Raw genomic sequence first — 120362 nt, 5'->3', positions numbered from 1 at the left:
AAAAATAAGCATTTTAAACTCAGGCAACTTTTTTCTGAAGCCTTTGTTAGAATACAATGGCTATTTATAAGAACAATGGAAAATTTCGGTTTTTGCTCACTTTGGGCATGATGAGTGACGTCATCAAAAAATTTTTTTGTCAAAAGTTACCTTACGTGACAAGGATCTTGTGTGCCAAATTTCATCCAAAAAGACCCACTAGATCAAAAGTTAAGGGGTGGTACAGGAAAAGCCCCCCCCCCCTAGTTCTGAACCGCCCCTAAAAGCCTAGGTTGAATAGGGTTAATGTATATAAAATGTATTATTCATTGCTTCCAATTATCTTTCTAAACCTATTTGCACCATTATGCCCGTGGTATTTCAATTCAATCACAATAGGTGAATTTTACAAATTTAATACTGATCTAGATATCACGGTAAGAGTACACGTTTTTTTTATAAGAACATACAAAACTTTTGAAGCCTTTGGATGCTCTTAACTCTTTGGATTTTAAGTAACCCTAAAAATGAATATTCTTATGAATCTTAGAATATTCTTATTTTCTGCATTTATTGACCATTTTTACCCATTTTCCTAAGAAATCGGGTGTTTTCGAGTCTGCAAAGCCTTTAATTGTTCTTAACTTGTTCTTAGTATTTGGGCCATTGAGGCCTTATGTTGTTACATAGTTTGTTCTTACAGAAAAACGTGTAGGCTTGTATGTTAAAAACTACCTCTTTGGGATCCCATTCCACCTTTCCCTATTCCTGCTTGTTTCATTTTGGAAATCTTTATTTTCAAGAAAAGTCAATGTATTGAGTTTTATTATGTTAAAGTTACAGAGGTTATCAAACATTTCATTTGTTGCAATTTAAAACCATCTTCTTTTGTTTTAAAGCTAAATAAATGAATAAAACAACAAACGCTGAATAGCTCGAAAGCCGCAGGGGACCTGGAGTATTGGAGATGATGGAGTATTGAATCTTGAATTGGGAGGATCAATTAGCAACAAACTTTAGCAAGGTACTTTTATATTTTTATTATCTATATATTAATACGCTAAAACGTGTGTGTTTACAACGTTCTATAAAAAGTTTTTGAAATTCTAACAAAGCCCTACAAAGCCTCCTCTTCATGGCGTTGAACTATTGTCTTTTTGCACCCCATGCAGTTTTCCTACCACTAGACTAACTTTGAGACGCCAATATCCTATTTTCTTTACATCATCAACATATTGGAGCTAAATGGGTTAAAATCAACCTTCTTCCCAAATATAATTTTTGTTTTTGAAGAATTCTTATTCTACGGAAGCTTGTTAGTGCCATCATATTATAAGCAGATAATAATCAAGTTATCTTTAGATAACTTAATATATCTCGAGATAAGTAATCTCAGGACACTTTATCTTATCTCGAGATAAATTTATCTTAGAGTTATCTTAGGATATTTATCTCCGGATAATTTATCTCGAGATAATTTATCTCCGGATAATTTATCTCCGGATAATTTATCTCAAGATAATTTATCTCGAGATATTTTTATCTCCGGATAATTTATCTCAAGATAATTTATCTCGAGATATTTTTATCTCCGGAAAATTTATCTCAAGATAATTTATCTCAGGATAATTTATCTCGAGATATTTTTATCTCCAGATAATTTATCTCAGGATAATTTATCTCGAGATATTTTTATCTTCGGATAATTTATCTCAGGATAATTTATCTCGAGATATTTTTATCTTCGGATAATAATCTCAAGATAAATTTCATGATTACGTGTCATGGAAAAATTTCCTGCTCTGCGAATGACCCTATTGGTCGAATCTGACGCAATCTTTTTACTGGGCATCAGATGTTGTACATGTTGTACACCGGGCATCAGATGTTGTAGAGCTGACACGTGAGGTAAATAAACATTTGCTGGAAAATCTATGCCCATTTTGATGCTGCACTACCCCCACTACAAAAATCTGACGTGTTATGTACGGCCATATTCATTTTTTTACGGCCCAGTTGCTTTCAAATTATGTAATTTTACACGTTCGAAAACCAGACAATGCCAGGGTATTAGTAAAACTATCGTACTGAAGTGAATCTAACAAAATTCATGCTTAAAACACACTAAATTAGAGGCTCTTTTTCTTGATAGAATAACTTCGTTTTAAATTTTTTCGGGGAAAAGTGACTACCTTATCGGCCCTTTTTACGCCGGCCCTTATTCCGCCACAAGTAAATTTTTGGGTTACGCCACTTACGGCTTCAAATTACGCCAAAACAGGCACATATAGCACACTCGGCTTGTAAATTAAACATTTTTAGCATGGCTAATATTTTCATAATATAATTAACGCCGCTCGAGGCTAAAAATTGCAATTCTCTGGACCTCTTTACAACGGCCCTAATGACGCCGGCACTTATTACGCCAAATGCTCAAAAATAACGACAAATAGGGCCGGCCTAAAAAGGGCCGATAGGTTCCAAGTTTTTCCCGAACTAATGTTTGACCCGACTATACGTGTTTGAAAATCAAATAATGCCACGGTATTATCAAGTGAACATCGAAAAGCTGATAATACGCCGGGGGGTACTAGGTTTGCGAGCTGACGGGGGGTGCCGCCCGACTTTCGAACTTTGGACCCTTACCGGGACTAAAAAAGAGAAAACTCAGGAAAATTTTGGGAATTTTACGACCCTTAGCGGGACAAATTTGACCAATTTTGACCAAATTTCGATCTTTCAGGGGGGTAAAAAGTTGAAATTTTCCTATTTTTCGACCCTTTGTGGGTCTGATTTTTCCGACTTTGGACTTTGGAAGTCCAAAAAAGGTACCCTCAAGGGTGGCCCACACCGTACCCTCCATTTGCCCCCCCCTCCAGGATAATACGCTGGAAATATGAGATTATGAGCCGTACATGTAACTACAAGCCTACTAGCCTTTCTCTAGATTATCTAACTGATATTTGGATATGGAGTATTTGTAGCCACTCACGCTAAAGCCCCATAGGAGAGGATAATGACATTAGTTCGCCGACAACGTAGGACCCAACTGGTTGCTTTGGAGCATCATTGTGGTCGAGCTTGGAAAGTTTTTTTGAAAAAAATAATAACTTGCCCTCCTACCCAATACAACTACTTTCTCATCAAGTTAGTTGTATCACGCTTTTTGTGTTTTTTTTTCTTTGCTCCTCATGCAAATAGGGATTAAGATTTTTTCCTGGGAAAGACAACAAATTCGATATCGTGTGAATATTCGTTTTTGTGAAAAAAATTAAGTATAATTAATATACACTTGATACCGCATCTTTGGTCAATATTTTGAATTATAGATTGGGTGAACTGTTTTTGAGAGATTTTGTTACCAATTTTTATGACGTCATAATTGACGACCGCGTTATTCCGCGCTTTTTACCCCAAAATTACGCATGTTGGTTGTCGAAATACGCATTATACTCTGGACTTCGATTTGTGATTTTTTTTTGGGTTCATGAATATTTCGAAATTTTAAGTCGGAACATTGATTCGGCTCAAAAAATGAAGGAATTCTTTGTAATTTGGCGCTGCAGGCGAAAATCTTTTTGTCTAAGAAAGCTCAAACAGCTTGGAGGTTGAAGAAAATTTAAAATTCAAATCGTTTGGTTCGGACCTTTATTTCATAAATGATTATTAAGAAACTTTTTTTTTCCTTGATGCATATAAGAAGCGTAAAAATCGACAAATAAACGAGCAAAAAAGGGCTATGAAAAATTTTCTCTGCGTACGTACATTTTCCTTTGACCCCTTCCCTGCCCCCGTACGCAAGCATACGCTTTTGAGAAGACTCCCCCGTACAATGTGGACGGCCCCCTTTAAAAGTAACCCTGAGAAGGTCAGCGTTTTATAAAAGTTGCACGAATTTTTTTGCATTTCAGCTGGAATTATGCTTAGCATTATGCTTTTTTTTAACCGAATTCGAGCCTAAGTATACTTATAAACGTTATGCTTATAGAAAAGAGTGTATTAGCACTTCTTAGCAGTAAGAATTTTAAAAGTAGATATTGTCATTTTTCGAGTTTCTGTCAAAATTATTTCGCGGATAAGACCTTTTCAAATATCCATTAAGAATTAATTTCGCGGATGACACCCAAATTCGCGAAATCTGCGAAATTAAGTCTCCCACAACCATCCAGAATAGTTCACTGTGTTATCCAATATGGATAAAAAGAATTTCGGAAACGCTTAGTTCAAATATTACGTGTATAAATAGGATTTCCTGTTCTTAGATTGCCACAAGTCTTGGTGGTAAGTAGTTACATAAATAAAGGGGGTTAAATTGTTTAAAATTTTGTAGAAGAAAATCATTCTTCTACTAAATCGACGACCAACAAGGTTCTCGAGACCAAGTTCAGAATAAAGTTTTTCTTGGAATGTTCCACGAAAGCAGCTTGTATAGCAAGGCAGACATTATATTGGATAGATTCAAGCTCTTACTCACAAAAGTCGAATTTTCAGGAGGATGGTCGTATATGATGTAGTCTAAATGCGGTCGAATGTAAGATTTATATAAAGTAAGCAGAGATTTTCTTGGTACAAATGATGACTGAATAAGAGTTTAGAATCCAAAGTAAGACCCAAATGTTTCTGACATTCACTAGTTCTTATGTATGTCAGTATTGAAAGATAAACAGCAGCATTTACTTTTGGAAAATTAAACTTCCACAGCTTGTTTAGTAGAATCAGGATTAAAATACATATCTTCCATTGACGAGCCCACTCACTTATTCTTGCAAGATCTCTGTTTAATTCGTCACTGCTCAATTTTGGTCAATCACTAATGAAAATAAAGATGTGTCATCAGCGAAGATCTTAGGCTTGGTCTCAAGATACTTTGGACAGGTCGTTGATGTAGATTAGAAAAACAGGGGACCAAGAATCGAACCTTGAGGAACTCCTGCCTTGATTTGTTTCCACTCGAAGGTCTTTCCATTTAAAACAACCCTCTGATACCTACCTGACAGAAATTCCTCAAAATGGAGAGTAAGGGACCAGATACCCCGTAGAATTTGAGTTTATAAATTAAATCCTTATGCTAGACTCGATCAACTGCCTTTGAAATATCAAGAAACACTCCCCTCGTGTTGGGGAGGGGGCAAAAGACAAAAAGCAAGGCACCTCTGATTACTAATTTTGTGTTCAGCAAAATCTTTACTAACTAAGACATTTCCTTTTAAAACAAGGCGCTAAAAATAAAATTTTATAAAATTGCCAGGTTTGGTCGACCCTTCACGCTACTACTTCGAGGATTTCGAAGATAATGGTGGAGAACGGTCAAGCCACAATGATTTAAGCTTGATGATTTAAAGCCATATTTTAAATACCCATTTCCCGAGATCTTTTTATACAAATTTTGCTACGCCGTCTAAATGAAAAGCAAAATTTCCATGAAAATTCCTTAAAAGTTAAATAGAGAGGTTAAGAATATTTCAACCTCTGAAGACCAATAATAGCAATTTTATTATAATTCGTTATTATCAATATAATCACTGTAGAAAAAATCAAAGATGAAGATCAAATATTACCATTTTAATGTCTAGCAGACTGTATAAGTATGCAGTTTACTATTAACGAATTCCACAAAACCTCCAAGTGTAATTGAAATAAGTTTCTTTCAAAAGAAATCTTCTACTTGATCCCCAAATAAATTACTAAACTTTTAGTTGTGGAAATGGTTCTAGGAATATTGCCCCCGAGAAAATTGCCCCCCGGAAAACTGCCCCCGGAAAATTGCCCCCCTAGGAAAATGAGGAAAATTGCCCCCTAGGAAAAAAATTGCCCCCCAGAAAATTGTCCCGGAAAACTGCCCCCTGCCCCCCGGAAAATTGCCCCCCCCCGCCATCCTTTTTTTCCACTTTTTTATAAAATCCAATGAAACTTCAATGGCCATTGTAGCTGTAAAAATTAAGTAGTTTGAATTACTCTTAGGGTACCTAGTAAACGGGGTCAGCAGGGGTGGATTGGAAAAAAGCTAAAACAGCATAATCCGTACAAAAAAGAAGTTTCAGATTTCCGAAAATTGATAAGCGGAGGAGGGGTTGGATCAACAATGTCCTGGGTAGAAAATTTTCGAAAAATAGATTATTTTGGTGGGAACTTTTTTGGGGGAATACTGTAATTAATTTTTTAACTGTGGTTGGAATTAATTTTAGCGAATGACGCAGCGCAAATCTGTTCTATTTCATCTTATTTTGAGCAACTTTGTTGAATTTCAGGGGTTATTTAGCCAAGAAAACTGAAATTTTAATTTTGGTGGGAACTTATTTTGGCGAGTTAGTAAAAATTAGTTCCCTTAGCTTAAGATAGCACGGATCGGGCGCTTAGGGTTAAGAAATGGGGAAAGATTTTTTGAAGTGATTTTATTACTCGACTATCTTTCTCCACTCATACAAAACTTGTAAAAGTCGTTTTTGAGGCGTCTTTTTTCTTTAAGAAAAAACTAAAAACTAAAAAATGCAAAGCAGATCAATGGTCAGCGTGAGGAATATAGTAAGAATGAAGTTATCCATTCCATATGACCAAGAATTTGTAAAACCATAAAGAAAATACTTGAATAGCGAAAGAAATACAGTATAAAAACACATTGAAAATTACTATCGCTAAACAGAGAAAACGCTTCTCTGTATTCCATGGTTAAACCACATTATTCCTTATAAAAGCGTTAACTTAATGAAAATTACGGCTGCAACCTGCAACCGTTGGAACAAATATAGCCCCAAATATTCTAGATCTCTTAATCCGTTAAGACGCGATCACGTAAAATGCGTGAATCCAAAATCTCCCGAATTTGAAAATTGAGTTAGATTTAGTTTCGAAAAATGGAAAAATAGGGGCATTTTCCGGGGGCAATTTTCCTGGGGGCAATTTTCTGGGGGGCAATTTTCTGGGGGGCAATTTCTGGGGGGCAATTTTCCTAGGGGGCAATTTCCGGGGGGCCGTTTTAGGGGGGCAATTTTCCGGGGGGCAGTTTTCCGGGGGGCAGTTTTCTCGGGGGCAATTTTCCTGACACCGTGGAAATGTCATATTAATTGATTCGAAATGATAGACCAGACTTTATGTTATGATTCTCTATCACTGACTTTTTTTAAAGCATTGATGATATTTTTGAGTTGTGTTTTAAACGACGGGAATAAAAATATCAACTTTGAACTTCATCCAAGATCTTGGATGGTCTTGGATGGTCGTCATGGTTACTTTTCTCTGCGTTGATTGCGCGCTGAATAGAAGCTGGATTGGACGGCACAGCGTCGATATATGATTTCGACCTGTGCTTTTCACGGTAGAAAATGTCATTTCTGTATTGATCATTTTTGGAATAGTCTTGTTCGAACCGTCTACGTTATTGTTATATATTTTTTACGGTCCGTCGGATATCATCTGAATGCGATGTTTTTTTGCAATGGGGAAAGAAATCCAATCGCGTTTTCTTTATCAGTCAGCATGAAATGCTCATGCATTATATAATATTATGTTGCCTATACATTTTGACATTGCAATGGCAAAACGCTCGTATATACCGTCAGTCACGACCAATACATCTTGTTTAACCAACTTCAAGAAATGCTTTGAAAAAGAATAGCTGAGTCGACAAAGAAAGTGTTATGAGAGAAAAAGGGTAAGACCATTGTTTTAGAAAAACTCTACACCACGATAGCATCGCCTATCGAACGTCTATCGTTGAGTCAAAAATTGACTCAGGCTTCTTGTCACCTAGACTAGTAAACTAGTCGTTGAAATCAGACCCATATACAAAAAATTCAAGTGGTGTTTGCTGATCGAGTTCCCCCTCTGAGAGGGGGAACTCTACGTAATGCTTTTCTCAGTGAAAATTTACCAGTTACAATGTGGGAGGCGCAGAAACATTTGAGCGCAGCAACAAAAACAAGACAAAGTGCCCTGAAGTGGCATAGCCTTTGAGGCGCTTTTAAGAAAAAGAGTTCGATCGATTCTTTAAACTGTTTTAATTGGTTAAAAAGTTTGAAATAATTTATTTTTCGCTAGGAACAGCACGGAGAATAAGAGCAGACTGTGGCACTGAAAACTCCAATGTTGCAGGCATTCAACGCCTCTTTCGCACACACCCCATTGACGAAAGTGACAATGCTTTTGGGTTACAAAGCTTTCTGTATGGGAAGTCAACGTCGAACCAGGTTTGCTATTGTGTAGACAGTTTTGGAAATTTTGCTTAAGGAAAATATTATATCATTTTAACATTTAGACTTATTAAATAAAAGTAAAATTCTATCATGTGCCTGGAAAATTCCCCCGATGAACCCCCTCCCTGTGTAAGCCGCCGGAAAATCCCCCCTTAGCATCCTATTTAGCATGAAAATCTCTGCTGCCTGAGAAACCTTACAGAAAAAAAGAAAAATGGTAACCCAAAGGTTCCAGATGTTAAAATTTTCCCGACCTTCAGAGCTTTAGCGTGTCGGAAGAAAATTTCTACATCGAGTACCAGATAAGCTATCGTCTGTTTAAAGGTCAGTAAACGCGGGAAAGTATGTATGCGCAGAATGTAACAAACAACAAAGCAACTGTGACGAACGCTTTAAACATAGTCTACCTCTTTTTGTCATTCGCCACGAACGCCTTTGAACCAAACCATTCGTCACGAACGGTTTGGATTTGACCCTATTTGAAAAGCGTTCGTGAAAAATGCACAAGCATTCGTCATGAACGCTTAGACATTCGTTTAAAAGCAAAGCGTTCGTCGTGAACGCTTAAACTTTCGTTTAAAAGCAAAGCGTTCGTCGTGAACGCTTAGGCATTCATCATAAATCATAAAGCATTCGTGACAAACGCCTCCCTATTAAAGCGTTCGTCACGAATGAGTCGAAATCTAGAAAGCGTTTGTGACGAACGCTTTAAAAGAAAGTCGATCGAAAAGCATTCGTGACGAACGGATAGACCGTTCGTGACGAATGACTGACCGTTCGTGTGTCCACGACGAATGCTTTTCGTTCTAATTTGAAATGAATTTTAAGCGTTTTCTGCAGAATGAAAACACTTTTGAAGCAGTCGGGTGGTTTTTAGAATCAATTTTAAGCTTGTTTTGCCGAATGAAAGCACTTTAGAAGACTTGGGATGACATTTTAAAGCTTTTTCTGCTGAATGAAGACAGTTTTCAATCCTTCAGATGGAATTTGGAATCGATTTGAAGCTTTTCCTGCTGAAGGAAAACACATGAAGCATTCAAGTGGTATTTAGAATCGATTTTAAGCGTTTTCAGCTTAACGAAAACACTTTTGAAGCATTGCTAATCTAAATGAAAGTAGCTTTAAAAGATTAAACACACATTTTTTGCAAAGTGAGGACCTCAGTTTTGATCGAAATTCAAATTGAAAATTTCCTTGATTTTGCATTGTAACTTTGACACACTGCAAAGTGAGGACCTGAAGTCATTTTGTATTTTTACCGACATCTTTCAAACAGGAATAAGTAATGATGATTAAATGTCAATAATTACATCCAGAATATATTTACGATTTTTAGAGCTTCTGTAATATTTGAAACACAAGAACTTTACCTAAATTTTAGTAAAATACCATGAATTTTAAATGATCAAGATGATTTATGGTTGGTTAAATTTGTAATTGTTTTTAAGTCAACGTGTAAGATGTTCCTAGCATGATAAAATTATCTTAGAAAAGACAATGGCAAAGCGAATCTAAATGAAAGTATCTATAAACGATTAAACACACATTTTTTGCAAAGTGGGGACCTCAGATTTGATCGAAATTCAGATTGAAAATATCCTTGATTTTGCATTGTAATTTTAACACACTACAAAGTGAGGACCTGAAGTCATTTTGTCTTTTTACCTACATCTTTCAAACAGGAATAATTAATAATGATTAAAATGTCAATACTTACATCCAGAATATATTTACGATTTTTAGAGCTTCTGTAATATTTGAAACACAAGAACTTTACCAAAATGTTAGTAAATTACCATGAATTTTGAATGATCAAGATGATTTATGGTTGGTTAAATTTGTAATTGTTTTTAAGTCAACATGTAAGATGTTCCTAGCATGATAAAATTATCTTAGAAAAGACAATGGGAACGCGAATCTAAATGAAAGTAGCCATAAAAGATTAAACACACATTTTTTGCAAAGTGAGGACCTTAGTTTTGATCGAAATTCAGATCGAAAATTTCATTGACTTTGCATTGTTTTTTTGACACACTACAAAGTGAGGACCTGAAATTATTTTGCATTTTTACTTAAGTTATACATGGTGAATAAATTTCTGACTTTCAGAGCTGCTGTAATGTTTGAAACGCAAGAATTCTATCTAAATTTTAGTGAAATACTATTAATCTTAAATTATCAAGATGGTTTGTGGTTGGTTAAAGTTGTAATTGTTTTTAAGTCAACATTTAAGATGTTCCTAGCGTGATAAAATTATATTAGAATGACAATGGCATTGCCAATCTAACTGAAAGTTATGCTTTAAAAGATTAAAACACACCTTTTTTGCAAAGTGAGGACCTCACTTTTGATCGAAATTCAAATTGAAAATTTCCTTGATTTTGCATTGTAACTTTGACACACTACAAAGTGAGGACCTGAAGTCATTTTGTATTTTTACCTACATCTTTCAAACAGGAATAAGTAATGATGATTAAAATGTCAATAATTACATCCAGAATATATTTACGATTTTTAGAGCTTCTGTAATATTTGAAACACAAGAACTTTACCAAAATTTTAGTAAAATACCATGAATTTTGAATGATCAAGATGATTTATGGTTGGTTAAAGTTGTAATTGTTTTTAAGTCAACATGTAAGATGTTCCTAGCATGATAAAATCATCTTAGAAAAGATGATGGCAACGCGAATCTAAATGAAAGTAGCCATAAAAGATTAAATACAGATCTTTTGCAAAGTGAGGACCTCAGTTTTGATCGAAATTCAGATTGAAAATTTCCTTGATTTTGCATTGTAACTTTGACACACTACAAATTGAGGAACTGAAAATATAGAATTTTCACCTGAGGTTCTGTAATGTTTGAAACCCAAGAATTTTATCTAAATTTTAGTAAAATACCATTAATTTTGAATGATCAAGAAAGCTTGTGGTTGGTTAAAGTTGTAATAGTTTTTAAGTCAACATTTTTTTTGACTTGTGTTATCTTTTGGTCTGATTACGTGCATTGACATACTCGGTTCTACATATTTCTTCTCTGTTCGTACCGTACCGTTGATCTCTGATAGCCTTTTGGACTTGCTGATTTATTGCAATTTTTCCTCTTTTTTTCCATAAAATGTTTTTCTGTTCAGACGAGGAGAAAATTACCCAGAAGCACCTGTAAGTCGTCAAACTGACTTTACCAGACCCCGGACTTTGGGCCCGCCCGAACGCTGCATCCACTCCACTGGGTTCTAAATTGTTCCTGGGCCTTCCCAAAGTGTGCCCTGACCCGTGGCAACCTTTCATTTCGTCTTAAAAGTCGGCCAAAAATACCCAAAAAGGTGATTTCGGGCTATCGGGTTCATCCCGAACGCGTGCCAATCGAGCTCAAATTTTGAGGGAGTCTTCAGGGTGACGAGGGAAAGTTCCCTGCCAAATTTGGAGTTTATACCATTTCTAGTTGGCTCAGAATTCACGCGTTCGGGGTGAACTCGATAGCCCGAAATCGCCTTTTTGGGTACTTTTGGCCGATTTTTGCCGACTTTAAAATCTGTAAAATCTGTAAAATCTGCTTTATTATAATTAAACCTCTCGGTTAAGACTTTCGGGTCAAAAAAGCATTCACATAAAAAAGAAAGCACACTGTGGTCACTCTTGTCTAGAGGAGCTAGGTATTGGATGTCATTGACTTGGTGTTCTTCATTTGTTAGTATCAGATCTATTAATGATGTTTTAATTCTATTCTATTCTAATTTTTAATTTCTATTAATGAAAGTTTTCCCGATAACTTGTTTTCCGAAAATAATCCGAAAAGGATTTAAACTTAGTAGTCTTAACGACGACGACCACCAGAGGGAAAAAAATCGCGGAAGGGATTTGAAGGGTCCCCTTGGCTGACCAATAAGTAAAGTTATTGAGACGAGAAAATTTAGCTCCTATGAGAGTTGTGAGGTGTGATTTACGAATTTTATAACAAAGTACGACAAATTCATTGACTCAATCAACTACAAATTGTTAAATGATTTAAAGCCTCAATCCGATAGCGCCTTAAGTCTGTATTTACACGTCCATTTTTTCCAGATCACTTACAGACGGCTCAAAAATAAAACGTAACAAAAAATGTCATTTTTGACGTCCAAAAATTTTTTTGTTTAAAAAACCTGAATTTGCTTTTTCTAGAAACGACCGTGCGCGGCCAAAATTAAGGTCTTTAAAAACCGACCCAGGAAAGAATTGTCTAAAAATCTATCATTATGGCTCGCCTGGTGTAATTTTTCGATAATATTTGCCTTGTTAAGGACAAACTTTTTGAAGTTTACCATAAATTTCGTATTTCCTTAAATTTTAGACCCTTGCAGAGCACCTCCTCTCTCATCGAGCCTTAGCGGTGCAATTTCAGATTAATGTCTGATTAATTCGCACAAAAGATTTTTTTTTAAGTTTATTGAAGCATAATGTCCCTGCCGTATTATGAAAGAGAAATCTCTAAAGATTGATGTTTATTCTTTACCAGACAGTGACTTATGCCCTGAGGATGAAAATGCTTCCTGACTAGTGGAAAAACCCCACAAATATCCTATAAGAAGTTTGATTTAAAATCTCTAAAAATTACTTCTGACTACATCGCAACAAACTCGTGCTCAACCCTCCATTATACACCAAATCAGACTATCACTAATAATTAACATTTACTCAAGTCCTCAGATTGCATGTTTCCCAGTGGGCACAAACGTCTTTTGGACGTCTAATGTACGTTTCTAGGACGTCCAAAGGTCTTAAAGGCGTCCATTGAATGTCCATAAGACGTTGCGTGCCCATAGGGTTGTACACACGAATTTTCTGAAATCCGGGAAGTCCTCACTTTAACGGGTACTTATAAACGAAAAAATAGACACAGGTCCTTGGTATAACGGATTTTTGAATTAAAAGATAGGGGTGTGTTATTAGGGCTGTTTTACGTATTAGTGTCTACTCTAACCCCACCTAAAATTTTATTACCGTGGGTTGCATTAATTTAAAGATATAGACTTTTTTGTGTAGGTCCTCACTTTAACGGGTTGCGAATGAGGTCCTCACTATGGACTTTTCGTGTGCTATGGTGTCTGTGTGTATGTCCCAAAACTTTGGGGCAGCCTGGAGACTTCAAAAATTGTTCGATTTGGCTGAAATTTGGCACACTTGTTCCTTGGGTGATTATCTGGGGGTGTTTTTTTCATTTTTTGAAAATTTAGATTTTTGGGGCCTGGGGACGGGTTTTTCGCCAAAACGAGGCTAAAACTTTGGGGCAGCCTGGAGACTTCAAAAATTATTCGATTTGGCTGAAATTTTGCACACTTGTTCCTTGGGTGAATATCTGGGGGTGTTTTTTTCATTTTTTGAAAATTTAGATTTTTGGGGCCTGGGCACGAGTTTTTCGCCAAAACGAGGCTAAAACTTTGGGGCAGCCTGGAGACTTCAAAAATTGTTCGATTTGGCTGAAATTTTGCACACTTGTTCCTTGGGTGAATATCTGGGGGTGTTTTTTTTTCATTTTTTGAAAATTTTGATTTTTTGGGCCTGGGCACGAGTTTTTCGCCAAAACGAGGTTAAAACTTTGGGGTAGCCTGGAGACTTCAATAATTCTTCGATTTGGCTGAAATTCTGCACACTTGTTCGTTGGGTGAATATCTGGGGTTGCTTTTTGCATTTTTCAAAAATTTTGATTTTTGGGGCCTGGGAACGAGTTTTTTGCCAAAACGAGGCTAAAGCTTTGGAGCAGTCTACAGGCCTCCAAAATGATCGGATTTGGTTGAAATTTGGCACACTTGTTCATTTTGGGTGAATATCTGGGGGTCTACATGAATGATTTGAAGCCACTAAAGTTGAGGCCCAGTGCGTTGCGCACGTTCGAATATTTCCATAATGCCTAAAAAAAGTAAGTATAATATAACTTAACATTTTGAGTTCCTCCTAAGCAAAGCAAAAGCATGCCTGGTTGTGATCCGGCTCACTTATTCACGCCCTCCGTTGTATGAAAAACCTTCTTAAATGGACCCAAGAGTAGAATTTTTCGCACCGCACTGGGGAGGGTACTCAAATTAAAAAACGACCGTATGTGCAGCCCAAAGTAAAAACAAGGACATATAACTATATTCTGTGAACTATTAATTTTTTTCTATTTTGGCGTACACGTTTTTTTTTATAAGAACAAACTATATAAGAACATAAGGCTTCGAGGCCCAAAAATTTAAGAACATTCTAAGAACATTCTAAGGCTTCGGAGACTTAAAAACATGCATTTTCTTAAGAAATTACATCAAAATGCTCAAAAAATGCTGAAAATAAGAACATTTTAAGAACATTTTTAGGCTTCAAATCCAAAAAACTAAGAACATCCGAAGGCTTCGAAAATTTTTGACGTTCTTATAAAAAATAAAACGTGTAACGGTTGAAAAAAGTTGAACTTCCTACAACTTTCTTTTGTTCGTGCGAAACTTTTTTATAACGTAATCTTTTCTGCAGGCAAAAAAGTTGAGAAAAAACTGTCTCCCATTTCGCGCGAAAGTGGAGACCGGCCTTTAAAGATCGTTTTATAGCAAAAGAAACCCACGTCATTTCTCTATGGAAATTATCTTGAGAAAACACGTATCAGAGGATTTAGCGAATTTAATACCGCTTTGTATATGTAATCACATGATAACGAGTGCAATTCGAATATAATTGCACGAGTGATTTTTTTGTTATTAATTTTCCGAGTCCGAAAGGACGAGGAAAATTCGAAACAAAAAAAATCACGAGTGCAATTTTCGAATTGTACGAGTTATTATGTGATTACAAGCTAATCGCACAATGGCTTTCACTACTTTTTCCCAGTTAGGAAAGTAAATTACAAAAATTACACTGAGAGTTTTATATTTTTCTCTTCTCTTTATGTCTTTCTTTTATTGTTGTTTATTGATTTTCTTTCTCACAAAATGAATTTCGAATGCAATTAAAACGTTCGATGCAAAAAAAATGTAAGAAAAAACATTAAAATCAATTTTGTAAACATTGGCGCGGCATTGGAGAGTGTGATTAACGATTAATTGCTCTCTACAGGATGCAATTAACGATTAATTGCTCTCTTTGAGGGCGTGCCAAATAAGAAAAAATAACCCATCGTGCGATTAGAGTTTTAATTAATCTTCTTCTTATCTTACTTAGCATTTCAGACTGACCTTCCAGCGCAGCTGGTTCTTTCTTTCTTAATTATACGGCTGATTACCTAGTACATTTAGCTTAGATTTGTAAAGGACGAGCGGGGCGATAAATCCGTAGTAGCCCCGCTTTTTTGTAATCGCCCTGATGTAAACAAAAATTTCTATTGGTTGAAAGAAAAGTATCGTACGATATTTTGATTGGTTAACAAAATATCGTACGAAATTTTTAAGCCAATCAGAATAAGAGTGTCAGTCGAATGTTTTTTTATAGTTTCGAATGTTTTTATAAGTTTCGAAAAGAATAGCGATTGAGTGTTCTTCAATTCTTTTTTTGACCATATAATTAACGCAGAATAACTTGTTATAGGGTCAAACTAAAAAAAAAATAGCAACAAGTTTTGTAAAAAAATTGTTCTGTGATTTGTTCACTCTGATTTTGTGTCTTTTTGTTGATTTTTTGGTCAATTAGGTTACCAAGGCAGTGCAATTAAAAAATAAGTCTCATTTTCTTTAGGAAAAGGGTTTTGTAATTACAATTCTGATTTATTGGAACAAATTTCTAAATCTTACAGAACGTTTTCATGAAAGAGAAAATAATTTGTGAGAAGAGCTTTTTGAATTTCCGAAACGAGATCGCTGTGATGTTTCGGCGTAAATATCGTAAATTTCGAAGCAGAATATCGAAAAAAATTGCCAAATTTGGGCGATGTGTTATATATTTTCAGCCCTATAAAAGCCTGGATAAACCTTGTAAATTTATTTTTTATTCCAGATTCATGAAGTACACTAAAAACTTTATCCAAATTGTTAAAAAAAAGCCTTGAGAATTTTATAATTGGTCAACATCTTGATTTTCGGTCATTTAAAAAGTTTCGGTCTATAGTCCTAAAGCCCGTGATATACTTGTCAATATTAAATCAATATTCAAAAACTTTAAAATGTTTTAAAACTAAAAAGTTTTTTATCTACACGTTTTTTTTTATTAGAACCCAGTTTATAAGAACATTCAGGCTGAAATTCGTTGAAAAATTAAGAACATCGCAAGAACATGCCCAGCCTCTGTTTGGAAAAAAATGACAAGAAACTACAATTTTTTCCTCTTTTCAAGCAGTTTTAACCTAACTTAACCGATTTTCGAGAGTGCTCTTTATATTACATGATATTGTCGATTTAGAGTAGTCCGAAAAATTAAGAACGCATTTAAGAACATTTTAGGCTGAAAATTGCTAAAAAAATAAGCCAAATTTTGGGTGTTCTGATAAAAAAGAACGTGTATGACACCAAATATGATGAAATCTTGTTCTGTAATTTTCTATTCATATTCCTCAAATTGTATGATTGAGTTCTTTTTATCACTTTTAGAAAAATAAATTTAATAAATAAAACTATGGACACAAATACCAGCTATTCATCAGGTTGTATGACTGTTGAAGAATTGGATCCAAGTATTTTGTTTTCTGCAACAAGAGAGAACAAAGGAAAATGGTGGAAAAAGAAATTCCTTGGAAATCTACAAAAATTGAAAATACAAAACGAGGCGAAAACAAAAGTTGTGATACTGTCTGGCACACACGGAAAAATAGAAGAAGGCAACAAGTTCAAAACTGCTTTAAATAATGTTGAGCTATATAAGGAACCTCAGTTCTATCACAATGACAAGCTTGATAAGGAGGAACTGGAAACAGATCCACGGACCAACAAAATGATTTTCGAAGTTATAGATTTGGCTGATCTGGGAGATTATGGTCAGAGAAATGAAAAATTGGCAGCCAAATTGAAAGCTTTTTCTCCAACAGTGGTTATACTTGCATACTGTCATTCAGTGGAAACAATACGGCGCACAGATGATCCTATTCACGAAGCTTTTATCGAAGCGGGATTACTGGAGGATACAACACCGCCAATCCAAATTGTTGTAGTTAATGGCGTAGATGATTTGGAAGAGGACCCACCATTTGGAAACATGAATCTTGGAGCCTTCTCAGAAAGGTCATCTGTATCCAACGAAGAGGGCGGTGCCGAAAAGAAGTGATTAAACATTTCATGAGAACAGTATTATAATTCAGCACATAATACCATAAATTTGTTCAGTTTTTTTCATTTTAAACTATATGGGTATTGTAAATTTTTATTTATTTTACACTAGCAGTGATAACGAACAACGATGCACTTTATACATTATAATAGGCTTTTGTAGGTATTTTAATCCACCTTATCCTTAGCGGGAAATCTTATTTGTTCGAAATACAGAGAGATTCGAATTAAAGAGAACAATTTACGATGATTTCCCCTTGATGGGAACTGAGAATGAATTCGAATTAGAAGGTTTCGGATAAAAGAAGTTCGAAGTAGCGAAATTCCAATATATTCTATACTTAATCAAACACACTTTTGGCAAAGTTAATGACTTTGTTGATATCTATAGCCACCTTATCGCTAGTTTGCCCTAAACGTGCCTTACAATGAGTTAGTGAAGTCATTTATCTTTGTCAGCACTCGCTTATAGTCTCGAACTAAATTAGCCTCAATGGTCTAGAAGTTGTTCCTTAAAGTCAATTTATATTTGTATGAAGCTGGCCGCTGATCTCTCAGAAGTAATGCAAATTATCTACTTGCTCTATTTAAAGTACGGACCATTCGTTTTATTTCTTTTCCAGCATTTTTAACGTCGAAGTGTTCGAAGTGTTCTACATTGATGGTCTATATAATGTAGTTTTAGAAAAAAGACATTTCGCTGTTAAATGAAAAAAAATCAACTAACGTAACGTGCGCTGTTTTGTTTTGATGACTCGTTTTAAAAACTGCAATCTTTTCGCAATCTCAGCATTTTTTCATAACGATTTAGACCTCACAGTCTGTTCATCTAAATACTCCTGCATTGTAACACGCATGCACAATTTGTCGTTCTTTAAAACCATATGTAGTTAATTCCCGTGAAATACAAAGAGGAATAGATTTGTATGGGTGTACACGGGTCGGGGTTGTGGACGGCAAAATTTGTCGTATTTTATGAAATTTATCGTTCTTTTTCTCTATTTCTAGTAAATGTAGGATTCTTTAGACAAACCCCTCTCAATATTTTACCTAGGTCTAAAGAGAACTTGAAATTATAAATAACGAGTTTGATTACTTCAAGTATTTTACATTTTTAAATGGTTTCAAAATTTTCCTAAATTTGTAAGGTTTTTGAGTATAGAAATTAAACAAAGTCTTCTCAATGGTAGACTGAAGTCGTTTATAATGCGTGTAATACAGTAGTATATGCGTTATATGATAATACGATTATTGTTATGGGGGTTTAGTTTGTATAAACTAAAATTTTGTTCCCTCCATTACTTTTTGCTTTGTCTGAGTTAGTCGCTTCCGCGATGGAGTATATAATTTCAACCACAGATAATCACTACACACTAGATTGTCTAACCGCCTACAGATTTACAGTAAAAGTTTGTACAGTTTTAAAAGTCGACCAGTCTTGTTGTTTTCTATTCACACTTACATTCACATTTTTCGAACATTTCAGTTTCAAAAAGTTCAAAGCATGCAAACTCCGTAGTTATGACAACCAGAAATGAAAACAACACGCTGGACTTGTCAACCACTGACCTTTTTATACCCTGGACCAAGTTTCTCAATCCCGACCAACCAAAATCTTTGACCGAAGTTTTTTGAAAAGTGGTACCCTAATGGTGGCACTACTCAATAGCTGTGTAAATGCATCGAGAGCGCTAGATCTACTTTTCCTCGAAAACTTTTGATGAAGTAGCGCCGTTAAACGTTAATTTTTAACACTGCACTGGCTTCTTTGCGGATACCAATTAAAAAAAAAACTTCGATCAAATATGGTGGATATAGCTTGGTCCAGGGATATATAAAGTTCAGTGTTGTCAGCTCAAAAGCCGGACACGCTTACATTATTATAGGAAGTGCGTTCCAGTCAACTAATTCAAGATCAGTGGTTACGACGCTATATAGTGCAAATGTCTGAGAAAGAGGCTGGTCTATAGAGATAGATGTATTTTTAACAATACGTAGCATTCTGATAGAGATTAGAAATTATAATATTGGATCATTACTTTTTATCTGATTTTTTGCATGTGAAAGTAGGTAAAAGATGGCTCTAGCAGATTTTCGCAAAAAAAATGCATCTTTATCTATAAGAATCATTATTAATAAGCAAACATCAATAGTCGCAGCCAAATTACTCAATTTTTTTATGAGATATATTTTTTTTTTGCTCACAAAGTCTTGAATATAAAAAATATTTGTGTTTGAGCATGAAATTTTGGTTTCTAAACGTGTTTTTTATAAGAAAAAAACAACGAATTTTATTAGATCGTCACTATTTGTGTTCTGAATGATTGTTTTAATGGTCACACTCACGTAGATATCAATTATATATGTGTTAAATGCATAACCAGGTAGGTCCATAAAAGTTTCGCTTTCGGACCCAGTGCAGAGAAAATCTGTCTAAATTCGAGTAGATTACAGTGCTTTTTGGGGAGGCTGAAAAAGCGTTCTTAAGAGGGATTTTTTTAAGATTATGTGAGCCAAAAGGAAGGTTTTATGTACTTTAAAAAAAAATTCAGGGAGTCTCTAAGCCAAATAGTGCCAGGTTGGTGTAAAATACCCCCAGGTAAAAATAGGATTCAGGGGTCGCACTTATGGTAGGTTGCTTACCTTGTGCCGCCCCAGGTATTGCACTCAATAGCAAACACCACTCCCTTTATTACAACCTATATATAATTCAGTTTCTGTCACTCTCTGACATCTCATATCCATGTCACGCCTTATTTCTTCTAAACATTGCATTCGATCATTATCCGCCGGGTTAACATCATTGTTTGTATTCAGAAAACTAAAAGGAATGACGTAATCTTCATTGTTCTTTCCTTGGCCAATAGCATACTGTTTATCAAACTCTCGAACACTCACATTTTGTTTATTCTGCTCTCGTCCAATCGGTGACAACCGTTCTATTGTCTTTTTCGAATCACGTGATTTCGTTGTTGATTTTTTATTCGAATGATGTCGTTGTTTTAGCATGTTTTTAATTTCGTGCATCCCTTTGACGTCGTTTTCTAATTCAGGTTTAGTTCCTACCTGACTGAGTTCCGTAAACACCGAAGCAAGTGCTCCAACGGCTAGGATGTAAAGAATAAACGTTGAGATGAAAACGTGAGGTTTTTCTATTGAGTGATGAAAAGAATATGAAAAGTCACCGAACCCGATCGTGGTCAGGGTCATGAAACTCATGTAAATGTAATCCAACAATGTCCCTTCAGCTGGACCCATCAACGGTATATTAGCAACTACAATCAGAGCCCAAAACATAATCGAAAGAATGACCAATAATGAGACGGTTTTGCCTCGCAAATACTGGATATAGGTACGTTTTAGACACTTCAGCTCAAACTTGATGATCAGTATGTTGGTAAGGGCGGCCAATATTTCGCCCGCGCATGCGTAGAATCGAATGGTGACAGCGATGGCTGGCAGGGTGTAAAATATTGTTGCTATTTTGCCGGTCGACGAATGACATACTACGTATCCGTAGCCTGCAATGAAAGAAGGAAATAAAATTTTGATTTTGTGGGGACTAAAAGAATTGTTCGAGGCAGATAATTATTTACAAAATAGTTTTACGGAATTTAATTCATTGTGACATAATTTTGAAAATTCGAGATAAAGAAGGGATTTCGGCTTGAAAACGCATTCCTATATGGATAAAATATTTGGTTTGAGATAGGGGGAATCCGAATTAGAGAGATATAAGATACAGAAAAGAACTTAGCTTAGAGAGATCACGATTCGAGAGATCACGATTCGAGGAATCAAAGAATTAGTACGAGATAGAGGGTAGTATACTTCTTTAGGCGCACAAACTTTGGCGAGCAGAATCTACAAAATTTAGTCCTTCTGGCGAAAGGAAATTCTTCAAAGGCTAATCGCGAAAGTTTATGATTGCGAAAAAGATGTTTTATTCAGATTCGTAAAAGTTTCTATTCGCGAATGTTTGTACGCGTAAAGTAGAGATTCTACTGTTTGACAAGTGTATTCAATAAGAGATCAAGAATTTCGTTTTGCTTTTGTTTACATTAATCGGTTACCGGACATTTAATCTCACATGTCTCGGTTCTAGTCTTTTTCACTCTATCCATAATGGGGCGCTAGTTATGAACTCTTAAAATTCAACATCAAACGTAGTTAGCTGAAAGAAGATTTATCAAAATATTGTACATTTACTGTATCCATATTTTTTATCCATCATGCTCTCCACTGCTATGTGCTCTAACAGATCAACAGAAGTCCCCCTACCTATTGTAAAAGCAACTGTGATGACATACTCCATCCATCTCATAAAATTATCGAAAGACAAATCACACCTATACTGCGGAACCTGTTTCAATACATCTTCACATATTGTTCGTATTTCTTGTTCAAATAATGAAGAAGAAGATGAAGAAGAAGTGGTGTTCATAAGTTGTTCTAGTGATATTCCAGATGATGAAATGTTCTCATTTTGTTCTGAATTCTGTGTTGTTCTTGAGGTGTTTACTTTGTTGCAGAGCTGATAGAATCCCTTTTCTAGAAGCCGGTGGGCTGGGGCCGGTACCACATGGTAACAGTGCTCGATGTAGAAGAATAATAAACTGCCAAGGACTAGATAAGTTACCAATACGATGAATCTAATACCAAGCTTCCTGAGGTTGGTCCAGATCTCACTCTTGAACTTTTGAATCTCTTTGTTGTAGTACGTACAGGCGTTAGTGTAAAATTCGTCAGAGTGAAATCGTGATTGGTGCTTCATTTTGTTTTTGTTTTTTTTAATTAACTTTGGAGCTCAGCCAGACATGTTGAAGATAGATCTTTATCTATACTAAAATAAAAAATGATACATGAAAGTCTCCATAACTCGAATCTCCATAACTCGTATGTCTCCTCGAAGGGGATCTATTAACCCTTCAGTTAAACTGAAAAGTCTCAATAAGTCGAATAGACAGGTTGCGACAAATCACGCTTTTACTCGAAATTTTTATGTGCTTGTTACATGACATTTATTTCTGATTGGTTCGAATTTATTGACACTAATAAAGTTAACATGGGAATAAAATCACTCGAACTCGATTACTCGAGTAATCACGTGTTTTGATAGTATTGATATAATTTTGCAACCCGTGTATTTTTCATGACTCGAACAAACTTTAGTTCCGTTTACTCCATCGAGATATACATTCAACTGAATGCCGCCTGACTATTGACTATCAAACCGAAGGCAGGAAGCGAATCTTCAACCTTCCACAAGCAAGACAAAAAAAGAGTTAATGTATTTGCGCTTTTGGAGGACGGTAAAGTGACTGAAACGATTTGAAAAAACCCGCAGTTCTGCCCCGCAAAATCGAGAACGGTAAAAGTGCTGATTTACCGTCGTCCTCAGTTTGTCAGGGTTTAGGAAAAATAGAACCTTACCGTCACCGTTGCAGAAAAACACACATACATAAACTCGGTAAAGAAAGACTCGGATGACGGATTTAATGTCGTACATTCTTTGTTTTCGCATTTTTATATTTTTTAAATTCTTGTCGTAAATGTTACTTTTCATGCAGCGTTTGTGTAAAAACCACGCGGTAAATAAGTGGCTTTTACAAATCTGACATAGGAGATTCGACTCCAGCTTTCCGTTTAATTTGCCGTGTCTGACGCTTGTTCGCAAAGTGCGATTTACCTCAAAGTTGCATTTTGTATGTTGCATTTTTTTACCAAAAACATTTTATTTTGCGTCTCAAGGTTATAACGAGAAAAAACTCTAATAGTTTCTGACCATAATAATTCACGCCTTAGAATATCGTATGTTGTCGCACTTTTTTAATTTATATGAAAGTTTATTTCCAAATTTGAAATCTCGTGTTTGTTTGTGATTATTCATTAAAATAATTAAAAAAGATTTGTTGTTATTTGTGTTGGTAATTGTAGTCACGACAAGTCTCAATCTACCTTCTGTACACGTTTTTTATAAGAACATCCAAATTTTTTGAAGCCTTCGAATGTTCTTAACTTTTTGATTTAAGCCTAAAAATGTTCTTAACATGTTCTTATTTTCAACATTTTGTGGGCATTTTTGTCCGTTTTCCTAAGAAATCGGGTGTTTTAGAGTCCCCAAAGCCTTGAAATGTTCTTAACTTGTTCTTAACATTTTGGCCATCGAAGCCTTTTGTTCTTATATAGCTTGTTCTTATAAAAAATAAACAGTGTATTCTATGTGTAGTTAAATTTATCTGCCAACGCTTAAAGCTCCAAAGAAAGCGAGCCAATTTCCCATCGGAGAGGAATGATAGTCTGCCTTTGATGTGCCGCATATCCAGTCGGACTCAACGACCCTTGTGTGTAAGCATGATAATCTTTTGGTTGGACCCCACAATCCCCTAATCCTTCCATAATTTTCCCGACTTTCAAAGCTTTAACGTGTTGGAAGAAAATTTCTACATTGAGTGTCAGATAATATACCTTATCGGCCCTTTTTGCACCGGTCCTTATTGGCGTTATTCTTGGGCTCGTGGCATAATAAGGGCCAACGTTAAATTAGGGCCGGCGTAAAAGAGGCCGATAAGGTAGTTGGATTTACTACGACAAACGCTCAAAGCCGTAAGTTCGAAATCTCAAAGTAATGGAGGTAAAAACTTACTGAAAGTAACTAAATTTAACGAAGCCTCTAGCTTCTGGCCGGGTAGCTCAGTCGGTAGAGCATTCGCCTTACAATCTAAGGGTTGTGGGTTCGATTCCCGGTCACCGCCAACTCAGCGGATGAGTAGCTTAGATTGGGTAATCTAATCCAGGTGGTAAGTTACTGGGAGCTGAGAGTAGGTGTGGCGCTCCACCTCAGCATTCGATCTCCCAGGTCTAGCGCAAATAGAAAAGGGGATAGACTCCCTCACTCCCGGCTCCTCCGACAGCCACCAGATGAATATACTTACTTACTTTAGCTTCTTTTCTCTACTTCCACTAGTCTTTCCACTGGCTTCATTGTGAAGATGAAGAAATGTTCTCAATAAATGATTATTCTAATGTTAGTCTTTAAATACACGTTCTTTTTTATAAGAACAAACTATATAAGAACATAAACGCTTCGTTTACGGACTCTAAAACACCCGATTTAAAAAAAAATGGACAAAAATACTCGAGAATGGGGAAAATAAGAACATTTTGAGAACATTTTTAGGTTTCAAACTCATAAAGTTGAGCGCATCCCGAGGCTTTGAAAATTTTGGATGTTCTTATAAAAAACGTGTAAAACTTGTATTCTTCACGACTATTTTAAAACAACATTTTTATCGTTAATAAGGTTTATATACTTATACCATGAGAGGAATTCTCCTACCATCTAGTAGTTGCTCTTTTAAGCTTTCGTACACATGAAAAGCTACGATTTAAGATGATATCATATTCACGTCCCATTTGAGACGAGTTTTCTCATTTAAGCTAAGTGTGATTAATTAAAATCTCAAACTCTCAAAGCTTCATTTCACACTTGGCTGTAAGAAAATACACGTTTTTTTATAAGAACAAACTATATAAGAATACAAAAGTTCGATGGCAAAAATGCCAAGAACAAGTTAAAAACATTTTAAGGCTTCACGAACTCTAAAACACCAGATTTATTAAGAAAATGGACAAAAAATACTCAAAAAAATTAAAACAAGAAAATGTTAAGAATTTTTTTAGGCTTAAAACTCAAAAAGTTAAGAATATCCGAAGGCTTCAAAAACTTTGGATGATCTTATGAAAAAAACGTGCATACGGTTTATCAACTGTAAAAGTTTCGTTCACTTTGGTCAAGTTGGATCTGGAGGTCGATCTCTCACACTGTTTGGATTTCTTATAGAGAAAACCTCTTTGGTGAAACAAATTGTATATTTGCCTCGAAAATTAGCAAACTCAAACAAGAACTAGATAATCTTGCCAAAAATAAACATTTTCTTTTTGGTTGATTTTCATTAAGATTTGCCCGATACACATTTTTCTTTATATAAGCAACACCAATTTTCGGCTCAGCTCTGGAGTTGCTAAGAATTTCCGGATTTCTTAGCTAAAAAGTTGCTTTTAGACTTTGAGCCAAAAAATGCTGGCTTTTTATCTCATCATTTTATCGACCAAAATACATTTTGATGCCAACATATGCCGAAAATGCTTCTTCTTTGGGTATTTTTGCTTGCTTTCCCGGTTCATGTTCAGTTTCAGTGCTAGGCTGTTTAGGCCCAGTTGCTTAGCTTTTTGCCCATTTTATTTTCACTGTTGTATGCTGTTGGTTCTCTTCATGGGATAGCTGACACCGTAACCTCTCCTCTCCCCTCCCAAAAGAGGTGTTTAAGGGAGTAGAGTTCCTGAATTTTTTGGCTGGTTTGGTGTACATATTTTGTAAGAACATGAGGCTTCGATGGCTGAAATATTAAGGCTTTGTTGACTCTAAAACACCCAATTTCTTAGGAAATTGGACGAAAATACTCACAAAAGTGGAAATATTTTAAGGCTTAAAAAGTTAAGAACATCCGAAGGTTTCAAAACTTTGATAGTTCTTATAAAAAAAACGTGTAGAGTATAAACATTTGAGCAAGTAAATAGGTCCCAAGGAAAGCAAGGAGAAAGCAAAAAAGAAAAATGCTGTGTTCATGTGCTAAGTTTACAATGTCCAGGGAGACTCTTTCACTCTTGCCCAGGGAGACTCTTTCACTCTTGTCCAGGGGGGGGGGTAAAACACAACATATACAGGCGGGGGGGTAAAAAATCGAAATATTGAGATGTAGATCACGGCAACTGAGAGAATGATTTTTACTGAAAAGGTGACCCTTACCGTCCGCACATACCCAGCACCCATTTTTGCCTAAGTACCCCCCCCCCCCGGGAGTATTCCCCGGGAATATCCTCCGACCGCAACATGCATTTGAACAATTTTCTTCCTGGTAATGACCATTTCAATTAAAATTTTAATCAAAAATGCGAGCCTGTAACTACTGTTCTCTCTTTAACCACAACAAACTTGAAATAATTTCCTTTCGTCTGTTTTCATCATTTCAAACTGTCATAAAAATGAATTCTATACACTTTACTTGCTTGCAGTTTTGAATATTTTCGATTTCAATCAAGTTGTGAATGGTGTAAATTATTAACGACTCTAAAAAAATTATCCCCAGTTTTTAATGTTTTTTATATCATAGAATTTTATCTAAATCCTATTTAAAATTTATCCATCAATCTTTTCGATTGAATCGATTGACAGTTCCATGGCTCATTTTTGTTCCAATGACTTTTTTTAAACATTCGATTCCTGATAATGGTGACCATGTACAGAAGCAGCCACCGACCTAAAATTTGCAAATATCGGTTCTGATTTGCCAGCTGGAAGGATTTCCCCAAAATTAAGAACAGTTCCTCGTTTTCCAGGGGAGAAATTTTCACTTCAGAACAGTTATATTTTTCCAGCTAGGAGGTAAAAAAACTTTCGGAACAGGTACGAAATTGCCAGGGATCGGTTTTATGCGAGTTAACTGTTCTTATCTACCAGAACTGACAAAATCTTATAAGAACAGATCTCTAAATTCCAGTTCGACATTGAAGGACTTTTAAGAACAGAAACTTAATTTCCAGCTAACAGTTTAAATATCTGTGCGAACAGATCGACAGTTTCCAGATGTTCTACACAGATGGAGAATTTTCAGCTGCCACTCCAGGCAACCGCACATTCAGAAGAAAAAGAACAGATCTCAAAGACTTTTTGACTTTTTTGAAATTCCCTCAGAACAGATAGGAAATTCTTAGACACCTTATTTTTTGAATATCAAACTATTTTTTTATAAGAACAGATCATATTTTTCCAGCTGGTCCCAATCTTCAGTGGAACAGATCATAATTTTCTAGCTGGTCCCAATCTTCAGTAAAACAGACCACTTATTTTCAGCTGCTCCCAATCTTCAGTAGAACAGACTTTTTTCTTTAGTTCGCTAAGAACAGACCGCCATATCCAGCTGGAACGTGCCTTCAGAACAGATATTTTGAAGTCCCTCTTCGGTGGATGCTTCGCATGTAGCCTAGTAGCTACCTAGTAGCTAAATGGTGAAGGCAAGGCTCTAGCAGTGTTTTTCTCAATGCATTGGAGGACATCACCCAGGGTGTGGTATTCTGAAATTTCATGAATATAAATACTATTAGTTACACGGTCTTCTCGAGGTAAGATACGGGATAAACAGGGCCAGTAAAAACCGTATTGGTGGCGAGGCTTGCCGAGTTTGTCTTGTCTTTTCTGTCTTTTCAAAACAAAACATTCGAATCTTGAACTAAACATTCGAAAGCGCATTCGTCAATATGCAATGTCTTCTTTTTTTCTCAATCGAACGCGAGGGAGACAGGATACGGTATATACTCCACCTCCGCGTGATGACTTTTGACCAATGAAATCGCTAGAATCTTACTGATGCGGGATAAAGTGTTTAACCTTCTCCCGTCTCAGACAGATTTCCGTGTAAATAAAGAGGTATATTCTGTCTCAAAATTTTGTATAATTCACCGAAATTTCAAGATTATGTACTAAATCGCTATTTAAAATCCATTTCCAGTCTCCGTCGAAAAAAACCTTGGTTTGACCACTGGAATAATACCCGGCATTTCGAACCCACGAAAGTGCCTTCTAAAAAGGCGATAATAGAATTGCCTCATCAGATTATCTTCTTTTTCGAATTTTGTGGAGGATTTGTGAATACAAGTTACTGATATAAGAAAATAAAACCAGGGGTCTTATCTAGACCCCCGAACGGCGAATTTCACCTGTCCAAGGCACGAGAAAAATTACACTTCGCCGGCCTGAAAAGTTCCGTTCGCTGCCTTAAGTACATATTTACGCTAATCAATACACTGTCCTTGCTAAGAATTCGCCGGGCTAGAATCTAGAGTTCGCCGGAGTTAATTTTTCACTCATTCATTCGTAAAACATAAAAAAAAAGCAATCGGTTAAAAAGCAGTTCTGACCATTTCTCATTCTATTGAATTTTTTTTTACTGATGCCGAGTCTACTTCTGACTAAATTTTACTTTTTGATGATTTTGATGACGCTGAGTCTGGTGAAGTATATAAAGGATTTTGCCGTCTTGAAATTTTTCACTTTAGTTTTCAAAAATTATATTAAAACAATGAAATATATTCAAAAACTTTGAAAATACCTCCAAAGTTTGAAAAAAATCTATTTCTTTGTCATGGTTTTCTGTTTGATTTTCGCTAAAAGGGACTGGAACTAGTTGTCTAGTTTTGCTACCACCTCAAGTAAATCCAAAAAGTCGAGTCGGCCAAATTACACTTATCATCCCAATCCAGTCTATCAAAAAGCTATAAGTAGCCACCGGGCTATGAATTTTGAAGTTCGATTTATTCGAAATAAAAAAACCTATGAAATAATCATTCGATTCAACTTTAGTACAAAAAAAATTTTTTTTTGTCAGCAAAAAAAAATTGTCAATTTTTCAAATAATTTACAAATTCTACAATAGAAAATCAATGTTCTAATATATAAAAGTTTTTAAATCAGAAAATCTTGTCTTAACCATTTTATCTGGTTAAACTGGTAATTAATTTACAAAGAAATGACGTCAAGATTCTTCGTCTTTGAGAATGTCAAGGCAACGACTTTAGTTGTTTGACGTCGCTCCTTCCTGGAAAATACACCTTTTCGACCGTAGTCGTGCGACCAGGCGCGTGCCACTTTTATCCCATTAAACTCTATCCAATTCTTTTTTGACATATTTTTCTATTGTCTATAGGTGCGAAAAAAGAACTGAGACGGTTTTAGTGGGATAAAGCGGACAAAAAAATGCCTGCGTGGCAATTGGCGGCTACGGTCGAAAAGGTGTATTACTGGGTTCTAATTCTCCACACGTTTCAAAGTCAAGTTGTCTATCTCCTAGAAGGGAGTTAATCTAAAGAATCCTGCATTTACTAAAAATAGACAAAAAGAACGACAAATTTCATAAAAAAAACAAGTGACTGTACCGCAGCTACGTATTCATTCCTCTTTGGTTATCACCGCATGGTTTCAGCCCACTTTTCAGGTGCCCCATTGAGCATGGGTGCCCCCAGTAATTTAGGTCCCCTTGAAAAATTGCTTTGAGTTAGGTACCCCTATTCAGCAGATAATTTCTTTGAATTGACACTTTTTGTTCTTTTGTCATTCCTAAAATCATGCTCACGCATGAACGCCTGCTAATAAGCTTTGTTGTTATGCTATAAAGATGGCGGCTGTAAATCAAAACAATCACATTAGAAAAATATAGCAAAAGATGGCGTGATGGGAAACGAAAGAAAAATTGGATGGGAAACTAGGTGCTGGGGTAAAAAAATTCAATAATTTGAAATATTTTGAAATATTAGATTTGGAAAATATAACCAGCCCCCAAAGCCTCCATCAAGACAGCTAGGTACCCTTAATGAATAGGTAACCCCAAAGAATTGTAAGGCATTAGCCCCCCTCTACTAACCTGGCCTAGGTGCCCTTCAGATTTCTGGGGGGGGGGGCTGATACCATTTCACGGGAATTAACTACGTATGGTTTAACATTTAAAAATTACGCATGCGTGTTACAATGCAGGATTCTTTAGAGGAACAGACTGTGGGTTCTTATCACATCCACCACCAGTATCTTATTATGCTGCTGATTCTTGTAATTGTTTCATTTTCTCGATTTGTTCAAGTTCTTTTTCCACCATTAAACATTTCGGACAGGTCACACTATACTTTTTGCGGGCATTATAAATCTTCGCAATACAGCAAAGACCACTCCGCTTACTAATCAATCTCACTGAAATCTCTTGTAGAAGTAAAAGTAACAATGACATTTCAACGTAATGTAACAATATGTAAATCCCATAAGCCACTGGTTTCTGGTTGACCATTTCCCAGGGTTCTTTGTGTCCGAAAATATCCAATTGGTGCCCGATGAGCATAATTTCGGACATTGTTTGAAAACAAGCTTCAGAAAATGATGATATATCGTCTATGAAAATAGTTTCGAAAAAAGCAGCTAGAATCAACCAGAAAATTATAAAGAGGACGAGAATAGAGAAACAGAATTTAGTCTGTTTGTTCAATACGGCGTTTCGTTTAAGTACGTGCGTTTCAAATGCGTAAATACAAATTTTGACTGCCGTTGACGTGAACATTGATCCTACGATATACGTGGTTACGTTTAACGTGATTGCAATGACGTTATAGAACATCACGAAAACTTTACCTTTCCCTGATAAAGTGATTTGCGGTGTTTGACCTAGAAATTGAAAAATAACGAAGTGTTGTATTATTATAGAAACCGTGACATTTTTTCGCGGGACGCAACCGCACATGGTTAGTAAGAAAATAGATAGAATTTTGAGACAGTTTTGAGAGTGGGTCCGCGAAGGTGGTGGTCAAAAGGTGGATGTTAAAGGGCGCCCGAAAGTGACATTATAATCTTTCACTTAAGTTACACAGGCCAACGGTTTAACGATACCTTAACTATGCTAGGATAAAATGATTGTTTAGCTATTGCCCACTGAAACTTCGATTTGTTTTTTTTGCACTTTTTTCCTTGACTCGATACACCCTATGAAGAGGTTTCAATTGACTCTTCGATGGATATTAGGAACAAACCCCTATGACCAGGGACAAAAAAACTCGCTAATTCAAACTCAAAATGTATCAAACTCAAACGGGAACTCAAAATACAGATGCTTCAGATTCGGATTATAGAGAGTATTTTAAGAGGGTTACCTATGGCGGGAACTGAGAATTAGTTGGAATTATAGAAAGATGTGAATAGTAGAAACTCGAATTTTTGAAAGTCCAATGGCAATCTGCAAGGAATCCAAGGCAACTTACCTAATGCCTTACTGATGCTGTTTGTGTAATAAAACCATTTAGTGAATTTGAGCCAAGATAATGAACATTGAATCCTATCAATGTCTATGTTGACAATCGGTGTCTTCTCCAAAAAGTTTTGGCAGATTTGATGCAGATCAGTCTTTAAGTGTGCGCTGTCTGTTGTGGCGTTAAGTCTGGCAAGTTTGTCACAAACCTGAAATATAAGTGTTTATGTAGATAATGTACACTGAGAATATCTTTATTTATAGTTTTAATCATTTTTATTCATTTTTTTCTCTAATAGTAAGTAAGTTTGCGACCGCAGTCGAGGGCGACTCGAAGGCTCCTCTTTCGATAGCTCTCTACCCGAAGGTAGGGGAGGGTGCCACTATTTCTCCCTGGATTGCTTCACTTACCCTTGATCCTTCTCTTAATTGCTGAGCATCAAGCAGAGAGGCATCAAGTACCATTTTGGGAATCTTTGGTATGACCCGGCTGGGAGTTGAACCAACAACCTTGCACACCGTAGCTGGATGCTCTACCAACTGCACTACGGTTTATTTAATACTTTCTGCAAAAATACCACTTTTTATTCCTCTACTTGACGCTCACCCATGTAGAAAACGATCAAAGATAAGAGGATCAACCTAGGAAGAAACGGTTACTCCCTCCCCTACCTTCCGGTAAATGGCTATCAAAAGAGAACCTTCGGGTCGTCTCCAATCGCGGTCGTAGACTTCTTCAATATCTGAAAAGTAGCTCTAGCTCGACGGACGTAAAGTACTATGATTTTTTTTCAATACCTTGAAAGTAGTGCTTTGCGAATCTCTGTATCGGTCAATTGGTTGAGGTATAGGATTCTCATTATCACCACATTCTTCGATCTCGAATAAGCATAATGCTGCAGTACAAAGCAATGTGAAATCCACCAACAAAATCAAAAGTAATGCTTTACTGTAATTCTTGATTTCTATTTTGAACACGTGGATATGTTCTCTTAACGTCGCCATAGATGTTGACGGTTGGTTTGTCTTGGGTTGATTTGTTTGCTGATTTTCTCTGTGAAAAAAAGAGGTTTTTCATTTATGGTTAAGTTACGTCATTGCCGCCATTATGGAAGCAAACACCTTTGGCTGGGACAAATGTTCCAAAAAACTTACTTCGAGGATTAGCCATAATTTCATGCCAAACTTATATCTATCGACTCACACTTACTTCTCAGCCGTCTAACTACTTAATTGGTTTCTACTTCTAATCTAGGTCATAGTTCAAATACCCGGGGAGGGGTACCAGGGTTGGCGAATGAGGGGTATGGTACGTACGGGACCTCCGAAAACCGACCCTTAGAGAGACTGATTTTTGCTGAAAATGTGACCCCTAGAGAGACTTTTTGATTTTTTTTTTTCGATTTTTGAAAAAAGTAATACCCTTAGACAGACTTTATTACAATTTTTTCTCTGGAAATCAAAAAATTTCCTAAAAATCCTGAACTTTCCGACCCTTAGAGAGACTAATTTAAAACTTTCTGATTTTTCCGACCCTTAGAGAGACTTTGAAAGGTGAAAAAACCGACCCTTACCGTCCGCACATACCCATCATCCATTTTTGCCTAAGTACCCCCCCCCCCCCGGGGTCAAATAGAAAGTTAAATAATTGGTTTATTCCTCATTTCGAAGCCTATCTCGCCCTTGATTTTATTTTTTCTGTTTTCCCGATTTTTTCGTTAGTCAACAAAAATGTTTACTACCTTTTTGGAAATCACGACGTAACACGACATTTGAATTAGCGAGGTTCAAATATTATAAAAAAAGTATTATTTCTCGATTCGTAAACAAACAGAAAAATCATTTCTTATTTCTTCATTTCTCAATCTTTCAAATTCAAAATTTCAAACTCAAAAGTACCTTCCCAATGGTAATAGTTAATACACGTTTAATGTCACGTTTTTTTATATAGAAGAAGAAGTTTTTTATACAAGAACAAAAGGCTTTGATTGCCAAAATGTTAAGAACAAGTTAAGAACATTTTAAGGCTTTGCGGTCTCAAAAACATCCGATTTTTTAGGAAAATGGACAAAAAATACTAACAAAATGGTGAAAATAAGAACATGTTAAGAACATTTTTAGGCTTAAAACTCAAAAAGCTAAGAACATCCAAAGCCTTCTAAGAATTTCGATGTTTTTATAAAATTAATTATTTTGCCTAATTATTATCCAAACTCGATATATTTAAGTTACAAGTTTTTGGCTTTTAGGATGAAAACAATAGAATTTCAACGTAAGAACCGTGTAAGAACACATTTTCCAAAAATCTCAAATTTTGATATCTCGATTTTGGAAAATTGTTGCACAAAAATACTTTGAGGTTTTACTAAGGACCACAGAAGGTTTCTGTAATCTAAATATCTCAAACCATCTGATTTTTTCTTTAATTACTCGTTCAGCATTTAAATTGGATATAATAACCAACCATTTATAGCTGGCACCACTTGAAAATAAACTGGTTTTTTGTTTCTGATGTTCAATTTCAAATCCCTTCTTAGTCAATGATCAGTAAACTCTAGTTTTTTCGAGCGTCCATTATTCGAATCTTTCTATAATTCGAATCTTTCTATAATTCGAATTTGTTTCCAGTCCCCATCAAAGAAAAACCCTATTAAAATACTTTCTATTTAATATTCAAATCTCTGTGGGAAAAGTTGTTTATAATTGACTAAACCATCTCAAATAATTATGGTCTAATTAGATGTCTTCTCGAAAAAGTTGAAGAGCGAAACTCATTGAACCTTCAATCTTTAATCTCAGACAACAAAAAATGCCTGAAGACTTTTCAAAAATTCATTTCCTTCAATGTCGAGTGGATTTGGCTTCTGCAGACTCTCCAAATTCAATAAAAACAACATTGGCTCTGGTAAAAATGAGTTATATATAAAATGAGCTTATTTTGAAAATTTTCATGCATTGTTGGAAAGTCTACAAACTTTTGTCCGTGATTATATGATTCGAGCAATTAAGATCCCCATTCCCAGCTGGCACACAACGTTGTTTTAACGTTTATTTAACGTTCACAACGTCCATATAACGTTAGATAAACGTTGAAACAACGTTGTGTGCCAGCTGGGTTTCAAGTTCGAATAAGCGAGAGTCAACTGTGTAGATATCATATTTGCCAGGACCAACAGACAACAGATTGAAAATGAAAATGTCACTGGATGTCATCATCTAATTTATTTTCTGTCTTTTTTTTCTCAGACTTTTTTTTTTGTACTCCTCTTCGCTTTTTCATTTTTCTTCGCTTTATATCTTCATTTTCATCTTTTTGTCTTTTTACATTCTCGCTAACGTATTATAACAAACTTTATCTTTTTTTAGTCTTTTTCAGTCGTCTCTCTATATTTTATCCCTTTCCAATCTTTTACCAAATCTCCTCTAAAGATCAAAACTTCGCCTTGAAATCTTTTTTTCTTTAAGAAAATCAATTATAAGAATCACACAGGTGAAGCGATATACCTTGCAAAATTTATGAGGGAGTGCAGACGTTTATGACATATTCATTATCTTTTGATAAAACAAAGACAATAATTACAGTGTCGCAAAAACCGCTCTCATCCATAAACTTTGCAGGGTATCTCGCTACGCCTATGCTGATCAAATCATGAAAACTAATAAAGATTTTAAAATGAAGATTTAGGTTCGATATAGTTTTTGAGTAGATAGCCTCCCTCCCGGAATTTCAGAATCTTTGATATAAAAGGCTTTGTATTTTTTAAATTTTGATGATATGATTTTACTATAAAGAACATTTGAGTCGTTCATTCTTACAAAAGAAAACTTGTCTCTTAATAATTTCTTTTTTTTCCAATTTGTTTGAATTGTCAATATAAACTTATGATGTCTGTTCGCTTTTCGTAATACTGTACTCCCTACTTTGTCACCATAATACACCCTTCAGTTATCTTTCACTGTGAAAAGGTCGAAACCCGGGGGGGGGGCAGCTGGGCAAAAGGACCGACGGGTATGTGCGGGTACTAAGGGTACCTTTTCCAATATGTTTAAAATGCACTGTAAGGGTCGGAAAAACTAGAGATGCACTGTAAGGGTAGAAATTTTAGAAAATTCTTGAAAAATCTAGATATTTTGACCAAAAATGCTAGAATTTTGACCAATTTTTGCACGAAAGGGATCGAAAATTTGGGGGGAAATGCACTCTAAGGGTATGATTTTCACTGATTTTTGCTGCACTGTAAGGGTGCAATTTTAAAAGCCAATTTTTGGCCCGCACATACCGTCAGTCCGCAAACCCAGTGCCCCCCCCCGGGGGTCGAAATAAACTCGGGAAAAGGTGTATAAGACTAAAAGTCTAGATTTGATCTCTTTGTCTTTCACTACACGCTCTAAAACATCCATTGGAAGCCTTCAGATGTTCTTAACACTTTTGGACTTTTAATCCTTAAAAAATTGGTGTTTGGAGTCTGCAAAACCCTTAAAATGTTCATAAATTGTTTCTTAATATTTTGGCCATCGAACCTTCTCTTCTTATATAGTTTGTTCTTATGATAAAATTATGTGTATGCTTTGCAAAGAAGTGTCTATTAGATGAAAACAAATCAAAACATCTTTAAATGGCTTTGTTATTTTTTTGAATATGATTGAAACTTACGTATGTTTTCAGCTCTATTTTACTATTCTTGGTAAAGCGGCTTAAAAATTTTGAAGGCGTTTTCTAAAGAGAGTAGAATTTGCAATAGATATACTTTTTTTATAAGAACAAAATTTTCGAAGGACCCACACCTTCAATTGGAAAGTGGGGGCCAATGAATATAGAGTCTAAAGAGGCGCAACCAAATATTTCTACTTTGCAAAAAAGTGGGTGGGGGAGAGGTAAAATATAAATAAACTCTTATTTTTTTAGAAGATTTTGAGCCTTATTGTTCTTATAAAAATGAAAGAGTGTATACAAATATCCACAATAAAGCTTTAATGAAATTTTCAAAAATAATCTTAAAGTCATAATACTCTCTTTCACTGAAGTACAACAATTTTAATTCTTATCTTTTCAAATTTAAGCAATTTTAATTCTTATCTGTCATGTTATGACTAGGATATTATTTCGTAGGCGAGACAGTTCTGATTAACCAGCTTTTTTGGAGGAGTGGAAATAATGCGAACTAACATTATAATAACATAAAGATTGACCAAAATACTATAAGAACACGCTTTTTTTATAAGTATACACTTTATAAGAATGTCCATGATGAAAATAGCCAAAAAATTAAGAATAATGCTAAGAATATCACCATCATGGAAATTACCCCCCAGTAAGGCTCGATCCTTTCACAAAAATGCCATTTTTATGCTTGAGACGTATGTACTGAATGTTAAATCTAGTCTGAATAAGGATCCTAACCTAAGAATGTTGAAAGAATGTTTTAGGATGATTTTCTCAAAAAGGTTAAGAATATCCATGATGAAATGGATTTACACCATTCTTAACCATTGATCCACCATTATTAAAAAATTAAGATTTGTTGTGTAAAATTCATTTTTCCTTGTCAAACGAAAAACCTTGCTTCGGTCACTGCTCTGTTTTTTTCCCTGCATTTTGCCTCCTCGGCTCAGGGCCGGCGAAACTGGGGGGGGGCCTTTTTTGCTAAGAAAGGCCCGTCGGCGCCAACCATAGTGGCGCCTCCTTAGACACTTACTATTTGGCCCCTCCACTTTCAAAATTGATTCGCCGGCCCTGCAGCTACGCTTAAGTGTAACTAACATCAGAGGTTCCACAGATCGTTTGGAGTTGCGTATTGTTTATTGGAAATTTTTAATTGTTTTCTTAGGTTTCATACTCAGGATGAGAATGATGCATTCAACTGTTATACATTTTCATTGCCATTCTTATACGATTTGAAATAAACATTATTTCGACAGTATTATCATTTTCATTCTCATCCATCAGAAAGCGTCAAATGTAAAAAGTCTTCTACAATTTTCAGCGGATACCTTTTTAAGGCTATAAGTATTAAATAAAGTTACCAAGTGTCCCGCATGATTTCAAAAAATGAAGTCCTCAAAAAAAACAAAGGAACCTCTAGATACAATCCGTCGTCATGATTGCGGCGCGTTCTAGACGCGTTCTGGATTTGAAAAAAAAGTGGATTCACTTTTTCTTGCCTGGGAAAGATTAGAGATTCTACTCTAGCCCTTGTGGGGCTTTGAAATTATTGGTTCAAGTACCCGCTTCACAGGGAAATGGAATTCTTGTTGTACTACCCTTACACACTTTTAAGAAACATGAGGCTCAGAATGCCTAAAAACTAAGAAACATCTAAGATACATGCTGAGGCTTAGCCTCGAAATCCAAGCGTTTAACTTTATTCACAGTCTAGTTTATGATTTTTTTTGCTGCTTGTTTAACACTTGGCGCAGGTAACTCGTCTGCAGAGAGATTTTTCCATACAATGCATGTTCGGCCTGATTGGCCAGCTTTCGGCGTATTACTTAGCAGTACTTTCGTGCGCGTTTTGATGATTTCGATGCGCGCGTATAATTTATAGAAAAAGCTGACTCTGCAGAAAAAAGGAAAACAAATAAAAATGAAAACATAGATTCATTTTAAAACAAAATGGCTGTTGGCTGATGTTTTGATGTGGTTCTTAATAGTCTTTAGAGCTTGCCTGGGTTTCCAAAGTTCAGGAAGTCTGTTAACAAGGGTCCACACACAGACTGTTTGTAACATTCTGTGTCAGACTAATCTACCTGCACCAAGCTCTATAATCTTAGAACTTTGTGAGGTGAGGTATTTTTTGTTTTTTCTAAGATTATGAGCTTGGATTCCCAGGCTAGCAGAGGCTGAGAATGAGAAAATAATATTTTTTATTTCGGTTTTTTTAAGAACCTTCCAATCAAAACGAATGTTTTTTTTCCTTTACATGAAAAATAGGCTGATTATGTCAAAAAGTTTGGAAACATGTAAGAAACATTTAAGGCTCAAAAGGCCGATTTCTTAAGAAACATTGAAAGTGCTTGGTAAAACAAGTTTCTTTAAAAAAGGAAAACGTGTATTGTAATAATTTATAAACAATAAAATGACATTATTGGCGTCTCATTATCGTTTTGGTAATGAGTAAGTAATTAGTCCATTATTTCTTTCAAAACACTTTCTGAAGGGACTTTCCTAAATAATGGTATAAATCTTGCAAGAAAAGCATTTAATACATTTACTCACTCTTTTCACAACAACAGAAATTCTTCTCGAGTATTTACAAAATGGTCCGTATCTCCTTTTTGGTGACTTGTTTTCTCTTCATATTGATATCCCATTGCAAAGCTGATGGGTTCCAGTTTGAAGAATTTGGAATGTTAGCTTGCACACAAAGAAATAATATAACCATTATTGCTGATGGTATTGGGTTGGATTTTCTGGATGACCTCTTGCAACGCCTGGAACCTTTGACACGGAACGAAGATTGCTTCACCATCAATGTATACCTTCCTAAGGATGGTTTTGTTGTTCAATGGCGACCGAACTTCAATGTCAATCATTTTGAAAGGAATCTTTTTCGCAGCAGATACTTCTCGAATGTAATTCGTGAAAGCGATATTGAAAGTTTCTTGAAGCGTCTTTATAACGAAGAAGTGAGGGGAGGCGACACAGTCAAACAGACATTGGTTTATTTATTTGTAGGTTTGAGTATGGGAGAAAAAATATTGCAAAGGCTTCAAGATGATCGACTATGGAATATCATTCTACACTGTCAAACTCTTTGTCCACTTCCAAATTGGCTGCCAATCTATCGCGGTTTCTTTTTATATCTATATGAATCTTTACCTGCAGAGATGATGAATGTTATCCTCAAAGATCTACTTGATGTGATAAAAGAGCCAGACTTCAACCGATATGAGTACATGTACCAATACCTTCTCTCTAGAGATGACCTGTTTAATGAAACTTGCATGACTGGAATTACTATGATCAATATCTACACATTGATCTTCCCTAATGATGTTTATATTCCGTATTTCGTTGCCTTATTGAAAAAAGTCAACGCTTTGCGTGAAATAAAAAAGACACAAACGCTGAGGATAAAGATATACCCAAGCTTTTTATACCTCTTTACTAATACTTCTTTACTATTTAGGAATTATATAAATGGTAAAAAAATGTTTGAAAGGTTTGGGCCTGATTTGATAATCACTGACTCGGAACCGAAAGAACGTGATGTCATTACTTTCTATATCCAAGATCAGAACTTTAAACTACCAGATAAAGTATGTAAAGCTCTTTCGCAACCAAACACCAACGGTTACCGATGGGCATCTTTGGATTCCTCAGATTGTCGCAATGCTGTGAAAATGAAAACATTTGAATCAATAGATGATCTTATAACCATGATGAACGAAGATTTTTGTAGAAGACAAAAATTAAATTAAAATATTCCAGGAATGTTGTATCAATGTTGTGAAAATAAAAACGTTCGAATTGTTTTATGATCTTATAGCCATAATGAACGAAGATTTTTGTGAAAGGTGAAAATGGCATTAAAACATCTTTATTTCACCTCCCCCGATTTGTTAATTATGTTGTAGAACTCATTAACTTTTTTGTTTTGTAAAAATTATTTTTAAATCTACCTCTGTGGTCCTCTGAATTAACCAGCCTTGGAATTGGCTCATTATTTTTTTCTGAATTTTTTACACAATAGACCTTTTCATAAATTACGTCACGGACATCACTTGCCTCGTATTCAAACAATTACCATGGTGATATGTTCCTTGAGACATTTATGAATAAAAAGTAGTTTTGATAAAATCCACTGGGACTTAATCATCATGATGGCAATAATTTCAAAACGAGACAAGTGATGTTCGTAACGTATTTATGAAAAGGTCTATACGAAATGGCAGTACCCAAACCAATAAAGTTTCTTAAACTCAAAAATACGAAAACATTAATGAACATTTAATTGGCCGTGATGATGTTTATGTTTTTGTTAGTATTCACTGTAGAGTTTTTTCAGTTTTCATGTGTCCTCTCGAGTCCTCTTTTGTTTAGTGTCCCTTTTGTTTTGAGTGTCTTTTGTATTCCCGAATTGCGTTTTATATGTCATTTGTAATTCCTCTAGGAAAATTAGGATATGTTTATTAACTCTAATTTTGTACATAGAAATCAGTTCAACACTGAGAGTGAGTGTCTTGTGTGTGAGAGGTGCGTTTTACTAAAGTTTAATTTACTGTGCGTTGTCGTCTTTTTTTTGTCTTATTTTAGTTCTTAATGGTTTTGAAGCATTTTAGGTTTGTTTCAGTTCAAAAATTGGTGTTTGTCTTTTACATTTTCTGTTGTCTGTTTTCTGTTTGGTTTCCTTAAAGGCTTATTGGGGACACGAGAAGTATTTTTCGCGTTGGTGCTATGCAACATGCTCCATCCCACCAACCTGACACGCTTTCTCGTGTCTCCACCCCATTTTTCTTTTAATACATTCGTGCTTCTCTCACTTTTGTCCCTGGAACAATGGAGAAAAATTCACTCGAATCAATTTTGCTCCTGTCCCAGGGACAAAATCAGCGTGTCTTTTGGGTATCCAGCTCACTTTTTGTCCCATGAAACAAAAAAAGAAACCATGAGACACGCACTTTTTTTCTTGTGTTGGTGAGATGGAGCATGTTGCACTGCACCTACACGAAAAAAACTTCTCGTGTCCCCAAGCCTCAAGTTAGGTTCCTTTTTAAAGCTGAGATATTTCGACTTTATCCATTAAGGCTGAGGTATTTCGACTAATCAAATTATTCAAAACATCTCCGTCCTCCACTCACAAAGACGGGGGTAACTCACGGACAATGAGCATCTAACTCTCTCTAATTCTAACTCGAAAGGGGAATCGAATTATAGAAAGTATTTGGATCAAATTGGATCTAAACTTTTAGATTTAGGATCTTTTAGGATCCTAAACCTTACGTCATTATATATATACCATATTTAAGTTTTTGAAATATTTTCTCAAGATGGCATCAGATGAAACCTAACAGTGAGATATTCCTCTATAAAAAGACATCTTCCAAAAAGTTTTGAACAGACCGGACAAATACTTCTCATTCTGTTAGATAAATTTTCAGAGAGTATCTTCTTAATCAAGTGGTTGAAAACTTTTAGGATACTACCCTACATCATTACAAATCCCAAATCTAAGTTCTTTAAAATATTTTCTTAAGACATAAACTATGGCATCAGATGAAACCTAACAGTGAGATATTCCTCTATAAAAATACATCTTCCAAAAAGTTTTGAACAGACCAAACAAATACTTCTCATTCTGCTTGATAGATTTCCAGAGAATATCTTCTTAATCAAGTGGTTGAAAACATTTAGGATACTTCCCTACATTATTACAAATCCCAAATCTAAGTTCTTTAAAATATTTTCTTAAGACATAAACTATGGCATCAGATGAAACCTAATAGTGAGATATTCCTCTATAAAAATACATCTTCCAAAAGGTTTTGAACAGACCGAACAAATACACGCCTTTTTATAAGAATGGTGTAAATCCATTTCATCATGAATATTCTTAACTTTTTTGGGAAAATCATCCTAAAATATTCTTACAGCATTCTTAGGTTAGGATCCTAATTCAGACTACATTCAACATTTAGTACATACGTTTCAAGTATAAAATGGTATTTTTGTGAAAGGAGTGAGCCTTACTTGGGGGTAATTGACAATTTATAATTGAAAATGCTCTAAAAATGGTATTCTTAGCTTGAGTAGCAAAATTCCATGATGGTGATTTTCTTAGCATTATTCTTAATATTTTGGCCATTTTCATCATGAACATTCTTATAATATGTATTCTTATAAAAAAAAGCGTGTACTTTCTGCTGGATAAATTTCCAGAGAATAACTTGTTAATCAAGTGTTGAAAACTTTTAGGATACTACCCTACATCATTACAAATCCCAAATCTTAAGTTTTTTTATCATTTTCTTAAAATATAAACCATGGCATCAGATGAAACCTAACAGTGAGAGATCCTTGTATGAAAATACATCCTCCAAAAAGTTTTGAACAGACCAAACAAATACTTCTCATTCTGCTTGATAGATTTCCAGAGAATATCTTCTTAATCAAGTGGTTGAAAACATTTAGGATACTTCCCTACATTATTACAAATCCCAAATCTTAAGTTTTTGAAATTTTTTCTTAAGATATAAACTATGCCATCAGATGAAACCTAACAGTGAGATATTCCTCTATAAAAATACATCTTCCAAAAAGTTTTGAACAGACCAAACAAATACTTCTCATTCTGCACATTCTGTTAGATAAATTTTTAGAGGTTATCTTCTTAATCAAGTGGTTGAAAACTTTTAGGGTACTACCCTACACCATTACAAATCCCAAATCTTAAGTTTTTAAAATATAATTATTTTCTCGTTTTTCTTTCCCTTCTTCAAAAGACAACACACTCATTATTATAACGCTTAACAACAAGTGAAAATACTTTTCACGAGGGGTTTTTATCATTTCCTTTACTGTGTTAATCGGAAAAGCCGACTTCTCTAATTAAAGGATAGAGATGTTTCTTCTACTTTCTATGTTGCTTTTTTATAAGAACGAGTAAATTTGAATTTAAAGCTTTTTCCCCCTTTTTATGAAATTTCTGACTTCAATGTTCTCAAAATGTTCTTAATATGTTTCGTTTCTTTATTTATTCTAAGGACTTTTTTCATAGTGAAATTTTAAAATCTAAAGTTCTCTGAGATTAAACGCCCCCCCCCCCCGCTTGTTAATTTTTCGAAAATTTTCCAACCTCCTAGACATTATTAGGACCCCCCGGCTATTAATTTTTAACTTTAAGAATATTTTCAGTTGGCAAAAAGAAGTTCCCTTATTTTGCTCCTAAAAGCCTGATTTTAGCTTATATTTACCTTATTTTTGGGTTTTCAGAAGTACAAATTTCAACCCCTCGGCAATTAGGCCCCCCCGTTTATTTGGCACCTACGAGTAGTTTATTTTGGAAAATATTTCAGCCAATACTTCTTATAAAAAATGTTCTTTATAAAAACTGTGTGTTGTGTTCTTGTTCTTGTTTGGTAGCTTTTGAAGTTCTAACAATTTAAAAGATTTTATTTTTACTGCAATTTAAATTTAAAATATTATTTAAGCATTATTTTTTACAAAAGGTTATGTTGCTCAGCTGGCACACAACGTTTTTTCAACGTTCATACAACGTTCATAACGTCCATATAACGTTAGAAGAACGTTAAAATAACGTTCTGTGCCAGCTGGGTGTCCCCATTCCCCAACTGAAAAAGACAGCGTTTTGTGAATTTCATTAGATGTTTAGCTATGACTTTAAATTTGCTGAAGACTAGATAAACAAAGTATTTTTCTTTTGATCGATGACACCAAAGGCCCAGATTGTGCTTAATTTATTCTAAGGTTTTTCCAAATCCATCATCGTGTTCCATGGCTCGCACCCCCCCCCAACCCCGCCTGAGTGGGGGGAGCTACGCCTAAAATTTTCCATATAAGAGGTGGGAGCTGCTTGTTTTTCCGGACAGGTGGGGAGAGCCTCTATCTTGGGGGGGGGGCTGTGTTAGTTTATGTAACTCTGGGGGCTAAATAACACTTCCTAAATATTTTTCTTTACTGTTTGTTTTTAATTTCTCTAAACCTTTATGTTTTAATGCAAAGTGTGATCTGATCCTTAAAATGCAAAAATGAAGACATTATATTGCATTCTCTAAAAGTGCACACACATGTAAATAGAGCTTTGTGAATGCCATAAAATTTTTCCCCTAAACTGGGACCTAAAATTTTATCAGGCTGGGGGGACCTTGTTCTCAGGAGGGACCTAAATTTGGCGGAGCCATGTGTTCTTATAAAATTGTTCTTATTCTTACAAGAAAACTTGTATAAGAACTTGTATTACGGTGAAGAAATGTTTTAAAGCTCTGCGGTTCTTCATTATCAATAACTAGTTAAAGGTTTAGAACAATTCTAAATTTAAAGTGAAGTTTATAAACATAACAGTTTATCAGATCGCTAGATCATTGAAAATTATTTTCAATGATAAATTCGTTTTATTTGGTAATCTCCGAGCAGATTCTGATTACTCCGCGCATGACACGTACACGTTTTTTTTTATAAGAACATCCAAAATTTTTGAAGCTTGCGGATATTCTTAACTTTTTTGGTTTTAAACTTAAAATGTTGTTATTTTCACCATTATCTAAGTATTTTTTGCTGATTTTCAAAGAAATGTGTTTAGAGTCCGTAAAGCCTTAACCCTTTCAGAGCGGATCCCTCCGGAACCTAACTTCACCGGGCTATATCCCGCGAACTAAAGGATTTCCAGAACTGTCGTAGCTACCATCGGAAAGAGCGTGAAATTTTGAAGAAAACAGGTTGGTTTCTTAACCGATGTCTGACGCAAGACGTCGGTGCGAAATTTCTCAATTTTTTTATAAAGTGCAAAGCTCTTGATGATCTGTTATGAGATTAATTATTTGAAGGTTTCTATCTAGTCCACATCCCAAATAATCTACAAGAGGAATGTGTTCGAATATACTAGAATCGAACGCCGTCAAAAGTAAAGAGCACTTCGATGACGTCTAGATTGGTCTGGTAGAAATTCAGGGGGGGTCTGGTTTTTCGAGTGCAAAAATCAAGGATGGTCAGTAAAACGAGCTGAGAGATCCAGAGTGGTCTGTAAAACGAGGTCAAAAATCCAGGGTGGTCTAAAGAATGAGAAAGAAAATCCAAGGGGGTCCTTAAAAATTGAAAATAAAAATCCAGGAGGGTCACCTTTTCCAAAAAAACCGCCTTAATTTTCAATTCGTAACATTATCAACAATCACATGTATAATATTATTTCTAATCTCAACCTCTGCCATGATATTACTAATTCAGTAAATTGATGATAGGCCGAAAATAAAGAAATGTAGTGTTTCCGGAATGCGGGTGAAGAAAAAAAGCTCTCATCCGGCCGGCCGGGAAAATTTTTTTTTGCTATTTTTCATAACTTAAGATCATTGAAATAGAACTTGAAAGATAACTTTTATTTACGAACAATATGAAGTAAGCCCTGAATACTAATGCATCAACTACTAACGAGCAAAACTTGATTTACAAATCTAACCAAACGACGTTTGATAGCTTTAACGGTCAATTTGATTTTCTTTATGATGAACCATATAAATGAACCCAGGTCAATCTCGTACTTATTTCTACCATTTGTGTAGATATGTAAACATCCGTAAATCTACCATATGTGTAGATATTAGAATCCGTAAATCTACTATATGTGTAGATATTGTAAATCTACCATATGTGTAGATATGTAAACATCCGTAAATCTACCATATGTGTAGATATTAGAATCCGTAAATCTACTATATGTGTAGATATTGTAAATCTACCATATGTGTAGATATGTAAAAATCCATAAATCTACCATATTAGTTGTTACGGTATAAATACTATCCAGACAATCTAAAAAGAATGACAAATAACTATTAAAAGGCGACAAAAAGAACGACAAACCTTAACTCTAACTATTAAAGAACGACATATTTCAAACCCTAACCCTGACTATCAAATAACGAAACGACATATTTTGCCGTCCACAACCCCGACCGTATGTTACTGTACCACCCCTACCTTGCTTGGAAGGGCTTAAAGCACGCCCTCTGCCTATGAATCTATGCCCTATACGGCAATGAATTTTATAATTAGCCGTAGATACTGGATCTGTGTACAGACAATGGTTTGAAGTGCAAACGTCTGGACTATCCTGCAATTGCTCCATTGGTAATATAAACAAACCTAAGAACTGGAGTGAGACGCGCTTAGATTGTAATAATTCGACGGTTAACGTTTTTGGGAAGATTCACATTCACGCAAAACCTTGTTATTTTTCTTCCACGCATTCACGTTATAGAAAAAAAGCCAATTCACGAATTCACTCAAACCGGTCAGGGACGAGACCCGAAACTTCCGAGTTAAGAAATAAAAACAACTCTGAAAACAAAAAAAGCTAAAATTTCCGAGTTTAAAAAACACAAAATAACTCGAAAAACTAAAGGGAGCTAAAATTTCCGAGTTAAAAAAGCACAAAATAACTCGGAAAGCAAAAGGGAGTATAATAAACTAAGTTATGAAATGTAAAAAATGACGTAATAATTTGGGTAACTCGGTTTTTAACTCTGGAATTTCGGGTCTCCTCAGGGACAGAATATGAGGCAAACGATCTTTATGTTAATAAAAGTTCTTTCTTTTTTTATCATTTTCAGGTAAGCAACGAAGCCTATGTATGTAAGTTTTTTTGAAATAATTCAGTCGACTTTTTCTAATACGAAACTCTATTATTTGAATCTTTCTGTAATTTGAACTTAAATATTGGTCCCTCAAGTGGAAAGTGGTTCAAATTACTCTCTTTAAAACCCCTCTCTAATTCGAGAAAAAAATGTTTGGTCCCTTGAAGATCGAATTAGAAAGAGTCAACGGTAAATGAGATTTCTATGGCTGATTGTTTTCAATTCTTTAAGAAGTAGAATCTTCGTTATCGGGGAAAGAAATATTGGAGGGAGTGACGAATATGTGAAGGATTTTTACCGAACTACTCATAACCACTGGCCTTCATATATACACCTTTTCGACCGTAGCCGCCAATTGCCGTGCGGGCATTTTTTTGTCTGCTTTATCCCACGAAAACCACCCCAGTCCTTTTTTCGCACCTATAGACAAAAGAAAAATGTGTCAAAAAAGGACTGGATCGAGTTTAGGGGGATAGTTAAATAATTAAGTGGCACGAGCCTGACCACGCGGCTACGGTTGTAAAGGCCTATTTTCTGGACATAGGATTCCGACCAAACTAAATTTTTAATCGTGCTTACATTTATTGAATGTCGGCGAGAACATCTTTAAACGGAAAATGATTAACATTAACATTGACCCACATCGAATAGTACTACCTCTAGGGTACCACTCTTGTAAAAACTCCGAGATAAAAAATGTCGTATAGCTTCAGGTTGGTTCAGGTTTTATAAAGGTCAGTTCTTAGCACTCCTGGGAGGGTACTACCCTTGTCGACCGACGGGGGTGCTCCGCTGAGGTTCGAAAAATGGACCCTACGTGGGACTGGAAATTTGCGAAAAAATTGACCCTGAATGGGACTAAAATTTCAAAATGTTCTCAAATTTTCTACTTTTTCCTCAAATTTTCCAAAAATAGGCACTCTACGAGGGACTGATTTTTCTATTTTGGTGATTTTGCGACCCTACCTGGGGCTCGTGGAGGTTAAAAAAGGTACCCTGACCAGCGGAGCATCCCCGTAACCCATCTTGCCCTAGTACCCCCCCCCCGGGTTAGCACTCTAACAAAAGATACAATTGTTGTGATATATAAATTGTCCAGAAAGAGTTTCCATTCACATTTTTTAGCTTATTTTGTGTTAAAACTTGTTCCTTGGCTATCTATCTCTTCTGTTATCCTGAATCTCTCTCTATATAACATTTCTGTAAGACCATGTTTTGTCACTGTCTTTCATGCTTTCTTACGAGTTGAAATCTTTTGATGCGTAAAATTTTGAAAGTTTTCCATGGTTTATCAGTAATTCGTCATATTCTTGACTTAGTGTATCATACGGTAACACCCAGAATAGCCTGAGCGTTTTATTGCATAGATTCAAGATTAGTGGCAAACATCCGGTCTTTCTTTGGTGCTTCCGTTTAAAACATTACGTCATGAATATCACGAAAATGGTTATGTTGTCCAATGGTCGAACTTAACTTACTTAGTACTGAGCCTCAACTCGACAGATTTGATGAGACAGAGTCGATATTTTACGTGGATAGCTAAATAATCTAGGACTTGTGACATTGTTTCGATTATTCCTACGAGATCCACGGCGATTCATATTATATTTATATTATAGTGTTTCGATTGTTCCTTCAAGGTCCACGGTCAGCCGTCTCGGCTATCTTTGAACTGAACGGAAACATTGGAAGGAGCGGGGGCTCGAACCGCGAACCCCTGGTTTTCAACGCTGACGCCTTTGACCACTTGGCCATCATCGGTCTAGAACTCTTCAAGCAGTTGTATATCCGTCACTATGTCTTTTTGTGGACTTCTTATCGTTGATTTTGCTTTTATTGACATGTCTTTTCTTTGAAAACCATTTTCCAAGCTTATTTTTCTTCAATAACTCGCTGACAGCACTCAACGTGCTTGCTACAGTTGCCATGGTGAACAGAAACACTATCAATTGGGGAACGTAAATCCATGGGTTTTTCAAACTGTCTTTTGAACTGTATATGATATCGCCGAACCCGATCGTTGTCAGGGAGATAAAACATAAGTAAAAATTGTCCAGAGTCTTTCGTTCGCCCTCCAGCATCAAAATGATGGACATGCCAAAAAATCCAAAAAGTGATAAAAAGACTTGAACCATTGTTGTTTTATATTTACAAATACGTATTTTGTTTAAGAACCGTTTCTCTATTTTGGCAGTTACCAGATAAGTGACCATGATAAGTATGTCCGCCGCGTACGAGTAGAGAACAAGAGTAAGCCCGACGGCAGGTAACGCGTACAACATGGTGACAATTTTACCGAGATCCGAATAGGGTACCACGTGTCCAAATCCTATTAAAATAAAAAAGCGGAACTATTAAAAAAAACATGAGCTTTTTTAGTTTCAATCCTATCTAAAAATTTGTAGATTTTATTTTCCCGGGCGTTTTAAAGTTCATAAAGCTTGAAATGTTCTTAATTTGTTCTTAATATTGTGACCATCGAAACCTAATATTCCTATATTGTTTGTTATCTTATAAAAAAAGAAGTCAAAACATGAGCTTAAAACAATAATATCACTACTGCAGACACAGCTAGAATATGGGAAACCAGCAAAAATCAGTAGCTTGTACTGTATATCCAGTGTATATAATAATTCCTTGCGCTCTCTCTCTTCCTTTAACCAAAAGTCGAACCTTATTTTCTCGTAACGGTTTTTCTTGTACGTAAAACATGTTAACAAAGAACATGTTAAGAGCATTTTTAGGTTTAAACTCGAAAAGTTAAGAACAACCAAAGGCTTCCAAAAGTTTGGATGTTCTTATAAAAAAATGTGTACTAGTCGAAAACATGAGCTTACCAATGGTAAAAGCAATAGAGTATGTGTAATCCAGATAATACGCAAAATTATCGGCATCGTAAGCGCATCGCCGATCATCCGTGATAACGACAACTTCTTCACACATCTTCGTCAATTCGAAAATGTTGGAATCATTCCATTGTTCTGTTAAATATATTAACTATTATTGAATTGTTAAAGAACAGTTAGTTAAATGTTTTGTTAACTCTTTAAGTGCCAATGTCGTATATATCAGACAAGGGCTATGTAGGAGGGCGAATCCCTCCTGTAATGCCCAGTTTGAGTTAGAAATCGTCATTTTTGGTCTAACTCGTAGGAATTGACCCCCCCCCCTCAGGTTGCTACGGCACTGGAATAGACATTTAACTTTCTTGCACCGTGTGCAAAAGAATTTCAACAAAAGAGAAAAGAAAAAAAATGTGCAACACATCTCCCCTTTATTTTGGGTCAGTGGAATGAGAAAAGCGTTCAACGACCAAAGCGCCGAACATAAAATGCTGAGTAGGTAGCGGCCTTTTCGAGCTGAGCGTTGTATGTGCAGAATGGATGATCTGTTGTGAGATTACCACATGGAAGATTTCTCAACAAAAAGAGCATAAGTTACCTTTCAGAACGAGGCTGTCGTTTCCCTTAGCAACCATATCACAGGTTCTCTTCCAGGCTGTTTCTACGTCACTGAGCGGTCGTGGTTGTTCCCTCACACATTGTTCAATATAGATAAAAAGTAAAGAGCCAAGAATGAGATTAAGTAACCAAGCTATGAAGATCTTCAAGAAAGTGATCGATGTCTTTTTTAATTTCTTCTTCATCTTCTTTAAAGATTCTTTGATGATTAATTGATCGTTGACTGTGTCAGAATCTCCCATATTTGGCTCGACAATGATGTGTATGGATCTATTTGGTAAATGAAAACTGAAAGAAAAATATAATTTGTGTAGTTTGATGTTTATCTTGATCAGCGAAGAATCTCTTCCAGACGCTTGGCCCCCTACTAAGTCCGTGGTTCAATGTTACGACTTATTTGATCCCGGGGGGGGGGGCAGCTGTGCAAAAGGACCGACGGGTATGTGCGGGTCCTAAGGGTACCTTTTCCAATATGTTTAAAATGCACTGTAAGGGTGGGAAAAACTAGACATGCACTGTAAGGGTAGAAATTTCAGAAAATTCTTGAAAAATCTAGATATTTTGACCAAAAATGCTAGAGTTTTGACCAATTTTTGCACGAAAGGGATAAAAAATTTGGGGGAAAATGCACTCTAAGGGTATGATTTTCACTGATTTTTGCTGCACTGCAAGGGTGCAATTTTAAAAGCCAGTATTTTGCCCCCACATACCGTCAGTCCGCAAACCCAGTGCCCCCCCCGGGTATTTGATTCGAAAACGGTCTCTTTTTGGTGAATGTTGGATGTTGAATCTTTCTAAATTATCCTTTTGATGAAAATTGTCCTGATGAAAAGATGGTTCGTGTAAATTGTGATTAATGCCCAGAAGGGAGGGATGGGAAATGAAGTCCCATCCCATCTAAAACACGTGACCAGCGTGGTTTTCACACAAGCACTGGATTGAAAGTAAAATAAAGTAAAATGATTTCGAAAATTTTTTGAGACGATGACGCCTTTGACAACCTGGCCATCGCTTCATCTGAAAACCGCGGTTGCCGAAACTCTTTTGGAAATAGAAAACTTCAAGACACGTAGAAGTTGAAATGGATGAATTTAAAATTAAAATGGGAAAATTATCATAATTTCTTTAAAAAAAAATATTTTATTAGGTTTATTATCATTATCGGGGAAAAAAATGTTGGGGAAAGTGACAAAAATTTTGAGGGGGTGACGAAATCTTTCCCCGACGAAATATTTCCCCGACGAAATATTTCCCTGACCCGACCAAAACTTGTACCCGATTTTTTTATTCCTGACCAAAACATTTCCCCGAAATTTTACACCGCAACCAAAATTCAAATCTAATTTATTTTACACCTTTATTTACCGAAATTAGTGCTTTAAACGTCGAATTACAAGAATCATTTTCGAGCTAGTGAAGGAAACCATCTCTTTTGGACAGTTTAGTCGGGGGAAAGTGACGAATTTGAAATTTTTGTCGGGGAAAAGTGACGAATTTGAAATTTTGGTCTGGGGAAAGTGACGAAAATGCCTCTAGGTGACGAAATTTTTCCCCGACGAAAAAAAAAACCGACTAAATAAAACTCCGACATTTTTTTCCCCGATAAGGTATTCTCTCCACCTGACCATAAAAACGTCAGTGGCTTACTGGACTAAACAAACTCGAACCAGGTCCCCTATGCTCACTTTTCTACAATTCGGTTAACATGCATAAATGAATCACATCCATCAATAACATCAAAAAGTGGATTGAAGAGATTGCAGATATATTTCTTCTCAATCTTGCAAGAAAGTTAGAGCCGTATTTTTTTGATTTTATGGCCCTGAAAACATATTTATCAAAATAAACCATAGAAGATTCAAACATTTTGTAGCCGTATTCACAACGCTTCATTTTATGATTTTATGCATAATCTAAATTTTTGATTCGAGCTTTTCATTAAAAATCGCGGACGGAATATATAGATTTTTTGTGTTGTTTTTGTAAACGATTAAAGCTTATCTAATAAACATCAAAAAGTTCAATAATTTTGGTTGCTTTATTTTGAATCAAAATTTACCTCCGATGGGTTTTTCAAAAAAAAAAATTATGGAGCCTAGGAATCTTTTAAAAGGAATTACGTGAAATCTTTGTACGTGAAACTTTTACATTTTTTTATAAGAACAAACTTTGTGAGAACTTTGATGGCCACCATATTAAGAAGAAGTTAACAACAGACTCTGAAATACCACAATCTTTTAGCAAAATGAATTAACATACTCACATTCACATCTCTCTATAAAACTCGATACTCACTCGTTTCATAATCTCAGAAATAACTCGCAACTCGGATTGACTCGATATATCATTAAACCTTGAAATTGTTCATGCTGTAGCATAGCGCTTTCCACCTGTGAGATCAAACTGTTATTATTAAAAAGCAATCTCTCTCAACTGATCTGAACTGAACTTATTTTAAAATCTCTAATCCCCTCCTACATGTTCTTTTATAAGCATATACAAAAATCCAAAAGCTGGCTCGGAAATGCTTAGATCGAGAGATTTACAAAGCTGAAAAATGCTTATAGCTTATATCCTAAGAAAACTTTTAGAAAAATTTCAAAAATCCAGCCAAAACAAACAAATTCTGAAAATGAAAGCTCAAAGTAGTGTTTAGCATATGCTTAAATTTTTGCCATATATGAGCCTAGGTATGCTTATATAAAAAAACATGTAATTAGAGGGAATTAATTCGAATAATAAACTTTAGCTCTTTGAAGACAACAAATAACCTCAAAAACTATATTATATTCTTCCCTTACAGCTTTGACTGTTTTAAAAAAGACGTTTTTTTTATAAAAATGGTGTTTTTTCATTTTGTCATGGATATTCTTAACTTTTTGGGGAAAATCATCCTAAAGTATTCTTATAGTATTCTTAGATTAGGATGCAAACCCAGCCTTAATCGGGGGGGGGGCGTACAGGTTTTGCGATTTCCGAAATACCGAATAATTTTGCCAAAATTTCCGAAATTCCGTAAAAAAAATACTTGCAATTCTTTCCGATACCGAAACAATTTCAGAATTCCGAAATATCGAAGGAATTTTGCTCGATTTCCGAAATTCCGAAGAAAGGAGGGTCTATTTAGCTGCAAATCCAAAATACCCACTTAATCTAGCATGCAATATATACCTCAAACAAGAATTTACAGGTAAAAGGCTCAACAAATGACATTCTTAGCTTCAGTTACCAAATTCCATGATGGTGGTATTCTTAGCGTATTCTTATTTTTTTGGCCAGTTTCATCATGAATATTCTTTTAAAAGAAAAAGCGTGTATTGCGATCATCAAACGAAACAATTTATATTTTTGTGAATTGTATGATTATATTGAAATTGTTGGAACCAATTTAAATTAATACATCCCTCATATTGATATTAATAACTTGTCTTTGTGAATTTTAATGTAGATAAATTGCCTCGGATATCCCTTATTCAACTTTTATGCGATTGAAATCGAAATATACTAGTGAACTAAAATCAACGAAGATTCTATCTTGGATCTTATGGACAAAGAACAACAAGGCTCAAAAATCCCAAAAAAATAAGAATAATTTAAGAACAATGCTCTGGACTGGTTGAACCTTCAGCAAATTGAAGGTAAAATTTGCAACACTAAACCTAAAAAAAATACCTCAGTTTTGTTTTACCTAGAAATAAGAACAGGATAAGAACAATTTGAGGTTCAAAGTGCCAAAAAACTAAGAACAGTTCATCCATACTTAACTGGGTTCATTATAAAAAAAAGTGAAACCAAATCGGTCCACAGCAAAACCTTGAACAATGTTAGCTTGATGCTTCTCGGTCTAATGTTCAGCAGTTAATGCGAAAGACCAAGAGTGAGCGGTACTACAGAGGAACTCTCTCGAGAGAGCAAACCAAACTTCATTTTCATCTTATCTTTCTTTCTTGAATATCGCAAATTATTTCAAAATTGCAAGAACCAGGTTTTATGTAACTCACAAGTTTTTTGTTTGCTTTTTGTTTTTCGGAACGAATATGATATTTTAGTTGATTTATGTTTAGTTCACACTTTTCTTAGCGACTCTTCGTGAACACGAAAATTTAATTTATCATGCTCTTTGTTCCTTAATTTTCATGTTCTTTATTTTAAATTTTTTCTCACCCATTTTTAATATCATCCATTGATGAATAAACTTTTTGATTCGTATGACGAAATAAGTACCTCACAACTAAATCACACCCTATCCATTTGGCTTTTCCAGAAAAAAACCGTATACCCCATGTTGAGGAGGTCCATCATTTTGTGGCTGGAAATGCTGTAACCCCTGGAGTACCAGGCAATTTCAGATTTAAACCCCTCTGGAATTTTGAATTTTAGTAGGATTTAAAAAGCTACCCCCATGGAATTCCAGTTATTTTTGACTTATTCTTTCTGGAAAAGCCCATTTACAGTTTCGTCAAATTGTTAGAAAACTATGTATGTACCCAAACTATGTACCCAAAATATTTAGGACAGTAAAAGTACTGGTTTATCATCGTCCTCAGCCAATCAAGAACTAGACAAATCGAAATCTAACCGTCTGTCTCTGTTGCAGAATTACAACTACATTCACGAAACCGGCGCATTTATCTCGTTTAAACTGTTAGGCTTCTACGTAGATGTTATGAAAATTTCGACTCTGTAAGAACCTATTTAAAGTCTATTCACGATAAGTGTGCACTCTTTTTTCTTTTACCTATAACTTTTGAAGGAATTCTTTAAGGAAGGAATTGATAAATTTGGTATCGTTGGAGAGATATTTGTGAGTGGAACAATTTGAAATAAAAAAATCTTCAAAAAAATTCTAAAAATGAAGATGAAAATGAAGAAGAAAAAAATGAAGATCTTGTAGAAAAGTGCTATAACTTTTATTTTCACTGGAGATGTTCTTTGATCTTTGGAGGTAATCACTGTGAAGAAATTTCACAAAAATATTTATTCAATACAAAGTTATGATACAAAGTTAATAAGTGAATGACCCCAAAAACAGCAGAAAACAGCGTTTTTAGACGTCAATTAGCTTATAACTTTGTTTGATATCTTTTGACTGAATGATTATTTTTGAGAAATTTTTTCACAGTGATGACGTTCTATGATCAAGGTTTCACTTCAGTGAAAATGATAGTTATAGCACTTTTCTACAAGATATTCATTTTTTTCTTCTTCATTTTCATCTTCATTTTCAGAATTATTTTGAAGATTTTTTTATTTCAAATTGTTCCACTCACTAATACCTTTCCAATGACACCAAATTTATAAAGATTGAAGAATTCCTTCAAAAGTTATGGGTAAAAGAAAAAAGAGTGCACACTTATCGTGAATAGACTTTAGTGTCTTTATAAAGAGACACAAAATGAACACTTTAAGTACCAATGACGAGTATATTGGTCGTGAGCTATGTAGGAGGGCGAAGCCCTCCTTGCCCTCCTGTAATGCCCAGTTTAGTTAGAAATCGTCACTTTTGGTCTAACTCGTAGGAATTGGATTGGGCTTCATGACCAAGCAAAAAAAGAATCAAAAGTGAGTCTTTTCAGCGAGATTTTAAGCTAAAAAGTCAAAAAATACCCTGTTTTAATTTCCCTTACCTACCCCCCTCCCCTTAGCCGAAGCCCACCCCGCCCTTCCTAAATCGGGTGGCACCGAAGGCGCCTAAAAGAAAGAGGAGACTCTATGTTATTCAACGAGCTATGAACAAGCTCCTTCTAGATCCGGAGATATAAGCCTTTAAAGTTTGAACTAACGATTTTCTTTAAAAAATGACCGTGGTACTTAAAGGGTTAACTTACGATCGGTGCTACATACATACCCTCCAACAAATTAGACTGTGAATTTCATCATTCTTGAAGATCAATCATCCTTGTAATAAATCTTGAACTTGATTAGAAAAGTATAATTAAAACTATTTGTCAGAATAAAGTTTAACTACAGAGATCAAAGGGGCCGAATTTCTCAAAACAACTCTAAACTAAAAAGACTTTCTAGCCTATCACCACTGAAGAGAAATTATTCAGCTAAGAATAAATAGCTAAAGAAGAAAATGATTTAAACAATTTAAGAAAATGTTCTCGATATTTCCAAACCCTTTCCAAGGTCAAATGATATCAGAACTTCCATGTATTCAATTCATAAAATAATTTATTCATGACAGTAGAGGGTCCTTTTCAACAGCTGACTGATTCAAATATTTGAATCCATCCCGATATTCGGATATGCTTTTTAGGGAACTTTTACAATAAACTTTCCTATAAAATATTTATGAAGAAAAGTAACCTTAGCGCAACAGCGGACACTAAGGCTTAGCTGGCACGTAGTGTTATAGTGGTCATTGACTTTGGTTGTTGCACAGGCGACTGAGGTTCGCACTGGTTCACCTTGCAAGTGAATGAACCCTCATCCGTGTCAACCTATGTCATGTGAGAGGAATTGTGTAGTCAGTCCAAGGCTCTGACGGGGCGCTCATTGAAAGCATCTATAGTTCTGAAAATGGATTTCAAAGACATCTGCAACTCAACCAGATAGAAATAGAAAAAATAAGTTTCGGCTTTGTTTCAAAAGATGCTGTTATCATGCCTTAAAGGCTTTACTTTTACATGAGTGTTCCCGTTTCATATCAAGCACATATTTAATATCAGGACAGTCAGGCACGACGCAACGGGTACGGCAGGTACGGCGGCCGCCGTACCAGATTTTCACAAAAATACCCGAAGTTTTCCTCTTCGTCGGTCAAATCGCTATAAAATCGCTTAAATTTCCTCATTCGCCGTACCAGATATAAAAAGCTTCCGTCGTGCCTGACAGTGTCTCTCTATTGTTCTATTATACTGATATAAGCAAAAAAAATGTTTTTCTTTTCCCTTTTCTGGCCGATTTTGCTCCACATCCGTGTCAATTCAATGTGAAAAAGCTTGTAAAATAAAATTTAATGAGTAAGCAAACGATATCACTCTTATTCAAAAACAAAACCTTTAAAAAGGGATAACAAACGCGGGGAAAAGTTAGCGCATAGATTGAAATAATAGTAAAAATCAGCAAAATAGGTGCCTTGCTAAAAAAAAGGACTTCAATATACATTATTTATATTGACATAACGTTAAATTTAATGATATATCGGCTGTTTGAGAAATGTTAAATAATAATGCTCTCTATTCCAAAGCAGTCTACCTTCATTTTGCTATTAGCATCTCCAAAATTTTAATTAAGTTCGCATAGTGTTTTGTTGAAAAGCTAATTTCAATTTGATCATTTTCCACTTCCATTTTATGGTCAGAATCTTCATTTTGTTAAAAATCCATAGGCTCGTACAAATACAACCAACAGCTTAAAATAGAATGACTGATCTCAAAATAATGTCCGTTTTTTATCGGTTGACGGTATAACTCTATTCAGGTTGATTCATTGAAAAAGTCTCTCCAGCCACTTTACGCCCAGACTTAATACTCCGTCTTAGACTAGCTCTCAACTCTTCTCCGATCTTCATGCTCCTAACAATCTCGGCGATACTCGTGATAACTGACGCCAAAGTTGCCATAGCAACCATCAACAAAAGGGTGACGGTGATTGACAGCGCAACATGTTTAACGCGCATGTCAACTGGGAAGTAATAATCTCCGTATCCAATAGTCGTCAAGGTAACGTAAACAAAATAAATGGCGTCTATGGGCGCCAATCGGGGGCGTTGAACGTAATAAGCGCACCACGCGAACAAGATCCAAACCAACAGAAGCAGCATGAATTGAACAACGCACACTTTCTTTGCGCATATTTTGACGGATTTTCGGTGATAAAAACTGCGTTCGAATTTGACCATCAAAACCTAAACAAAAAAGTATTTGATAATATCTGATAGTATTTGATTAGTTGAATTGAAAAAGAAAATATACCCAGCTGGCACACAACATTGTTTCAACGTTCATTTAACGTTATATGGACGTTGTGAACGTTAGATAAACGTTGAAACAACGTTGTGTATCAACTGGGTAAGTAGTAGCGTTTAGAATTCGGATTTTTCTTTGAACCAGCTTGAGAAGTTTGGAAAATACTTTCCAAAACCGAAATCCTTCTCAAGAAAGGATTTTAATCTACCATCAGCCAAAATTAGTTTTTGTCAAAAATTAGAAAATTACTTTTAAAGTTACTGTATTTTGCTTACACGTTTTTTAGTGCAAACGTTTTTTGGCCAAAAGTTTTAGGAAATCGCACAAAAAATACTCACAAAATGGCGAAAATAAGAACATGTTAAGAACATTTTTAGGCTTAAAACTCAAAAAGTTAAAAACATTCGAAGGCTTCCAAAATTTCGATGCTCTTATAAAAAACATTCAACATTTGTTCAAGTCACAAAGGAACCAGCATACAAATTCAAAAGTAAAAAGAAATCACTGATGAATTTCTGAAAGGTTTCTGCCGAAAACACTTACTTTGGTCAATGTAACGATGAGGTCACCGGCATACGTCAGATTGATACCGGTCATACCGATTAACGGGATGGATAAAACGATAGTCAATATTTTGCCGACAGCCGAATACGGCACCGTATTGCCGTATCCTGAAATATTATCAAAAAAAATGTTGTTATTTATTTGTTATCTGTAGCTTCGTCAAATTTATTTACCCGTCACATTCTAGTCTGCATGCTAGACAATTATATATACCCATATATTACCAGTCAAGAATAGAGACAAATTTATATAACTTTTTAAAATCTGACTGAAGACTGCCTGAAACGGCACGAAACTCTGAGTATCGGAAAATAAATTTGTCTCTATTCTTGGCTGATATACCGCTCTGGTATAGAACACTTTCTTGAATCGCAAGTCAGATTTGCAAATACATCCATATTACTGTATGACTGACTTTAGATTCAAAAGAGTGCTTTATACCCTGGTAGAGCGTTATCATTGTTCAGAAATGAACGGAGAATTTGTTTTTCCTAATACTTAAAGTATATCCATATTACTGTATCACATGGATTATAAAAGGCTTTATTGATATTCTCGTGCAGTCTCCTCCTGTCAAATATGAGATACTCGATCAAAATTTTCACCCGCGCTTTTGAATTGTGCATGAGTTACAATCAGTGCCATAACATATTGGCAATTTTGGCTATTTTACCATTTTTCGAAAATTGAAGTTCAAGCGAGAATGTCAATTTCGGGCCTTCGACTTGATTTCTTCGAATATTTCAATCTGGGAGGGATTTATTGGTTTCTAGGCTATATTTCAAGCCCTACCGGACCATTTTTGAACTTTTGGATCCTCAGATCCTAAGGTCCTAAGTATTAAGATCTAACCCTTCCAACCTAATTTAGAGCGCTTCCAAGTTGTTTGTGGTTATAAAATTTCGTGAGGGGTTTCCCTTTTGTGCCAAGTATTTTCTCACTGATTTTAGTTATCATAGACCATTTCGCGTTTGGAAGGGTAATAAGACCACTGCGCTCTGATAACAATGTTTTGTTTGTCTAAAGCTTCAATTGTTTTTTGCGTTCGACCAATGAGAAGTCGTTATTGGAGCGCAACCAGTTCTGGTTACCCATGATTCATTTCGACCATGATATGGTCTATTTCAAATGAGAGCTTTTAGAGTATAAAATGTTTGAATAGACCTTTTCATAAATTATGTCACGAACATCACTTGCCTCGTATTCAAATAATTTCCATGGTGATCCAACCCCTTGAGACATTAAATGATTTTTTTATGAATAGTAGTTGCAATAAAATCCGCTGGGAGTTAATCACCATGGCAATTTCAAAACGAGGCAAATGATGTTCGTGACGTAATTTATGAAAAGGTCTATAACATTTTATATCAAAATTGACGAGTAAGAAAACGATACCACTTTTATTTAAAAACAAAACTTTAAAGGTATTCAACAGTATTTCTCATATATTTAAATCGTTCACATGAATGAATTATCATAGAGTATTCTGGGAAATTTTGGGATTATTAGAACTTTTAATAACAACATACCGATGGTCAAGGCTGTGATGTAAACAAAGTCAAACCATTCGGAAAATGCACTTGCTGTTAGGTTGCATTTTCTTGTTCGCTTTGCTTCGATCTTCCCTAACTCCTGTATTGGTGTGAGAATAAAGTGGTCACGTGGTATGTCAAAAGCTTGGGGATACTAAAGGGATACTATATTTAGAACTTTTGGTGAAGAGATTTTATGTAAGGTTTTGTTTAAGGTTTTGTATAGCATTTTAACGATTCTTTTTCGCACCAGAACAATTTTTAAGCCTAAGAATGTTCTTGAAATGCTCTTATTGTCACCAAATCTCTTTTGTGTCCATTTTACCGAGAAATTTGCAAAAGACTCTTAACTTGGGCTCTTCCAGTACATTTCTGTCCGTACATGTGGGGCGGAGGATATAGTGTCCGTGGGGGGGGGGGTAGTGGAAAACTACAAAGTTTGCCCTGTCTGGGGGGTAACCTTGCTCGGTTTGAGAGTTATTTTGTATTTCCAACTGATGCCTCTCCGGGGGGGGGTTAAAATTCACAATGTCTGGGGAGGGCGAATTTCGAAAAAATGTTAAATCCTCCATCCTCCCCCCATTCAATTTTTTTTTCTGGAAAAGCCCCTTGTTCTTAACATGTTGACCATCGAAGCCTTGTTCTAATATAGTTTGTTCTTATGAGAAAGATGTAGAAGCGCGAATACCTCTTCACAGAAAGCCATCAAATCATTTCTCAGCATATTGGATTCTGTTCGATTGTATTTCGGATGGTTTGTCATCGCGCATGCTCTCAACACTACACCTTCACTGCCCGTGTAACCTTTTCAAAGAAAATAGATCAAGTGTATTATACAGTGTGTACCAAAAAAAAGCAGATACATATTTGTATAATATTTTTCACTTCAGATAGACCTTTTCATAAATTACGAACATCACTTGACTCGTTTTAAAATTAATGCCATGGTGATTAACTACCTGCGGATTTTATTTAAACTACTTCCTATTCATGAAAAAATCAATTCATGTCTCAAGAGACATAATCACCATGGTAATTGTTTGAATACGAGGCAAGTGATGTTCGTGACGTAATTTATGAAAAGGCCTATTGGTACCAGAGTGCAATGAAACTCTGAGTTTGAAAACATAAATATTGAGTCAAATCTTTATAGTGAGCGCTCTTTCAACTTATATAATATCGAACACTCTATGAAGAGAAGATAAAAACACTCTACGAGAACTTTTTATATAAAGTAAAATCCTCAAAACTCATCATCTAAACTTGGTTCAGAATAATCGAAATAAGATTACAATTCTCTTTTCAATCAATAGATATTCAATTCCCAAGACGATGAAATAAGTGTTTTTTGGCATAAATTATGATGATTTTACTTTATTTAAAAATTTGTCCGCTTTTTTCGGGACACACTGTATTTAGTGTTCCCGTTTCATATCAGACACATGTTTCATATCAGGACAATGTCTGCCTATTGCTATATTATGATGATATAAGCAAAAAAATGTTTTTCTTTTCCTCTTTCTGACCAATCTTGCTCCACATCTGTGTCAATTCAATGTGAAAAAGCTTGTGAATTAAAATTGATGAGTAAGCAAACGTTATCAGTCTTATTTAAAAACAAAACCTTTGACGTTTTGTTCGTTCCAGTTTCAATTTTAGAGCTCGGTGAATTTACAACTTTTCGACCGTAGTCGCGCGGTCGAAGGCGCGTGCCACTTTATTATTTATTTTAACACCCTAAACTCGATCCAATCCTTTTTTACACCCTTTTCTATTGTTTATGGGTGCGAAAAAAGACTGGAACGGTTTTAGGGTGGAAAAACGGACAAAAAAATGCCCGCATACCTCTCGGAGTCACGTGACTACAATGCTCCACGTAGTAGAACAAGTAGGCGATTGCGCATTCGAATATGGTCAACCCTAACAGACATTTCATATAATTGAACAATAATTTCTTCAGATTCTTTTTGAGTTCTTTGAATTCTTTTTGATTGATTGTTATCTTCTTCATTTCGATCTTCCTCCGGACGTCCTGTTTTTACTGTTTTTTACTAAAATAACAAGTGGCTAGATGCACAGTTAGCCTAGGTCTGTTCACCCGTATAAACAGTATAGTGTCTTTTATAAATATTTTCAAATTTCGGCTTTGCAGCGGCTGGTGGTTCGAGCCGGGGTCAAGTCTACAGTTTTGAAAAAAAATATAAGTCGCGGGGCGTTCTTATCATTTAGCTACACGTCTAAAATATACTTTAAACCCAAAAACTCGCACGATTTTTGGCCACCTGTTGACAACGTATATTTTACAGACGGTTCTAAAATTGCCCTTTTTGCCTACAATCTGTTTCAAAAAAGCAATCCTCCCTCCTCCAAAACAATGTTGTTTATGGAATCAAGCTGTTACTGCACTCAACATTGTTTTTGGGGACGGGGAATCTTAAATTTGCAAGGTGTCTCAAGATTGTAAATCAGATTTAGGTTACTGTATCTAAGGGTTTGAAAATGTTATTGACTTAAAGGTATTTATGATCCAGTCAAAATTTCCGTAAAAATGGGACGAACGGCTGCGCAGAAAGTGTCCATTTCGGGTAAAATGCAGACTGTTCTGTAAAATACGAACTGCTCTGTAAAATATCAACTAGGTATGTGACCAACCTGAAAGTTTGCACATTGTTCTAGATGTTTTCAACATCTATCACTGGTGAAAATTTCAAGTCAAAAGCTCCTTTAGCGTTCCGACAGGGGGTTGTTAATGCTCATGGAACCAAATTTTGCCGGTACAAGTTACAAGGTGGTAGCCCTGGTAGTTTGAGATTTTAAGCGCACCCCTTCTCCCCACTAAGATGCTTAATGGAAGGAAGATGCTCAAATGTGGTCAAAGGTGGAAACCCAAGGAGGAGATTAATTATAATTGTCCTCTCCCCTACTCTCGCTTTAAAATACGGTGTAATAAATACACGAGTTGCAAAAGTATATCAATGCAGTCAAAACATGTGATTACTTGAAAAAGTTCACGTGATTTTATTCTCATGTTACTTGCTTTACAATTTACAGCTGATAACTTTATTATTGTCAATAAATTCGAACCAATCAGAAATAAATCACGTAAAAATTTCGAGTAAAAGCGTGATTTGTCTTCAGACTTTAATTTTGCAACCTGTGTATTAACCCTTGGTGCTATCCAAAATTCCACTTATTCAATGGTGGGAACATATAGCACCTCTACAAGAAATTGATTTTCTTCTTCTTCTTTTCCAGACTTTTTTTTTGATAATATTCCACTCCAAAATATCTTTTTAACGAGCACAAAACCGCTATCTAATTCAAATTCTGTCAGACGCTGCATATTTTATTGAGATAGATTTTACTTTGACATTTCACGATTCAACTTGATGTTTTCGTATAAGAGAAAATTATCTTTATATTTTGTGAAAGTGAGGCTGGACTTTCTCCCTTTGAGAACATACGGTTAAAGATAGTAAATAATCAATGACTACACGTTTATTTTTATAAGAGCAAACTACATATAAACATAAAGCTTCGATGGCCAAAATGTTAAGAACATGTTAAGAACATTTTAAGACTTTGCGGACCTTAAAACGCCCAATTTCTTATGAAAACGGACAAAAATACTCCAAAAATGGCGAAATTAAGAACATGTTCGTAGAGGTCGATAGACCTGTGAAATATAATTCTATGAATGTTAAGAAACATATTTGGCTTAAAACTAAAAACTTCAAGAAGGCTTCAAAATTTTTGGATCTTCTTATAAAAAAAATGTGTATTCTGTTAAATATCAATCGAAATGGAATTTTTCATACTTTTCTTCTCTACATCTTCTTTATCGACAAATAGTTCCAGATTTTCCCGAGATTTTCACAAGTTTTTCCTGGTGACTTTACAGAAGTATTAATTAAAATTTTTAAAGGGATTATCAAATGATTTTTTATATTTGTTTAGAGATTTTATGGTCCAGAGAGACACCTCTAAATCTTTTTACCCAATTTTTTTCCAAAGATGAGATATTTGACTTTGAAATACAAAATCTTTACACAGTCTTTATGTTGAATTTCTATTGTTTTCAAGTAAAAATTTGAAAATTCAAAGTCGAATATCTCAAGCTTTCGAAAATAATTGGGTCAAAAACTTTGAAGGTGTTTTTTAGGACCATAAAAGGTATCAAATATCAAAAAATCATCTGATAATCCCTTTAACGAATTCGAAAAATGTTCCCAAAGATATTATTTGCTAACTCACTACTAAAAATTGTGTCCCCTTTTAAAGAATTGATAATCAGACAGTCTAAGAAAAACAGTTAAACTTGCACCCCTAATTACTTTCAAACTTTATTTTCAAGGGTTCCCTACTCGTTTGTTTTGTCAAATAAACATTTTTTTTCGTTCCAATTTATTTCTCTCTATTTCTTTCTAATGAAGATCTCTTAGATTTTCAAAAATATCCTATTCGAATTTTAAACAGGGGAAGATATTTAGTCTATCCATTAACATGTGAATCTTTTTCACTGATTTTTTTCAAGAAAATAGATAGTAGGTATAATAGTTGTTTTCATGTCTTTCCCATCAATTAATTAGTTTGACGCTTGAGATATCAAAATTCACTTGTGCTATGTTTTATTTCTTCTTAACAATTACGACATCCGCCTCTCAAACCCTATCAGAACTCAACAAAATACCAATGTTTAACTATGGTGAGACCCCTGATTAGTGTGAAAATTAACCTTGAAAAACTGATGTTTTCTTTTCTCACTGGGGCAAAATAAACAAAATTTTGAGAATCACCAACTACCCATTGACATTTTCAAGACAGAGGTTTGTGTAGCAAAACTCAAAAAATCTCGGCAAATTTGTCATTTTCAGGATTACTGACAGCTTGATCTTTCCTACAATCACGGTTGAAATATATTGAGAATTTCGGTTATTTTAACGTTTTTCAAGATTTGAAGTTCCGGCGAGAAAGTCGATTTTGGCCTATCTCTTTCATTTAGTCGAATATTTTAATTCGGAAGGGATTGGCAGACTTACAGACTATATTCTGAACCTTATTGGACTATTTTTGAACTTTTGGATCCTCACATCCCAAGCTCCTAAACCTTAAGTCTAGCGTTAAAACTCAGAGTTAAAACTCTACCCTTCGAACCTAATTTAGAGCACTTACAAATCGATTGTAGTTTCAAAACTTCCTGGTGAATTTCCCTTTTTTCTCAAATATTATGACCTTGACTGTACCTTAAGCAGCCTCCCGTATTTTACGATAGGGAATTGGAATTTCAGTTATTATATCAATTTTCTCTTTCAATAAACTTGGAAAAATAATTTACATTTTATGTACATTTTAAAATAAAACAGCCTCGAACGTTATACCGTAAGTTTCTCTAATGTCGACATCTCATTCGTTTAAGAAGAGTGTCGGAATTAGATGAGAGATGTCGATATTAGAACAACTTACTGTATCTTCAGTTAAACTTCCATCCTTCGTTTCTACTGGCTAATCACGTGTCGCCAATCCTTTAATCTCATTGGCCATTACTAAACCACGTGACATTCATTCAGCAAATTGATTGGTCAATGTCGTTTTTCGATAACGTTCTTCAAGAGTATCTTCATCATTTTGACGACATTCGTCGCATCCTTCCTGCTCCTCTAAATCTCTTTCTGGATCCCTCTCCACTTTAAACTCACAGCAACATTTCAATTTAATAATTTTAGCCAAGCTACCGAATTTGTATTTCGAGACGAGTTCACTTAAGCCAGCGATCAGCGACGCAACCATGCCCATACCGAAAAACCATAGAAAACATAATACAATAAACAAATGAACTTGGTCTAAATATTTCGTGAAATCTAACGTGAAATCACCAAACCCTATAGTCGTTAATGACGTAATGGTAAAATATAACGCGTCAATGAAGGTCATCTCCCGTATGTTATTATACGTATAAAACAATGCAGAACCGATGACGAGTAAAGTCGTCACCGTCAACTGTAACCCAAACACTTTAGCAGTCGCGTAATGTACTTTGGAGTGTTTCAACCATCGGGTTTCAATGTCTAGGATAGCGATTTTAGCGATAGTGATGATGACATTAGCGGCATGTATGTACATGACCATCGTACATGCTATGGTGGGGATGATGTAGAACATGGTCACAATACGGCCCGTTGTTGACCGCGTCACCACGTGTCCGTATCCTGAAAAAATGAACACAGAAAAATTAAAAGAATACTGTTAACAGATATTGGGCTTTTCCGTTAAAAACCATACAGGGGGGGGGACAAGCTGGAGTTTTTACAAGCTCTTATTTGATTTGGTTGGTCGCTAACCAGTAATAGAACAATTTTGTTACTTTTTCTAAAGAACGCGTCATCTCTATCACTTCAAATGACCAATTAGTGAAGTATCTTGTAAAAACAGGGGGTGGACGAACCATTTCAAGTCAGAAAAAATTATTGTAAATGTGTGTATACCCACTGGAAAATTTGCAAAAATACCCTTGGAAAAATTCTTTTCGTACCACCTTAAAATGAGGGTGGACGAACTAAAATCATTTTTCATCCCCTGGAAATTTTCGAATAACTTTTTACCCCCTTGGAAAAATAAAAAAAGACCCCTTGGAAATTTTTCTCAGATTACCCTCTGGAAAAGTTCATCCACCTGTACGGATATAAAATGGCACATTGAAGAACGGTTCAACTTTCATTTTTTCGGACCTTACGGCTTATACAACAGACTCTCTTTAACTCGAACTTCTATAACTGAAATGTCTCCTTAACTCGAGCAAGTTTTCTCGTCCTTTCGGTTAACAATACGACCAAACGGTTTTAAATTTAATTTTTGTTTTGACCGATGGCTCTTTTATTTTTTTGCGCATAACGTTTCCATAATTCTATTTTTTATCATTCATAAGGTGTTTTCGTTTTTTTACATCGGGAAAACAACTTTTACCCAAAGAATTATCACTTTTTATAATGATAATTTCATTTTCAAGTCGCCAAGGAAAGTCTTTTTCAATTACACGTTTTTTATGAGAACATCTTCGATTGCCAAAATGTTAAGAACAAAGTTAAGAACATTTTAAGGCCTTGCGGACTCTAAAACACCCGATTTCTTAGAAAAATGGACAAAAATGGTGACAAAATGGTGAAAATAAGAACATGTTTAGAGCAATTTTAGGCTTAAAACACAAAAAACGTCCGAAGGCTTCAAAAATTGTCGATGTTCTTTAAAAAAAAAAGGTGTAAATAATTTCTCATTAAACTCACCAACTGTAAACCCAATGGAGGCTGTATATTCGAACCATTTCGAGAATGTTTCTTTGTTCAACGAACACTCTACATGCTGCTTGAAACTCTCCATTTCATCACAAATCGCTTTTATATCCTTAATCTCTGCACTCTGATTGCTCACCAAGGAACCATTCTGCATCTCTAGTAGTTTACTTTTCTCCAACAAACTACATATTTTGATATAATTTGCTTCCATCGGTAAATACTTTGGAGGAACGATCTCATAACAATGTTCTATGTATAAAAACAACAAACTTCCCAAAACCATATCGCAAACGGTCAAAATCATGTATATGAGAAATGAACGAGTAAATTTCCGTAATTCTTTTTTAAGCGTATCGCGATCTAAGGCCATGTCGGCGAATTCGTTGCTTGGTTCTGATGAGATGACTTCTATGCTTGCTATACTCTTACGTTTCGCCGTCGTCCCGTTGACGTGACCGTTTGCCTCTTCTTCGCGTTCTGTAAGAAAAAAAAAATGGATAGAAAAAATTGAGAAAAATAAATTACCATCGCCGACAAAAACTTGGATAGAGTAGCTCGACTAATTAGCGGACATTAGTGATTTTTGGTTCAGACACAAAATGTGAAAACATTAGCATCGCCTGCATAATCACAGTGTGTTCCAAAAAAACCGGGAAAATTTTTATATTAATTAAGATCCTCAAAATCATTATCTAAACCTCGCTTAGAATAATTGATAAAAAGATTAAAATTCTCTGTTCAATCAATAATAGATATTCAATTTCCCAAGATGATCGAATAGGTTTTGGAGATTGAAATGTTAAAAGTATACAAGTCATAAAATTCTGCATAAATCATAGGGATTTTACTTTATGTAAAAAATATGGCAGCTTTTTTTTGAGACACACTGTAGTACTGATCTGGTTTCCACAAAACAAGAGTTCGATGGTCGAGAGAGTTTCGTCTTAGCATTATATCGAATTTCTCTTAGAATCTCGAACCCTTTTATACAAAAAGGAAGGAATCCTTCTCTAAAACAATCTCGCTAAAAATGAAAAAAAAAAAATCAGTCCAAACTTTTGTGATACAGTATTCAAAAATCCAAAGAAATAATTCATCATATTTCGTGTTGGTTAAATAGCTGTCCTATTGAAAGCCTTATGGTGCAAGTTTTCAAAGCCTTATGGTGTAAGTTTTCTTTCCAAGTTTTTCATGAAGTGTTTTTCTTACGTAAAAATCCTACGTAAAGGAAGGTCCTTTTCTCAACAAATTGAACTTGACGAAAACAGGATGTGATAGGATAAATTATTCAAAAATATTAGAGCCTTAGACACTCCAATAAGAATAAATTACGGAAAATATTTTGATTGAAAGTGTAACATTTGTAGCCTACTCTTTTCACACCCTTTTTCCTCAATAAACTCGAAAATAGGACTGTTTTCTAGAAAATTAGACCCCTTTTTCGGCTTGGAAAAAGAATTTTGGTTAATTTGTTAAGAATTATGAAACTTTTTGATAAGGAGATACAATAAATGTTCCATAGCCCCATGTGAATTTCTCATCGCACAATTAGAAGCAATTTATAACCAGAATAAAAATTGTCAAAAACATTTCATTTTGAGGGATACATATCATGTTTTCGAGCTAATTTCAACCAGTCTTTCATTTCTCGAGCTCAGAGATTTTCTAGGACCCTACCACACCGTTGATCTCTAACTACTTGACTGGATCAGACTTTCTGAACTCAAAAACACCCTATTTCTTAGGAAAATGGCAAAAAATATTCACAAAATGGTGAAAATAAGAACATGTTAAGAACATTTTTAGGCTTAAAACTTAAAAAGTTAAGAACATCCGAAGGCTTCAAAAATTTTGGATGTTCTTATAAAAAAACGTGTAATCGGATGTCATATAATGTATCTAGTAATAAAGTACGTCACAAACCAATGCTATAAAGTACAAACGATTTGCCAGCTTTATACCTGCCTAACCGCAACTCGACGTTAGATGAGCAATGAAAAAAGACGTCACGTCGTGTTTCTGTTGAGAAGTTTATAAACGTGCTTGATTGAGGATTTAAAAAAGAAAAGTTTCTGGAAATTTCAAAAATTTTACGAAAAAAAAGTTTCAAAATAATTTTTGAGAAAAAATAACAAATTTTCACTTTTTAGTTGTTTTTCACTCACCTTTCTTCTTCTTTCGCCCAATCGTGATTTTAATCATCTTGTCTTCGTGTTGCTGTTCTATAATACTTTTTCGTGCTCGATATTGGTGTTGCTATGGTGACAAAAACAAAAGAATTCGTTAACATTCTTTTGTTTGAGAGCTCATTAAGACCAGGTTGAGACTTCACTAAAAAAATCTATTTCTAAGTTACTTGTTTGGCTTGCTAATGTTAATTCCTCTTCATGAAAAATACACTCTTTTTTTTATATAAGAACAATGTTATCGTAAGAACGGTACGGCTCAAAAATTGCCAGAAATAAGAAGAATTTGAGAACAACTGAATTTTAAACAAAATTATTCGTTAATCGACCCAGCTGACACACAACGTCATTTCAACGTTTTTTCTAATATTCACAACGTCCATACAACGTTAGATGAACGTTGCGTGTCGTCAGCTATGGGGAGTAAAAATAAGGTATTAGACCTATAAACATCAGTTTTCAGAAAATAAGAACGTGATAAGAACACTTTATGACTCGAAGTGTGAAAATAATGAGAACAGCCGTATCTCATCAAAAGTTAGCTGGCTCTAATAAAACAAGATTGTAGCTCTTTATGATAACTCTTTCGAGTTGACTCTATCCTCTCTGTCTTGAGATATTTTCTCGTTAACACTTTTTGAAACTGTATCAAACTCCATTCGGCTAAGATAACACACAACCCAAAGTCCCTCCAAGGGTTATAAACTCGATTGCTCTAAAAGGATAACGTCAAGTGATTTAGACGTTAATTATTAAAGTAAGCGTCCTGTTCAATTATCTGGCACCCGATGGTGAAAGTTTCATCCGACACGCTAAAGCTCTGAAGGTCGGGAAAATTTTCAACATCTGGAAGGTTTACATTACGGAATTTTGCGAGACCGCGTCCAGAATTTTGCAGCTGGTAACTGGTAACCCAGCCCTCGTTTTCAAGGATTGGCGGGTCCAACCGAAATATTTTTAGGTTTACGGGTAAGGGCTGTTGAGCCCGACTTAGGATGCGGCACATCAAAGGCCGACTATCATTCCTCTCCGATGGGAAATTGGCCCGCTTCCTTTAGAGCTTTAGCGTGGGCGGCCGCCAATCCGCCATCGGATTATCAGATAACCTGTTCAAGAGCGTCTCATTAAATTTGACGAAGCCTCGGACACTTCATTTTTTTAAATTATTATTTCACATAGATTTTCAGGACATGATAGCTTCAACTCTTAATCTGACCCTTTCAAACAACTGTTCCATATTTGTATGAATGTTCAAAACTTTCCCGATCTGGGAGAGATGTAAATGGCGTGTCCAAAGATAATTTGCACCAGATAAACCTCTACGGGTTGTTTGAAGATTAACCGTCCCACTTTATAAGTTTACCACTCGAAAATGTCTTCACCACTTTAGCAATAATTAATTGCATCGTTGTAAAGATAACTTTGAGTGGAATACTCACCATTCCAATCATATTGTCTTCCTTCTTTGAAAACTACTCAAACAAAAAATTGAAAAACTTAGAAGCTACTCTTAAAAATTCTTTGAGTTTGAATATCTTTGACGCTACAAAATCCTAACAGTTTTTTAAAACTGGACATCTCAAGGTTTTACATTTTTTTTCGAAAATCTTTTTTCCTATCATGCTTCCAAATTCATGATCAGAAAAATATTTTCTAGATTGGTGTTGATAATTTCTTAATTATTAATCTGACGTAATGTTTGTCAAATGCATAATTGACGTCAATGTTTACTTTCAAGCCTGAGAAAGACAATTAACGCTTTAAATTTTAAAGTGGCTTGATTTCTTTTTTGTTGAGTAAAAATTTTGAATTTCTTTCAAATCAGTTGAAACTGCTCAAAATGACTAAATACAGTATGATACTTGACGGTTATTTAAAAATTTATTTAAAGTAAATATTACAAATATTTTCAAGAGTTTATTTAACCCTTCAAACCCAAGTGGCGTGTGTATTCTTTTCAAAACGGAGTTTCTAAACATCGACCAGAAATGGCGACCACGACCAGCGACCACGACCGGCGACCAGATAAATTTGGATTTGTAGTTTATCTGCTCTCTCCACCGTACAGAATGTTTAAATCAAGTCCTCAGAATACTAAAAAGTGACCTTTGAAGTAACCAGTCATTTTCTTGACAAAGTGACACTATTTGGGAAAAATATTGACAGGGTCATTAAGTATGATGTTTGTAAGCTTTGTTTGTAAGCACCAAATATTTTAATTATGCTAAATGATCTCATTTAGTATGAATAGATAGAACTTGTCAGTGGGAAAGAATTGGGAAGGCCAGTTTTAGAGATATGAATCCAATCAATTATTCTATTGTCTTTATGCTGACAAAATGACTAATTTCAACAGAAATAATAATCTGATGATGAAATACAAAGCTTCTCAAACCATTTTCAAAAGATTTTGTACCACTAATTATTTTGATGCTGATAATACAAAAGGATAAAAATTGACACCATAATCAAACTCCAAGAGCGTCGAAATGGTTGTTTTACTTATTTGGCACGTGGCTTTAATAGATGAGACAGGGGTGAGCTTACTCTTCTATATGATATATATTCAAATGATTAGGAGAGACAATCTACGTTTGAGAAAGGGAAAAAACTCGATAACCCAAATTTATCTGGTCGCTGATCGTGGTCGCCGGTCGTGGTCGTCATTTCTGGTCGACGTTTAGAAATTCCCTTTTCAAAATTATGTATAAGAATTGCGAAGCGAAAGAACAATAGATCTTCACGTTCGCTATATCCCTTTAGAGCAGAGTGTGGTATGCGCTGATCAAATCACGCCATCACTGCAAATTTTGTTATTGCAAAAGAAAAATTCCATCATTCAAAAATAGCCAAAATAACGCAATCACGCCCTAGAATATTAGGGATCACACCATCACGCAACCCCTTTAAAACACTCCCCTATAAACAAATTTTATGCATAATGGAAGATATTCTGCCTTTACCGAACTTCATCAGTTTCTTACTCCTTAAACCCTTAAAGTGCCAATGTCGGGAATATTGGATATGGACAATATAGGAGTAATGCCCAGTTCGAGTTAGAAATCGTCAATTTTGGAAATTTGATTGGTCAAGCAAAGTCTTTCCAGTGAGATTTTAAGCTAAAAAGTCAAAAAATGCAAAAATTTGACAAAAATCTACTTTTTTGAGATTTTGACCGTTTTTGACCATATTTGATTGATTGATTTGAAGTTTTACCACTGGGTACTTTTCAGTCGTTCAGTCAGGTCGGCGCAACGGACATGTAACTCCTTCTAGATCCGGAGATAAAGCCTTTAAAGTTTGAACTAGCGATTTTCTTAAAAAAACTTGGAAAAAAGGACCGTGGCACTTATAGGGTTAAAGTTTTCTGTAAACATCGGTAAGCTATTTCGCAAAGAGTGAGAGTGAAATATAAGTAGATGTGACCGCGAAAAATGGAATATTTAATCAATTTTAGCGCTAAAAGTTGATTTTCAAGTTTTATTTGAAATCAGTGTGAAAAATAATTTTTTGAATTTTCGACTTTAAGATATAATTCGCATTCGATCAACAGAGGAAATACGAGCAGTCCATAAGGTTTTGAAAAAGACCAATTTTCAATTCTTATTTTGTTATGTTAACCATGAAACTACAGTTGATTCTCGCTAATTCGAACTCGAACGAGGAATCTTATTTGTTCGAATTACAGAGAGATTCGAATTACAGAAAGTTTATTAAGTGGGTTTCTCCTTTATTGGGACTGGAAACAAGTTTGACTTATAGAAAAATTCGAATAATAGAAGTTCGAATTAGCGAGATTTTACTGTATACATTTACACAAAAAATGCAATTTTAGAATTATATATGAAGGTTACAGGAGGAGTTTGCCATTTGCGAGTTCAGTTAAACCTCTAATTAATGGACACTGTGGAAACCTCTAATTTGTGGACAATTCTATTTTCTCCGGCAATTTCCTAGTCAAATCCTCATAAGAAAGTTTCCAAAAGGCGGTCAAACTGGTCATAGACTGAAAACTAAATTATTGCTTTTGAATAATCATTCTCTTGTTATTCAATGTCCTAGTGTAGCACTTCGGATCAAAATTTTACATACTTAACCCCTTTTAATCTTATACCAAAATTAGAGCACATATTTGAAAAGTTTCTAAAAGGCGGAGACTTCTAATTACCTTATTGGCCCTATTTACGCCGCCCCTAATTCAACGCCGGCAGGCAGGTAGCAGACACTAACCCTATTCCCCGATGGTGTCCGCTATTACAGGTTCCACTGTAATCTTTAATTTGTGTCTTTTCATTTCATCATGAACTTATCCTAAAATATTCTTACGGTATTCTTAAGTTAGCATTCAAATTCAACTTATTAAAAAATACATGATTTCGTCTTCAGGCTTCTGTTTCCAAAACGTAATAAGTTGTAACGTTAATGTGCTACAGTCTCTTTCATTCAAAGACCTTTAATTAGCGTTACAATTATAATTGACGAGACTATTTTGTATATTCTATCTTCAATAAATCGAAACATGACATATGGATCGATCACGATCGATGAAATATTTGGGCCAATGTTTTAGACCGTTGGAAAAATACTTCAGAGTAGTTGTGATGATGAAAAAGCCTCTCTTCCAAGAAGATTGATAAATGTTCAAAACGTGGTCGTAACACAAACACATTGTTGAAATAAGTTCTAAAAAACTTTGGTCATAAAAATAAAAATTTTTGTTAACCAAGCTAACAAACGTGACACTTTTTCGACCGTAGTTGCGCGTGTCAGGCGCGTGCCACTTTATCATTTAATTTACCACCCTAAAATCGATCCAATCCTTTTTTTACACTTTTTTCTATTGTCTTTAGGCACGGTTTTAGGGTGGTAAAATGGACAAAAAATTCCCGAGCGGCAATTGGCAGCTACGGTCGAAAAGGTGTATTTATTTTAGTGTCATCTAGAAGACTTCCTCTGAGTCGATGGCCAAATTATTTTGAACAAGCTAAGCATTTTAAGTGGTTCGCAGACTCTAAAACATCCGATGTTTCTTAGGAAAATGGACAAAATTACTTACAAAATGGTGAAAGAAAGAACATTTTCAGGCTTATGACACACAAAGGTTGAAAACATCCTAAGGCTTTGAAAGTTTTGGACGTTAGAATATGACGAATTCGTTTTTAAAGGGATTGGCCAGATAAAAAGTAAACTTAGCTCAAAGATTCGTTCCATGTTCCTTAGTAAGACGTCACCAAATATTTTTAAGAAATAGCATATTCTAAAGAAAATATGCCAATTTCAAATCCAAGATTTTGACCAAGAAAAACAGTAGCCAGTAAAATAAGGAGGTTCCGCTAAGGACTATGGAATCAACTTTTGGTTGAATTTCATTTTTTATCTTGCAATCCCTTTCAGCGCTTCCTTGGTAATTTTGGACGAATCACATGACTTTTCTTTAAATAAATTCAAGCAGCTACTTAGCATTGAAAGTTTCTTATGACTTTTTTTCTACGCCAATCAAATAATTGTCCAAGGAGCAAATCACTCGAATAAATCTTGTACACTTTTCCAAAACATTCAATAAACATCTCAAAAATCCCTCAAAAACCCGTAAATCCCAAACAACCCCAGAATCTCCAAAATCCAAGAAAAACTATCAAAAAATGTCCAAAAAAATAATAAAAATTCGAAAACACTCTTAAAACTCAAAGAATCCCAAAAATATCAATAAAAATCATTTCAGAAAATCTTAAGATATATTTTAGGAAAATTAGTACATATTGTAGTTAAAAAGTAGGAAAAATAAAAGCTTGGCCTAAAACACGACCTGAATAAGAAAAACAAAGTTGTGCAGAAAAATTTCGAATAACTCGGACGTCAAACTAAACAAATATAATAGACTCTTGCTTCTTCAAACTTCTTCAATTTAAACTGATTCCTAGTCAAGGAGAAACCTTGTTAAAAAACTTTCTATGATTCGAATCTCTCTTCCCAGGCTAGTCTCTGGCGTGAAACTGTCTGTAATGTTTCAATTTTTTAAAGAAAAATAAATTTTGATTTGAACTTTCTCTGTAATTCGAACAAAGAGATTCCCTGTTCAAGTTCGAATTACAGAGAATCAAATGTATACTGATGGTTCTCATATGGCAAGTGAAAAACTAAAGATTTCCCTCTCATAACTAGAAATAAGTGATTGGAAAGACATAGATGTAAGTAAGTAATACAATTACTAATCGTAACAAAAATAAGTGATTGAAAAGACATAGATTTAAGTAAGTAATACGATTACTTAAATCGTAACAGAAAAGAAGTAACAATTTTCAAATCCCTTAATCACGAAAAAAAGAGGAAATATAATTACTTCAAGTTCAGGTTTCATATAATTTACTTGCCAGAAACATTTCAATTTCATTTCCACTTATTCCAATAATTTTCATCATTTTTCAAGATGATAGTTTCGTCTTTGCTTCAATTTTCCTTTTTCTTTGTGTAATAAACAAAGATTTAATAAATGTTGATTTCATGTTAAAAAAATATTTCCCTTTTTTGAATAAGAATAACTTCTTTTTTTTGTCTTAATATCCAGTTTTGTTTTATTAGGTGATATAATTTTCCCTATTCTGCTACATTTTGTCCTATAAGAAACTGTCACACTTTCCAAAAAACTTGCAATCAAATTCCCACCAAATCTTACAACCACAAACGATTTGGAAGTGCACTAAATTAGGTTGGAAGTCTGAGTTTTAACGCTAGACTTAAGACCTTAGGATCTGAGGATCCAAAAGTCCAAGAATGGTCCAATAGGGCTCAGAATATAGCCTGGAAGTCTATAAACCCCCCCCCCCCCGAATTGAAAATTCAAATAAATTTATCAATTAGCCCAAAAGCGACTTTTTCGCCCAAACTTTAAATTGCTAAAAACGAGGAAAAATTCTCAATATATTTTGACCGTGTAGGGCTACCATTAAATACCATTTTGTCCGATTCAGGCACTTTGTCCGAACTAGCGTTCCTTTTGTAACGTCCTAAAGGCTTGAATCCCACAACGGATTACGTGCTATGCGCGGAGAAATCAGAATCTGGTCGGAAATTACGCTTCCTGAAGAATTTCTCTGTCTTAAAAGTGAAAAATAAATATTGAATATTGGTGCTTCTCTATTTTTTCGAAGTAAAAGTCAAAGCTTTATAGTAGGTAATATTCTTTGACATTATTGCAGTGTTTGACGTCTGTAAATCGATACTCAGTGCCAGTGAAAAAAGGATACGTATCTCCTATCATTTGTTTTCACAACATTTTTTAAAACAAAAGGAAGATCAACTCCCCCCCCCCTTAACATGCCCCGCGAGCACAAATTTTGAGAAATTCTTTTGTCAATTCGATGTGCCAGCAAAAGAGCATTATGGATGCGTTAATACGTCATACTACTCTTCTTCTCGTTTATTATACAAATTGCAAAAGCTCAGGCATAATAGTCCCTCATTTTGCTATTATATTCAGTTTTCAGAAAGCTCTTAAATAGCCTTGATTTCAAACATCCCTGAAATTAATAGGTGCCACCAACGTTTAGTAAAGCTTTAAATTTATTTCTCAAGCACCCTCCACCGTTTATTAGGCACTTAGAGTAGACCTATTTAGACTAGAACAGTGCTTCCTTTTCTTATAAAGTGTAGACCCAACGTTCAGGTGTAAGCATAGAAATTCAAAGAATTTATTTTTAACATGTACTCGATGTTAACTTCGTTTTGCAATACTACGCGAAATATATTGAAGTGGAAATGACGTCATTCGTTAGCCTAGCTACCAACTTAATTAAATTCCATTCAACTAACCAAGCTTTGCTCAGATGGGAGAAGCCCAACCTCTAGCAATTTTCGAGAGAGAAATGGTACTAGGGTTTGAGGGTGTCGGATATGTTCGGACAGGATCTTCATAAAACCGACCCTCAGACAACGCACAGACATTGCCGCTTAAAACGAAACGGTTTCGAAACACTGAGTGGGCACCGAACGTTTTGGAAGAAGAAAACGTCCGTTCGTTACCAACTTTTCTCAGGATTGAATCAGAAACGTTTCGGAAGAAGAAAACGGAGCAGTTCCGTCCGAGGCTCGGAAAACACGAGTTAAAAAACACGAGTTAAAAAACACGAGTTACAAAAAACACGAGTTACGTTAAATGTGACGTCATCAATGGGAAATTATGACGTCAAAAGTAGATAATTTAACTCGTCAATTTATGGTGCACCTTAATCTTACGAGTTAATTAACTCGTCAATTTATGGTGCACCATAATCTTACGAGTTAATTAACTCGTCAATTTATGGTGCACCTTAAACTGACGAGTTAATTAACTCGTCAATTTATGGTGCACCTTAAATTGACGAGTTAAATTTTCATGAAACCAAGTTGGTCAAAAATTCTAAAATTCAGATTAAAATAGGCATATATTCAATATATTATTGAATTGAAAATTTCTCTTGACGAGTTAAATTATCTACTTGTGACGTCATAATTTCCCATTGATGACGTCACATTTAACGTAACTCGTGTTTTTTGTAACTCGTGTTTTTTAACTCGTGTTTTCCGAGCCTCGTTCCGTCCCGATGAAAAAATGTTTCGATGTTTCGATCCGATTTGGCTTTGTATTTTCTTCTTTTTTGACGTTTCAAAAAATAAAAAAATAAAAACTTTTGTGTCCACACGGTGACAGTGTTTCGGAACCGTTTCGTTTTGCACCTTAATGTCTGAACATAGGCTTTGGAGAGACATTTGACAAATTTTCTCTTGTTAAATATTTCCTTCCCTTAGAGGGACCTTTTTACTATTTTATCTCGAAACTAACAATTTCTTTCCTAAAAATCGTGAGATTTCCGACCTTTACAGAACCTTTAAACTTCACGTCTTCACTAGCCTATACTAGACGTCAACCGTGTTTTTTTCTACGCATCTAACGTCTATTCCACTTTGCGACTTTTTCGAATGTTTTGAGCCCAGGTTTTCGGGCTCCAAATATTCGATTTTTTTACGTCACTTTTAACTTTTTGAAGCTCTTGCAGTAGGTAAAAATCGAATTAGCGTCAAAACACTTGAAAGGCTTCTATTTTTCAAAAATCGTCAAAGTAGAACTCACTAAGAAACGAGATGAAAAATACTGGTTTTTAGCGAGGTGCTCGCTCCGTCTGCACAAACAAAGCACCTTTTTGTTTTTCTTTTCAATGTGTAGGTCGATCAGATGATCCAAGCTGGTGTTGATTTGCTTGGTCCTTACCAATGGGGAAGATACGATATCCTCGTTTTACCACCCTCCTTTCCTTATGGGGGAATGGAAAACCCTTGCTTGACATTTGCAACACCCACCATTGTTGTAAGTTGATTTTGTCCCATGTCAAAATTTCCCACTGGTGTGTAGCATTTATGTTATTCGGGGTTCACTATACCCTTAGGCCGTTTTAATCAACGAATCATTTTCCCCTCTTCATTTCCCAATGGGAATAAAAATCCTTGTTACAACAACAACCTTACTAAGTTTTTGAGGAAATATTACAATACAGTTGAGTCTCCATAAGTTGAACCAAAGTCTTGAACACGCACGGGAACACAAGTTTATCTGAGTTAAGGAAATTCCTTGGCCTATAAAGCATTGTTGACTGAAGGGATAAGTCAAAATTGTTCAAGTTAAGGGGATATTCGAATAAAGGTTCGAGGAACTCTACTGTTTATCCCTCCTTCCTTCATCTACGTTTACCTCCTTGAAGAGCTCTGTTTAAATCCCTTTCTCATCATCTTCCATACATATTTTTGTTTCTGTTTCAGGCGCGAGACAAGTCATTGGTATCTGTAAGTTTTTAAAATTTATTATTCCAAGGTGTCAATTTAACCGAGGGGTAAACCATCCTTGTAATCTTCAATAAACTCCCCTAGGAAATCCCTATAAAGCCACATAATGGCTACATTATATATTTCATTGTATCAGATACAGTTGCGACTCTCTAATTCGATTTTGAAGGGGATTTAGATTTTTATCGAATAAGGGAGCTATCGGATAGTAGAATTTTGAATTTGAGAGTGTCGATTGTACAGGGTGTCTTGAAAAAAAGTATCGAGTTCGAACATGATTCTTAGTAGAAGGTTACTGCGTGTGTTTAACAAAATGAAACAAAATATACACTAACACAATAATTGTTTCTACAACAGTCAACAGAGAAACTTTGTAAATTTAGAGAAACACACGCAAGAACTTTCTTTCTATAAAAGTGGTACGACTCGATACTTTTTTTCGGGACACCCTGTATGTGCATTACCTTTACATCAAGTTTTCTATAGAAACTATTCAAATTTTGGGACAAGATGGAGCTTTTTCAAGTTCTTATTTGATTTGGTTGGTCGTTAACCAGTAAAACAGTTTTGTTACTTTTTCCAAAGAGCGCGTCATTTTTATTACTTCAAATGACCAATTATTAAAGTATCTTATAAAAATCCCATCTCATCTGAATCGTTCGTTTAGGTTGTCGCTCACGAAATCACTCACAGTTGGACCGGCAACCTTGTCACCAACATCAATTGGGAACATTTCTGGTAAGATCTTCTGAACTGACGTCGATACAATCAATGCCATTGACTTCCAAGCCCTAAGGGACTTAAGACTCCTATGGATGAGAAATGAAGCAACTTATTTCCCATCCAGAACGCCTGCGCGTGGTTTTTAAGCAAACACCGGATTGAAATTAAAATCTATCGCTAGATTTCAAAAAATTCTGTCCTCAAAAACAAAGGAACCGCTACATACAATCCGTTGTCATGATTGCGGCGCGTTCTAGGCGCGTTCTGGATGGGAAATAAGTGGCTTCAATTTTTCTTGCCTGGGAATAGTTAGAGATTCTACTCTAGCCCTTCGGGCTTTAAACTCCATGGTCAATGCAGCGTTACTAGCCTGTTAGAATTTGTTAGGGAAAAGTGCTTTATGACGTGATAATCGAGGGGACCAATGTTTTACGAACAATACCGAGCCTTTGCCAATAGATTTATTGCAGCAAACCGTGGTGCAGTGCTAGAGCATCCGGCTACAGTTCCCAAGGTTGTGGGTTTAACCCCCAGCCGAGTCATACCAAAGTTTCTCAAAATGGTACTTGATGTCTCTCTGCTTGATGCTCAACAATTAAGGGAAAAAAGTGGCGCCCTCCCCTACTTTCGGGTAGATAGCTATCGAAAGAGGAGCCTTCGGGTTACCTCCGATTGCGGTCGCAACAAACTTATTTACTATTTCATAAACTTTTCTCTTACAGGTTGAACGAAGGCTTCACACGTTTCGTGGAAGGAAAGATTATGCAAGAGATCGAGAAGGACAGCCATGGAGGAGATTTACAAAAAGGAATCGAATACAAAGAGTTCATGGCTATTAGTGAGCACCTTTTTTTTTTAATTGAGTTTTGGCATTGCCAAAAAGTATTTACAGTTGACGCTCTCTAATTCGATTTTCAATGGGACTGGATTTTCATCGAATAAGAGAGCGTATCGATTAGTAGAGCGTTGTTTACGAGAGTTTATTGTGAAAGATGGCTTTCAATGTTGTCGAATAATAGAGAGTATGGAATAGTAGAAGGAGTACGTCGAATTTGGGAACGTCAACTGTATTTTCCTTTCTATGAAGAATGACCGAAGAATTTTAGTGCTCTAGCTACTGACCTTTATATATCCCTCGACCAAGCTGTATCCGCCATCTTTGATCGAAGTTTTTTTTTTGAATTAGTATCCGTAAAGAAGCCATTGCGGTGTTAAAAGTTAACGTCTAACAGCGCTACATCATCAAAAGTTTTCGAGGGAAAGTAGATCTAGCGCTCTCGGTGCATTTACACCGCTTTTGAGTAGTGCTGCCATTAGGGTACCACTTTTCAAAAAACTCTGATCAAAGATTTTGCTTGGCCGGAATTGAGAAACTTGGTCTAGGATATATAAAGGTGTCGCTGTATACATCAATCCTTTACAGTGCGGTCGGCTTCTGAGGGTAACGAACTTATAAGACAATGACATCAAAATTATTTGTCAATTAGAATGTCAACGCAACGAATTCAGTCATTTTGACGTCATTTTTTCCTGGTAAACTCGAAACCAGTCTCCCTAATTATGCCAATCTGGTCGACTTGTAATTATGAGATGGTCGTCAAATACTTGCTGTTTGTAGGAAAATAATTATAAAGGTTAAATTCTTTCCAGACCTTTTCCCATGATGCTAATACCTCCCGGAAAAAATCCCCTAAAATGTCACTTGTGAAACTTGATAACTTCTCTTTTTCCAAAGTAATAACTCCAGACTATGAACAGATTTTGCAGGTTCAACTTTGACTAGACCATTTTCATACGCTACGGTTTTGTATCGCTCCGAAACGAAACGTTCTCAAATACTGTGTGAACGTTAAAATTTGAAACGTCGAAAAAGAAGACGTTACAAAGCAAAACAGATCGAAACGCATTAGTTGCACTTACTTTACTGAGGCTGTGCTCGCACGTGGCTCCAAAAAGGAAATGAAACCATTCTATTGGTTAGAATTGACGTAAAACTTGAATGTAACCAATAGAATGGCTTCATTTCGTTTCCGAGTGAAACAGAACCGTCACGTGTGAACATGTTCTTGGTTTACTGTGTATAGGAACGGAACTGCTCGATTTCGTTGCTCCGAAAAATTCCGAAATTAATATGAACACTTCCTATCCGTAACAAATACCATAGTATGAAAGTTAAAATTTGACACGTTGAACGTAATACCATACAACAAATACAATAGCGGGGCGATAGAAAACCGTAACGTCTGAATATGGTCTAAACCTCTATTCCTTTCCACCGCTAACCATCTCCGTTTTCTTCTATTTCAGTCGGCTTGGATGACTTGAGAAATGCGGTAAGAAAACAGTCCATAGTTTTATACATCCTTTATTTCTCTCCAATTTTCTCATTATAGGCGGTATTCAAAGACTGACGGACTCAGTAAGATTGCATTCATTAACTCCTACTAATTTTTATAACCTCTACTTTGATTCCACACTTGTAACACGAATAACCTTTTTTTCTTTAACATTGTTAAGGCCGTTCTCCATTTTCGCGCGACACGAGCGAAAACTTTTTGATGTTCTTGTAAGGTCATTGGTTGGTTGAAAAATGAAGCTAATCCATTGGTCAAAATTGACGTAACGGATGAAAAAAAGTAGAACTTACATCAACTTTCTTTTGTTCGCGCGAAACTTTTTTATGACGTAATTTTTTCTTCAGCCAAAAAAGGTAAAGAAAAAAACTGTCACCCATTTCGCGCGAAAGTGGAGACCGGCCTTTAAGTCAACTCTCTCTAATTTGAACCTCTATTCATGATATACACCACTGCAATGTCTTCTGACATTACATCACGGACCCAGTAGCTGATTGGTTGTAAGTGACAAAAAATCAGTCAATACATCACTTTCAACCAATCAGCTGTTGGGTCCAAAGAAGACATTGCAATCGTTAATTATTGGAAACTATTTGTAATTCAAACTAAAATGTTGGTCCCCCAATTGGAAAATTTTTTCTTTAAACCGAATCATTCTGTAATTCGAAGAAAAATATCGGTACCTTGAATATCGAATAAGAGAGAGAGAGTCAACTGTGATTTCGAACTAACGTTAATCTAGCTTTGAGCTACTAAATTACATGTATTGTATGCTCTGTCATCAGCTGTGATACTTTTTTTTTTTCAAAGTAGGCTTAGTATTTTTGTTTGTCAATTTGTTCATTTGCATTCATATGTTTTCCTGTTCATTCGTTCGCTCGTTCGTTCGTTCGTTCGTTCGTTCGTTCTTTCGTTCGTTCGTTCGTTCGTTCGTTCGTTCGTTCGTTCGTTCGTTCGTTCGTTCGTTCGTTCGTTCGTTCGTTCGTTCGTTCGTTCGTTCGTTCGTTCGTTCGTTCGTTCGTTCGTTCGTTCATGCGGTAGTATTTTTTGTTCTTCGTTCGTTCTTTATCATGTTGTTCTCTTTTTCTATTATATTGCCAGCTATAGGGGTAATCAGAGATGGTTTGAGATATTTTGCTAGTAGATGACTTTAAATAGTAGAACCTCTTTATGTCTAGCTCTTTCTCAAAAGACGACTCTCTCGAAAAGAGTGAGACAAAATAATTGGGAGGGTTCGATCAGGACTGGAACGAATGTACGGGTGAAAGATCTCAAATAATCTGATTTGATTATTCCTGTATGTGGAAGGAGCCCATCTACATTCCCCTATATAATCGATTTTGTAACAAAATACCAACAACCTACTTTCAGGTCAAAACTTATGAGGCTGACGGAAAACTGCGATTCACCAAATTGGTTCCATCTTTGAAGGGAGAAAGTCCGGACGATGCATTTTCAACGGTTCCTTACGAAAAAGGATACACGTTTCTTTATTACATCGAAAACCTGATTGAAGGCGGAGGTGAGTCGTTCTGCGTGCTTCACATATAAATAAAACTACAAGCAAAGTCATCATATTTGAGAAAAAAGGGAAATTCCCACGAAATCTTACAACCACAAACGATTTGGAAGCACTCTAAATTAGGCTGGACGGGTAGAGTTTTAACTCTGAGTTAGGATCTGAGGAACTAAAAGTTTAAGAATATAGCCTGGAACTCTATAAACCCCTCCCGAATTGAAATATTCGAATAAATTTATCAACTTATCGCCCGAACTTTAAATTGTTGAAAACGAGGAATTAACCAAAATTCCCAATACATTTTGACCGAGATTGTAGATTTACATTTGAAACTTTTTTGCCAGCAAAAATTTTAGTTAGCATATACTGAATTTACTAATGATTGACAACACACGTGCAAAGTTTAGTTGACTGCTCAAACTTTTGAACATTTAAAACAAGCTCAAGTTGGCAAAATGCACTCAAAATGAAATCTATTTGGAGGAATAGAATGAAAAATCTAAGAAGCCTATCAGAAAATTTGTGGAGAAACCATTTTTCTCGAAAAATATGCTAGGACACTGCCTTCAATTCTACTTACTGAATGCGATTATTGTTTACCATTATTTCCCCTTGCAGAGAAAGTGTTCAATGGTTTTTTGAGACATTACATCGATACTTTCCAACGACGTGTTGTCACTACTGCTGATTTCAAAAACGAACTGGAAAAATATTTCGCTGATAAGGTTTGTCATTTTTATCATGTAAATGACTCCAGTCTTCTTTAATGGGATAAACTTTCGCGGGGATCAAATTTCGTGGTTGAGCCTATCCGCGAAATTCAAAAATTAGTTTATCCGCGAAATCCGTGAAATTTAATCCCCGCGAAAGCTTATCCCTTTAAAGTATTAGTTCTCTTATACTTACATTTCAGCCAAAAGATTTGGAAGCCATCAAGAACATTGCATGGGACCGATGGCTTTATAAAGAAGGGATGCCAATTGTGGACAACAAGTATGAAATACAATTTTCAATGTATTTCTATCAATAAGAACTGACAATTTCTTTCCAATTTTTTTTCAATCCCTACCAGGCGATGTCCCTACATCAAAAATAGAACCGACCGAATTTTCGTATTTATTCCCTTAACTAAAGAAAATTCTTGATATCTTGAAGATCGAACTATAACTAGTTAATTGTACCAAGGAAGGTCGAAACTTTATTAAATTATATTTTATCTTTTTAGTTATGACGATACTTATGCAAAGGAAACCAAAAGTTTAGCTCAGAGATGGCTTGAGGTATGTTCGATTAACATCCATGATATAGATTTTCATAATTGTTAGTCCTGGTCCTAGAGGGGGACGCTTATAAGGTACCCGAGAGTATAATACTTAACTTTGATTTTGAAAAAGGTATCTAGAAATACACACCTTTCCTTTTCATAACATAGGCTGACTTATCAACAGAATTCGACCCGGCTGAATACAACGCCTTCATCACACTCCAGAAAATTGATTTCCTGACTAAATTGTTTCTTCTACCTGGAGAGGTAAGTGCCATTCAGTGTGAGGCTTCAGTGAATGATTCTAGCGGAATCTTCTGACATTACAACACAGACCCAACAGCTGATTGGTTGTAAGTGACGTAAAATTAGTCAATACGTCACTTTGAACCAATCAGCTGTTGGGTCCATGGAAGACATTGCAATGGTGCATATCATTTCAAGGAGTGTTTCGTTCAATGCTCCTAATAAGGAAATGAAGATGCTTCGTCATAAATTGTAACCCCCTCCTCCCCTCTGATCCTCCAATACCCTTACTTACCGGCATGTGAATGGAATAAATCAAATTCCGAACCCATTATTTACAGCAAATTTTTATTCATAATATAACAATAGCGTTCAGTTTGAGGTCGTTGCTTTTATTTTCTGCCCGCGCAGCTTGATTATAATCAATTTGCAAGGCAGAATTAATGACAACAACGAACGAAAGCTTAACGCTGTTACTATTATTATCTATATCGGACATTATACAACGTTTTTTTCTAGCGTCAAACAAGTCTTTTCGCTTCACAATGCAATGTCTTCAACAAGTTTTTAACACCTTATGAGCGGGCCACCAATGACCAAAAAGTGTTTTTTTTGACGTCGATTTAGTCTCACCGCTTCAATGCAACGACTTCAATAAAGTCCCGAGCGGGCCGCAAATGACGTTATCGCCCTTTAACCAGGGCGGTTAATGATATATCAGCCCTCTGAAGCGCGAGGCCTTAGTTTTCTCAACGCGCGTATGACTATTTGAGTCATAGAACCTTTCAATACCGCCCGCCGTTTGAATCTTTAATGGCTTATTTCATGACCGCTATATGGATAATAATATTCTAGTGCCATTTTTGATGAAGACATACAAGAACTAGTTTCCCATTAGACCAATTTTCATGGTATTTTCCACATGGAGGCCAGTTATTGACCGGTTCTTCCAGTTGTTAGATGGTCGATGGTCTCTCAGCGTGCCTGTGTGACACGGACGGTGAAAAAACTTCATACTGAATTTCCATACAATTTTGTTATTGTATAACTTTCTTTCTTTCGTAGGATCCATCTCAATATTTAGCGTTGGAAATGACGAAAAAGTTGGCGAATACTTACGACCTTCTCACTGAGACAAATGCTGAAATCGTTTTCCAGTTAGACAAAAATTTTCTTCGAAAAAGATAATTTTTCAATTTTTCAATTTTGCAGTTAATTTTTCTTGAGTATCTTCTTCTTCTTCCTTTCTGTTTTGCCTTTTTTGCCAATTTGATTCGTTCTTTTAAGTCGTTTTGTTGTCATGTCATACAAGGTGGAATGCACCCCCCCCCCCTGAGCTTAGGGGGGGGAGCTAAACCATTTTTGCTTGATTGGGGGCTGTATTTTCAAGAAATACTGGGGGCTAGCTTGCTAGGGGGGCTGAGTGTTGTGCCTCAAGGGGTGTAAAAATCGCCATTGTAATTGTTTCAAAACGAGGCAGTCGTTACACTCAAAATAATTTATGAAAAGACCTATCCTTTCATCGTTTCAGATTCCAACGTTTAGCGATCCGCTCCAAATGGGATGACATTGTTTTCAACGACGTCAAAAATTTCATGACCAGTGTTGGAAGAATGAAATTCTGCAGACCACTATATGTGTAAGTGTTATTTACTAGGTTTAAGAGGTGACGGGTATGTCCGAGCCAAAAAATCGAAAATCGACCCTTAGAGAGAGGTAAAATTTACGTTTTTGGGACCCTTTGAGAGACTTTTCCCCAAAATTTTTGAACATTTTCACTCGATTTTTGAAAATCACGCCCCTTTGAGAGGGGGGATTTCGATTTTTGTGAATTTTGGACCTTTTCAGAGAATGAATTGGTTTTTGTAACCCTTAGAGAGACTTTTGAAGGTGTAAAAATGGGGACCATATGGATCGCACATACCCCCCTCCCCCCCGGGTTATTTATAAAGTATACAGTAGTGGGTTAGTTTTTTTACCATAACGTGCATCCTCATAACGTCGTTCACATGACTAAAGGTTAAATCTCAAAATTAGTACCTTACAAAAAGTTTTACTGTGGTGGTCATCTTTGAGATTGAGATTGACCTTTTTCCATTTAGAAGAATAGTCAATGTTTTCATATGACAAAAAGACCAATCTCAAAGGTAGAACAGAATTGCAAGATTTCCAATTTTCCAGACACTTATATTGAGATTTAACCTTTAGTCATGTGGACGACGTTATGAGGATGCACGTTGGTCAAAAAACTAACCCACTACTGCTGTTTCCTCTCTGGTCGTAGACCATGTTCCCGTCTCCAAATTCAACAAAATTTGAAAAATTTATAAAGATCTTGCCTAATTTGTTGTTTTAATTCCATTTTGGTCTGAGATGAAAAACCGAAAAGTTTCACCACCAATGTCCTATACTTTTTTATAGCCTGTTGAATAAGAACCAAGAAAGTGGGTACCGTCAATTTGCAATCGATACTTTCTTGGCAAACGAAAGTTTTTACCACCCCATCGCTGCACAGATGATTCGCCAAGACCTTGGTTTACCACCTGCCAAATAAATTCATCCATAATGCATCAGCCAGCTTATGATCCATATAAACGAAGAATCATACGATTTCAAGCACGCTGTCAGTCGATTTTGCGTGCGATTATTAGAAATGTCAATCGAAATGGCTTAACTTAAGTCTGACATTACATCAAAATGTCTTATTTCAAAATCCGTTCGCTTTAAGTGTGCACCATGTTCTGGCTATCCATAGATTTATAAAGCTCGAAGGGCTAGATGTCGTGCTTTTGCTGAAAAGTGTGCCGTGGTTAGGTTGGAAATCCGTCCTAGGTCACGTGACATTACAATAGAATTTCACCGCTTAACCAATCAGAAGCTTCGAGGATTTTCGGAAACAATAGAAACTATATTTCTTGTGATATTCACTTTTCTTTGTCTGTGATGGCTTAAAGCACGACATCTAGCCCTTCGGGCTTATAAATCTGTGTGGCTACAATGTAGAAACCACTCTTAATGGAATTAGTCTTATTTTGCTGACATGGTTTCCATATGGTAGCAAACAAAGAGTGCATACTGCGAATGTATTTTGATTGATTGTGGGATTGATTTGGTATTTGATTTGTATTTTGGGGGATATTGACTTTAAAATAATCAAGAATAATAGACCTTTTCATAAATTACGTTACGAACATCACTTGCCTCGTTTTGAAATTATTGCGGTGACCGCTGGGAGGGATTTCATTAAAACTACTTTCTATTTATAAAAAAATCAATTAATGTCTCAAGAGACGTAATCACCATGGTAATTGTTTGAATACTAGGCAGAGTGATGTTCGTGACGTAATTTATGAAAAAGTCTATCAGTAATGCGAATTTTGCTGGGTACAGAAAATCTTTTACCCCCGTCATGTTCATTTATTATCTCAACTTTGTATCTTAACGTACCTGCGTGGTTTTGAAATTTTGATTGATTTTAGCTTTTATCGACTTTTTCTTGATTACTTTTTTTGACCTTGATAGTTGCTAAAGTGGTATCCTGACTTTTGATCGTGCTAGCATTATACACAAATTTTTAGATTGAGTTTCTTTGGTTTCTTGACTACCTATGTTTGACACTTTTTATTTATACTTTCATCTACTAGTATTTACAACTATTTTATCCCATATATTTCTTTAAAAATAGTAAAAAAATTTATCAGAAAAGTCCAAATATTGGAAAATTGAAAAAATTTATAATCCGAATTGGAAATCATTTATCAACCCGCTATTTTTTCTTTATTTAAAAATTTCAAAAATGCTACGAGTTCAGTCAAATGCAACTTATTTACAAGGTCCCCAACGGAGTCCCTGACCACGTCATCACGTCAAAAAAGGCCCAATCACGCAAACCGATGGGATGGCTCACTTAAGACTTGGGAACATGAGAAGTTTTTTTCACGTTGGTGCAATGTAACATGCTCCATCCCACCAACACAAGAAAAAAAGTGTGTGTCCTATGGTTTCTTTTTTTGTTTCATGGGACAAAAAGTGAGGGGAATACCCAAAAGACACGCTGATTTTGTCCCCGGGACATATTGGAGCAAAATTGATTCGAATCCATTTTGCTCCATCTTCTCAGGGACAAAAATCAGATTTCACTTTTATTTTTAGAAAGAAAAATGGGGTGGAGACACGAGAAAGCGTTTCAGGTTGGTGGAATGGAGCATGTTGCATTGCACCAATTCTCGAGTAGCCAAGCCTTTACGGTATCTTACGATATTATGGTCTCTTTCCCTTGGCTTCACTGTTATTTTTATACGTCATAAACAGAAAATGAAAAAAAGTGTATTGTCAGCATTTTTCGAGCAAGTGATATGATATATTGCTGCTATTATTGCATAAGACTCCATCGTCTCGTGTTGCCAGTGTTATCAAGGTTTATAAGGACAAGCACAAATTGTTTCGGTGTAATGAGCTTTATAAGCTCTGGTGTTTTTCGATCATAAGATTCGACTGCTTTTCCAAGTTCCTGGGCCCACAAGTCATTTGTTTTGGCCTTTGGGGAAATTTTTATTTTTATTCGACGGATATTTCGGGGTCTTTAATGGTTAGATATTATCTTTTTTTCTTATAGATGAAAATTGGATCTGATAAATTGCAATAACTGTTTGTGTGTTTAGTACAAACAAACATTCCATATGTAGGTTTTTTGTCATCTTTAGTTTTCTCAATTCCATTTTTTTTGTAAGAAAGGCATTTAGCCTGCACATAAACAAAAGGTACTTCAAGAATTGACTTCAGATTCATTTAACAATGGGATTCTCCAGGTAATCGTCAGCCGTGCAAAATTACTCGAATCTGATTGGTTTAGAGGAGTGCGATTAATCGTTAATTGCACTATTACCACTTTTTGCACTCTTCGGCGGGGGGACACTTTTGTCCCCTTATTCTTTTCTCTCCAGAGACTTTTTTTTACTATATAATAAAAAAACAAAAACTTTTTTTTCTTCAATATAAAAAAGAACAAAGAAAAATTAAACTGCAATGTTTTCTTTTTAAACAAAAGAAAAAAAGGAGGTTTTCGAATGTTTACAAAAATATAAAAGTTAGAAAAAGATTCTTTTTCAAACCTATGATTTACTAATGATTATTTACTGACGATTACCTCGGAATCGTATGTTTTGTCGTGCAATTAACGATTAATCACTCGTAACAAAGGAGAAAATACCGTAATTTGCACTCGTCCTTCGGACTCGTGCAAATTACTATTTTCTCCTTTGTTACTCGTGATTAATCGTTAATTGCACTCCAAACCATACGATTACTAGTACAAGTAAATATTCAATTAGTCATTTTCATAATTTGAGAAGGTCGAATTCGGCACCCTCCCTTGGATTTTGGCTATTCTTAAGGTACACCTTGGATTTTTTGAAAGATTTCCAGGGTTTATGCGTGTAAAGTTACACTAAAAATCACAGGGTAAAGTATTGATACTTTGATAAGAATTTTTAGTTCACAGTATTAAGTTTTCTTATAATAAATGATGCCTTGAACAAATTTCTCAAGGCATACATGACATAAAATCATGTTATTTCGTATATTTTGATGATTGACTTTCATATACCATATACAGTCATTGATATAAAAACATCTTGTTCATAATGTGACTGTCACAATTTTATTTTGCTCCATAGATATTCTAGTTTTCGAATTGATATTTTGAAAAATTTTGTCAACTTTGATTTATTTACGTGGTGTTATTTTCAATGCAAAGAATTTTCTTGTCAACTCTTTGGTTTGTGGGTAACAATTTTCAAATAGTTGTGACCTTTTGGAAGCGTGCGTTAGAGTTTATTATTACCGAACGAACACTTTTACTAAGTTCCTTTTGATACAGGGGTGTTCCTTTTAAAAATGTTTAGATCCACTGGTAGCAATAATTGTAGTTGAATTGTTGTACATTAAAGACACGAATTTACGAGCCTCGAAGCTAAGATACAAGTACTGCCTCGCGGGGGGACGTGCCGCTGGTCAGGGTCCCTTTTTTAGGCTCTGAAGATATCTGACAGGGTGTTAAATTTACTAATTTTCAAAATGTTTACCTAACAGGGTCGACTTTCGGTAATTTTTTTCAGGGTGGAAATTTTTAGAAAATTTTTCAATTTGTTGTCTGCTTTTAGTCATTTTGGCAACTTTTCAGGGTGAAAATGGGAAAAAAATGTCGAGCTATGGAGAACATTTGACCGTGAATGTACTTGCAGTTGACGCTCTCTGATTCGATATTTTTCTAATTGATACATTCCATTATTCAATAATAATGAAAGCCACCATCAACAAGAAACACTCATAAACGACACGCTCTACCACTCGATGCGCTCCCTTATTACACCCCCTTCTCACAGACCCACTGGGAAAATTGGCCAAAATATCGTCCCCGGTGGAAAATTATTCTCACATTTTCATCCCCACTGAAAATAATCAAATAAACGCATCCTCGCTTCAAAATATTCACTATTTTTCCCATCAAAAGAATTGAAATCCCCAGCCATAAATAAATATGGGAATATCAATCTCCATCGAGTTTCAGTCCATTATTTTTATCCCCACTGGCTGAAAAAAATCCTACCGGGTTTGTGAGAAGGGGGTATCTTATTCGATGAAAATTCAATTCCTCTTGAAAAACTGTTAGTTTTCAAATCGAGCCTGTAATAGTTATATTCTATATTTCCTTGTTCTTCTTTTAGCTCAGAATCATAAACAAATGATCAAAATGAAACTCTTCACGATTATGCCTTTGGTACTAAACATTGGTAAGTATAAGATCGTCCAACATTTTTTGAAACCTTTAAAAATGTTCTGAAATTGTTCTGTTTATCTCACCATTTTGTGAGTATTTTTTGTGCAATTCCTAAACAATTGGGTGTTCTATATTTCTTATGATTTAGCCCATCGAAGCTTTGCATCGCGCAGAATGGGGTTTCCTAATTTTGACGTTCGAATATCTGACGTAGAAAAAGACGGGGGTAAACGTTCGAAAATCTGTCAATAAAGCCGCGGGGAATGTTTTTCGTGTTTTTCTAGTGTATTATCATGGTAATATATTGATATTCTAATCTTTTTTTATTGGAAATATGAATTAAAAAGGAAAATACAATGTGTCCTCTTTCATTTCTCTTTTTTTCTACGCCCAATGCCAAAGTTTTGTCAACTTTCTAGCTAAAATAAGACAAAGCCCTTTTTGAAAAGAAATTATGACCAAACTCAAGTTCAAGTCTTTGTAGTAAATCGTAGAATTTTTTTTCTTCACAAACGACAACCTTTTCAGAAAGTTTAGACCTTTTCCTTTCCAAAAATGTATAATAACAGTATACTTCCAGGTTTACAACTTGGTGATTTTTTACTTTGAAGGACATAAACGCTAGCTCAGAAGAGGACTCGAGGTTTGTTTATATCAGGGGAAATCCCGTTCTATTCGATTGTTAAAAAAATTCCATGACACAACATTCGAAAAGTAGAATAATTGGGCTTTCCAAATATATATAACACTTGGGGTATTTCCCTTAAACAAAGTGGTGATTTTTGAGCAAGCAAAGAACGCATAATTTATATGCTACGTCAGTTTCCTGGGAAATAAGATAAACAAATAGATTCGAACGTCAAAAAGTTTTCGTGAAAAAGTTTTTTTCAAAAGTGCAAGGAAAACACTCGAGCAATATTCGCTGTTTAGAAACTCTTTTGTAATGTCTTTTGACAATTCTCTCAAATACATACCGTCTTCCAACAAAAATGACTCAAAAGATATGCTGGAAATGACGGGGGAGTTGGTCGTTTATGTGGGCAAAATGGGGTACGCTGAGGCTAAAACTTATGTAGAGGCGCTACTAAAGAAGAAAGGTTGGGTAGGAGTGTACCTCGAGAGTACACATAGATCAATAAACAAGACCGGGGCACGAATACAAAAGAAATTAAAGAACAACAACTCAAAGAATCGGTATGCAATAAAAGGGGCGTGGCATTGCTTTGCAACTGCAGAGGCAACAGTTGCAACACTACAGGTATGTTTCAGAAATCACGTGTTTCGTACCCACTTTTTTATAAGAACAGTAGACCTTAGACTTTTTCTTATGTTCTACTATTTCAAACAACAGGCTTATTGTTAAAAACCCACAAGCTCTCCCTAATATTCTTCTCATACAGGTTATCTTACAGAAAACAAAGTTAGACAATTCCACTGATAAGAAAAAAATCATTTAACTCCTGTGAGTCTCGTAGACTAAATGAATGCAGGAGAAAGTGTAAAAAGTCTACATGATTTTTTAGAATCCAATACCAGCTGTTCGACCAACAAAAGATTTTGAAGAATTGGGTCAGCGACAAAAATACCGGCGTCTGACACAAGTTCGGTAATTGATATATAATTATATACTGTAGTGTTTTACAAATTTTCTGCCCTGCAAAAAAAGCACTTTCTCCATTCCATTACCATAATCAACACCCTTTCCGTTTTCATGTTTGTACTAAATTTCGACGTCAAGACCTTCGCGGTGAAAATAAGTAAAAATAAATATTAGCAATTTTGATTTAGGGAAAGCGTGACAAGAACGGTGGAGAAGTTTGGCTTTACATCCGCTCAGATCAAATTGAAGACGCCATCCGCAACCAAAATAACAGTTTCTTGCGAGAAAGGTAAAGCATAAACTAGACACTAGCACTTCATTCCAAAATAGAAGTTCGGTACGGAAAAAATTGAGAAATTGCAGTTTTGTCGTAAATAAAAAATACATTTAGTTTGAAATAAATACAATTTATATTAAGGATCGTCACTATGGTCGGAATCGTCCTCACAACAATCGACAAGCCAGTCACAATCTTCGAGCCAATCATCGATCGAATCTGATGAACCATCTTTCAAATGGAAGACAGGTAAAGCCGTAAAATTCCACATCACCGAGTTAGTGCTCATTCGTCAGCTTTTGGTAGGTACGGTAAATCGCAAAGTATCTTTTGTTTCTTCAGGTGATGATCTCTCTGAAATTGAAAGGACCAAAGCGGTTATTTATGTATTGGATCGGTATACAGTGTCCACAAAAGCCTATCACGAGCTCTCTCAAATCGCGTTTGGACTTCCGCGCACTCATGCTGTGGAAAAGACCCAGAAACAGATTGCAAGAAGTTTTGATATCGAACCAACTCCTGGAAAGACAGTAGGCGCTCAGATGAGACTAATGGGTCAGCTGGAAACTGACGAGAGAGTGAAGTCGGCAGAGAAAAGCATAATGGTTAGTCTAAAGATCCCCCTTTCCTCTAGAAAATATCGCCATTTTATGAGGAAAGAGCCTTATTATTTTTTCTAACAAAGACTCTTTATTTTTCCTGAGAAAAGGGCCCCTTTTTTGAGCAACTTCGTTTGTTCTGATAAAGACATTTAATTTTTTCTTAGAAACAGAGCTCCCTATTTTTTTAGAAGAGCCTAAACAATTAATCTATATTTCTTTTGTTATAATAGCTCAAAATCAGTGGTGATGGAACTAGACTAACTCGAAAATCAAATCTTGTGGTCATGTCATACACAATTATAGAAGAATCTGGTTCGTTTTACAAAAGTTCTGGTGAGCATGATTCTGTTCTGTTTTCTGGGTGGGGGCGTGGCAGGCTAAGGGGTCCCTAACTTCCTTAAAAGGAGAGCCATATTTTCTAGCCCCTGAGAACGACAGAATGCATTTAATTTACGTGTGGATTCTCAAGTTGTTTGACAAAATAACATGTGAATTAAATTATTTCTATGTAGGGAACAACGCGGTTGGAGTTGGGATGGCCAGTGAGTCGTACGAGTGTGTGAAAGAATGTTTCCAAGATTTGATCACTGAAGTCAACGAAATTGCAAAAAACCCCGCAATTGTGGTTGGTGGAAAAGAATTGGATGTTGAATTGTTTATTGGTGGAGATTACAAAGTAAGTACAGAGGTCTGGTCTGGTCAAAAAATCGCGTACTCTTTTCCAGGTAGGCAACACTTAAAAATCTTATTATTTGTGCTTAATTGTAACAGGTCACTTTGCAGTTTTTTGAAGAAAGAAAATCGCCTCGGTGTCATTCTATTTACCTTTTTATCCACAGTTTCTTCTCATGATACTCGGCATGAAATCAGCTACTTCGGACAACTCGTGTATTTATTGTGACATCACAAGGGAACAGAGGTGAGAACAACCTAAAGATTAATGCAATTAATGATTTTTATAAAGTTCTCTAACGTAGAAAGCTACGATACATAATAAATAAAAGCATGTTCAGAGTTTTCTAGCTTCTACACCATCTACACACACGAAAAATGCTCAATATTTTCAATACAATAATGGTATTTGCTTTAATTAAAAAAATCATGTACCTCTCTATTTCAGACAAGATCCAACATTTACAGGGAAGAAGAGAAAGATAGATGCTAAATGGTCAAAACAGCGCGGATGCAAAGACGACCCTATCCTGGAAAACGTTCCAATCGAGCATTATTGTGTGGATGAACTCCATCTTCTACTGCGCGTCACTGATCGGTTGGAAGATGGGTTGTTTCATTCAATCCTTGATATGGATGAGGTAAACCAAAGTCTGTATAATAAAAACAATCTAATTAGTCCCTCACATGATTCGGTGTGTAAAGCAAAAAGAGTAACATCAAAGAGTTTGATCTGAGATGTCATTGTGCTTCCGTAGTGTGAGAACATATTAGATAGAATAATTGTTTTTTTAGAAAAATGGAAACACAGAAATTCAGTCAAAGCTAGTTTCCGCGATGAAAGGAATTGGTATCACCCTCAAATTCTGGATGAACAAAAAGAACAAGGTGGAATGGACCTCTTTAATGGGAAATGATAAGAAAAGAATGCTAGCCAAGTTACCAGATCACTTTGACGAGTTCCTGCCCAAAAACCAAGTGGCTCCGACAAGACAGTTATGGAAGGTAACTTTGGAGCTAACCAAACCATTAATTGAGCTATTTCTTGTCCTCCATTTTTTCCTCTTCAGAGCTTTCTGAGAAGAAATCTAAGTTTGTCTTGATAAATCACGAAAAGAAATTTTGAGCCATATTTTCTTACCATTTCAGGCTTTTGAAGAGCTGTACATGATCATGAACAGACCAGAATTGACACCAGCTGAAATTGACGACTTTGAGTTGAAGGTGTGAATACAATTTGATATCAACTAATTTTGAGTGCCAAACTTGTCTAACTCCAGATTTCGAGCCTAAAAAATTAATTAATTTACATTTTTTAGGCAATTGCATGGGTGTACAAGCTCAAAAAGATGAATGGATGTGGTTACGACTGGTCCTACCCAGTGACACCTTATATCCACATAATGGTCAAACACGTCCCAGATGTTTTGAGAAAGTACAAGACTCTCAGGATATTTTCTGGACAGGGTAAGTACCCTCTTCTACTTAAACGATTAAGCACAAAAAAAAATTAAAAACACAAAACCGTATGTGGAGCATTTCCTAGTAAAACCATTATAAATAATATTGAGACTATAGGCTTAACTTACTTTTACTTTTTATAGGGGTGGAGAAGAAGAATGATGAATTTAGGAAGTTTTTTCACTCCAAAATCAACAGGAGAGATGCATGTGTTGACTTACTTGGGGTCGAGAAGCGATTACAGATGTTGCAGGATGGTGGATTTGAACGACAAAAGAGGGCGTACCATCAAACAGAGGATTGATCTCAAAATTAGCCATATATGAAAGAAAAAGAATGTAAATAGTGAATAAAAGTTAGCAAACAGTTATCTCAATTTCTTGAAGACAAAAAAAAGAACTAGCCTTTACACGTCTCTTACATTTCTCACTTTGTTCGTGTGACCAGCAGAAACTTGCATGATCAGTAGATATATTTCTCTAAATATTAAACCTAACTAAAAATTACATTTATCAAAAATTCACTGTGTCCTTAAAAATAGTGACAGAAATTCTCTGTGTCAAACGTTGCTTTTTGTCTTCCACCTCACCAGAGTTTGAAGTCTGGAATAGCTTCGGAGACTTCGACAAAAAGCAACGTATGGTGACAGGAAAAACGATATCTCTCCTTGTCCCTCGCTTGTTTATGAGACTTGAATGCCAATTCTTAGGGAACCATTGAGGGTCAAAGTCATGTTTTTGCAATAACTTCGAACCCCTTGCTAAATCCTCCCCCCTACCGTTGAAGAGATACCTAAAAATAGCAACTGGAAAATCTAGTTGCTTGACGCTTTTCAACCGTTCTTTTAGGGAAGCCTCAAAACAAGTAAGGAGACGTTCAACAAAAAATTCAACTTGCCTCAAGTCTACCACTGGTGTTTCCCATAACCTGTAAATCAAAGGAATGCGACTCTTAAAATCCTGAAATCATGCCTGAATCGTGCAAGTGAAAATCCACTTTAAGGTCACCCCCTTCGTCAAAAAAGATTTTTTTTAAATCTCCATTTCCAGAATAAGTGGCCTCCAACCTATCTTTGGGAAACCTAAGCTCAGGAACAAGGCATAAACAACTGTGTTACTTACTGCAGTAACCGCTCATCCAACAAATTTTCTCTTGGCTCCCAAGTACTGTCTTGAGTTCCCCAACCAGCCCACTTCACCAAGTAGTAAGATGTCTTCCCGATCTACACAAGAAAATAGGCAAATATTAATGGAAGGGATAAAAGGATTTTCCATAGTAAAGCATGTATTTACAACCCACAAGAGACAAACAAAACACTAACCTTTTTCTCTGCCAATATCTCCTCTGCCAGATAGACGTCTTTTCCTCTCTTTTTTCTTTGAGCCATTAAAATCTCATGCTCAGAAGCACTTGATCGGTTGTGAAAAGAAATATAATGAACACTACTTCTTTTTCGTCCTTCCATTTCTCTACCAATTTTTGTTTGATGTCTCTTTGTAAAACAAATTCTTCAAAATAAACATTCGAATTTTTTCTTTCGAACACGTGAAAATAAAATTGTGACGTAACATCTATTTGATTGTTCTTTTAACCAATCACGCGCGCGAGCATTGTTGCAACAACCAATCAGATTGACGCAAACAATAAGACAAAGACGGGGGTTTACGTCAATAACGCGTCAATCAAATAAAACATGACAAGATCTGGAAACCCCTTTCTGCGCGATGTGTGTTCTTATATAATTTGCTCTCACGAAAAAACCGTTAGTTATGCCTGGTACACACTACTACACCTCTTATTATCATTTAACGTTTAATTACAAAGATTCCGGGGGGCATTGACCTTGACGACCGCCGGGGACGTGCCGCTCTGAAAAGTAACCAAAATGACTAAAAGTATAAAAAATTGTCCTGAGAATTTACAAAATTTGTGACCCTCTTCCACCCGCCCCAAAAAAAAAACATAACGAATTTTTCTGAATTTTATGCATATCTACACTCCTCCCTTTTCATTTTAGCATACTGTATCCAACCACAATTCAAGAATGCACAGCCATACACTCCAATTGATTCCACCAAACTTGATCAACTTCCAACGATGCTCAATGCCACCAATCCAGGTACCAAGTGAAAGATGCAGCACTGATAAAATAATCGTTTCTCCCTCACACCCCAAACCCAAAGACTCGCTAAATATCGTCGCAGCAAAATAAAAAAGCTTTAAGTCCATTTATTGGAAAATTGATGAGTTACGACCATACCGCTTTTAGAAAAATAAGAATTTTTTACTTTATTTTCAGGGTAAAAAAGTTTAGGACAAAAAAGCCTTGCCCAGAGTGGAAACAATTTTGGACTTAAGGCTTTTTTAACACAAAAATCAATTGTTAGTGGTTTTTCAGGATTTAAGGAAAAATAATTTAAAATTGATTTTCTCAAAACAACAAAAATTTGATGTTTTGTTAAATTATCAGTAATTTTTCCGCCATAATGGAAGAAGGAAAGGTTCGAAAAAGGTGATCCCTTACCTCCCTTACGCAAATCAAACGTTTGCTTCTCTCAAGGTTGCACACATTATCATCATCCCAGCTGGCACACGACATTGTTTTATCGTTTGTCTAATGTTCATAACGTCCATATAATGTAAGATGAACGTTGAAACAACGTTGTGTACCAGCTGAGATACTTCGATCTTGGTCCCAAACGCTACACACAACTACAATCTCGTTCCATGCATATTATCAGCATATTATTGTCTACCAATGGCCTTCATCAGTAACGTCGATAGAGGAATACATGGGAACGGACTTGGGCCGCAAAACTAGTACCATTATTTTCTGGGTATCTGACACATTGGAACCATGATTTGACAGTTTCAATTTTTATGGTTTTTATCTTCCTACAGTTGACTCTCGCTAATTCGAACTCGAACGGAGAATCCTTATCTGGTCGAGTTATAGAGAGATTCGAATTATAGAAAGGATTCAGAGGTTTTCTTCTTGACGGAGACTACAAACAAGTTCGAATTATAGAAAGATTCAAAATAGAAGTTCGAATAAGCGAGACTAATGTATTTTCAATTCAGGTCCGTATGGTTTCAGCAGTGCGACGATTTTGTATCATGGAAATATCCAAGAAAGTGTGAATAACCCAGTTATTGAGATCAAGAATGGAATGACTGGAACACAGATTCAAATTAGAGTAAGTTAATTCATATTCCCCTTATCAACTCTTAACAACGTTCCCGGGGGTACTAGGGTTGCGAGCTGACGGTGCGTGCCATCCGACATTCGACCCTTGGACCCTCACCGGGACAAAAAAGGAGAAAACAAAGGACATTTTTGCGAATTTTACGACCCTTATTGTGACAAATTTGACCAAATTTCGATCTTTCCGGGGGTAAAAAGTTGAAAATTTCCCATTTCTCCGACCCTTAGTGGGACTGAAATTTGATTTTCTGATTATCTCGACCCTTAGCGGGACTTTTGAAATCCAAAAAAGTACCCTTAAGGGCGGCACATACCGTACCCTCCATTTGCCTAAATTTGCCGAAGAACCCCCCCCCCCCCAGGGACAAAGTAGGCTGCTTGTATCCTCTAACGAATTCGTGCTACTTTTTTGTAGAGGTCTGCGATTCAGACTAGGGACAACGCGGTCGCCTTCTAAGGCAATCTGGTAATGAATTTACAAGGACACTTTTTTCCAGCGCATGGTATTTTTTTTTTGCTGCTACTAAATAAACAAAGCTAAATTTCACCTAGACTCTATTCCTTATGAGAAACATTTGTTTGAGTTTCTTAGGTGGACGTAGACGATGCTATCAGCCGTCATAGAGGGATAGTAAACGCAGGGAAATATAATGCGCAAAGTTTACAGCTGTAGTTTACGGAAAAAAACAGCGGCGGTGGAACATTGGAACATTGGAACATTGTAAACACCACTGCTTTCTCCGTTTTCAAATTAATCCGCCTCCTAAATTATTCCCTTTTTATTGATCATGTATGGACGATAGGATCGTCTTAGGTGAAGTACAATACTCTCTTTAGCATTCTAATAGCTAAATGACATTAATTTTTTTTCGCAATGCAACATACTCCATCCCACCAACCTGAAACGCTTTCTCGTGTCTCCACCCCATTTTTCTTTCCATCAATAAAAGTGAAACTTCACTTTTGTTCCTGGGACAAAATCAGCGTGTCTTTTGGTATTTCCCTCACTTTTTGTCCTATGAAACAAAACAAAAAACCATGGGACACGCACTTTTTTTCTTCTGTTGGTGGGATGGAGCTAGTCTAAGACGAGTTTCATCTAAGATAGGTAGCTGTTGTCGTAAACACAGACTCTATCCGCCGCGCAACATATTGCGTTTTATAATATACAAACTATGTTATATCATAATAATATGTTATACGGACGATAGCATTGTCTAGGATGGAGCATGTTGCATTGCACCAACGCGAAAACTTCTCGTGTCCCCAAGCCTTTACAAATGCAACAAACCATTTCAAAAAAGCCCAAGAGGCACTCAAGGCAAGGGTTCTAACGTTTTAAAAAGCGAGAAAGACGAAAGGTCCAAAATTTTGAAAAATCTGACCATTTTTTTGCCTTAGCCCTTAAAATGAACAAGAACTTTCAAGAAAATGCACCACAAGGGTCGATTTGTCGCCAAAGATATATGTAACGTAGTACAACTACTGTCAATAATCTTGAATCACCATCCAAGTGTATAGAGACTTCGTTGTATTATAATCTTTCTTTTAAACATGATACTATCTATATTTTATTTTCTAGGTAGAAACCAAAGTAAACGGAGCTAGTATATGGTAAGTTTTCATAATGCTCTTAAAAGTACTTTTAAACCCAACAAAAAGGGTTATTTAAAGGTTTTATTTTTACATAAGTGTCCCAGTTTCATATCACTATCTGACACATATTTTATATCAGGACAGTGTCTGCCTATTGATTTACTATGCTGATATAAGCAAAAAAATGTTTTTCTTTCCCTTTTTCTGAACAATCTTGCTCTGCATCCGTGCCAATCCAACGTGAAAAAGCTTATGAATTAAAATTGATGAGTAAGCAAACGATATCACTCTTATTTAAAACAAAACATTTAAAAAGGGACGCCCCCATTGGTTTACTTGGTTCAAGGCAAGGCTCGATTTTTCACCCAAATTTACTTAAATTTGAAGGTATTTGCCCATTTCAAGGCACAAAATGTTCAGATTTTCCAAACGTTGCCCAAAAAAGTTTTTCTCACTTTTTTTAACCGTTAGACCAACCCTAACCATAACCAAGCCTCCTGGGCTTTTTTGAAATGGTCTGTTTTTCTCTCTTCGATATTTGGAACCCTTAAGGGCCGCACATAAGTGCCTTATAAACACTTACGAAATCAGCCAGTAAAGGACTTAATCTTCGGTTTGAGATTTCCAAATTTTTGTATGCAGGCTAAAGAAGATGGAAAAGCAAAGGATCAAAAGAAGATTTTGTTTTTTGGAAAAATCTTAAAAATTCTCCAAAAATCTGATATTCTGGTCTGTAAAATGTCTTTCACTTAACAAAAATTGTTGAAAATCTTTATATGTGTTCAGGAGTTACAAAAGATCAATTTTGTAAAGTTTGACGACTATTGAAGGATTATTTCAAAAGATATTCAACTTTGCTTTTCAGTGTTATGGATGATGTTCCACAAGATGGAAGCGAAAACTGTGGAAAGGTGAGTAGGATGTGATGACGTATTTCAGTCATATTCGTGTCCCTATATTTTATTGTTTTTTTGCCTTCACCTTACTAACACAGCGTTAGTATGAATATGGTTAACCATACAAACAGAGCGATGGCCAAGTGGTCAAAGACGTCAGTGTCTCAAACCAGGGGTTCGTGGTTCGAATCCCCACTTCCTCCAATGTTTGGTTCAGTTCATAGATAGCCGAGCCAGCTGGCCGTGAACCGCGTAAAAACAATCGAAAGACTGTCAAAAGTCCTAGATTACTGGGCTATCTACGTAAAATATCCACTCTATCTATCTACGTCACGAACATAACTTGCCTCGTTTTGAAATAATGGCCATGGTGATTAACTCCCAGCAAACTTCATTAAAACTACTTTCTATTCATAAACAAGAAGCCGAAGCGGCGTGAAGGCCCAGCTGACGTGGCAATAACCAAATGTCGTTTGTAACGGGTACCTTGAGAGAATCAATGTTTGCGGAATCGTATTTTTGCAATTTTAGGGTTTAAAGGAAACATCGAATCTTAGAATCCTAATGCACATTTTCGGCAGAGATTGAAATACGAAACATTGAACATTCAAAAAGTTAAAAAAGTGAAAAATGAAAAGAAAGAAACCAGCTGCGCTGGAAGGTCAGGGGAAGGTCAGCAATAATAAATGATACGCAATATATGTATATAATAGATTTGCTTAATGTTTTTCTTACTAGTATGAAAGAAAAAATTGGTTTAAATAAATTCACAAACTTCAAATGTCAAATGTTGACCGTCAAGGTTCAGAAATATCGATTTAACCCGTTAGCATCATGAAAAACATTCCAAACTTATTCAAATTTACACATGAGCTGTATTTTAGTATCCTTTAATGAATTACAACATAAGTTTACTTGAAAAAATTCTCTGTCAGGTTTGAAAAATCCAACCACCGACCATTTAGAGCGATAGATCCAAAATTGTCTGTTTTCACGGGCTGCATCATGAAAAACATTCCAAACTTATTCAAATTTACACATGAGCTGTACTTTAGTATCCTTTAATGAGTTACAGCATAGGTTTACTTGAAAAAATTCCCTGTTAGGTTTGAAAAATCCAACCACCGACCGTTTTAGTTTATTTAGAGTAATAAATCCAAAATTGACCATTTTCACGGGTAGCATCATGAAAAACATTCCAAATTTATTCAAATTTACACTTTAGCTGCATTTTAGTATCCTTTAATGAGTTACAGCATAAATTTACTTGAAAAATTCTCTGTCAGGTTTAAAAAATCCAGCCACCGACCGTTTAGAGCGATAAAATCCAAACTGACCATCTTCACGGGTAGCATCATGAAAAACATTCCAAACTTATTCAAATTTACACATGAGCTGCATTTTATTATCATTTAATGAATTACAACATAAGTTTACTTGAAAAAAGTCTCTGTCAAGCTTGAAATATAAAACTCCAACATCCAAATGCTCCCTGACCTAAAAAATACTTTGCCATAAAGAGAATGAAATTTGACTTTACTACCAATTCAATCCAATATAACAGTAGGTCAAACATCGTGCGGGTAGGCGAGGCAAAAATTCTAAATCGGCCGCTGGTTTAGCCTGGACTACTGGACTTGTTAATCTATTGCGCGCACAGGCTCCGACAAAGCCAAAATCATTTCGTTCAGTTGCTTTTTAAAGGCCCACTTGCGCTGCGCGGCTGGGCCAAAAAATTGATTTTTCTCAAGGGACATACTCTCGGGTACCTAATAGCCGGGGGGGGTTGGAATAAGCAGGGGGGTTGGAAAAAATCTCAAAATTTAATAAGCGGGGGGGTTGGAATAAAAATGTCCTGGGTGGAAAATGTTTGAAAGGAGGCTAATACAGCAGAATTAAGACAAAAAAGGGAACTTTCAAAAACATTTTCCCAAAAATTAATAAGTGGAGGGGTTGGAATAAAAATGTCCTAGGTGGAAAATTTCCGAAAAATTAATTAGCGGGGGGGGACGGCTATTAGGTACCCGAGAGTAATCACCATGGTAATTGTTTGAATACGAGGCAAGTGATGTTCGTGACGTAATTTATAAAAAGACCTATTGGGGTAATACAAAAAACATACCCATCATTCTGGAGCATGTAGAACCCCTTTTTACATCAGAAGGAAACAATTTCAAATGGTTTTCAAATTTCAGGGTCAAATTGATGTCTGTTATACGCCAGCTCGAGATGGAATGAAATTCGAATATTATTGCACTGAAAGTTGTGACTCGGATGATGTTGGATTTTATTATCGAATTGTCAAAAGTCCAGTTGGAGGTGAGATCGATTCAATGTTTTTATGAGAAAATTTCCGAAGGGGCTTAAAGAGAAAACTCTTGGGTTGGAAATGAAGGCACTTATTTCCAATTCAAAACGCGAGATCCACGAGGTTTTCACGAAAACATTGGATTGAAAATTAAATCTATCACTAGGTTTTGAAAAATTTAACGGTTTCAATCTGGCGTTAGAAAATGTTGAAAGGTTGAAGATTCCTAAAAAACCCAATGATTGATACACTGTTTTTTTGAGAAAAGTATTTGGAAAGATTTTGTTGGTCATCAATGATTTGTTTCCATAAACTTCGCTTTTAACATGTGAAAGCTGGGTCTAAACATTCGAAACTTTTTTAAGGTTTTCAATGTTAAGATTCGGCTAGCAGCATCTGATAGACCTTTTCATAGATTACGTACACGTTTTCCTTATAAGAACATCCAAAATTTTTGAAGCCTTTGGATGTTCTTAACTTTTTGAGTTTTAAGCCTGAAAATGTTCTTAACATGTTCTTATTTTCAACATTTTGTGAATAATTCTGACCATTTTTCTAATAAGTAGGGTGTTTTTGAGTCCACAAAGCCTTAAAATATTCTTATATATTTTGCTCTTATAAAAAACGTGTCACGAGAAACGCTTACCTCGTTGTCAATGTATTGCCATGGTAGTTGATTCCCAGAGGAGTTCAAAAGAAGTTTACTCTATTTAAAAAAAGTAACACTTGACGCATCAAGGGATTTGATCATCTAGATAATGGTTTTAAAACAAAGTAGTCGTTGCACTCTAAATAATTTTGAAAAGGCCTATTGATGTCTCTGAAAAACAAAAAACAATAGGGTCTCATATGCATCGAGTTTAAAGCGCAGACATCTGTAAAGCCTGAAGGGCTAGATAAGCAACTTTAAGCTTTCTTCAGCAAAAAAAAGTGAATATCGGAAAAATATTGTTGCTATTGTTTTCCAAAACCCGCGAAGCTTCTGATTGGTCAATCGCTGAAATTCTATTGTAATGTCACGTGACTCTGGTAGGAAATCCTTCCAAAGATGAACTTCACTTTTTGACCAAGGCCGCTTATCTAGCCCTTCGGGCTATACTATATCATTGGTTTAACCCTATTCAAACTAGGCTTTTAGGGGCGGTTCAGAACTAGGGGGGGGGGGGCTTTTCCTGTACCACCCCTTAACTTTTGATCTAGTGGGTCTTTTTGGATGAAATTTGGCACACAAGATCCTTGTCACGTAAGGTAACTTTTGACAAAAAATTTTTTTGATGACGTCACTTATCATGCCCAAAGTGAGCAAAAACCGAAAATTTCCTTTGTTCTTATAAATAGCTATTGCATTCTAACAAAAGCTTTAGAATAAAGTTGCCTGAGTTTAAAATGCTTATTTTATCCTAAATATTCAATAAATTACGGTTTAAATGATATATTTGACATTAAAAATCAATTTGTATTGGAAAAGTGTCAATTTTTGTGACACCTTACTGTCAGAAATGTCATCATGCTCAAGGTGTGAAAATTTTTAGGTGTCAAATGTTTTATTATTTTGAAGCTAAATAAAGTTTAGGAATTTACAGAAAATTTCACGGCAAAAGCTCTATTATTTCAGGAGCTATTACCACAATGCTGGACAAAAGGTTGGTAGACTTCTGCAATATTTGCAAAATACTTCAATATCGATCAAAAACAAGTTCCCAAGAGGCTCTGGGTGCTTTCCAAACCCATTCAAAGTCTATCAAAGTCTTTGAAAGTCACCCACTGCAGTCTAACCGCAAGGGCAAACCACAAGGGCTTGATTAACTGCCTTACACCAGTATCAAAACGCTGATTTTTTGCTTGTGGTTCCCTCAAAAGCAATTCAAAAGCAATGCAACGACTTCAAAAGTGTTTTTCTTAACTTCCATCCCCTTTCAGACACATAGAAGAGTCATTTTGCTCTATTTCTCATCATTTTTCACTGAAATTTCATTTGTCTACAACCTTTTGTCCGGCATTGCAATAGTTTAACCTCCGAACAGAAAGAGGCCCCCCTAGTACGAATAGGGTTAAAGCCCGAAGGTTTAGTAGAATCTCTAACCTTTCCCAGGCAAGAAAAGGTGAAGCCACTTATTTCCCATTCGGAATGCGCCTAGAACGTGCCGCAATCACTTTGTTTTTGAGGACTGCATTTTTTTTTGAAATCTAGCGATAGACCCGGTGTTTGTATAAAAACCATGCGCGGGCGCGTTCGCGTATCTTCATTTCCCATCCAGGAGTCTCAAGTCTAGTCCTTCGGGCTTGGAAGTCAATGCTCATAGGGTGTATTATATCTTACTTTGCAGCTGACGATTTATGGTGTACAAATCTCCCACAGTATGATTGGCCCTCAAACTTACAACCGACGCCCCGAACTTTACCACCTAGAGGTACCACCCCGCCCAACTTAGATCAAGACTCCAGCAGTATCACCAACCAGGCTAAATACAGTGTCGTTTTAGCCTTGGCGTCTGTGATTTGTTTGTTTTTGTGGAAGTAATTTATTGAATGTTTAATGATTGTAATAAGCTTGGGAACGGTTTAGAATATGCATTTATAATTAGTAGATACAACACCCCTGTCTCATAGGCCCGATAGGATCCTTTCACTTGGAATACACCTTTCCCGCAATTCCCAAAACAGATGCGCGCACATTATTTTTTTGCTCTCCACCGTTTGGTCTCTGGAGGTAAACAAACCCGTTTTTGCCTGCCTTTCCTTAGGGGAAGTTAGTTTTTTGAGCTTTTCTTAAGTTCAATCTTTAGAAAATGTTGTCTATATTAATTGCAAAATCTATTATCCCCTGTAGTAGCCTCTAAACGCGCTTTTCCTAAGTTTACGGGTGTTATACTTTCAAAATCTTTAGAAATTTTTGAAATTCTGAAACACTTTTGATTTTAAATGTAAATTGACAAATTATTTTTATGAAATTAATATAAACATTATTTCTGGTTTAAATTACCAAAAAACTGTTATTTTTCGTAGCATTTTAATTGCATTTCTCATAAAAACGCACTTATCTATTCCCAAACGAGACGTTCATCCAATTTATGGTATACTGTACGAAATTAAACATTGACACCGGAAGTTTTCAAACTTCAAGCTAAAAAAATCCACCGTGCCACAACGTGCCACCAAAAGATTTTCATATCACAGTGGAGCTAGAAGACTCACGTCTAATATACTTTAATTTCAGCTCTTCTCGGAGAAACTTTGGAAAGATACCCTAAACTGCAAAATGTCGTATCTTTATAAGCTATTTGTTTGATTTTACTTATCTGATGATGTTTTTCTCACACCAGATTTCATAAATGTACCCACTAGGTATTTTATAGCCTGGGTATCCAGACTCAAAATTTTATCAAAACTTTGGAAACCCAGGCAGACACACCATAATTACTTACCATAAAACCTCTTTTACAAACTACTAAAACAAAACTACTTTAAACTACATCTCTTGTAGGAGATGAGCCACATTAGCCACATTCATAAAGGCTCCTTTCCATTAGCCATTTTGTTTAGAAATGAACCTGCATTTTCATTTGTTTATCTTTTTTTGCATTGTCAGCTTTTCCTATAAATTATGCGCGCGCATAGAAAATTCTGCCCAGTGACTGGGCGCGTATTGGTCAATTAGAGACACTCGCATGTGCAGGGACAAATATCCCTGCAGACGAGTTACTTGGACCAGACCGTAAAAGCAGAGAAAAAATATAAAAAAACTAAAGGTGAAATAGTTTACAGTCTGGATATCCAGGCTAGGTATTCTAGCATTTATTTTCAAACTTTTGGCCAGAAAAAGTACAAATAGAAAAAGATAGAGAACTTTTTAAATATAAAGAGTCCTTCGAGCCGCCATGACGCAGTTGTCCTTTCGGATCATGAATCGTGATTGTAAATGCTGCCATTTATTTGTGGAATTATCACAAAATTTTAAAACTGCAAGTTGTTTTAAGTGTTTTAACTTACGGTTTAAAAAGATGGTCGAATAAGGCTTACAATATAGCCTGGAAGCTGATAAAACCCTTCCGAATCGAAAAACCTAATGAAATAGCGTGAAGGGGCTAAACTGACATAGGCGTAGCGAGATACCCTGAAAAGTTTATGGATGAGAGCGGTTACTGTGACACTGTAATTATTGTCTTTGATTGTTTTATCAAAAGATAATGAATATGTCATAAACGTCTGCACTCCCTCATAAATTTTGCAGGGTATTTCGCTTCGCATATGATTTGACCAGAACTTTAGACGAGCAGCGCTATTTAATAGGAAATTAGAATCATTAAGCAAAAATCAAAAGATTATTTTCTTATAAAAACATTTTAATTGTTATGACATTATTGATAATAAAAAAATAAACCGCATTGCTATTGAAGCGTAGCAAACTCGTTTAATTGCTTTTCTCTAAAGCTCTTTTTACACTACAGTGCTATTTTCTATCGGGATTTTGATCTATTTATAGTTGTCTTAGTGTAGTTCAATGATTATCTAATTATAACTCTCTCTTGATAAAACTTTTGATTGCCATGCCAGAGCACAAAAACACAAGCTGTAACGACGATTTTTCTATGTGCACATTTTTTTCTAACTCTCTGTTGTTTCTCTTGTGATGTTGATATAGAAAACGCTTTTAAGAAGATTTTTTTGGAAAGAATAATTATGGTTTCAGTTTGATGTGGCTTTAAAGATTTCTCGATGGTAAGTTTTTAGCTTTTTCGCGTAAGTTACAGGCTGCTGAAAGTCTATCTTTGATTTAGCCTGGATGCCCAAGTTCAAAATTTTAGAAAAAAAAATTTACCTCAACATACAAAGTTCTAAAATCATAGAGCTTGGTCTCCCTAGAGAATGAAAGTGCAAACCAGAACATAAAATATCAAAAACTAGACTGTGAAATAGTTTACAGCCTGAATATCCAGGCTATCTTTGATTTTACAGGGGACAAAAAGGATAGAAAAACAAAACATTAATTAAATTTGGTGTCTCAGATTCTAGCTACGAGTCTGTTCCTCTAAAGAATCCTGCATTGTAACACGTATGCGTGAAGTCAGGTAACTTGCATTAGTGGAGGGAAACTTGCATAGCCATCAAATGACTGACCAATCAAAGCAGCTCCGCTCGCAGCTCTCTACTCTACCATTTTTGTTTTGATTTAACTTTATATTTTAATGACCAGCCAGGTCATTCATTTGAGGGCTATGCGTGTTAGCCTCCACTGATGCAAGTTACCCGATCTCACGGTATGCGTGATCTGTCGTTCTTTTAACCATATGTAGTTAATTCCCGTGATAAAAAAAGACGAATGAATACGTAAGGAGGGGGGGGGGGGTACAGTCACTTGTTGTTTTTTATGAAATTTGTCATTCTTTTGTCTATTTTTAGTAATGCAGTATTCTTTAAACAAACCCCCTCTACATAGTAATAAAACTTCGACTTTAGAAAGATGTATACTATTAGCTCAGAGAAGTGTAAAGAGATGGAAAAACAGCTTCTTTAAAACAATGGAAATACGGTTCGTCATGTACCAGGTCCTTTTCCCCTAAGGGAGTTAGTTTTAGTTGATGGATTTCTTTTGCTGTTGATAAAAAAAATCTGTATGATTAGCGTGACGTGACGAAATTCTTTTGTTTTTAGTCTAATTATGCGTAAACTTATATTTTGGGAATATCTCACGCAGACCTAGACGATGTTATCGTCCATTACATTGATAGTAAAGGCGGGAAAAATGGCGGTATGGCGTTATGGCGGTGAACGGGAAAAAAATCGGCGGTAGAGTTTCGAAGAAACGGCTGTAAACTCTTTTCAGCAAAAAACCCGATTTTTCGTTTTCTCAAGACAACGAAAATATTTTGTTATCAAAAGCAAAAATAATAACATCTACCTTATTCCCAAGAGGGTCCCAAGAGCAATTAAAAATGACAAACTTTTTCTCTTTGTTTGGAACGCAATATTCTATCAAAACAATGAGAAACGATAAATTGTTGTTTTGATTGCGAGAGAAAATACAAGTATCAGATTGGACGCGATAAAACGAGCCGCAACGAGAGTTGTACTAACGCACTTTGTAATAACGCCACACTTTGTAATACCTGAAGCACTTTGTAATAAAAACTGACGCACTTTGTAATGAATGACCTAACGCACTTTTTAATAAAAATTAACGCACTTTGTAATACCAAAAGCTGACGCACTTTGTAATAACACCCTACGCATTTTGTAATACAAAAAAGCTGACGCACTTTGTAATAACATCTGACACACTTTGTAATAATTTAGAGAATTTAAACGTTTTTTACCACCTGATAACACAGGAAAAAATTTTCGATTTCCAAGGTTGGAAATCTCAAATTTTCTTAGTTGGAAAAAAGATAAAATCCAATGGAAAATCCAACCTGAAAATGTGGGACATTGTCCAAGGTTGGAAATGTTGCATTTTCCATGGCTTGGAATTTTCGAAAATTCAGTTGAAAAAAGCCAAAATCCAAGCTTAAACAAGGTTGGAATTTTTAAAAATTCAGTTGGAAAAAAGCCAAAATCCAAGCTTAAACAAGGTTGGAATTTTTTAAAATTCAGTTGGAAAACAAGGTTGGAATTTTCGAAAATCTAGGTTGAAAAAAGCCAAAATCCAAATTTAACAAGGTTGGAATTTTCGAAAATCTAGGTTGAAAAAAGCCAAAATCCAAAAAGTGATGGCAGAGATGTGGAAAAGAGATCTTAAACAAGGTTATTGTTTTTGTGAACAGTCACTCGCTAGCCTAGGCTCGATGGCTCTCGGTCAATCTCTCGTTATTGTTCGCACAGATACGTGGTTGATCTTAGATCACTCACACAGCTCAGCAGGGCGCTATTTGAAACTATGACACAAGTACCCTATGTGCTTCACTGTGCGAACTCACTGCGATTGACCGAGGCCGCTCCGAAGCGACGCCTCGCCTGACGGAAACTTACAGCTTGACTGCTCACATTATAGTCTAATATCCAGGTTAGCTACACATCAAAACAGTTTTGAGCGAAAAATCGCTTGTGGTTTTCTCAAAGGAGCATGCGCAGAAAATGGTTAGAAAAACGTAATTTCCACATGGATTTTTTAACGTTTTCCAAACTGTTTGGAGAAACACAAATTTCCAACCCAAAAAGTCTAGTTTTCCAATCGAAAGGGTTGCAATTTCACAAAAATGTAATTTCCACATGGATTTTTAACGTTTTCCAAACTGTTTGGAGAAACACAAATTTCCAACCCAAAAAGTCTAGTTTTCCAAGAAAGGGTCTCAATCTTAGAAAAATGTAATTTCCACATGGATTTTTAACGTTTTCCAAACTGTTTGGAGAAACACAAATTTCCAACCCAAAAAGTCTAGTTTTTCAACCTGAGGTATCAAATTTACAAAAATATGTATTTTCACATCGATTTTTGACCTTTTTTTTCAATTTCCAAACTGTTTGGAAAATAAAAATTTCCCACCCAAAAAGTCATGTTTTTCAACCAGCCTTGGAAAATTGTCATTTCTACATTGGTTTTTTTTCACTTGATTTTTCAAGCGCATTGGTTTATTCTACAAAACCTATGGGTAATTTACGTTTTCCAAATCACTTTAAAGTAATCGCTCAAATTTCCAACCTTCAATTATAAAACCAAAATTTCCAACCCAAAAATATCGAATTTCCAACCTTGGAAATCGAACATTTTTTCCTGTGTAATGTCATCCATTTTGCCACCGCTTAAAAAAAAGGACTCCTCTAACTTTTTACCACTTTAATTTCATCTATTTCATTTTATTTTTTCTCGTTTGTATTAAACTTTTGAGCAAGCATAATCGTCTGTATTTGACATTCGAAGAATACAAAGAATTTTATCTATAAGAATTGCTCAAGGACCAAGCTAAAAGTTAATATGATGAAATAAAATTTTAAACAAATTTAGCTTACAACCTACAATGGTGGCCAAAATATGATTATACCTTTTATGACATTACAGTATTTCCAAAAAGGATACTTTTCGCATATTCTGTCTGCAGGGAAGATAAAAAGGCTGTAGACTTGGATAGTATTCGAATAGCGCTTCGTCGTGCAAACGTCATGATTATTACTTCTCTCATTTGACCGAAATTCAATCCCACAATCCTTTTCGTCTTATTTCAAAAGTCGTGAAAGTTATTACTTTTTCTTTGTAATTGAGTGTAATTTGCGTGCAAGTGTAATAAACGCAAAGTGTGATGGGATTGAATTTCGGTCAAACAGAAAAATCAATGTCTATTTTTAGATTCGCGACGGTATGCTATTGAATACAATAAAACCTCTAATTAACAGACACTCTAAAAGGCGGATACCTCTGATTAGCCGACAATTCTATTTTCCCCGGCCATTTCCTATTTAAATCAAATCCTCATAAAAGATTGGCGGACCCTCAATTAACGGACCCTCCGATTAGCGTTTAATTTCAATTCGAATTGAATGGCGGTTTTGTGCTCTCCTCCTGCAATAACTAATGTTAGCTATTTGAGGGGCAGAGACTACTATATGTTAGAGAAGTACCTAAAGTTTTTTCTCATTTTTGCTTTCACCAAATAGGTTACACCTTTAGACACCATATTGGTTTTAACTGAATGGAAGTAAGACGACGTTCCCCTAGCAACAGTGTAAACATGGAATCGTTACCTTCGTCACAAGAATCTACTCCCGAAATGCCACGCAAAGCGGATGATAAACATGAACGCGCGCCTGAAAACGAAGACGAACGCAAACAACTTTCAGATGATTTAAGAAACTTGGACGAACAATCGGCCCGCGCGGCCCGCATGTTGGTTTATAAAAGGAATAAATATGTGTTTTTGTTACAATCAATGCTCCTTGGGATTTCATACTCCATCATTTGGCCCACTTTATTACCGTATATTCTTGAAGATTCAGCTCAGGTCAGTGTATTATGATATATAACAACCTTGTTCACTGTGTATTATCAGCTTTCTGATGCTTACTGATAGCGCTAGATAATACCCTGGCATTGTCTGTTTTTCGAATGCGTAAGATGACGTAATTCAAAACAAAACGTCAGATTTCATTTGTTTCTGGATTTGAAACCATTGCATTACAGTGCAACTTTATAACGTCAGATTTTTTCATGGCGTATTGTTTCGAGAAGTTCCTTCTCTGAGAGGGGGGACTCGCGCATCAGCCAACACCAGGGTTTTCTCTGGCGTCCATAAGTAACGTAAATATATATTGGTTGAATATACAGTAGTAACCGTTAACAATCCAACCCAGTTGGCACACAACGTTGTTTCAACGTCCATCTAACGTTATATGGACGTTATGAACATTAGATAAACGTTGAAACAACGTTGTGTGCCAGCTGGGAAAAGCTCAAATGCAAAAAGTAGTGATAGTAACGCTGTACAGTCACTATGAAAAAAAACAAAAACAAACTGGTGCATAGTTCACAAAAGACATTTGCAGTGTTTTTTTAGACGGTCGGCTTGATTCGTCTCTCACATTATTCACAAATATTTGCATTTGATTATTGAGCAAATTTTTTATCGTTAATGGCAACTACAGTAGGTATTTATTTAGCCTGTACCAAACTCTTCTTCGCTGAGTGAAAAGATAACGCGAAGTTTGGTTTGTTACGGTTACGTAACATTCCATGTCTCAGACATTAGCGAGTTTATGTATTTGCACTTTTGAGGACGGTGAAGCGGTTTGGAAAAACCCACAACTCTGACCCGCAAAATCGAGGACGGTGAAAGTGTTGATTTACCGTCGTCCTCGGCTGGTTAGGATCTAGTCAAATTAGAACCTTACCGTCTTCGTCACTGAAAAACACACATACATAAACTCGGGATTTTTTCGTAAGTGGTGGAGGATAGCTATTTTTAGCATTCAATTTAGCTCAACTAAAGTGACCTTACTTTTAACGCATCAATGCAATGGTATCTTTCATTTCTAAAAAGAGCACTCCTACGCTTTTGTTTTCTCGGATTTTATCCCAGAAAACTGACACAGAATCTCGCTTGCCAAAACAGACTGGCAAGTTTTTTCAAAATATATGAAAACGTCCCTTGGGCGGGGTGGTACACAGTAGTTATTTGTTTCAACATCAATTTCTTTCAGAGGTAGGAAGCTTTTAAAGCGGGTTGTCCACTTTGTATAAAGAATGTAAGAATGTTCTTGAGGGATATCGACATGACGTCACTTTTAACTTTTGTAAAGTTCTAGCAGGATATCATGAGCCCCGCTGGGAGGGGGCATGGCCCTCACCTTTTTTGCAGACTATTTTTTTCAAAAGTCAAAAACATTTTTCATGTTTTTTTTTATGTTGCTCTGCCGTTGTGGGTGACAATCTTTTCCCAAAAGTTTTGATCCTCATTTCAAACAGCTCTCCAGGGGCCCATGACATTCACAGCAGATAGAAGAACTGACATCAGTTTAATGCACCTTTTCGACTGTAGACTAGTAAACCACGTCGTTGTATTTCACTGCAGATTAAACTTTCAAATGGGATCTATTTTTTTATATGTCCACAGTCCTTTTTTCGCACCTATCCCGGGGGGGGGGGTACTAGGGTTGCGAGCTGACGGAGGGGTGCCGCCCGACTTTCGAACTTTGGACCCTTACCGGGACTAAAAAGGAGTGAAAAAGGGGGGGGGTAAAAAGTTGAAATTTTCCTATTTTTCCGAACCTTAGTGGGACTGAAATTAGATTTTCTGATTTTTCCGACCTTTAGCGGGACTTTGGAGGGCGGCACATACCGTACCCTCCATTTGCCTAAGTAACCCCCCCCCCCAGGCACCTATAGACAATAGAAAAATGTGTCAAAAAAGGCCTGGGACAGTTTTAGTGGGATAAGCGGACAAAAAAATGCCCGTGCAGCAATTAGCAGCTAGGGTCGAAAAGGTGTATGCAAGGCATTTAAGGATGATGGTAATGAGACTGGATTCGAGTTTGCCAGGAAGAATGACGTTGAAATATCTGAAGTCGTTTCTTAGACATTTTTTTGTAAATTCAATACCTCAAGCCGACCGTGCCAATAAAAACTGATAGTGTATACAAAAGTTTCATTTTTTAAAAGTTTCATTTACTTTCGTTTTTAGATTTACAAGTCAGATCAATCGCAAGTTGTCAGTCGTATTTTGTATGGAATTACATACGTTGCATATCCTCTAGGTTCAATGGTGTCTGCAAAACTTGTAGAGAAACTAAACTTTAATACGAAAAAAATGGTGCTGTTTTTAAACATGTTTGAGATTTGTGGAAATCTATTGTTTACGCTGTCAATGATACCTTGTGCACCGGCTGTAGGTAAGTTCATTGAGTTAAAGGTTTTATTTCTACATAAGTGTTTCCGCTTCATATCAGACACATATTTCATATCAGGAAAGTGTCTTGCTATTGTTATATTATGCTGATATAAACAAAAAAAGTTATTATTTCCCTCTTTCTGACCAATCTTGCTCCACATCCGTGTCAAAGCCAACGTGAAAAAGCTTGTGAATTAAAATTGACGAGTAAGCAAACGATATCACTTTTACTTAAAAACAAAACCTTTAAAGTCCTGAAAGGGCTAGAGATGAAACTCTTATTTCTCGGTTTTTCTTCCCCTCTTATTTCCCATGGCACACAAACGCCGGATTGAAGGCTCAAAACTATTTTAGGATATAAAAAAATGTGCAAAGTGAAATTTAAGAAATCGCTCGATTCAATCCATCATTCTGAATGTGAGACACTCAAATTTAAAAGCTTTACCACTCTAGCCCCTTGGGCTTAAAACTGAATGGGTAAATGGGTAATTAGTTTTAGAGCTTACACACGATTCTGTTTCAATCACATTTGCCACATCCTTTTAACGCAGAGTGTACTTTAGGCATACAAACTTTCGCGAGATTGAAAAATTGCAAAATTCACGACATTTACCTTCGCTAATTCGAACACAAAAAATCTTTTTTGCGAGCATAAACTTCCGAGAGTCAAGACATAAAAATTAAAATTTTCACACGAAAAATAGCTAAGAGCAAATTCTAAAAGCTTTACCACTCTAGCCCTTTGGGCTTATAACTGAATGGGTAATAGGGTAAACAGTTTCAGAGCTTACACACAATCCTGTTTCAATCACATTCGCCACATCCTTTTAACGCGGAGTGTACTTTAGGCGTACAAACTTTCGCGAGCAGAAATTTTCACAAGGTCGATAAATCGCGAAATTCACGACATTTATCTTCGCTAATTCGAACAAAAAATCTTTTTCGCAAGCATAAACTTCCGCGAGTCAAGACATAAAAATGAAAATTTTACTCACGAAGAATAGCTAAGAGGGACAAAATACTTCTTGAATTGGAGTGAAACTTTTGTCTTTTGACTTATGTTGCCTTGCCAAGTTAAAAAAGTGTCATAAATTTTACATTTTATTGTAATTTAGAAATGTTACAGATTTTGTGAAGAATTTTTCGCGTGCATAAACTTTTGCAAATGATCCTTTCAAGAATTTTCAAAGACATTTACTTTCGCGAAAAGGGCTAAAATTTGCGAAAATCGCAAGAAAGTTTGTACGCCTAAAGTAGTGTGAAAAGAATGAATGATCTGATAAGAGATTAACCTTAAACCTCATTGTTTGTCATACCTTTAGGTCGATTCTTGGCTGGTCTTGGTGACGCCTTCTACGTCGTCCTCATGAAAGAGATGCATCAATACACTGAACTATCAAACGAACGTCTAACAATCGAATGTTTAGCTGCTTTTGTGCTTGGTGTCATTCTTTCCCCTGGCATCAATATTGTGACCACGTTCATGCATTTCTCTTTAGGTTCATTAACCTTTGATGCCAGTAATTTCCCAGGATTAACAGCAGCTGTTTTATTCCTGATCATGCAGTTTATTATCGCTATCTTCATTAAGGATCATAGTGATGAAGAAGAAACCAATCGCGAGAAATCCTCATCGGGCGCCACGCCAAATAAATTCATTGATAGTGAATATATTAAAGATCTTGAATACACTGCTTGGTTTGTTAATGGTTTTTCGTTTGTTTATACCTATATTGTAGCCTTATTCGAGCTCATTATTCCATTCTTAATGTATGAACGTCTAAAAGCATCAACAATCGGAGTCATGCTTTTATATGCAATCATCGGCACTGTGTATGCAATGTTTTTGTTAATGACTATGACCGTGAGTTTTGATTACCAGCCTGAGATCTTTATCGGAATATCGATCATTGTCGAGATCGCAGGCTTATCATCAGTATTATATTTCACTTGGTTAACACAATACACAATCGTCGCTGATATCATCGGCATCGGGATCATCGTAGTCGCGTTGACTTTGTTATGGAGTGTTGACGACGTTCTCTTCATCAATTTCGTCCAAATGTTTGTTCCGTATCATCAACGTGAGAAAACACATAATGTTCGCAAATTTATGTCAAAATTGGCTTTCGCTTTTGCTGGTATTACAATCCCTGTGCTTTACCCGACAATTTTATTTTACTTTCTACCTGTTTTGATTGTGATTGTTTGTGTCCTGTTTGTGAACTTCGTGGTCATCAAAGTTGTTTTAACGAAGAGATCGAAGTAGTGGGGTTTATAATTATGGTAGATCTTGTATTGAAAAAAACACACATTGTCAAGACTTTGTCAATCGCAAGATATCAAAAATCAAATCAATCGAGTCAAATAGAACACAATAGATGAACTTAAATTCGATCGATCGCCGATTTTACTAGTAGAGCAACTAACCAAACATAATTACCGTAGAGTTTAGTTTTAACCAATCAGCGCCTGAGAAAGACCAAAAAAAGTGATACAGAATTTTCTATCATTTGTACAGGATGTCCGGAAAAAAGTATCGAGTCGTACCACTTCTATAGAAAGAAAGTTCTGTGTGTGTTTCACTAAATTTGCAATGTTTATTAAAGTTTCTCTCTGTGTCATGTTAATTGTCATCTTCTATGAATAACTTTTACAAAAAACAATTCTCAATAACTTTAACGTCATGCAACACACACAACAACCTTCTACTCAGAATCATGTTCGAGCTCGATACTTTTTTTCCGGACACCCTGTATTTTGGCTAACGACCTTACAATTTTCAACCTTGAATGGGATTTTAAAGTGTTGGAGAAAGAAATATTTTGAGAAGGTCCAAAGATTCGTGTTCTCAATGGTGTTTTCATATTTGATTTAGACTTAGGTTAGGTTATATTTTTAAAATGTTATCATTTTGACTGGATTGTTGCTAATATTGATCTTTTGTTATTGCAGGTAATTAGGGGAAAAATCTGTTAATTGTTATTTTCTTGCTTATTTTATATCTTCCCGTCTGCGCACTTTTTTGTAAGGCAAAAAATGGCATTTTTTCGTGAAAGTATTAAAAAATTCGTAGGTCCTGTAAAATTCTATGATGGTGGTTATCATAATATTCTTTTGAAGTATATAAAAGAAGTTTTCAGACTTAGTATCACCAACCATGTGCCAACAAAGTAGCTTATCGGGGAAAAAATTTCGGAGTTTTATTTAGTCGGGTTTTTTTTCGTCGGGGTAAAATTTCGTCACCTACAGGCATTTTCGTCACTTTCCCCCGACCAAAATTTTAACTTCGTCACTTTTCCCCGACCAAATTTCCAATTTAGTAACTTCCACCCGACGATATTGTTCAAATGAAAATAGATCTTGTAATTCGACGTTTAAAGCACTAATTTCGGCTAATAAAGGTGTAAGAAATTGGGGGTGGGTTGGGGGGAAAAAATCGAGTAAAAGTTTTGGTCGGGAATAAAAAAATTGGTCTTGGTCGGGTGATAAAATGTTGGGGAAAGTTTTCGTCACCCCCTCAAAATTTTCGTCACTTTCCCCTGACATTTTTCCCCCGATAAGGTAGTTAAGAAACTAATTTTATTATCCTTTAGACCACGTTCACATACTACGGTTGAAAATGAAGCCATTCTACTGGTTGATAATAATAAAATTTACGACCGCCTACGTCGTGGGCTTGGCCGGGATGGAACAATCTCTCCAACCCACAAGGCCTAGTTATGTTTTTGAGAGATTATTCCATACCATACCTCCATACCTTCTTGCTCATGGCAAGGGCACAAAAACTATTCAAAGTTTGAAATAACGTAAATCTTAATATTAACTGCGTAAATAACCAAAATAACTCATGACAGCAAGCATTTATGAAGCATTTTTAAACATTGAGTTAGCAACCAAGTACAAAAATAACGTGGTCTATTCCATTTCAAAAGAATGGTAAAAATAATATTTACTAAAAAGTTGTAAATATAGTAATTATAATAAAAGGAGCCCAGTAATTATGAAAGGAAAACTAATATTCCTAGATTTCAAAAATATGCCAAAAATTAGAACACCCCTGTGTCTCTGAGTTGGGTATGGCTTGGTTTTTATCTACTTCAGATTCTAATGGGAGCTGAATACATTTTTTTTATAAGAACCAATAAAATTTTGCTGAGGCTTGGTTGTTCTAATTCTTTTGGCACTTTAAGCCTCAAATTATTCTTATCCAGTTCTTATTGGATGTAAATAGGTGTTTTAGGCGTTATACCCAATTGTTACTACTTTGACCCCTCTAAAT

General features: G+C 35.7%; 9 protein-coding genes and 1 long non-coding RNA gene across 12 annotated transcripts; 4 read left to right on the top strand and 6 right to left on the bottom strand.

The window, feature by feature from the left end:
• Window positions 1-19666: 19666 nt before the first annotated feature.
• LOC136800867 (potassium channel subfamily K member 9-like) lies at window positions 19667-22204 on the bottom strand. Its single transcript, XM_067057478.1, has 2 exons — window positions 21647-22204; window positions 19667-20886 (listed from the first exon to the last, which is right to left on the bottom strand). The coding sequence occupies exons 1-2, from the start codon at window positions 22137-22139 to the stop codon at window positions 20033-20035; spliced, it is 1347 nt and encodes a 448-aa protein (XP_066913579.1). The 5' UTR covers window positions 22140-22204; the 3' UTR covers window positions 19667-20032.
• Window positions 22205-29931: 7727 nt separating this feature from the next.
• On the bottom strand, window positions 29932-32801 carry LOC136800892 (uncharacterized). The gene is made up of 4 exons (XM_067057503.1): window positions 32791-32801; window positions 32002-32257; window positions 31217-31412; window positions 29932-30626 (listed from the first exon to the last, which is right to left on the bottom strand). Exons 1-4 carry the CDS (start codon window positions 32799-32801, stop codon window positions 30007-30009), a joined length of 1083 nt encoding a protein of 360 aa, XP_066913604.1. The 3' UTR covers window positions 29932-30006.
• Window positions 32802-47390: 14589 nt separating this feature from the next.
• LOC136800949 (potassium channel subfamily K member 1-like) lies at window positions 47391-50282 on the bottom strand. Its single transcript, XM_067057561.1, has 3 exons — window positions 49951-50282; window positions 49347-49490; window positions 47391-48838 (listed from the first exon to the last, which is right to left on the bottom strand). Exons 1-3 carry the CDS (start codon window positions 50210-50212, stop codon window positions 48282-48284), a joined length of 963 nt encoding a protein of 320 aa, XP_066913662.1. The 5' UTR covers window positions 50213-50282; the 3' UTR covers window positions 47391-48281.
• Window positions 50283-57133: 6851 nt separating this feature from the next.
• Window positions 57134-62029, bottom strand: LOC136800866 (potassium channel subfamily K member 2-like). The gene is made up of 5 exons (XM_067057477.1): window positions 61828-62029; window positions 60671-60786; window positions 59980-60082; window positions 58430-58557; window positions 57134-57825 (listed from the first exon to the last, which is right to left on the bottom strand). The coding sequence occupies exons 1-5, from the start codon at window positions 61991-61993 to the stop codon at window positions 57391-57393; spliced, it is 948 nt and encodes a 315-aa protein (XP_066913578.1). The 5' UTR covers window positions 61994-62029; the 3' UTR covers window positions 57134-57390.
• Window positions 62030-65274: 3245 nt separating this feature from the next.
• Window positions 65275-75865, bottom strand: LOC136800948 (potassium channel subfamily K member 16-like). The gene is made up of 4 exons (XM_067057560.1): window positions 75795-75865; window positions 69434-69524; window positions 67260-67745; window positions 65275-66188 (listed from the first exon to the last, which is right to left on the bottom strand). The coding sequence occupies exons 1-4, from the start codon at window positions 75843-75845 to the stop codon at window positions 65542-65544; spliced, it is 1275 nt and encodes a 424-aa protein (XP_066913661.1). The 5' UTR covers window positions 75846-75865; the 3' UTR covers window positions 65275-65541.
• A 2792-nt stretch (window positions 75866-78657) lies between these two features.
• Window positions 78658-89131, top strand: LOC136800947 (leukotriene A-4 hydrolase-like). 2 transcript variants are annotated; one of them, XM_067057559.1, is made up of 13 exons: window positions 78658-78794; window positions 79244-79267; window positions 79935-80005; window positions 80713-80828; window positions 82384-82409; window positions 83716-83866; window positions 84482-84588; window positions 84777-84856; window positions 85089-85143; window positions 85296-85394; window positions 86439-86530; window positions 86905-87012; window positions 87795-89131. In XM_067057559.1, the coding sequence occupies exons 1-13, from the start codon at window positions 78663-78665 to the stop codon at window positions 87925-87927; spliced, it is 1194 nt and encodes a 397-aa protein (XP_066913660.1). In that variant the 5' UTR covers window positions 78658-78662; the 3' UTR covers window positions 87928-89131. The 2 variants fall into 2 exon arrangements, with proteins under 2 accessions (XP_066913660.1, XP_066913659.1); XM_067057558.1 differs by lacking the exon at window positions 82384-82409 and adding an exon at window positions 82298-82323.
• A 2971-nt stretch (window positions 89132-92102) lies between these two features.
• LOC136800865 (uncharacterized) lies at window positions 92103-107747 on the top strand. Its single transcript, XM_067057476.1, has 7 exons — window positions 92103-92164; window positions 98781-98882; window positions 99845-99960; window positions 101551-101582; window positions 102430-102475; window positions 104656-104779; window positions 107096-107747. Exons 1-7 carry the CDS (start codon window positions 92116-92118, stop codon window positions 107287-107289), a joined length of 663 nt encoding a protein of 220 aa, XP_066913577.1. The 5' UTR covers window positions 92103-92115; the 3' UTR covers window positions 107290-107747.
• On the top strand, window positions 93100-97178 carry LOC136800945 (uncharacterized). Of its 2 annotated transcripts, XM_067057557.1 has the most exons (13): window positions 93100-93409; window positions 93675-93757; window positions 93940-94040; window positions 94170-94277; window positions 94371-94633; window positions 94861-94963; window positions 95143-95306; window positions 95470-95549; window positions 95751-95943; window positions 96098-96307; window positions 96452-96526; window positions 96622-96769; window positions 96907-97178. In XM_067057557.1, exons 1-13 carry the CDS (start codon window positions 93155-93157, stop codon window positions 97065-97067), a joined length of 1944 nt encoding a protein of 647 aa, XP_066913658.1. In that variant the 5' UTR covers window positions 93100-93154; the 3' UTR covers window positions 97068-97178. The 2 variants fall into 2 exon arrangements, with proteins under 2 accessions (XP_066913658.1, XP_066913656.1); XM_067057555.1 differs by having other exon boundaries at window positions 94170-94633.
• LOC136800946 (uncharacterized) lies at window positions 94101-97075 on the bottom strand. Its single transcript, XR_010845778.1, has 5 exons — window positions 96985-97075; window positions 96444-96591; window positions 95738-95955; window positions 95456-95560; window positions 94101-94382 (listed from the first exon to the last, which is right to left on the bottom strand). It is a non-coding gene; the product is annotated as an uncharacterized lncRNA (long non-coding RNA).
• Window positions 107748-109354: 1607 nt separating the features above from the next.
• Window positions 109355-119106, top strand: LOC136800944 (uncharacterized). The gene is made up of 4 exons (XM_067057554.1): window positions 109355-109487; window positions 113355-113698; window positions 115874-116081; window positions 117403-119106. The coding sequence occupies exons 2-4, from the start codon at window positions 113390-113392 to the stop codon at window positions 118347-118349; spliced, it is 1464 nt and encodes a 487-aa protein (XP_066913655.1). The 5' UTR covers window positions 109355-109487; window positions 113355-113389; the 3' UTR covers window positions 118350-119106.
• Window positions 119107-120362: the final 1256 nt, after the last annotated feature.

This window comes from Clytia hemisphaerica, unplaced genomic scaffold (assembly GCF_902728285.1).
Source record: "Clytia hemisphaerica strain Z4C2 unplaced genomic scaffold, Clytia hemisphaerica genome assembly, whole genome shotgun sequence".
Taxonomy (NCBI): domain Eukaryota; kingdom Metazoa; phylum Cnidaria; class Hydrozoa; order Leptothecata; family Clytiidae; genus Clytia; species Clytia hemisphaerica.
The sequence above is the reverse complement of the archived record's forward strand: the minus strand, read 5'-3'. Positions and strand labels throughout refer to the sequence as shown.

Excerpts from the sequence above, each read along its gene's own strand:
- LOC136800867 (XM_067057478.1), bottom strand. The coding sequence starts at position 22,139 with ATGAAGCACCAATCACGATTTCACTCTGACGAATTTTACACTAACGCC. Across the intron at positions 20,887-21,646 it reads CACAGTTGCTTTTACAATAG|GCTACGGATACGTAGTATGT; the intron begins GTAGGGGGACTT and ends CTTTCATTGCAG.
- LOC136800892 (XM_067057503.1), bottom strand. Across the intron at positions 31,413-32,001 it reads CGCAAAGCACTACTTTCAAG|GTTTGTGACAAACTTGCCAG; the intron begins GTATTGAAAAAA and ends CTTATATTTCAG. Across the intron at positions 30,627-31,216 it reads CAGCATCAGTAAGGCATTAG|GTCAAACACCGCAAATCACT; the intron begins GTAAGTTGCCTT and ends TTCAATTTCTAG.
- LOC136800949 (XM_067057561.1), bottom strand. The coding sequence starts at position 50,212 with ATGGGAGATTCTGACACAGTCAACGATCAATTAATCATCAAAGAATCT. Across the intron at positions 49,491-49,950 it reads CGACAGCCTCGTTCTGAAAG|AACAATGGAATGATTCCAAC; the intron begins GTAACTTATGCT and ends TATATTTAACAG. Across the intron at positions 48,839-49,346 it reads CTCTATTGCTTTTACCATTG|GATTTGGACACGTGGTACCC; the intron begins GTAAGCTCATGT and ends TTATTTTAATAG.
- LOC136800866 (XM_067057477.1), bottom strand. The coding sequence starts at position 61,993 with ATGAAGAAGATAACAATCAATCAAAAAGAATTCAAAGAACTCAAAAAG. Across the intron at positions 60,083-60,670 it reads TGATGGCTTTCTGTGAAGAG|GAGTTAGGGAAGATCGAAGC; the intron begins GTATTCGCGCTT and ends ACACCAATACAG. Across the intron at positions 58,558-59,979 it reads CATCACAGCCTTGACCATCG|GATACGGCAATACGGTGCCG; the intron begins GTATGTTGTTAT and ends ATAATATTTCAG.
- LOC136800948 (XM_067057560.1), bottom strand. The coding sequence starts at position 75,845 with ATGAAATTGAAATGTTTCTGGCAAGTAAATTATATGAAACCTGAACTT. Across the intron at positions 69,525-75,794 it reads ATATGAAACCTGAACTTGAA|CAACACCAATATCGAGCACG; the intron begins GTAATTATATTT and ends TTGTCACCATAG. Across the intron at positions 67,746-69,433 it reads TGGGCGAAAGAAGAAGAAAG|AACGCGAAGAAGAGGCAAAC; the intron begins GTGAGTGAAAAA and ends TTTTTCTTACAG.
- LOC136800947 (XM_067057559.1), top strand. The coding sequence starts at position 78,663 with ATGATCCAAGCTGGTGTTGATTTGCTTGGTCCTTACCAATGGGGAAGA. Across the intron at positions 85,144-85,295 it reads TAGCTCAGAGATGGCTTGAG|GCTGACTTATCAACAGAATT; the intron begins GTATGTTCGATT and ends TTCATAACATAG. Across the intron at positions 86,531-86,904 it reads AATGCTGAAATCGTTTTCCA|ATTCCAACGTTTAGCGATCC; the intron begins GTTAGACAAAAA and ends TCATCGTTTCAG.
- LOC136800865 (XM_067057476.1), top strand. The coding sequence starts at position 92,116 with ATGATCAAAATGAAACTCTTCACGATTATGCCTTTGGTACTAAACATT. Across the intron at positions 98,883-99,844 it reads GCTCAATGCCACCAATCCAG|GTCCGTATGGTTTCAGCAGT; the intron begins GTACCAAGTGAA and ends TTTTCAATTCAG. Across the intron at positions 99,961-101,550 it reads GAACACAGATTCAAATTAGA|GTAGAAACCAAAGTAAACGG; the intron begins GTAAGTTAATTC and ends TTTATTTTCTAG.
- LOC136800945 (XM_067057555.1), top strand. The coding sequence starts at position 93,155 with ATGCTGGAAATGACGGGGGAGTTGGTCGTTTATGTGGGCAAAATGGGG. Across the intron at positions 96,527-96,621 it reads TTGACGACTTTGAGTTGAAG|GCAATTGCATGGGTGTACAA; the intron begins GTGTGAATACAA and ends TACATTTTTTAG. Across the intron at positions 96,770-96,906 it reads CAGGATATTTTCTGGACAGG|GGGTGGAGAAGAAGAATGAT; the intron begins GTAAGTACCCTC and ends TACTTTTTATAG.
- LOC136800944 (XM_067057554.1), top strand. The coding sequence starts at position 113,390 with ATGGAAGTAAGACGACGTTCCCCTAGCAACAGTGTAAACATGGAATCG. Across the intron at positions 113,699-115,873 it reads TTCTTGAAGATTCAGCTCAG|ATTTACAAGTCAGATCAATC; the intron begins GTCAGTGTATTA and ends TTTCGTTTTTAG. Across the intron at positions 116,082-117,402 it reads ACCTTGTGCACCGGCTGTAG|GTCGATTCTTGGCTGGTCTT; the intron begins GTAAGTTCATTG and ends TCATACCTTTAG.